Raw genomic sequence first — 111,035 nt, 5'->3', positions numbered from 1 at the left:
GTGAAACACAATGGGGCCTGTGATACAGGGGATGTCAGAGAGATAATACAATAGTCCTGCCAGGCTTTCAACTCTGACTCTTCCCCTCTCAGCCACCTCTGGTGGGGAGCACAGCAGCTGGTGAACAGCACACAGTAATGCTGTGAGCCAGCCAGGGCAGGCAGAGAAGGACACTCAGTGGTTACACAGCACTGAACTCGAGTCTGGCGCGCACTTTGTCCTGGGCACTTTGGAAAATCTGTCCTCAGGTGTGGGAGCGGAGGCCCTGATCCTCAAAGGTATTTTGAACCTAATGGGAATTGTCTGAGTCCCTCTGAGAGTTCCGTTGAAAATTTGACCTCAAGCGCTGCGTAGGCAGCTGAAAAGCCCTGTCAGAATCAGACTTTACAGCACATTCTTCCCTTTGCCTCTCCTGGGTGCTAATAGCTGCCGGGCCACTGGGTGTTTAAAAGCAAAGCCCTCCCTGAGTCACTCTCATGTCTCGGTGGTGTCTACCTCTCAGCCTTCTCTCCTCAGGAGCTGATCTGCAGAGGTGCTGAGCAGCTCCACTGTCCCTGAGGGTCAGCAGGAGCCGAGGCCGCTCTGTGCCACACCTCTGACAGTCAGGTCCTGGCTGGATTTTCATTGCGTTCCTCTGACAAGACCCCCACTGCCACTGTAATAATCAATTCCCTGGCGAGTTCAGACTCAGATACCGCTTTCTGTGCACATGCCACTGCTGCTGAAATCTGTCACACCCTGAAGTATTCAAAACTAGCACGTAGCATTTTGAGGTGTCAAAGAGGGAATGGGCAGCCCCCAGAGTGCAAGCTGCTGCCCCCCCCAATTTCCTTGCTCAGTTTGGCAGAATGAGAGGTGGGCATAACAAGAGAACCATTTCCTTTGGGAGCCTCATGCTAGGGGTAAATTCCACAGCTGCAGCATCAGAACCAACAACTCCCAGAAGAGGGTTTGTGAGGTCATTACCACAGTGTGGCTGTGTCACAGAGAGCAAGGACGCACACACAGATTACGCCAGCGGGCAGCGGCGCTCCGATGCCTTTCAGTGAAATAGACACCGGCCATTTAGTTTAATACAGAACGATAAGAACTGCCAGATTGGCCCAGACCCGTGTATCTAGAGCCCTGCAAGTCAGCGAGTATCCACATTCGCAGATGTTAATGCCGATGTCCATGGCTCAGTTTGCGGGAACAGATGCGAATACAAGTTTTGTATCCATCCAAGGCTCTACCAGTATCCTGACTCTGACAGCCACCAGCACCACATTCTTTAGCCACGGCTCACAATTCTGGACTCATCACCTAGAAGAAAAGCCTCTTCCTAGTTGCATGAGTCACTGAGGGGCTTATGCCCTGGAGCAGGACATATAACTAGAGAGGGTCTCATACTTGTTTGAACCTGATATGGGCCTCAGTGCACTTTAATGACAAAAAGTTCCACAGGTTAACAGTGCATTTATAGAATCTCAGAATCCTAGGACTGGCAGAGACCTCAGGAGGCATCCAGTCCAGCCCCCTGCCCACAGCAGGGCCAACCCCAACTCAATCATCCCATGCCATTTTGTGCAGAAGTCTTTTCTTTCACCTGATACCCATTTAAAAGTTCACCATGTTCGACTGGTCCTTTCTCTTTAACTATGTTCCTTTTAAACTAAATAGCAAGGTTTTCTTTAATCCCCCACTCCCTTTGTGGATGCCGTTCTTCATTTACAAGAATATAGCGGCATCAGCCACCTTCCAAGCCCCCTTCTTGGACAGATGAAGCTCTTTAGCCCTTTACCTCAGTTTCCCTTCTTTTAGGACTCTTTCACCTTCACAAACAGGCTTCTCTCCTGCAAATACCCCTCCCTAAGGTTGTTATTAATATAAACAGAACCCAGTGTTCCAAAATAAAGTCCACAGAGTCTAACTCAATTTTCTGCTTTTAACAGGCCACTTCCTGCTCTACCTTACTAGAATCTTGTTTCTCCTGGTGCCTCAAACACTTTTATAACCTTCTGCAACTACAAAAACCTCTCAAGTCTTTATCACAGCTTCCCCCTTTATAAGGTCCAGATATCTTCCCTTAAGCCCAGCTGAGCAGCAGGTCACAGGCACTGGACCTCCGCCTGCTTAAAAGGGCCAGTCACACAGTGACAAGTGTCACTTGGCTATGGAACCATAATGCTTTTGTTCTCTGTGTAACAGACCTTTCTGTTTCTAAATCCACTCCTTGCATGCTGAGTTGGCAGCCATTTTGTTCTCATAGTCCAATATAACTTAAAAAACAACAAAAAGTCTAGCAGCACCTTAAAGACTAACAAAACATGTAGCTGGTATCATGAACTTTTGTGGGTGCAACCCACTTCTTCAGCCCATCTCCATGTTTTGTTAGACTTTAAGGTGCTACTAGACTATTTGTTGTTTTTTAAGTTTTTCCTGTTACAGACTAACTCGGCTCCCCCTCTGAAGTTTTCCAATATTTCTAATGGTAATCAGAAAAGACACACTGTGCTCTCTAATGGTGAAGACTTTACTGTTGTTCTTACTCTTGGTTGCTGCTGTCCTCAATCTAAAGTGAAGTCCCTTGTTCTGGCTTACACAACTCTCTGAATTTTGTGGCTGGCGAAACACAAGGTACATTTGCCTTTGCTTTCAAAATGAATTAAAACACATGAATTCAAAAATTAGAGTTGGGCAGATTGATAAGAGCGTGTGAGGTAGATGGGTTTGTTCATGGATACGTTAGTCACTGCTACATCAAAGCTCACATCAATCTAAAATCCTGTGTTTAACTATCCCCCTGAACTTCGGGAAGTTCACTCCTGATCCCAGCTTCCCAGGGCCTATCTCTGTGCCCTAGGATTATATCTGTTAGCTGATTTCATACTCCTGGGATGTGTCTGCATCCTGTGTTATAAGGGGACTTGCAGAGAAAAGCTCTGCCTTGGTCATGAGACAGTCTCCAACAGAACATGCCCAGACATATTATCTGAGAGAGCAGGCCAGCCTGAAATGTGCCACTCTGCATTGTGGAAGGGGTTAAATCCAAAACAGCAACAATCGGAGGTGCTGAACGTTCAGCAAGCACCCTGGAAACAGAAGATTAGATGCTTTATTTAGCACGTATATTTCTGATCCAAAAGAGCCTCCCAAATAGATGTGAAACACACCCAGCCTCAGCTGGAGCTGTACCATGGCAAGCCACCAATGCAGACAGGGCTTGGGTGTAAAACTTCGTTGCCCTAGAGCAGGGGTGTCCAAACTTTTTTCAACGAGGGCCAGATTTGATGAAGTGAACATGCGTGAGGGCCGACCATTTTGCCTGACATTCTTTGAACCATTAAAATTAAACGCAAATTAACTATTTTATGCAAAGTTTATTGCACACGGCATACTTTTCATTTCGTCACATGGATGACAAATCTAAACAGGTGTTAAATCACTCTGCCTTTCATATCTGAAGGCCAGATGAAAAAAAAATCCAGGAAGCTGAAATATATGTCAGGAACATTGTAAAGTACATTACATATTATTGGTAATAAAGGTTGTCTGTCAACTTTTAAGTTCAAAAAATATGAACAGGAACATAACACCAAGTATACACATTGTGTCCAAATATATTTATAACTGATTTAGACCAACTGACATTAACTGAGATTTTACAATGTATTCATCTCAATACATATGGATTCGTTGGGGGCCATAAAAGATAGATATTGCCAAATTACCTGGGGATATTGCCAAATTAAACCGGAACACGGGCCGCAATTGGCCCGCGGGCCGGACTTTGGACACGCCTGCCCTAGTGAGTTAGTTAGCCTTGCTTTTATACAGGTTTGCAGTGATGCGGTGACCCCAGTACAGACAAGTCCTGAGATAAGGGGAAGGCAGATCTTACACTTCAGGATATAAACTGGTCACAGAAGAGATCAGGAAGGAATCTTTCTCCCTCCGTCTTTCCTCTCTTATATGCAACAATTATGTAACTGTTTAGGAGCGCAGGCTCTGATCTTCTCAGGGCACTAAAGAGCTTAATTTCCATTCACTGCCATGTGAGTTAGCTGCCTGTATTCCCTTGTGGGCCATGGGGAGGTCGTTGTGTTTTGGTTTTGCTCTGAAGCAGCAGATACGGTAGCTGCTACAGAAGCTCGGGACGGAATGAATTGGGTCTGCTCTGGTATGGAAACCCTATTGAGAGAGTTAGTTTTCGACTGCCTTGAGCCAAACCAAAATCTTGCAGCACGGGAGCCCCTGGGAAGTCAGAGGGCAGTGCTCCCAGCTGTCCTTACCCATACCCAGAATACGCAGCATTGTAGGGCAGTGTTTCTCAACCTTTTTTATTAAAGTACCCCAGGACCCACAGTTTTCAGACACACAATTTTATTCTACCATTGCAACGCATTTGTTTAAACAACTTCATTGTAGCTGGGCAGACAAAATTTTTGGGTGTAAAAAGTACAAAAACAAAGCGCTGTAAAAAAACAAAAATTCAGTGTTCTCCACATTTCAGTTGTGTTGAAGTACCCCCCAGACTTCTCTCAAGTACCCATACCACTTGTTGAGAAACACTGGCATAGGGGACCCAAAAATTTGGGGCACCACTGGATCTTAATGTCCATTCACCCACCTCTTCCTATTCCCTTCTGTGGCTCTGCTTCCTCAGCAGAGGATCTAGTTAACTGACAAGTGACAAAGCCTGCCAGTCCCATTAGCAGAACACTGATCCTGTGCAAGAGCCATTCTGGTGGAAATGAAGCCATGTCCCAGGCATATGCCAACCCCAGGTCTACTGTCAGTTTCTGAATGCACTGAGCACTAATGTACACAGGACCTGGGTTTAAAATTTGCTTTATCATATTTCATTAGTGTGTAGCTGAATATTATAAAAGACTCACCCCGTGGGGCACCGGGGCACCAGTGTAATTACACCGTAGGGCCCCATGAACCCTAAGGAGGGCCCTGGCAATACTAGTAGCTAGGAGCAAATGCCCTGAAGTTCCTACCAGTGAGCTATGAAGCCTAGATCTGAACATTAACAGTTCATCCAGGACCGGGCTAGCCACCCTCTAGCCAGATGTGCCAAGCCGGTAACATTAGGAGAGACCTCACCTGCTCCTCCGCAGCCACTTCGATCCTGGTGACTGGAAGGGTCGGGGCGCAGATACACTGGCTGGTTCCGGGAGCTGGCCGTGGGACCGAGATTCTCAGCTAGTGCAGCGGCTGCACTGGCGCCTCCTGGCAGCTGATCCAAGCTGTGGTACTCAGCGGCCGGGCCGTGGGGTTAGCTCAGCCCCCAGCAGCGCAGGCTGCCACATATCACCAGAGCCCCCAGTCCGGGCTACCGAGCTGGTCGCAGCGCCTGGGACTGGCTGCGGGGGGCGGGGGAAATCAGCTGTGCGAGCAGGTGGGGAGGACGGGGGAGGAGCCCTGTGCCTGCTTATCTGGAGGCTGGCAGGGCGCAGCGCGTAGAGCGCAGCGGCTTGGAGAGGCGCAGGGCGGGGAGACTGCGGCGAGGTGAGAGGGCGGGGGGGATCCTGTCTTTGTCCCCGTTAATCCGGCCAGGTGAGAGGGCGGGGGGGATCCTGTCTTTGTCCCCGTTAATCCGGCGAGGTGAGAGGGCAGGGGGGATCCTGTCTTTGTCCCCGTTAATCCGGCGAGGTGAGAGGGCGGGGGGGATCCTGTCTTTGTCCCCGTTAATCCGGCGAGGTGAGGGGGCGGGGGGGATCCTGTCTTTGTCCCCGTTAATCCGGCGAGGTGAGAGGGCGGGGGGATCCTGTCTTTGTCCCCGTTAATCCGGCGAGGTGAGAGGGCAGGGGGGATCCTGTCTTTGTCCCCGTTAATCCGGCGAGGTGAGAGGGCGGGGGGGATCCTGTCTTTGTCCCCGTTAATCCGGCGAGGTGAGGGGGCGGGGGGATCCTGTCTTTGTCCCCGTTAATCCGGCGAGGTGAGGGGGCGGGGGGATCCTGTCTTTGTCCCCGTTAATCCGGCGAGGTGAGGGGGCGGGGGGATCCTGTCTTTGTCCCCGTTAATCCGGCGAGGTGAGAGGGCAGGGGGGATCCTGTCTTTGTCCCCGTTAATCCGTCCCCTTCCCCGCCGCAAGGCTGCTCCGCGCACCATCAGCGACCCTCGCTCTTCCGGGGCGCGCCGTTGAGCGGAGGGGTCTTTCCAGCTCTTTGGCCCCCAGACACCGGAGCGGGGTACCGCTCTCACCCCCTTCCCGACACGTAACGGGGATCCCACCCTGGGGCGCTTGAGGCTAAGCGCGGCCCCTCTCCGAGGGGTCACCCGGCACTTCCCGGGGCGCGGCCGGGGATTTCTCCCAGTCCCTCTGCTCTGGCGCTCTCGGTTTCGCTGGCTGGGGAGCCTGCCGGGACCGGCCCCCCCGCTCGGGGGCTGCGAGAGCGAAGATCCCGGCGCTACCCTGATCCGGCGCCGGGAACCTATTGCAGGGTTTGGGCTGCCGCCGCCCCGAGGGCTGGGACTGGGGCGCCCCCCGCCGGCACGAGCAGGGCCAGCGCTGGCGAGGCAACGCCGCTGGGGTCTGCAGGGAGCGCTGGGGCGCGTCGGGGCTCCGAGCGGGGCGCTGCGGCCGGCAGGGCGGGCGGTGCCCGGGCATGCCCCGCGGGGGGGGGGGGGGGGGGCGTTAGTCACACTTGCTATGAGGTAAGAGCCCGGCCCTGCTGCGAGGGCTCCGGAGTCACTGCCAGGCGCGCCCCGGGCTGGGCTTCCCCGAAGCGCCGGGCACAGCCAACCAGGAGGAGCCGTGATCCCGGTGCCGGTCCGAGCTCATGCGGGGCTGACTGCTGGCACCTCCCCCCCCCGCGGCAGTGGCGGGCCCCCGGCGAGGCACAGCCCCGGGGGCAGTTGCCGCAGGTAGCTCGGGAGAGGCCGCGGTGACAGGGCGGGGGGGCTGGCAGCCAGGGGCGGGACCGGATCCGTGAAGGGTGGGCTGGAAGGTGTAAACGCGCAGTGGCTCCGCGCCTAGGCTGCTCCAGATGATGCAAGCGGGCTCCTCTCGGCAGGGAAAGCGTGTGGCATCGGCATGTCCCGGGAGGGGTCGCTGGGCGCACGGGGTGGCTTCCCCCTGCGTCCGGAGTGACTCCTCTAGCCCCTGCCTCTGGTGTGAACGAGAACGGGCATCCCGGCGCCTCTGTCGGGCTGGAGTGTCCTGGGCGATAAACACCCCCTGGTGGGGGACGTGGGGCACTGAAATGCCTGCGCCGCCCCCGCTCATTGCTTACCCGGCTAGTTCCTAGTGCTCCAACTGCCTGCTAGGCTGCGCTGCCTGACAGTCCAGCCGAGTGACCCCAGCCACTTCCTCCCTCCCTCGCCTAGAAACTGCAATGCCTGGAGTACATGGCCGCAGAAGGCTGAACTTTAAAACCTGTCCCTTGTGACTTCCTTCCCTGACTTGGGTGTATGGAGAGGAAGGGGGCTGCACTGAGCTCCAGCCAGTCTCTGTGGAAGTCCTGCTGTCCCTTTCTCTTGCCATAGTCTCCAGCTGCCTCTTGAACCAGATCATGCTGTGATCCACTCAAGGGACTGGTAAAGATGCCCAGCTTCACCAGGAGCAGGTTCCTGAGCTAGGAACAGGCTCCAGGGGTGGAAGATCCCGAAGTGAAGCTGGAACACAGTGTGTTCCTCAAAGAATCCCAAACAGTACTGGAGCAAAATCGCCCCCTATGCTCCTCGCGCACACCGCTCGGCCTGTGGGGCAAATGAGGCAGCAGGGAGATTTGCCCAGGCAGCAAGCTCTCCGCGCTTGGCGTGTGACTGATTCCATCCCTTTGCAACTGGTATCCAGTCACCTGTGGGAAATGGGCTTAGGGGAGTGATGACTCATGTTAGAGCAGTCAGGGTGCGCAGAGCCAGTGACAAGCTGTTTCACTTGCCAACCCAGCTAGGTAAGCACCACCCTGGTGATCACAAACCTTACACTGTATCTGCTACTTGTTCAAGTCTGCAGGACTCTTACATGGGTTCCCAAATTCAGGGGTGTGCCCTGCTGGTGGGGGTGTGAGAAAATCCCAGGGTGGGGCAAGAGGTGACCCAACCACCACCACCCGCAATCCCACCCCAAGTTTTGCTGCTATTTTGGGGGGAGTGGGGCATGAGGGTTTCTCAAAAAATCAAAAAGTTTGGGAACCACTAGCAGAATTGGGAACCACTAGCAGAATGTAACAGGACTTGCAAGAAAACTTCAGTGTATGAAAGGAAAGGAAAATGACTTTGATGCTTCTTAAAGTCCTCAACCACAACCCCCCACTCCACCCCACCCCACCCCACCCCACCCCGGTGTCATCTGACTAAGCGTAATGCTTCAGCCTACACTCCCGACTAATGTGAGGTGGTGCAGTTTGGGGCCTTGCTATGCCTGCAAGGGGCTGAGCTACTTAATGCTACAAGGATAGCTCAGTGGTTTGAGCATTGGCCTGCTAAACCCAGGGTTGTGAGCTCAATCCTTGCAGAGGCCATTTAGGGATTTGGGGCAAAAATTCATCAGGGATGGTACTTGGTTCTGCTGAGAAGGCAGGGGATTGGACTCAATGACCTTTCAAGGTCCCTTCCAGTTCTAGGAGATAAGCAATCTCCATTATTAAATTATATTAAGCTACTTCAGTCTAGGTAGGTATGATGGGAGGGGTCCTCCCAAAGAGGCTGTAGTCCAGCTGGTGGAAGAATTCTCCCATTGACCCAGCATTGTCTAGATCAGTGGTCTCCAACGCAGTACCTGCAGGAGCCATGGTGCCTGCTGGGGCATTTATGTGCACCTGCCGAAATATCTGTGCTGGCCCGGCGCGTGGCACCTGCGCAGTGCCGGCACAGGATGCGTGGGCAGCCCCACCCCCAGGAGCGCGGCACATGCGTGGCCCCACCCCCAGATGCCTGGCACGTGAGCGGCCCCGCCCCTGGGCAACCGGCAGCCACGAAAGGTTGGGGACCACTGGTCTATATGGTGACTAAGGTCTGCTTTACAGCACTGCCCAGGGGTGTGGATTTTTCAGGTCCCTGACTGATGCAGTTATATGAACCCCGGTTCCTAGAATAGAGCAGGCCTTAGACACTGATTTAAGTCTAAGTCAGTGGGAGACATTAAGAGCACTCAGTATCTCTCAGGAGAGGGCCTTCTGCATTCTAATGGGTGTGAGTGTTTGCTTTTAGATGCATGAACAAGTTGAAACTTGTTACCTGCCAGGGCTTGTTTGGACATGCTGGAACTTGACTGCTGGCAGTGATGTCATTCCACTGAATTGTTTACAAGGGTGTGAACTGTCAGGCGACACGAGGGCTGATTTCTATTTTTATCTCTTGGCCTCTTCCTCTCTGGGTGAAAAGGCAGAAACAAAGTGGGATCAATAGAATATTATAGACAGTGAGACTATTAAGTTAAGGTTCAAGATATATAGAAGCCAAATGCCACTGTAGTGCGAAAATCTCTTCCAGATGAATAGCACAAGGCTACATTGTCAGACTGTGTGAGGGCAGAGCTGAACAAACTATTCGCTGCTTATTACAGAGGTGAGAGTTAACTCTGTTACTGGAATACAATGAATTCTGTGTGGAATGAAACCCGGTTCAACCCAAACCATTTTGGGGGTTTTACTTTATAACCATAAAGTAACCCTCAAACTCTTTAGCTCATGAAAATCTCTTTTCAAGCTAAGCATGTAAAATTCCTGAGCTATTTTGGTTGATTTGGTCTGCATTTAAAAAACAACTTTTTAGGGCAGAGAGCTTTGGCTGTAACTGCCTAGTTCTACTGCTAATAACATGGTGCTAGCTTTCTGCTCATGGGCTTGTTGTGACTGCCCTGCTGTGTTCATTGTGGGCTGGACTTCATATGCTGAGCTCTGTTCCTGTTCCTGTTGCAGTCAGGAGAAGCTGCAGGTCTGCCACATACCTTTCCATCAGGCTATATGGGAGTAGAAGAATGGTCTCTAGGCAGATCAAGGCCAAATGTTCTGTACATAGTAAGACGGTCCTGGCCTGCTCCAAATAGTGTGTAGCCTAAATAGAAAGACACAAGGTGAGGGAACTTATCCCCCTTTTACACATGGGGATCAATTCCCCGATTAAGTATGAGCAGAGACAAACTGGACAGATGAGTCCCAGTTGATGGCCACAGGCCATCAAATAAGAATGTGGATGAATGGTATCGCACCTTGCCCTTTTAAACCGGTCTGCTATGTAACGACCAGCTGCAAAGGGATTCTTTTCTAACATTCTTTTCTTTCCTGCATGCTCACATCACAGGAGGGAGGGGGATTAGGATCCTTTGGGGACTTTTTTTGTGGACAATTGGCAACTTTCTTCACAATTTACCTTGAATGTATTTCTTGTTCCTAGACCAAACATGACTTCTCCTTGCCTCCATCCACGAAGCCAGGATGAAGTGGCTGTGGATGTGGGCAGTTGCTATCCAACAGCTTGATCAAGGGCATTACCAAAATGGACACGCTTGCAGCTTGTTCAGCACACAGTTTCTTGCTGCTATATTCTGGTACTCGGATTTAAGGAATCCACTTCACTTCCAGTTGGTTTTGTCATCTGCTCATGCATGGCTTGGTCTCATACAAACTTACAATTTGAATTCAGGTCAATTCTGATGCCCTCCAAGTTGACATTGAGGGTTTTTTTAAGGTTAAATAAGGAGGTCTGGTTAGTGAGTGGCTTAGCATTATGCTGTTTGCTCAGTCAAGTGCGCCATGCTTCCAAACAACTTTTCTAGCCCCTTCCTTGGGTTTGAAATACTCCTTCACCAGCGGGAAAGTGTGAATGGCTGACTAAACAGCATACTTGCATAGCTCCATTCCACCTTCAGCCTCCTTCCCAGGAGAAAACCAGATGGGAGATGTAAAAGTTAGTGTTGGGTTAACTGAACCCACTTAGGCCCTGGTGGAGGCATGCCAGTCCCAGAATATTAGAGACAAGCTGTCAGGCAACACCTCTTATTGGACCGTAGGGTTTGAACCTAGGACTTTGAGCACTTACACTCAAAGATTAAGTCCTGTAGCTGGGAAGCAGTGGCAGTCTCAGGCAGACTACCACTAGAGGGAGACGAGTACATACTCCTTGGATGAATCACAGTGCCGTGCATATAGTCGGTGACTGCTCAGAGCTGCATGCCGGGGTGGTCCCAGAAGATGCCATGGACCTCTGATGGCTAATTCACTTAGTAAGCTAACTACTGATCGGTTGCACTGCAGCTCAATAACCATGTGATGCTCATTTCCCTTACAGTTGGAAATATGCCTCTGTCACAGAGCACCATCCGGCAGACCCCCTGCAGCAGGAAGCTCTGCCGAAACCTCTTTGGCCCAGTGGATCATGAACAGCTCCAGAATGACTTCCAGGACTTGATGAGAAGACACCTGGAAGAAGCCCAGCACAGATGGAATTTTGACTTTGAGATGGAAACGCCCCTGGAAGGTGAATTCAAGTGGGAGAGAGTCCTCTCTCCTGACGTGTCTCCTGTTTGCCTGCCTTCCCAAGCCCTCCTGAGCTATGCGAAAGGTAGCGATGGGGAGAACCACCAGAGCTCTCCAGCACTTAGGATTTCCACAAGAGACCTTAATGTGGCCCTCTCAAAGGAAGCAGGGCAGCTGGGGTCTGGGTCCCACCTGGCCAGCTCCGCACGATGCGTGAAACGAAAGCAGACCAGCATAAAAGGTAAGGACATACGTGCTTGTCCAAGTACCCCCGTAGTACCAGACCAAGAGTCCTGAATGTCCGTGACCAGCCCAGTGGTATCTGGGGTGGCCTGGGACATTGTCACTGCAAGTGCTGGTGCTTGTCTGCTTTCCTGTTCATGCTGCAGCACTGCCTGGCGGCTCCAGCTGAGAGGGGATCCCGCTGTAGCAGGTGTTAAGAGCTGCTGGTGTCGAAGAGGCAGTCTCTCTACCCTGAAGAGCTTGAGGGTGGGGGGAAGAGGCCAGTGTTCTCTGCTTGTTACAGCTGGGGAAAAATCGGAATGATTTCATATGGGGTGGCTGGCCAAGCTGGGATCCAAATCGGATTGGTCAGGTCCTCACATGACTGGAGCAGATAATTCAAACCAGCATCCCACTGCCTCTCAGCCAAATGGGACTTGTGAAAGCCCTGCCCAGATGAGCCTTTAGTCGCTAGCCAATCCTTAATCTTGCCAATACAGATGCCTGTTGCTCATACAGCTCCTCCGGCCATGGTTTGTCGGAAGGGCTCGTTCACACTCCCTAAGCAATCTCAGGCATTTCCTTCCTCTCTCCCTCCAGATTTCTACAGTTTGAAGCGGAGGATGGTCCCTGGCAAACCAAATCCATGATGCAACAGCACAGGTTCTGCCTCCATGTGTGTCTTGGTTAAGGCACAGTCTTCAGGCTGAGTCTCCAACCACTGGCCCTCTGCAGCTCTCCAGGAAGGCAGCCTCTGTCGCCCTCAGGGCAAGGATGCCTTAGGGACTGAATAAAGCCTGTGTCAGGACATGGCTGCAGGAAGACTTCTCTTGGGACTTAGTTCCAAGCCTGCTCCTGCACTGTACTGTACAAGCTGCTCCCTGCAGCTGTCTCCTATGCTGTGATGTAGCATGTAGAGTCTTATTTATAACTAGGTCTAAGAGTCTAGCGACCCACCTGCGTGCAATGTGTATTGTAAAGCTGCTGTTGAAAGCGGAGAAGGGCTATTTCATTACCTCCTTCTGCAGGCCTAGGAGAAGGGGGATAGATGCTGGAAACTGAGGCTGCTGGGCAATGCTTGGCAACAGTGGGGGGGGGGGGAGTAGGAACTACAGGAGCAAGTCTCAACCCCTCCCCCCTGCCCCCCGAGCTGCTCCACCTTCCCCCTCAAGGCCCTAGGGTAAATGTGGTGGGTGAAGGAGAGGCCTAACCCCTAAGCTGCTGTATTATACCCCCACTGAAGTCTGATGTACAATAGCCTAGTTCTCCAGCAAGGCTCTGGCCCAGGGCAACTGATCCTCACATCCTGGGGTTGCTTATGTGCATGTCCTTCCCAAGCCTTGCTCCTGGGGCCAGGAGGAAGCAGTGAGTGCAGGGGCCTGCACTGGTCAAAGGCTCTCTGTTGCTGGGAAAGGAATTGGGATGGTGGGGGAGGGAAAGGAGATGTGTATTACCCATAACACCAGCAGCCTTGGCTGCAGGGCTACTTGACATTTAAACTTAGCCCTTTGCTTGCTGGCTGGAGGACAGGCATCAGCTCCAGTGGGTGAGTGGTTCCCTGGAAGTACAGGGGGGCGGAGGGGAGGGGCCGTGGAGGGTTAGACATCCCTGCTAATGTCAGTCCGCCCAGCTCCACACCGGATGCACCCTGAACGTAACCAGATACACGGCCAGCTGGCTGTGCTCATGGTGAAATGCTTCTCTGTCTGATTCCAGCACTCGCATCAGAGCAGAATGCCTTGCCTTGCCACTAGGCCCCTTGCTCTTCAATGCACTGCTCGCTCCCTCCTGTGAGAATTCCCTTCCCACGTGCCCCTCCACAAGGAGGGGTGAGCTGCTGGTCCCCCCCCCCCATGGCACAGCCGTGGCAAAGCTAGCTCTCTAAGGAGACTCACTGCATGTTGTGCTGTTAGAGGCTTGGGGCCAGGCTCTGCCCTGACCGGCTGTGATCTCGCTGTTAGATGATCTAGCACACAATCAGCAATTCTCAGGCACTTTCTCAGTGCTAGGTTCATCCCCTCTGCAACTGGCATTGGATTCTAACCCTGCAGCGGGCAGCTCCTGGCCAGGGGATGGACTTGAGCACAAACCCCTTCCTGGCAGCACTTTGCGTTTGGGGGGAAACCCAGCACACTAAGCGCTAACACTTGTCTCTAAGAGGCTGCTGCATTTTGTGGAGAAATCAAGCTCAAATGTGAGTTTGATGAGTAAACATTGTGCACAAATGAAGTTGGCTTGTCACCTGTTGTCTTTCATTCTTTGCCTGTGGTGAATGGTGGGTGTAACTTCTGAATAAATTCGCTATTAATCAAGCCTGCAGGAGGAGAAGGCAGCTGCTGCCCCAGGGCCTGGCCATACAAAGGAACAGCGGCCAGAGCCCCAGACCCTTTAGGGTGTGTCTACGCAGCACGGCTTAACTCAAAACAAGCTACACAAATTGAGCTGTGTCAATTGCGTAGCTTATTTTGAAACAGGGAGTGTCTACACAGCACTTCCTTGAAATCCAGCCCTCCTCCTCCCCCCATGCAATGAGGGTTACAGGAGTAGGAGAAAGGAGCCCTCCAGCAGGAGAGTCTTTTGAAATAACAAACGGCCTGCGGGGATGAAGTGAGTTCACAATACGGCCGCTGGAGCAGGGGCTGCTCAGTGCTGCCCAAGGCTGCTGCTGCTAATGCAGCGGGTCCCTTACCGTTTCCAGGAAGGTCAATTCAGGGGCGACCTGGTACCCAGGGGACGGGTTCTGTTCTGTGCTATGGATGGTGTGACTGGAGCTCTCTGGCCCAGACCAAGCACAGGGCCTGGAGGATAAATGCAGTAAGCAGTGGGAGGTGCTCTGACACACAGGCCTGGCTTACGCAACAGCAGTGGGACAATGCGGGGCAGCCTAGACTGCAATAACTGGAGGTGTCTACCCTTACATGCCATCCTGCTAATGTCACTCCCCCATGATGCTGGCCACCGCCTCCTCGAGAGGGGTCAAGTCAAGGCTAATGCAGCTCTATGGCTACTGCGTAGCCCTGGTGCCTGCTCCAGGCTTTCTGCAGCCGCCCCCCCCACCACACAATCCATACATGCCCTTGGGGAGGAGCTGCACCCTCCAGAGCAATGTGGAGACATGCACAGGGTGCCTGTGCCTAGACATAAGCTGGGTTGGCTGCCTTTGTGGGCGTACATGTGGCCTGAGGCAGTGTGGGGCATGTCATTATTAGTGGTGTAGGGAGGGCAGTTGCCCCTGTGCGCCACACTAGGGGGGTACCAATTTAGTCCCCTCCTCTCCCCGTCATCCCTCTGCTCACCTGCTCCTCCTCCACCCGCTGTTGCTGCTGACTGGAGCCTCCTCTCTGCCGGCCAGCTGGCTAGTGCATGCAGGGCCCGGCCCAAAACTGGAGGGGGCGGGGGAAGACGCGGTACAAGCACCACACGGGGGGTGTGCGTGCAAATTTTGCCTTTGCCCCCAGGTGCATAACACCCTCACTACGCCTCTGATTATTAGATCCAATTTGCAACATGGCCATAGCTGCGGAACAAATCCATGTGCTGCAGTCAAACCCGGCTCACTGAAGCCCCTGAGACTCCCTCGGTCACAAACAAGGCACAGGCCTTACTCGCTGCCCGTGTGACTGAGTCCAGATAATCAAGAGCTGCTCTTCTAAGAACTTTTCCCACCTACAAAAGGTTCAGAACGAACCTCCCCAGCACCCACTTCGTTCCATGAGCATGCCAATGAGGGCCACGCTCTCTGCTGGAAATCAGCCTGACTCACACATAGCAACAGAGCTGTGCAGACTGATGCCAGCCGAGGATCTCGGCCCACAGATAATTTGTCACCCTGTCCCTGCTGCTACAGAACAATGGTTCCTGTGTTTAAGTCCCAGCTTCCTTGGGGGAAGGAATTACATTGAGGGCTTTGCCTTTCTTAATTTGCACCCCTGTGCTCCCCACGGACTCATGGTCCCCTCTCCTCATGTGTTAACAACCTTCGCATATCTGCAGAGCACTGTCACGCTGCCCCTCAGCCAGGCTCTGCAAACTTAGCCTTTGCAATCCTTCCTCTACACCAATACCCCCCTCCCACTGACTGTCAACTCCTCCCTTGCAGGCTGCCAGCACATCAACTGCTCAGTAAGCTTATGTCTAAACTTGCCCCCTAGTTCGGACTACGGAGGCAAATGAAGCATACCGAAGTTGCTAATGAAGCACGGGATTTAAATATCCTGTGCTTGATTAGCATATTCGTGGCTGGTTGCCATTTTAAAATGCTGGTCGCCCGATTTAACTTGCCGCATGTAGATGCGGTAGTCCGATCCAAAACCCTTCCCTTGAATTAACTCCTCGTGCAATGAGGACTGACACATCATGCAGCCTTCTGTAAACTCTATGCACGCAGCACGCTCTAGCACTGACACTGCTGCAACAAGGACCAGGAATGTGTGTCACAACCTTCCCATTGTGTGATGCCATCACACTAAAGTTCCCCTCCTCCACCCTGTGACCTCTCTCTGGGTCTCTACATGCCCCAAAGAGCTCCAGGAGTTGTCCAGATTTTAAACTACCTGCAGCTCACCATTAATAACAATTAACACGCTAAGAAAGCCGCTTGCAAGCAGGCTTTGCAGCTGGAGGTAGGCCCTGGCCAGTGAACTCCTGCCCTACCTCTAACATTACTTCAATCACTGCACCGGTAAGTGCGGAAGCTTGGCTTTGATCTCCTAACTGGGGAGGAAGACAGAATCTGCTGGACATTTCCAGTTCTGTGCAATGGTTCTGGGGACATTTACATTCGGTGCACCCACAGACAGCCCAGGACAATGCAAAGCTCATGTTCCAGTTAGCTCACCTTTGGAGAGAAAGAATCAGTGGTGGGTTCATCTCTAGGCTATTGAATAACTCAGATCTAGGAGCAGGGCTGTCCTTACCCTTACACTGACTGTTCAGCTGCGTAGGGCACCCAACAAATTGGGACACCACAGGGTCCACCCACCTGCCCCTTCCTATCCCTGTTCCGTGGCTTCACGTCCTCTGGAGAGGATAAGTGACAAAGCCTGCCCGACCTATCAGAAGAACACCAAAGCTGTCAAGAGCCATTCCGGTGGGAATGAAGCCATTTCCCAGGCATGTCTCAACCCCAGGTCTACTGTCAGTCTTTGAATTTACTGTGCTAGTTGACATTAATTAACAATTAGGGCCTTAGTTTAATAAACTAATAAAAAACATTTCATTAGTGCATTGCTGAAGATGATAAAATGACATCTCCAAAAAATCATCATTTCCCTCCCCCGCCTGCCATCGGGCACAGGCAGGGCCGGCTTTACGAAGTGCGGGGCCCAATTTGAACCGTTTTGACAGGGCTCTGGCAGCCGGAATTTTTTTGTTGACCAAAAAATCCCCCCAAAAAAACCCCACACATTTTGGTTGAGCAAACACACACACACACAAATGAATTTTGGTTGAGAAGAGAAGAGAAGAGAAGAGAAGAGAAGAGAAGAGAAGAGAAGAGAAGAGAAGAGAAGAGAAGAGAAGAGAAGAGAAGAGAAGAGAAGAGAAGAGAAGAGAAGAGAAGAGAAGAGAAGAGAAGAGAAGAGAAGCACACAAAGAAACAAGTGACAGCCCCTTTAAATTCCCAGCTACATGGCAGAGTCCCGCCTTCCAGCCAAACCAAGGGGCCAACTCCCCCTCCCATGGCACACAAAAGCTGCCGCGCTCCTCTTCTGGGGCTGACGCCCCCTCCCGCAGCACACCCGGCACACTTCCAGGTTTAGGGCGTGGGGCCCGATTCAGGGGAATCGGGCGAATCAGCCTAAAGCTGGTCCTGGGCACAGGGACACCAGTTTAATGGTACTGTGAAGGGCCCCATCAATCCTAAGGAGAGCACTGGCTAACAGTCATGCACTGGATGTGGCAGCTTAATTCTGGTCTCTGAATAAAATAACACCTGGCACTTGCCTTTTCATTGTCAAAGTACTTTGCACACAGCATCAAAGGCAGTGGCTCTCAACCTTTCCAGACTTCTGGACCCCTTTCAAGATTGGTCTTGGGTACCCCACATTTCACCTCACTTAAAAAGGACTTGCATACAAAATCAGACATAAAAATAACCAAATTGTCAAGGCATGCTAGTACTGAAAAAATTTGAACTTTCTCATGTTTCCTATATAATTATAAAATAAATCACTGGAATATAAATACTGTATTACATTTCAGTGTATAGTAGATAGAGCAGTATCAACAAGCCATTGTATGAAATTTTATGTAGCCTATGCTTCCTGGAAGACTTCTACTTACCTCCAGGGATATGAAAACCACTGATCTAAGCCACAAAACCTCTGTACACCAGAGCTGGGAAACCAGTGACACTGACCATTCTCGTTTCCTTTCTCCCAAAAGCGGCGAGGAGTCCTGTGGCACCTCGCCGCTTTTGCAGATTCAGACTAACACGGACTTGCATACAAAGTCGCTGATACCTTCTCCCAAAGAACAGGTAAAAGGTGAAAACTAAATTAGATTTTTTTTAAATCCGGGTTAGTAATGGCAGGTAAGGAATTTCAAAAGAACTTAAGACAGTTAAACATTTCAGACTTAAAGGGTGCTTAACTCCATTTGTGCCCTTGAAATTCCCAACCAGAGAGTACATAAGGGGCTCAACCAAAAACCCCAGAGCTAAAGACATCAGGACTGCGTGGGGGGTTGAAAATACAGGCAAAAGCCATTTAAATTAGAATGACTGACACAGCACCCAAAAGCATGCTCCTGCCTCAAAGCACTTACAGTCTATGGGCCAGATTTTTTAGAAATTCAGCAGCAGCTGCCTTTGTGGTTTGTTCCCCAGAGGAGCTGAGAACTTTGGAGAATCTGGAATCACTCTCGCTGTTTTATACCAAGAGTGTCCCTTTAAAATATCATCTTTCTATCTTAGGGTCACGAAGCTCAACAGGAAATGCAGGGAACTCTAACAGCTATGTGTAACCTAACAGCGGAAAAGTGAGTTGAGCAAGAGAAAGAAAATGACAGATCACGCCCACACCAGGTTGATGAAACGTAACAGCAGAACAGCCCCCTTCCTTTGTACTTACAGTGCCAAACTTCCAGGAAGAAACAGGGGAACCAACTCACTTCAGAGAAGTTGCCTGCACTTTGCAATGTCTGGGCCCCCTCCCACAGGCACGTCTGAAAGGTAAGTGCAGTTTACAATTTGGTTACTTTTTTATTCCTGAGGCCAAGTTACCCCATCCGTTGCAAAACCCTGAGCTGATCTACTCTTTCATGCAAACAAATAGTTCTCATGTTGCTTAAAAACAAAAGAAGTTTGTCCCACTTGGCTCCCAATTTGACTGAGCCAGGGCTGGATTTTCTGGGGCACGGGGCATTTCCAAAAATCAGGCCCCAAGTGGAAATGTTTTGATCTTGACATTAATGGGCTCATGTGAGCATCTCAGACGTGCTGCAGCTCAGCTAGTGCACGTCTTGCTACGTGAAAACCCCGAGTTACAGCCAGAGATGCCAGACCCACTCTGCTTGTTAGCTCAAGAGGATTTCCTCAAGAGTGTCCTTTGACTTGCTGTCCAGGTAGGTTTCCTTTTAGGGATGGAAAAGGTTAACTGGTTAAAGGGTGCGCATCACCTGTTAAGGGTGATACTTACCAGTTTCACTTAACCACTAACCGGTGGGGGCTCAAGTAGGAAGGCAGGGGGCTGTTCCAGTCCTGCGGGGGGCCTGCCATGGACAGAGGAGCAGCGGTGAGCCCAGGAGCCACACAGGCAGGGACTGCTCCGATCACCTGTTGCTGAGGGCAGGTCCAACCCTGGCCTTGGCAGGCAGGCAGGCCACTCCAGCCCAGCAGGGCTGGAGAAGCCCCCTCCCCAACCATGTCCCCTTTGGTCAGTTAATTAGTTGAACTTAATGTTTAACCAGCAGGTTCATGAGCTGGACGGAAGGGGTGAGAGGCAGCTCTGAAAAAAACAGCAAGAGGACCGCAGCCTGCCACGGACCTCTTTAGAAACTGTCCCTGTGGGGAGAGAGGAGGGGGAGAGGAATGAACAACTGATAAGGAGACTCGGGAGCTGAGCACAACACCAGCACTGCTAAAAGATTCAGGGGGAGGTGAGGGGCTCCAACAGGGAGTGGCCAGAAACTTCAGCTGGTGGCTGAGTACTGTTCACTCAGCCCCAACACCCTTTGTTTTGCTGAGGGACAGAAGGCCAGATGCCAAGAAAAGGCAAGTGGGACTTGTACCATGGCCCCTAAACTGCAGGATAGGGGGCAGACCAGGGGTCTGGGACCCAAGAGTGGGACTGACCCTGCCACACCAATTAACCAATTAAAGGGGATTTTTCATCTCTACTTCCTTTGGGCTGTTTGAGCCCTCTGTCTGAAAGTCTGTTCCAGAAGCAGATAAGTCTTTGGCCTGCTCACTGGCTTCCTGGGTACTTATCAACATCTCCGCCTGACCCTTGCAAAACACACAGCACACTGCCATTAACGTTCCATCTCAGCATCACGTCCCCCTCAGTGTGAAATGGGTAACTTCTCTACTTCCTGTGCAAATCTCATTTGTCTAGAGCAAACAGGGAAGAACAGCCTCTGGGGACAGCAGCAGGCAATAAAGAGCTGGGTGCTGGCTTGCATTCAGAACCTCACCCTCCATTCAATTTCCCTCTTTGCCACAGACGTCCTATGTGACTGTGGGCACATCACTTATGCTGAGATAGTCCAAGGGATTTAGGTGCCTAACTCCCATTGAAACCATAGTCTCTCTGTGCCTTGGGATACATCTTTGCTGCAAGTAAAACCCTGTGCCACGGAGTCTAAGAGCTCGGCTCAACTGTGTAGGGCTTGTGTGAGGCTGAAAATAGCAGGCAGAGAGTCCCACCCAATGTGGAACCTGGGCTCTGAGACCTTTGTCTCTTGTCTGGTGTTGGAGCCCAGACGCCAACCCAGGCGGGAATGTCTGTGCTGCTGTATTTTTAGCAGAAGCCCAAGTCAGTTGACCTAGGCTCTGAGACTTGATGATGTTGGGCATTTTTCTGTAGTGTAGATGCATCATTAGTTCCCCCCATACAAAGCAGGGATAATTATAATGACAAGCTCTCATCTAGCACTGTCCAATGTAGGTTAGCAGGCCTGCCGACAGGCGGTAAAAGGGGCAACTGCCCTGCGCTCCCAGCCCTGAGCCCCAGGCCCTTTAAATCCATGCCAAAGCACCACGTGGCGCACCCCAGGCCATGCTGAGGGATGGGGGGGGGCAGCGCACCATGATCCAGGCAGCGCTGAGGAGTGGCAGCTTGGCGAGGCTGCTGGCTCACCCGGAGATCAGTATCTTTATCGCCATTTTACAGCTGGGGAACAGCTCTGCCCTCCCACACAGGGAGGCATGAGGCTAGCATATCAAGGAGTGTCAGGGAACAGCGGTGAGGCCTTCTCACGGGGGCTGCTATTAAGATCACAGTGCTCCAGTGGAATCCAAGACAGAGGAGCTCTGAGCAGACAGATCTGGAGTCTCCAAAGCCACAGTTTGGCCAATACTGATGCACATGCTCGAAGTATCTTTGCAGGAGGGGGCCCAAAAAATGCTCTCTCAGAATTGAGGGTGAAGCAGGGGTGAAAGTAACTTAAAATTTCTTATAGGTACTGTCATACTGGGGACTTGCGGCAGGGGCTGGTGATATAACAGTACTTGTAAGAAATGTAAGTGTGGGATGGAGTGCAGGGGGCTCAGGGCAGGAGTGTTGGGAGCGTAGGGGGTACAGGTGTCAAGGCAGGGGATTAGACTTGGGGGGCCCAGGATGGGGGGAGCTCAGGGCTGGGAATGTGTCCACTGCGCTGCCTGGCCGGGGTGGCAGGGACTGCGCTGCTGGGCTGCCCGAGCTCTGGGGCTGGAGGTTGGGTGCACTGTGGTCGTGCCACCCAGGGGCTATGAGCGCTTGGTCAAGCTCACTGGGGTTAGGCTCTCACTGCCCCTCCCTGCTCCTCACTGTCTGGGGTTGGGGCCAAGGGCTACAAGGGGGAATAGTTTGGGCTTCTGCGGGGGAAGGGGCCAATAGGCTGCACATGCCGAGCACCAGGTCTTACCCAAATAGGGCGGACAGCAACATCCATAGCCCTGCCCCCAGCCAGCCCCTTTCTTGCCAGCACCTCACAGTGGGGCACCCCTGCTTACTTTCACCTATGGGAGCAAGCCACATTCTATGTACTCTTTCCCATATCTCAGAGCTGCTCTTGTCACTCCTGTTTCAGGATGGCTCAGAAGGGTGAGGCATGTAGGAGGGATTCAAGAAGAAGGATACACGCTAACTGAGCAAAAAATCACAGCACCATCAAACTGGGCAGAGGCTTAATCACAAGGGCTTGGGTTTCATTTACACTCAGTCCCCACTCTGGCTGGAACCCCTGAGAGTAGCCACTGTGAAGAGGGGCTTCCTTGGCTGACGCAGAGATGGCAAAAGGACTCTGTACCAGCCGTGTTCCTGGCGCGGCAAAGGGTGGATTGGGGGTGTGGCAGGTGTAAACTTCACTATGACCCCTTCCCCAATGGCTTAAATGAGAATCAGGCCCTCAAACCACACCATCTTCCTCCGGTAGCCCTCATGTTTGCCATCTCCTCCCGTTCAAGCCAGTCTAAAGCAGCCATGGGCAACCGAGGCCAGTGAGTGGCTGCACAGGTGGCCTTCCTACATCCCACAGGGCTGCAAGATTGTCATGACTGGGCAGTTTGCTCACAGTGCTGGAATACCTAGAATGTGTGGGGTGTGCCGGTTGAACCATAGCGGGGCTGTGATTGGCTGCAGAGGGAGCACCCGGCTCTCACAGTCAGTGCTGGGTGTAATCAGCACCCCCCTCCCTGCACGGGCCCTGGCTTTACGTGTGTGTCACTTTAGTAACACCAGGAAGAAAAAAAAATGTATATGGAAACCAGCAGAATTTGGCAACCCTTTGCGTAGACAACAGTAACACAACGTCTTGTAGGCCACATGTAGAACCCCACTGTTGCCCACCACTGGTCTGAAGTCAAAGTCAAGGACCATCCCTAATTATCCTGCCATAGCTAGCACACAGGTGGGGGCAGTAACAGTGAGCTTAGTCAATAAAGACACCAGGAGATCAGCCCCTTGGTTTGGCGTTAACTTTCCGTTTCAAATCAACCTGACAAGCTCAAGGGAAACTCAGCTCAAACTGCTACATATGGACTCTTTTGGGGAGCCGAAGCCCGCAAAGTTCCATGTGGACTTTCCCTGCCGTACCTACTCTCGTATTCACCAGTCTTGGGATGTCTGGTGTTTTTCTTACTGCCTCCATCTCAGGTTTTATTTTTAAAGTACATTTCTAGCCCTGATGGCAGCTGTGACTAGCATGGAGGGAAACGTGACCAAGTGTGCCTTACGCCTCTCCTAAGATAATCAAATTTACATATTTACAAATCTCTTGGTTTTGAAGCCAATTTCCTGGCCTGACTCATAGGTTGTGAACTCCCGCAAGAGGCAAAGCTGTGTTCATTTCACTGACACCATCTGGTCTGCCAGTTTCCCTCTGAAGCCTGACCTAGCTCACCTAACAGTTCATGAGCCCAGCAGAGCTCACCTGTCCTCAGTCATCCATTCGTACAGCACTCTCATTCACAGCGTTTGAAGAGAGAAACCTAAAAGGGTTTTGGGCAAGGAGACAAAATCAGGGACGCTTTGGATACGTCCACACTGCAAACAAACCCACCTCACAACAGCAAGTCACAGGGCCTGGGTTGGCTGCCTGGGGTTTGCGCTACCTGTCTACAAACAGCAGTGTTGTTATTCTGGCCTGAGCTTGAACCCAGGTCAGAGACCTTCCCCAGGTTTCAGAGCCTGGACTCCGGCCCCATTGGGAATGTCTACTCTGAGGTATTTTGCCTCTCAGGGCACACTCTGCACGTCCAAGTCAGTTGACCTGGGCTCTGAGACTTCATAGAATCACAGAATACTAGAACTAGAAGGGGACTCGAGAGGTCATCAAGTCCAGTACCCTGCCCTCACGGCAGGACCAAGCACCATTTAGACTATCCCTGATAGATGTCTATCTAACCTGTTCTTAAATATCTCCAGAGATGGAGATTCATAGAATCATAGGCCTGGAAGAGACCTCATGGGGTCATCAAGTCCAGCCCCCTGCCCAAAGCAGGCCAATCCCAACTCAATCATCCCAGCCAGAGAATTTTGTCAAGCCGAGACTTAAAACCCTCTAGGGATGGAGATTCCACCTCCTCCCTAAGTAACCCATTCCAGTGCTTCACCACTCTCCTGGTGAAATAGTTTTTACTAGTACAGCTGGTCCCCGACTTACGAACGAATTACGTACCAAACACTTGGTCGTAACTCGATGTCTTCATAAGTTGGACCCCATTCATTTAAATGCAGCCGCGCTGTTCATAAGCGCAGATCGCGTTCATAACTCAAGGACTGGCTGTAATGCGCTTAATGGGAGTTGGTCATAACTACAGACGGTCATAAGTTGATGCATCGTAACTCGGGGACTGGCTGTATCCAACCTAGACCTCCCCCACTGTAACTTGTGACCATTGCTCCTTGTTCTGCCACCTGCCACCACTGAGAACAGCCTCTCTCCATCCTCTTTGGAACCTCTCTTCAGGCAGTTGAAGGCTGCTATCAAATTCCCCCTCATTCTTCTCTTCTGCAGACTAACTAAGCCCAAGTCCCTCAGCCTCTCCTTGTAGGTCATGTGCTCCAGCCCCCCAATCATTTTGGTTGCCCTCCACTGGACCCTCTCCAATGTGTCCACATCCTTTCTATAGTGGGGGGCCCAGAACTGGACGCAATACACCAGATGTGGCCTCATCAGTGGAGAATAAAGGAGAATAATCACTTCTCTAGATCTGCTGGCAATGCTCCTCCTAATTCAAACTAATATGCCATTAGCCTTCTTGGCTACAAGGACACACTGTTGACTCATATCCAGCTTCTCATCCACTGTAACCCTCAGGTCCTTTTCTGCTACCTAGTCAGTCGATCCCCAGCCTGTAACAATGCTTGGGATTCTTCCGTTGAACCTCATCAGATTTCTTTTGGGCCAATCCTCTCATCTGTCTAGGTCACTCTGGACCCTATCCCTGCCCTCCACAATGTATTCCAGTGTTTAACCACCCTGACAACTAAGTTTTTCCTAATGTCCAGCCTAAACCTTCCTTGCTGCAGTTTAAGCCCATTGCTTCTTGTCCTATCCTCAGAAGCCAAGGAGAGCAATTCGTCTCCCTCCTTCCTGTGACACCCTTTTAGATACTTGAAAACCGCTATCATATCCCCTCTCAGTCTTCTCTTTTCCAAACTAAACAGGCCCAATTCTTTCAGTCTTCTCTAATAGCTCATATTCTCTAGAACTTCAGTCATTCTTGTTGCTCTTCTCTGGACCCTCTCCAATTTCTCCACATCTTTCTTGAAATATGGTGCCCAGAACTGGACACAATACTCCAATTGAGGCCTAACCAGCGCATGACTTCTCATGTCTTTCTCACAACACTCCTGTTAATGCATCCCAGAAGGATGTTTGCTTTTTCTGCAAGTGTCACACTGTTGACTCATTTAGCTTGTGGTCCACTATGACCCCTAGATCCCTTTCTGCAGTACTCCTTCCTAGACAATCACTTTCCATGCTGTATGTGTGAAATGGATTGTTCCTTCCTAAGTGGAGTACTTTGCATTTGTTCTTATTAAACTTCATCCTAATTACCTCGGACCATTTCTCCAGTTTGTCCAGATCATTTTGAATTCTGACCCTATCCCCCAAAGCAGTTGCAACCCCGCCCAGCTTGGTATCATCTGCAAACTTCATAAGCGTACGCTCTATGCCAATATCTAAATAATAGATTAAGATATTTAACAGAACTGGTCCCAGAACAGTCCCCTGCGGAAATCCACTTGTTCTGCCCTTCCAGCAGGATTGTGAACCGTTAATAACTACTCTCTGAGAAGGGTGCATAACTGGCTGGATAACCAATCTTATAGTAGCCCCATCTAAGTTGTATTTCCTTAATTTATTGATAAGATCATGCAAAACTGTATCAAATGCCTTACTAAAGTCTAGGTATACCACCTGCACTGCTTCTTCGAGTGCTTGCTTATGTCCATTCCAGTAGGTGTGCACGCGTCGCGTGCATGGTTGTTGGAACTTTTTTACCCTTAGCAGCACCAGTTGGGCCAGCTGGGGAGCCCCCTAGAGTGGCACCGGCATAGCCGCGCATATATACCCCTGCTGGCTCCAACCCCACTCAGTTCCTTCTTACCGCCCGTGACGGTGAACCGGAACGTTGGTCTTGCTCTGACAGACTGCCCTTAGCGTTAGCTTATCTTCTGTAAATAGTTATCTTTGTTAAGTGTTTCTTTCTTATTCATTAGTTAGGTCTTAGTATCTTCCCTCCTCCCCCGTGCAGGGGAGGAGGGTATGCCAGGGCCTCAGGGCTTCAAACCCTGCAGACGCTGCTCTAAACCGATGCCCTGTGGTGACCCTCACAAGGACTGTCTAAAGCCGTGGTCACCAATAGGGTGATTGCGATCGACTGGTCAATCGCGAGGCCTCGACCAGTCGATTGTGAGGTGTCCTGCCCGGCCCCTCCATTTTCCTCCCACCCCCGAGAAGCCCCACTACCTACCTCAAATGAAAACAGAGGTAGTGTCGGCTTCCCGGGGATGGACAGAAGTCCCGGAGCTTAGCGCCACTTCTGGTGATTCCGGAAGTGAGATAGCTGCTCTGCTGGGCATACTGCGGGAGGGAGCATTGGCTCCGGAGGAGGAGCACAGTGACTTCCCTGCACAAGAGGGATGAGTCAGCCCCGGGGCAGGCATGCGCGGGGCTTCCTTGCGCCGGTGTTGGGGGGGGGTGAGTTGGGCCCGGAGGAGGCATGCGCTGGCTTCCCAGGGTGGGGGGGGGGGGGGAGAATCCTAGGAGGAGGCAGATGCAAGGGACTCTCTGCCTCCAATGTCCCCCCCCGCCCCCTGTCCCCACTCCCCCATTCCCACTCCCCACTGCCCAGTTTCCTCCCCCCAGCCACAGAACTCTGTCTCCACTCTCCTGTCCCACAGAACTCTGTCCCATTCCCATCCCCACTCCCCGAATTCTGTCCCCACTCCCCTCTCCCCAGCTACAGAACTCTGTCCCCATTCCCATCCCCACTCTCTGAACTCTGTCCTCATTCCCCTGTCCCGAGCCACGGAACTCTGTCCCCACTGGCACCCTGTCCCCTGCCAAAGCACCCACTAACACCCTTCCCCAGTACAGGCAGTCCCCGAGTTACGCGGATCCGACTTATGTCGGATCCACAGTTACGAACGGGGCCGTTCCTCTCCCTGGTCTCCAGCAGACCAGGGAGAGGAAGCAAAGCGGCGGAACACGTGGGCAGCGGACAGGGCTGTCCGCTGCCCACGCGCTCTGCGGCTTGGCTCTGCTTGTGTCCCCCCCCCCCCCCTTAGTCTGCAGACCAGGGGGAGGGGGGGGGGCAAAGCAGAGCCAAGCCGCGGAGCGCGCGGTCAGCTGGCAGCCCAGACGCGTCTGGGCTGTCTGCTGCCCGCGTGTTCCGCCGCTTTGCTCCCCGTCCCCCTGGTCTGCAGACCAGGGGGACGGGGAGCAAAGCAGAGCAAAGCCACAGAGCCCGAGGGCAGCAGGACAGCCACGGCGCGTCTGGGCTGTCCCGCTGCCCCTGTGCTCCGTGGCTTTGCTCCGGACACCTGTGGTACAGCAGCTGGGGCGCTGCCAGTTGGTCCCGTAGCGCCGCTCTGGGCGCTACTGGACCAACCGGGCAGCACCCCAGCTGTTCTGCCCCAGGCGTCCTGATTCAGCCACTGCTGGTCAGATTCAGCACCGGCTGAATCAGGACGCCTGGGGCAGAGCAGCTTGGGTGCTGCTGGGTTGGTCCAGTAGCGCCGAGGAGCGGCGGCGCTACTGGACCAACCCAGCAGCACTCCAGCTGCTCTGCCTCAGGCGTCCCCAAGTCAGCCGCTGCTGAAACTGACCAGTGGCTGACTACAGGAAGCCCCTGCCCCGGGCTTCCTGGAATCAGCCGCTGATCAGTTTCAGCAGCAGCTGACTTGGGGATGCCTGGGGTTCTTAAGTTGAATCTGTATGTAAGTCAGAACTGGCGTCCAGATTCAGCCGCTGTTGAAACTGATCAGTTTCAGCAGCGGCTGAATCTGGACGCCAGTTCCGACTTACATACAGATTCAACTTAAGAACAAACCTACAGTCCCTATCTTGTACGTAACCCGGGGACTGCCTGTATATTTAACCTGTTCCCACCAACACAGTTGGGGCCACATTAGTGAAGCTTGGGGGGGGGGTGGAGGAGGGTTTTTTTGCACCTCACTTGTATGGCCCCAACTGACTTTTCTTGTGTCAGTGACCCCTGACTCAAGACAGGTTCCCTGCCCTTCTCAGAAATAAAGACAATGCAGAAACTTTGTGTTTGACACAGTATTTTATTTAAAAATGAAGCCTGGCCAACAAACCCCCAATTGGGGCCAAGCCCCCATCTGGCCACACCATCATAACACTCCTGCACTCCCCTTTCCCCCAGATCCTACATCTGAGCCTATCATACACTGGAACCCCCTGCTCTGAGCCCCTCACATACCCCAACCCAAATTCCTGAACCCTCACATCCAGAAGTCTGTGGCTTGCTTAGTACCCTAACCCTACATCTGACCCCAACACTGCCTGGCCTGGCACCGCCTCCCTGAGCCAGTGTCCCCTTATCCACCTTCTCCTGCATCCAGATTTCCTCCCAGAGCTTGCACCTCTCACCCCTTCCCACACCCAAATCCATCATTCCCACCCCAGAGTCTACACATCCTGTCTCAACACAGCAAGGGTCCGGCTAGACTGCAGGAGTTTTTCAGGATTCTGGAGATATCCCAGAAAAACTCTTCTGCATCCAGGGATGCATTTGTTCTTCTACTTCTTTTAGTGGAAGAGCAAACATGATCTTTCGGTCATCTCTATATTCCTCTTTCCACAAGGAATAAGGGGGCTTCCAAAAGAAGGGGTTTTTCTGACATTTGGTTCAGTCTAGACAGGCCAAATGTTGGAAAAACCTCTTCCTACAGAAGAATTGGGGGGAAAAGCAGCAGTATAAGGGTTGGGGATAACAAGTGATGGACAGAAGGAGAATAGAGAGGGTAGGGCTTCAAGGAAGGGGTGGGGCGGTAGATCTTGGCTTGTTCTGTCATTTAAAAAGTGATCTTGGGTGTGAAAAGATTGGAGACCACTGGTCTAAAGTGTTTAGGTGAGGGTCATCTTACTGATTCTTGCAAGATTTGCAAGTCTTTCAAGCCCCAAACTAAGAGGGAGTGGGACTGGAGACTGAAACTGTTGCTCATGGAGTGCGCTCTCCAACCCCAGGCACCGGGCTTGGTATGAGAAGTCAGGCACCAGGGGAAGCACCAGTCGGCACCGCGACACCGGTCCCAGTCCCCAGCCCCACATGCACATAAGGTGTGCAGGGACAGGTTCCCCTCGCATATACGACCGTATACGGTGTTTTCCAGGGACAAGGTGACCCTCCGCCCTCACCCAGCTTTCCTACCCAAAGCAGTGTCCCCGTTTCATATGTCACAGGAGATCTATCTCCCAGTGTTCTACCCTAAACCTCACAGGGATGGGAGGGAGCAGGCACTACACACATTGGCTTATACAAATGAAGCCCGGGAAATTCAAATCCCGGGCTTCATTTGCAAGTGCGGTAATGTAGGCATACCGCACTTGCAAATGAAGCCCGGGATTTGAATTTCCCGGGCTTCATTTGCATAAGCGGGGAGCCGCCATTTTTAAAACCCCGCTGGTTCGAACCCCGTGCAGCGCGGCTACACGAGGTGTACCGGTAGTTCGGAATAGGAAGCCTAGTCCGAACTACCTAGTTCGAGCCCCGTGTAGCCGCGCTGCACGGGGTTCGAACCAGCGGGGTTTTAAAAATGGCGGCTCCCCGCTTATGCAAATGAAGCCCGGGAAATTCAAATCCCGGGCTTCATTTGCAAGTGCGGTATGCCTACATTACCCTCCTAGTTCGAACTAGGAGGGTAGTGTAGACATACCCTAGGAGAGCAGTGGTATTTTATTTGGAGAGGACAAGAGTGTTCCGTAAGTCCACGCAGCTCTTTGTCTCGATAGCGGAAAGAATGAAGGGCTCACCGGTCTCGGCCCAATGTCTCTCCTCCTGGATCACCGCTCGCATCAGGGCGTGCTATGAGCTGAAAGGGAAACCGGCGCCCCAAGTGACTGCCCATTCCACTAGGGCCTGGGCGTCGTCCACGGCGTTCTTAGCCCAGGTGCCAATCCTCGATATATGCAGGGCGGCCACGTAGTCATCCGTGCACACATTCACTACGCATTACGTTATCTCACAGCAGGCCCAGCAGGACACAGCTATGGGGATGGCTGTGCTACAATCCGTCACTATCTAGACTTCCGACCCCACCTCCATAGTTATGGCTTGGGAATCACCTACTGGAATGGACATAAGCAAGCACTCGAAGAAGAAAAAACGGTTACTTACCTTGTAACTGTTGTTCTTCGAGATGTGTTGCTTATGTTCATTCCAATCCCGTCCGCCTCCCCTTTGTCAGAGTTTCCGGCAAGAAGAAACTGAGCGAAGTTGGAGCCAGCAGGGGTATATATGCGCAGCTATGCCAGCGCCACTCTAGGGGGCTCCCCAGCTGGCCCAATGGGTGCTGCTAAGGGTAAAAAAGTTCCGACGACCGTGCACGCGGTGCGCGCACACCTACTGGAATGGACATAAGCAACACATCTCGAAGAACAACAGTTATGAGGTAAGTAACCGTTTTTTCTCCCTTATCCACAAGGTTTGTTATCCAGTCCAAGAATGCTATCAGATTGGTTTGACATGATTTATTCTTTACAAATCCATGCTGGCCGTTACCTATCACATTATTATTTTCCAGGTGTTTGCAGATGAATTCCTTAATTACTTGCTCCATTATCTTTCCTGGTACAGAAGTTAAACTGACTGGTCTGTAGTTTCCTGGGTTGTTCTTATTTCCTTGTTTATAGATGGGCACTAGATTTGCTCATCTTGCTGCTGAGGGCTTTTTCCTGCTGTGTAGGCGAACCCTTGGTCCTTCGTCTGACGGCAGAAGGTGGGATGATCTTGGGAGTAAACCACTGAGCCTGGGAGTAAGGCAATGTGAGTCTGATTCTCAGCTCTGCCCTGTTGGTCATGTGACTGGCAAGTCCCTTAGGCAGGCTTAGGTTGAGACCTAGGCTCTCACACACGAACAACAATCACACAATAGCTCCTTGTCCTTGCTGATCAGACCAGGTCTGCACTGAGCAACCTGAGACTGTCCCACTGCAGGCCCCTCAGCCATTCAGTCCCAAATAGCCTACTCTAAAATCTTTTCAGATGTAGTGCACGCCCCTTTTCTTGCCATCAGTAGCCAAACTGGCTTGTCCCCCTCTCAGTGTGCGAGTTCCGTGACTCACTGAGCTAAGCTAATTAAAAACCTGTTGCTAAGAGAGGGTGGGGAACCTCAGACCCAAGGGCCACATCCATCCCCCGAGGCTCAGAGCTCTTCCCCAGCATCGGGGAGCCTGCTCTAGCACCCGTTTCCCCACCAAGGAGGTGGTGCACACAAAATCTTATAGCTTGAGCCCCCCAACTCTGGTGTGAAAGGGGAATGTGGAGAGTGTCTTTCTCCTTCTCGGTCAGGGGCTACGTGTCAATGAGAGGGTATCTTTGTTTGATTCTCACTTGTGTGCGACTCCCAACTGATTTTTCTGTGGGTCAGTGGCCCCCAACCCAAAAAAGGTTCCACACCCCTGTGCTAAGAGATCTGCAGGAGATGAAGGGGAGCACAGTGCCCACTGATTTCCCTCTTCACAGGGTTGAGCCACACATTGAACGAGCCATGGAGGAGCATAACATGCCTGCCAGGAGCAGGAAGCTGGGCTCCAGCCGACGAAAGCAGATGCGAGGCGTGTCTGGGGGTGCAATGACGGCCCCAATCCCGGAGGAGCAGCAGTTCCCACCCGAAATAATGGAAAAGATTCAGGATTTCTTCCAAGAATGTGACAAGGACCAGAAAGGTTTTATCACACGCGCCGACATGCAGGTAAATTGCAGGCTTAAGTCATGACCTCACTGGGCCAAATTTGGGCATCAGTGAGAAGCCCTCCAAAGCCAAGGAGGTGTAACAGAGAGTGGGACTGCCCTGGCAGACAGCACATGGCAATGAGTCTCAGAAGCCCTGAGTCCTGTTTCTGGACCTGCCGCTGTTCCGCAGTGGGCAAATCATGTTGCTCTGTGCCTCAGTTTCTCCATCTGTAAAAGAAGGAGAACGCAACTTTGCCTTCATAAAGCACTTTGAAGTCCAGAATGACTAACACCTCCCAGGATCAGGCCTTGTCCAGCAAACCACCCAAGTAAAGGCCAATCCAAAACACATTGAGCAAGGAATGCCATGTTGGCTTGTGGTTAGATTAGGGGGCTGCCACCGACTCATGGTTTTGGCAAGTCACATCATTTCATACTTCAGTTTCCCCTACTGTAAAATAGGTCTAAAACAGCTCACTAGGAGAGCAAATTAATACGGGAGGGCCTTAGACAGGCATTGCTGGGGAAGGGCAAATGTAACCACTGATGACTTTGGCCTCAATACTTCAGACTTACTGGGTCTATTTAGACGGGAAGCCCAAAGATCTTCGAGTCTAAATAGAGAGGGGGGGGACAGAGGCACACCGAGGTGGTGGAGCAAGGAATTGAAGCCAGGTGGCCTGCAATCCAGGCCAGTGCCCTCTGCACTGGATCAAGTGGCCTCTCTTGAAATTAATGGTGTAAAACAAGTGAGGAAGTAGAGTCAGGCCCAGGCAATACAAGTAGATGTCTAAAGCCACGATAGCACAGTGCTGCTTTAAGCACAGTGGCTTTATAATGGGCAAACCCACGAGCTCCTTCACCAAGTCAGTTACATCCCATCTAACCAGACTTTTGAACCATCCTTAGAAGCTGAAGAGGGAGGATTTCCCATGCATCGCAGCGGAGCTGGAGCTCATCTTTGATGGTCTCGACACAGACAGGAACGGCTATTTAACTACAGAGGAATTCACCGCAGGGCTCAGTAGGTGCCCCTTTACTGCCTTTCCAGGCTGGGACATGAAAACCAGCACACAGCAATCATGGCGGAATGCCTGGTGCTACTCCCAGGCTAAGGGGCATGGCTGGAAGCTACAGCAGTGATGTCAGAGCACATGCAAAGACACTGCCCTCTGTCCAGTTCTTCCCAGCCCTAACAGGCAGGTGAAGATTTTCAGTTCACTTACCCCAGTAGGGCAATGCTCTGCCACAAAGATTTTATTAGAGCCCAGAGACCATTTGCCAAATATTTCAGACTGGCTTGCTGTCTGTGTCAGAAGGGAAACTGGCTTTCCCCGCACGTGGCCCATTATCCCCACCATGCGCCTGGCACGGCCCAGGGGCTGCCCAGGTACACAGTACAGTCTTTCTGCTCCAGGTGCCTGGACTCCTAGCACTGCCCATGTGCCAGGAATGCCCAGCATGGCTCTCTAGCCCATGCCCCCTGGCACTGCCCCCTGCTGTCGTAGGCCCCTGTTCAGATCTCTGTCCAAAGTGCGCTGTTTTCTTCCCTTCTAAATTGATCCATGGATCCAATCCAAGCGTGACTGAGCTCGGAGGCTGGAGAATGTTCACTCAATTGCTCCCTTGTTTCACCAGGGGAAGGTGAGACCTATGGCCTAGTCTGTGACACTGTGCAATGCCGCCTCCTCCCCTCCAGCGTTGTGAAATGACACTCTGGTTTCTTAGGCTGACATTTCCAGACCTGGCTGCCCAAAGTCAGGCTTCTGAATCAGGAGGGCTGATTGTCAGAGGTGCACACGCAGAAGCCAAAGGGAACCATATATTCTCAGCACCTCTGAAACCCTCCTTAAGTGGGCATCTAAAGGTAGATGTAGGTGTCTAGCTTTGAGTGCCCACGGGGGAAAGTGTTGGCCTCAGTTGGATCTCATCTGGCCACTGATGTGGTTTTGGTCATCTATTGGCAGAGCAGTTCCTGAACTTGCAGACTGCCACAAAGGCACACAGGAGGAGGAAGACTGCATCCAGGAGGGTGTTCATGGCCCCCACGGACCACTCCTTGGAAGAAGCAGACAGCGAGGAAAGGAAATGCTTCCAAGCCTTCATGGACCAACTGGGAGCAGACAATATCTTTGAAGAGTAAAAGTGCACCAGCCACTCTTCCATTAGCACTTGGCAGAGGGTGCAGGGCTGGGCCAGGACCAGCTGGTTACAGTTGTGAGAAGGGTAGAATCCACATGTAACACATTGGCAACCAGGCCTGGGAATCTAGGGAGCTCAGGAATGGCTTAAGGCCACTTTGCCTGCCCTGCCAGCCCTGCTCCAAACATAGGAGCAGAGGAACTGAGAACCAGTCAAGTCCTTTAGCAGCCCCTTTCCAGTCTTTACATCCCACCAACCACTACAGCAGAGATATAATCATTCAGGAGCCAAATTAGCCATTGGGAGTAGCCAAAAAAAACCTGTGGTCATGTGCAGGGCTTGACAGTTGGGGTAATCTACTCGCCCGTGGCGAGTAGATTTTAGCCCGGCACAATGCCACAGTGCGATCAACACATGCGCAGTGCGCCAAAACGCGCGGCTGGTGAGTGGGGCTCGCCACCACTTGTCAAGCCCTAGTCATGTGAATTAATTGTTTCCTTTACTAGCTTTATATAGCTATATATTAGTCCCACAGCAAAATGACTGACCAAGTGTCTACAACTGGTTAACAACACCTCGGCTACGTCTACATTGGCACGTTCTCACACAAAAACTCTTTTGCGGAAGAGTTCTTCTACAAAACTCTTCCAGAAGAAAGCGTCTACACTGGCATGTACCTTTGCACAAGAGATGTGCTTTTGCACAAGAGCATCCATGCCAGCGTAGATGCTCTCTTGCGCAAGAAAGCTCTGATGGCCATTTTAACCATAGGACTTTCTTGCGCAAGAAATTTATGTTGCCGGTCTAAACTGGCCTCTTCTGGAAGAGCTCTTGCGCAAGAGGGCTTACTTCTGAGCAGGAGCATCAGAGCTCTCGCGCAAGAAGCCCTGATTTTATACATTAGAACGTCAGTTTACTTGAGCAAGAACACGCGGCCAGCGTAGACAGGCAGCAAGTTTTTGCACAAGAGCAGCTGCTTTTAGGGCTGTGTCTAGACTGGCCAGTATTTCCGGAAAATCAGCTGCTTTTCCGGAAAAACTTGCCAGCTGTCTACACTGGCCGCTTGAATTTCCGCAAAAGCACTGACGATCTCATGTAAGATTGTCAGTGCTTTTGCGGAAATACTATGCTGCTCCCATTCAGGCAAAAGTCTTTTTCCGAAAAACTTTTGTACAAAAGGGCCAGTGTAGACAGCAGAGATTTGTTTTCCGCAAAAAAGCCCCGATCGTGAAAATGGCAATCGGTGCTTTTTTGCGGAAAAGCGCATCTAGATTTTGTGGAAAAGCGTCCTGCCAATCTAGACACGCTTTTCCAAAAATGCTTTTAACGGAAAACTTTTCCATTAAAAGCATTTCTGGAAAATCATGCCAGTGTAGACGTAGCCACCGTGTTTTAACATCATGTGCTGCAAAGAGCTGCAGGAGGCACTTTATAGAGCCATTGGCGGTGCCTGAGCCTCAGGCAGAGTACACTGCACTCTGGGTAGGTGCCCGAGTCTCTGCACAGGTAGCTCTGGTGCTCTGTAGCTCTCTCTTATGGGATTACAGCTGCTGGCAGGGGATCTTTCCCCACTTCTCACCAGCAGCTAGGCCCTGGTGCAGGGTTCTCCCAGCGATGGCCAATAGGTCAAATCAGGCCCGGACTTTGCTTAGCTTGCAAGACCCACGGGGGTCTGACTGCTTTACACAGAGCATCCTAGAGCTTACGGCCTGAAAGGACCATTTTATCACCTAGCCTGACCCCCAAACACGGGCAAACACCAGGGATCTTAACTAAGGATGTTAAATGTGTTTAATCAAGTAGTTGATGGAATTTCCATGATTAGTCAGTCAAGGGGCGGGGGCGGCGCGGGAGAGGACTGCAGAGGTGCAGCTGGGTTAGGTCCAGTCCAGGCAGAAGCGCAGTGTTTGGGACCGGGCATGAGTCCCAGCTCGTGCCCAGTCCTCCACTGTGCTTCTACCTCCTCTGCCCTCCACCAAGATGGTGGTGGTGGGGAACCGGCTCCTGTTCCCCCGATAGAGGCAGCGGGAGGGTGGGGAAAGCAACTAGTCAAGTAGTGACTCGATTACTCAACTAGTCACTTACATCCCTAATCTCAAAGCCTCTTTCTCCCACTCCTCAGCCAATCAGAGATTTGGGGGCTCTGGGTGAAGCTCCGACAAGACGAGCCTCAGCTGTTGGGGAACCTGGAGGAATTCTTGGCCAAGATGACAAACCGGATCAAGGACACTCGGCGCGAAAAGGTGACACTGGAGCTGACCTTGAACAAGTGAGTGGCACAGTGGGGTTGGTATGGGGAGCCTTTTCTATAGCTGCAGCCTTCAAGCAGGGGAGGTGAGTGGAGACTGGGGCAGCTAGAAATGCAGCATTGGTGGCTCTGGGAGGATGGATGGTTCCAGGCATTAACACATTTGGCCTTCCTCTTACACTCCTGGTCTAGCCCAGCCCAGACGTGAGGCTGCCAAGGGCCATGTTCTTGTCTATCTGACATGGCCCTAGTGGCCCTTCCTCTGCAGCCAATCCCCTCGCTGGCAGCTGCAGGAGTGACAAAAAGGGCCCAATCCCCTCCCATTGGAATCAATGGAGAGACTCCCCGTGGTGTGGGTGCGTGTCAGATCAGGCCCCACAGAGTGGCCCTGCCAGGCTGGGGTCCAGGCAAGCCTGAGACAAGAGCAGCCTGTGGGAGGAGCTTGCCCAGCTGTTGCCCATGTTGTGCTGGCTCTGTAGGGAAAGAGGAGTCTCCAGTCAGCCCCCTTCCCATTCAAGTGCTAGGTCTGGGGTAAACAGACCCATCTCACAGCTAACACTGCTCACTCATTCCCATGTACAAGAAGGGTCACTGACCACAACCGGGAGGTGCAGCAGCTGTATGAGGAAACGGAGCAACAAATCAAGCAGGAGAAGCAGCGCCTGCAGCATGAGGTGGGTTCCCCGCCTGGACAGGCCTGCTCACGTCCAGCTCCCAGGCATAGCATGGAGGGGGGAGACATGGGTGCCCCTCACAGGGGTGATATTCTCTCTTCAGGGGCCTGCCAAGGGGAGGGCCCTCCACCCAAACTGGGGGCATGAGTGTTCCCCATCTGGGCTCAGTTCTCAGCCCAGTGGGCCTCTCACTGCCTTATGTTTGGTGGGTGGACCAGGAAGAACCTTGCAGAAGAGTTGGGGCTTTGCAGCTGGGACGTGGCTAGCTTTGGTATTTGGCCTTCTCCGTGGTGTTTGGTCAGCGGGCAGGGAATAGACAGACTTCCCTGAGCCAGGAGAGAACAAGACCAGGTGTCAGCCAGATGCAGGGAAGGCTAGTCACCTTCCCAGCTAGTTGAATAACCAGCCCTGTGTTACCAGCAGCCCACTCCACCTGTTTACCAGAAAACCTCTCCCAGCTGATACCTGCCAGTTCTGGACAGGTTTGAGAGGTGCCCAATTAAATGACTCTACTGAGACTCCCCAGCCACTCCACTCTGACAGGGTTGAATTAAACCCACATTTGCCTTTTATTCCTCACTGGACTTTGGTTTTTACCTGCTACCTTTCTTTGCAAACATTCCGGTTTCCTCCCTGGCCGCAGACCATCTGAGTTCAAAATGGAGGGCAACCTACTGATAAAAGGAACTCCTCCCTTACACATGGTTATGGTAATTAGGGACGGAGCAAGGGATTAGATGTGTTGCTCAGAAGCAGCCCACAGGCAATCCTGAAGAAAGAGGGACAACTCAGTTTGTTGGCACTCCAAGAAAACCTTTGTGCAGTCACACATCTTACCCTGGGTGTCCTTTTTAAGAGCGTTCTGGGAGGAGAGTAAGAACATAAAGGTTCAGGATATTCTTCCCTCGTCTCTTCTAGTCATTGCATGGAACATGCACCAGCTAAGTGGCCAGTGGTTGTTATTTATAGCCCAGAAGCTCCTCAGGTATGTCTACACTACAGAGTTCCGTTTTTCTGAAAAAACTTCACTTATGTCCACACTGCAGTCGCGTTCTTTTGGAAAAAAAAAATCAAAAGGGCAGAGGGTTTTTTCCGACATTGGATAAACTCTTTCTACGAGGAAGAAGCCTTTGTGAGAAAGACCCCTTTCGGAAAAAGGTGTGTGGGGCTAGGGAAGAGGGAGTTCTTTCGGAAGAAGAGGAAAGAGGAAAAAGCACAGGTGCCCTGGTGGCCACTCAATCCATAGTCATCACAGCTTAAATGCGAGATAGCATCCATTCAGTGTGGACGCTATCTTTTGAAAAGCAGATCGCTTTTTCAATGCACTTTTGCCCTGTAGAGGATCTTTCAGAAGTTTTTTCAGAACATTTCTTCCGGAAAAGCTTCTTCCAAAAGAAGCCTGCAGTCTAGACATAGCGCTAGGGTCCCAGGGGAGAGCTGAGGCAGGTGCTGTACAAACACATTATAAAGCAGTTCTGGTCCTGAAAAGCTTCCAGGCTAAAGAGACTGGAGAAAGGAAGTGACATCACATCCTTTTTACTGAGGGTAGGGGGGGGACGGAGGGCCAGGGAGATCAAGTAGCTTGCCCAAGTCAGATTGGGAGCCTGTGGCCAAGCCTGGAACTGAACTTAGATCTCCTACACCTTGGTCATATGCTGCCATCACCAGAGCACCCTTCCTCTTCCCTGCTCAGTTTTCAGGCACCTGCTCCACTAGCACCATCTCCCAAACCCTCTGAGCTGGCTCTGAAACACACCATACCATTTCTGCTGTGTGGTCGGACCCCTCCCCCAGATGTACCCGTTAGTCATTCTTGATGTTAAAGTTCCTCTGCAATCACGTGGCCAGCCAGTCACCTAGAGCCACTCTGTCCGGGTCTCCAAGCTGTCACCGGGTTGCGCTGTCACCAAACTGCCTAGGGGCTCTAAGACAGATGTTCTCAAACTGTGGTCCACAGCCAGCCATGGTCTGCAAGCTCCATTCAGGTGGTCCGCAGATAATTCCCTCTAAGGTGCATGCCTGGGTGGCCACACAAGAAAATGAAGGGCTGCCCACTTAATTAGTGGCTCACAGGTGTGGCTCCACTAACTGGGTTCCTGAATCCTGGAGAAGATGCACATGTAACGTGAGGTGGTGGCCTGGGTTGTGTGTGTGCAGTAAATGGCGAGAGGGGGCAGTGGGATGAAATGGTGGAAATGGGAGGTAGGTGGGGGTAGTAGGGTGAAAAGAGTGGGTGGGGAGTATTTGGGATGTGCAGGTCTATGGCGGCCCGAGAAAGAGGCAACCTTCCCTAGCTTTGCAGTTGCTGTGGTGGGGGAGAGACCCCTATGGATATTAAAATATAAGCTGTGTGCTTTTATTTGCAGCACAATAAATGTTAATTAATATTCAGTTTTATAAAAGTGCTTTTATCCATAGCACTTTACAATAGGTAGCTAAGGGCACAAACAACATTTGGAAAGTTTCAGAGGTGTAGCCGAATTAGTCTATAACTGGAAAAAACTTTAAAAACAACTAATAGTTTTGCAGCACTTTAAAGACTAACAAAACATGTAGATGGTATCATGAGCTTTTGTGGGCACAGCCCACTTCTTCAGATGACCAGAATATTAGAAGTCCATATCCAAGAATATTTGGAAAGATTGTTAAGTGGTCCGCAGAGACCCTCAGCTGTTTTCAAGAGGTCTACAGAAAAAAAAAAGTTTGATGGCCACAGGCTGGGTTTGCTCAGCAGAGCACTCTGTCCCCCTCTAGTTGCAGCGAGACCCCCAGGCTCAGCAAAGGATGAGCCTCTGACAACCATGGCTAAGTAACATGTATCTGAAAGTTCAGGGGGCAGCCGAGCTAACTTTTAGCAGTTCATGTCATAGACGCTCGTACATTTAGTTCCAGTGATCTCAGGTTGATCCGCATTGCCGGTACCCCTGCAAGGGTTGGCTTAGAAACTATATTTAACTTTCAGCTTAAGATTGTGGCTCAGACCCTTTGAGCTACATCTGGGGCCCCTGAAGGTACAGGGTGAAATTGTGCTCTAATAGCTGGGCAGCAGCCCTGCAAAATCAGGGGATTGCTCTGTGCCATAAGAGAGGATTTGTTACTCCACATCAAAGAATTGTCCTTGAGTGGATGGGCCATTAAAGAGACAGGCATTAACATCGCCTCTGTGATTCCAGAGTAAAGCCAGGACTCACCTGCACACCACGGAGATGCAGAGAGCACTAGACATTGTGGACAGTGAAGTGCAGCGCGTACTCTTGGCTCAAAGCGAGGTGAGAGGTGCCGTGGCCCGAGGAGGATGCAGTCAAGGCAATGCTGAGTGTTCCAGCATGCCTGGGCAAAGGCACATAGCTGTGCTTCTAAATGTAGCACACGTGCTTGGGCACAAGGTCCCTGGTGTGATACTGAATGCACTGGGCCTGGCCTAGCAATGCAGATCTCTGTTGCACTTAGCCCCCTTGATGCCCGTGGCAATTCCGCTCACAGAACCACAGGGCAAAGGTCTGCAATGCAGATCCCTGGGGAAACTTGCCCATTCATTGCACCGTTACCCCCTGCAGAGTCAGGTCTACTACCAGGAGGCTAAGACGTTCCACACTGTTACTAACAACCAGGCCACAACACTCATCCTCACCAATTCTAGAAAAACAACGAGCAGTCTTGGGGCACCATAGAGACTTACAAAAATATATAGAATCCTGAGTTTTCATGGGTGAGGAAGTAGGTTTTGCCCACAAAAGTGGATGAGTCCATATCTGTTAGTCTCTAAGATGCCACAGGACCATTTGTTGTTTTTAAAGTGACAGGCTGATACAGATGCCCCTCTGAGACGATTCTGCCAAGCATTGCCTCCTGGGAGAGGAGAGAATGTGGCTTTAGTCTGAGACCCAGCTTCAAGCCCTGTTTCAAACAGGTAGGGACACATTTTCTGCAATGGAGACAGGTGCATTGTGCTGCATGCCAGTTTACGCCAGTGGGGAGTTTGGGTCCTGGGATTCCTCAATTCATTATTAACAGGTCTCCATGGGTGCAGCTGGCAATTCCAACACCCTCCAGCTGGCACCTTTTCAGGTGCCTGAATTTGCCCCCTCTTCTCTCCTCCAAGCTTGAGACCCAGTTCCACAGCCTAAGCACCAAGCAGTTTGCTGCCGCCACCGAGAACCAGAGGCTGAAACAAAACAACCAGGACCTGGAGAACCAGCTGCAGCAAATCCACATACAGCTGCAAGAGACCCAAGGGCATCTGGGTGCTATGAGGGGCAAGGTATCTTGGCTGCACAGTGAGGAGCAGAGGTAAGTACTCTTACTGTTCCCTATGGGACACACAACAGCAGAAAAGTAGCCTATTCTGTAGCTAAGCAGACGTCCATTCCCTCCTCAGAAGGCTCTCACAGTGCAGGAGTGGCTTGAATTCCCTTCTGTTTGAATGAGAGCCACTGCTACCTAAAGGGGACTCACGAGAAAAAAAGTTTGTGGGTCTCTACAGCATCAGGAAGGCAGTGTTTCATAGTGGCTAATGCTCTTGTTTGGGACTCTGGGCCCTAGGTTCTCTTCCTGGCTCTGTCACAGGTTTGCTAGGTGGCCTTGGGCAAGTCACTTCATCCCGCCTCAGTTTGCCCGTCTGTTAAGTGGATATAGTGGTACTGATCTCCTCCATAAAACTAAGCTGTGTGGGCAAAGAGTGCTACATAAGCCCTCGGTGTCACCATCATCACACAACTAATGGCTTGCCTGTGCGACACTGTCAGCAGAGAAATTGAGGCAGGAGCCAGTGTGTGGGGGAGAAGCTTGTCCAGCAGCTGCCTGGACTGTACCTGCCCTGGGGATAGAGCACATCAGCCTCCAGGGCTGTCCCCTCTCATCAGCCTGAATGCATGTAATGCCTTCAACATAATAGCCGCCCTTCATAAATGCACCCCCTGCCTTTCTGCAGCCTGGCGCCATAAGCCTCACATCTCCGATCTCGCCAGCCCTGCCTGCACCCACTGTCCCGTTCCGGGATCAGCACTGTAACCAATGTGGGGAGCAGTGCCCTGTGCTCGAGGAACCATAGCACAGAAACATCAGGAGGTGGAAAGGCTCAGGCGCAGGAATGGTGCATTGTAAGCTCTTTCTATTTGCAGCGACAGGCCATTGGCTGAGGCAACGCAGGAGCTCCCTCTGCCTTCCCAGGTATCTCATTGGTTCAGAGGGAAAACGGATCCTGGTTTCATGCTACAGTTTAGGGGGCTAGACAGTTAGCCCCATCTGCTCCCCGTAGCACTGCCCTTGCCTGCCGCCTCACACGGTGGCGCTCACCCTGACCAGCTCCAGTGGCCGTGGTACCCCAGGAGGCACTGCTTTAGCAAAGCCTGGTGGGATGCAGCACTGTCTGCCAGTGCTCAAAGGGGACTGTATCTCATGGAGTCTCTCTATATGTACACGGCTCTGACATTGTAGCCCCGGCGTTCAATCCCACCCCACCCCACATCCCAGATTTAAGGGCCTGAGTTGCTAGACCAAAGCAATGTCTACACTTGTCTTTTTAGCACAATCCCTGCCTACACAAGACTCACTCCCAGCTGCAGTGCGAACAGGCCCATAAAGGGAGTTGGTGCAGTCCAGGGGATTGGATCATGAACTGCGACTACCTCTGACAGGCTGCATGGTTCTGAGCAAGTTGCTTCCCCCTCACCGGGCCTCAGTTTCCCCATCAGTTGAATGTGGATGATACTACTGTCCACTGTAAAGCACTTGGAGATGGATGGCATAACAGTATTTTTAGAAGGCCCATTCATAACAGAGGGAGGGGATAAGAGAGTTTGCACTGCAGCGAAAGGGAAGCTAATTTCCTTTTAAGTTCTCACTGACTTTTTTCCTCTCCCTTTCCCCTGGGTTATTTAAGGATTCGTTGAACAAGGATGAAACGTCCTGCTCTGAAAAACAGATTAGTCTTGCATCCCAGCAGAGTGGCGATACATCAGACAGCTCCCATCAGCTGTAAGTGACACCGATGTGGCTGACTTGTTTATATAAGGCAGGATCAAAAGAATGAAGATTGCCCTTTGGTGGTACTTTCATCCTGCTCCAGGGCAGCCACCATGTTCCTCCCAGGTGCTGAGGTTCTGGAAGCCCAGCGGGACACTGTGTTGTACCTAACACATGGCGTGAGGGAGCAGGCTACCCAGTGTATCTTATACCCTGAGCAGCAATGGAGGGGCATTTTGTGCTCCATCTCCAGGGAGACAGAAGGGTGATTGTCTGTAACATGATGGCTAAGTGAACAGTGCCCCTTTCCAGTGGCTAGGCCAGAGAGAGGATAACAGCCTACTGCTGCCACTGGACAACTGGTTTACACTTTAGCCCCAGTGGTAGAGGCCTGAGAAGTGGTGCTAAAGACCACAGGTCCTACCCCCACTAACCATCAGCAAAGGGCATTGTTGATTGCACATCCTTACCTATCTAGCCATCTCTCTGCCAATCTGCATCCATTACAAAGCTTAGGTATTTCAGGCTATCATCCCGGGATCATCCCCTTTTGCGGCTTTACCTTTGCATCAAGCCCTCACCACGTTTTATCTTCTCTATCAGTGGGTTGGGCCATCAACTCTTTTAACCTCACCCAGCATGCAAGGGGCTAGACAATAATCCCTCAAACCCAGTGCAATGACTTTCGTTGCTGCACGGCGTCCCTGCGCTCTGACGTGTTGCATGGCACTGGTGTCTCGTTGTGCTCTGATTTGCTCTCCTGTATACAACACATGTAACTGTACATCACTTTGCAGGGCACCATGCAGTGTTTCGGTTGCTCCTGAAGCTGATCCAGGACAGAGGACAAGAGTAATCTCCATAGAGGAAGACCCCTTCCCAGAGTTTATGAAAGAGGGAGACTCATTCTTCCAGCAGGAACTTTCAAGCCAAAGCTCACTGCTCAGGGAACTGAACGATGCAATAGCAGCTCTGCACAAGGGGTCTGACCCACACATACCGCAGATGGATGATCTACCGCAAGGGGATGCATCTGTGCCCTCAGCTGGAAAAGGCAGAGATTCCGAGCAAAGGCTCAAGTGGGTCAGAGAGTCCGAGCACCAGGTGCTCTCAGGAAATGACAATGAACCGAAGGCCCTGCCTAACACACTTTCAGACCTGTCCCCCAATCAGGCTCCATCACAAGGAGAGACTCTGAAACAGGGACTAACTCAAGCAGAATCTTGTGCTCAGGAGGGAAAGCAGCCTGGGGCTTCGGAGCCAGCAACACCTGACGAGACTCAACAACTAAGGCCAAGAGATCCTCTTTGTACCACTGCTTCCAAGCCCACAATGCAAATCTCCTTTCACAAGAAGAGCCCACCCAAGGGAGGCATTCTCCAGCCGGATGGCTGGCAGCCTGGTGTTTCAGAGCAGACAGTGCCAGATGAAATTCAGAAGTGGGGATCAATGACGAGAGATGTGCTCCTGGCAGACATGTGGCTGTTTGCTGCTTCGGAGCAGAGGCAGCTGGAGGAAAAGGCTCCAGAAATGAAAGTGCCAGAGAAGACATTTGAGCAGAGTGAGACACTGAGAGAGGAGACCACACCAACTTATCTCCCTTATGTGGGAGCCCTGCAGGAGGAAGGTATAGAAAATGAAGGAGGGGAAGCCCTTCTCGGAGCTAGTCAGCTGGGGGTTAGGACCCAGGCCAAGACACAGCTGCAAAGCACTGGGAAGCCAGAAGTGATACGGGCAGAGGGACCACGAGGAGACACAGCTATTTGTCAATGGGAGGAGAAGGAAGAGAGCAGCGTGAAAGCGAGCAAGGACGCAGTCCCCAAATCAGGGGGCCAACAGTACCAAGCTAATGTGACACCAGAGCAGCCAGGCAGAGCTGAGATCAGCCCTGATCCAGACCATCTTTATAACGTGTTGTTTGTGGGAGACTCGAACGTTGGCAAAACGTCCTTTCTGTACCGATTACATGAGGATTCCTTCAACCCAAACCTCACTGCCACTGTAGGTAAGAATCCCACAGCTTCCATGAAGCATAAAATCAGTCCTGTAGGGACACAGGACATGCCCTGCCAAATCAAACCAATGATGGAGTCAGTCCAGCCTCTGACCTCGAAAGAAAGATGAGAGACATACTCCCCTCTCCCACACAGACACACCTTGAGCTGGGGTGTGCACATGTTACTAACTCCAGGCCCCAATCCTGCAGTCTGATTTGTGTGGGGGCCCCCCCGACCTTGCTGGGATTCTGCAGCAGCAAGGGGCTGGCAGTGGGGAGCAGATAGCAGGATTAGAGATAAACATTAAAGAAGGTCCATGGCCCATGATTCTGTGCTGTACAGGGGAGCTGGAGAAGAAATTCTCCCTGGCGCATGCACTGGTTGGCAGAAGCAGGCGATTTCATTACCCCATCTTATCATGCCCAACTGCTGCTCTTATTAGTCATCATAAAACTAACCAGACCTTTTAAAAACCCAGCTACAATTCTGGGATTTTGAACTGAGAAGAGACTATTGTGATCATCTCGTCTGGCCACAGAACGTCATCCTACCATTCCTGCCCCACGGCCATATCTTATGGTTGAATTCTACTACATTACAAAGTAGGGATGTAACAGTGTAACTGTTTAAATGGTTAACCAATCCAAATGAGCTTATTGGTTACCGTAACGGTTACATGCTGGTTCCCGGCCCCACTCCTGGGAAGCCAGCTGCCACCCCACGCTGCTGGTTCTGTATCAGAGGCAACAGTCCAGGGCGGCAGCCAGTTCCCTGAGAGTGGGACCAGCAGGCGGGAGCCAGTATGTGTTGGGAGTCCCTTTAAAAGCTGGGGAGCCAGCTGTTACCCTGCATGGCAGGCTCTGCAGTAAAAGCCCGCAGCTTGTAACCACTAAGGGTACGTCTACACTAGCCCCCTAAGATCGATCTAGGGAGGCTAATGAGGGCGACCAGAATTGCAAATCAAGCCTGGGATTAAATATCCCGTGCTTGATTTGCATGTTCCCAGCTGGTCGCCATTTTAGAAATTGACTAGCCCGAAGTAACTGCCTGCGTCTACACACGGTAGTGAAACAGGATTCCGATTTAAAGCCCTAATTCGAATTAGCTGGTAAACCTCATTGCAGGAGGAATACCAGCTAATTCGAGTTAGGGCTTTAAATCAGAATCCTGTTTCACTGCCGTGTGTAGACACAGGCAGTTACTTCGGGCTAGTCAATTTCTAAAATGGCGACCGGCCGGGAACATGCAAATCAAGCACGGGATATTTAAATCCCGGGCTTGATTTGCAATTCTGGTCGCCCTCATTAGCCTCCCTAGATCGATCTAGGGGGCTAGTGTAGACGTACTCTAAGATTTTTAACAGTTACCTAGTTAACCGCTTTTTAACATCCCTATTACAAATGTGCTGTGTCCTCTAGGAGTGGATTATCGGGTCAAAAACCTTTTTGTGGACAACAAGTGCTTTGCTCTACGCCTGTGGGACACAGCTGGCCAGGAGAGGTAAGATAATGGTGCACATACTAAGAAGAAAACATACAGGCCAGGAAATATCTCTTTGGATAAGAACATCCACAAATATATGCTCAGACAAGACGTCTGAGTGTGTATTTACTACTAGGCATATGCATGTTTATCGTGTGTGTGTGTATATACATAGAGAGTAAATACACACACACACACACACTACATACTGTGTGTACATTTACGAGTACGTGCACACACACACACACACACACACTTATCCTCTGTGTGTAGAGGGTATACACACAAGATAATGTGTGTATTTACTCTGTATGTGTATGCATACACACATACATAACTACACTCATCTGATCTATATATAAACATATGCACACACAGTTAAAACTGCAAAACTGTAATCCATTTTGCAATTTAGCTCTGGTGAAGCTTTGCAAAAACCCTGCCTTCTCCCCCAGTTTCACTTGTTTCTCAAACAGTGCAAAATGGTGTCATTGCATCATACCCTTGCAGAAGGAAATATGTGCACATTTTTGCATATCTGAATTTTCAGTTTTGTTACATGATTTTGCACAACCCTTACCTGAAACATGCTTTATATGTAGTGGATTTTTAACCTCTGGATTACTGTTAAAAATGGTCCAAAACGAGTATGTATGTAAGTGTGAAAAGCAAAAGTGCGTTTTGACAGGTACCATAGCGTCACCAAGCAGTTCTTCCGAAAAGCGGACGGAGTGGTGTTGATGTATGATGTCACTTCAGCATACTCCTTCGCAGACGTGCGGTACTGGCTGACTTGCATCCAGGTGGGTGTGACAGGTAAAATCCTGGTTCCAGCGAAGGCAATGTCAAGATTTCCAGTGACATCAACAGAGCCAGGCTTCCACCCTATAACTCTTAAGAGAGGTTCAACCTGCCCCTTCCAAATAGGAATGAAGGGAGACTCATTGCTCCCCTAACAAGTAGGCATTATTATCCCTGGGGTACTGATCCGACCCAGAGAGGTAAAGTGATTTGCCCCGGACTGCACAATAAGTCAGTGCAGCACTAGAACTCATGTCTCAGCTTTCGATTCCAAACCCTCCATGGCATGTGAATGCTGTAATGGATGCATTACACACAGGGCCAGAACCTTAGCTAGAGTGAATCTGGACAGACCACGAGCCATTTCCGACCCCCTGAGAATGGAAATGGTGTCATTTTTATGAAAACATTTTAAATTCATTTTTCAACCTGCTGTGGGGTCAGCGATTAACTATTGCAACAAGCTTCCAAGGGAAGTGGCAGATTTTCCATTTCCTCATGGCTTCAAATCCAGGCCAGATGCTTTTCTGGAAGAGGTAATTTAGTCCAGCACAAGTTACAGGGCTCCATACAGGGATAACTGGGGCAAATTCTATGGCCTGACACTAGATGATCCAACAGACCCTTCTCTCTTTAAACTGTGTGACTTTAGTTATCAAGGAAACTCAAACCCCAATGGACAAATTCATGCAGGTCAGCGGGACTTCTCTAGGCTTTGTCCGAAGGTGTCTAGAAGCTGTGTATGGTTATGATTTGAAGATACGCAGATCCCATTGTAATCAAACTTCCATTGGCTTCACTGGGACCTGGATTTCACCCCGACTGTCCTGCTTCATAGGAAGGAGCAGGAGATGGAATTGTCATCCTTCTACTTGGTAACAAAACAGACTGTGGTGCAGAAAGACAGGTATCAACTGAAGAGGGCGAACACATGGCTAAGGTATGTGCACAGATATATTGCTGTTTCCCCATCACTTTAAATTCTCTCACCATCCTTAGCTGGGGAAGGGAGGTTTAGAAGAAAAAAGCAAGTCCAAGACTACAATTAAGCCATGATAACCGACAGGATGAGTGTTTCCTTCCGTTAATGATTGGCTTGGGAGCTGAGGACCTGAGGCAAAGAAGAAAACCCATGATTGATCAGCTGGTCATAAATTGCCAGGAAACAACCACAGTATCATATTGTCTTACACCCTCCCATTCCTTGTGTTTTTGTGTGCTTCTGCTTGCCTTGTTTTAACAAAGGCCAGATCTATTCTAGGGGACAAAGTCAAACTAAGGCAGGCAACTTCAGGTATGTGAATGGTGTAGCTGCAGCCAACGTATCTTGGTTCGAATTTTTGCAGCATCCCCACTGTGGGAGGTTGATGGGAGAAACTCTCCCCATCGACTTCCCTTACTTCTCACAAACCTGTGGAGTATCAGAGTTGAAGGGGGCACAATCAGCAGTCAATGTATTGATTTATCGGGTCCTTAATATAGTCGATATACCTTAATATAGCATAGTCGATTAACCAATAAGCAAAAGCTTATAGGTTAATGCTATTGACTACACACATTTCCACACCCCCCCACCACCATCCTTGTCAGCACATTTTTTTAGCAGGCTGGCCAGCAGCCTGGCTCAGTCCTGGCTTGCATCAGGTCTGGGACATATCCCTGCTACAGCTCTGCATTTAACACATATTAGGGGACAGGCAGCCCAGCTCAGTTCCAGCTCGTGCCAGGTTTGGGAGCTCAGACCCACCCTGGACAAGTGGTGCTGTCACCCCGCACTGCTGCCTCTGTTTCAGAGGCAACAGCATGGGGCAACAGGCAGCCGACCCGCAAGGGGAGCTGGTTTTTAAACTGACTCTCCTAGTGGACCAGCTCCCACCTGGCACCCTGCACAGTTGCCTCTGTATCACAGGCAGCAGCACAGAGTGGCAGGGGCTCCTCGGGAGTGGGGCCAGAGCCCAATGGCTGCTGGCCCCGCCCCTGGGGATTACAGAATAGTCAAGTAACCAATTAGAATTCATGAGGTTAATCAACTATTCAGTTAACCCATATTTAACATCCCTAGTCCTTACCAGACCAGCTAAATCAAATCCTGGATGATCGATCTCTCAGTAAGTGGAGACAAGGCCTAAGACCGTGATCCAGTAAGCAAAGAGCCCCAGCATAACAGCTGACAGGGTCAGAGTCTCAGGCTGTACCGTTTTGGAGGAATGGACTCTGACCTGGAACTTCAAAGGTATTTTTGGTGCATAATTCCCGTTGATTTCAATGATAGTTAGGTGCTGGCATGTCTTTGAAGGTTTGAGCCTGCCTGCACCGTAATGTGCCAGGCATCTCTCCAGCACTATGGAAATAATAAAAACCTAAATCAATTAGTGATTCATCCCTTTTCAAAGATGCTTTGCATGTTACATGGAGTAGGGAGAAAAATGATTCCCCATAACCTCAGAGGATAGGTCAAAAGGAATAGGTCCAATTGCAGCAAGGGAGGTTTAGGTTGAACAATAGGAAAACTTCCTAACTGTCCAGTCTCAGAGGGTTAACCATGTTAGTTCTAGCCATGGGGAGCTGGGGCTAGCATAGGGGGCAGGGGTAGGAGAGGACCTTCCCTCTCTTATGGTGTTCAACACGCTAGCCACTAGCCACATGTGGCTATTTGGCTGGTTGAGTGTTGCTAGTTGACTTGAACAATGTGACTATTTTACTGGTTGAGTTTGGCTAATTTTCTACAGCAGTTGTCACTATAGTGGCTACTGCTTCTGAACTAGTTGGCATCTCTTGACAGCTTACTTTGCTTAAGGGCCTTTGGTGAGGGACCTTGTCAAAGGCTTTTGGAAATTTAAAATCCACTAAATCCCCCTTTTCCATATGCTTATTGATCCCCTCAAAGAACTCTAGTAGATTGGTAAGGCATGATTTCCCTTTACAGAAACCATGTTGACTTTTCCTCAACAAATTATGTTCATCCATGTGTTTGACAATTCAGTTCTTCACTAGTTTCAACCAGTTTGCTTGGTACTAAAGTTAGGCTTGCTGGCCTATAACTGCTGGAATCACCTCTGGAGCCCTTTTTAAAAAAATTGTTCTCACATTAGCTACACTCCAATTTATTGGTAAAGCAGCTGATTTAAATGATCGGTTATAATATCATTGTTCCATCGCCCATCCTTAATGATTAGCTGGGAAAAATCACAACACATACATCTGACCTGTTTAAATAGAGTCAATCTATGACTTGAATCGACAGTTCTGGAAGGAAAGTACTTTTGCATGTGCTCTCTTGTGTCTTCCAGGAGTACGAGCTCTTGTTTTATGAATGCAGTGCTGCATCAGGCCACCAAGTCTCTGAATCTATGTTTGGCTTGGCTAGGTGAGCAATGTGCAGGGGCCTGTTGACTGTCCTGACTTAGACTGGGTACCAATTTCCACTGCTCTTCAGCTTTGGATGCTGATGTGTCTCCTGCACCTGAAAGCTTTGCATCCTCATGCTCCAGCGATCCCTTACACAGCTCTCATGTGCCCACCCAGGGCTGGTCACAGCTGCAGCTACACCAGTTTTCCATTGCTGAGATCTGGCCATAAGTGCAAAGATCAGAGTCTGTTCTGGCTGAAACAGGTCCTTATATTGCCCACTATCTTAGCACCTTCCAGCTACGGGAAGCAGCGTGGACTGGAACACCACTTTCCACAACTTCCATTGGCTGGGAATGAGAGATGTAAAATCCCATTTAATTACTTAACCAATTAAATGTTAACCAGTTAAACGGGCAGGTCGGGGTGCTGGGAGTCAACAGGCTCATACTGAGCAGAAGCAGCAGTTGAGGAGGGGAAGGGCTGCTGGCTCCCAGCCCGAGAGGGTTCATAGGCTGGGAACCAGCAGCTCCCCTCTGCTGCCGCTTCCGTCCCTCCCTGCCCCGGTGCGAGGCTGTCAATTCCCAGCCAGCATGGGGCTGTTCCTGAGTAACAGTAAACCGTTACCTGGTAACCATTAAGAGTGATGCTTCCTGGGTAACAAGTTAACTGGTTACCTGTTCACATCCCTATTGGGAATGGCAATCCACAGCCAATGGGAGCTGCAAGCAGCTGTACCTGCAGACAAGGAAGTAAAGTGCCAGCACACCAGGAGCTAATCCTGGCAAACTGCAGACATCCACAAGCCACTCAGTGCCCACCCATGGTTTAGGCTGCAACTTTACTGAGGTTGGAATCTTCAATAGAGCTAAAGGAGCTAAATTCTATTCAACTGATGTGGGAGGTAGGCATGCAACTCTTTTCAGAGCTTTTGAACACCCCAGCCTACACGTTGGTAGGGCTTTCCAAGACAGATGAGGATGTAGATTCAAAATAACACAGTAATTAACTGGCTAATTTGTTTCATGTTGATCATGCCAGGTCACTGAAAGCTCACGAAGACAGATTAAAAACAGAAGTGGTAGATGTACCAAAGCCACCTAAGAAGAAAAGAGGCTGCTGCGGATGATCCAGAAACTCAGAGCTTTGAACACAAAAACACAGCCAGAAATCACAAAAATAGAACCCTATTATCCTTCATCTCTGCTTCCCATGTTTGACTTTATTGATTGCCTTTAAGCATTGCAGAACAAACACAAGTATGAAGACTGGTACTTCTGCTGTTTTTATTATCTATATATATATATCTTGCTTTCTGTTATCACCACTCCAATTCTTCTGAGGTCCACAAAAGCTCATATATTTTGGTTAGTCTCTAAGGTGCCACAAGACTCCTCATTGTTTGTAAATTATGAGGGAGTGAGCCATAATTTGTGTCATTCATAGCTAATCTGTGTCTCTCATTGCTTATCTCCACAGTATGTTAGTGCCTAACATATTAGTGGGGAAATACTCTTTCTTTCATTGAGAGATCAAAACTATGCCCCTTCATTGCTGCTATGCTGCTACTGATGCAAGAAGCAGAAAAAGCCCAGCTGGATTTTCAGCTCTCAGAATGAGTTTTGAAGCCAGCCCACAGAAGATCCTCTTTCAGGGAGAAATTCACTCTTATGCAAAGGGCCCGCCACGCACAAGGCCTATGTATGTATCACAGATCTCACAATTGTGTTTCAGTGGTGCAGGTGCCTCTGCACAGTGGTAAATTTCACTCAATGTGTAAACTGAGAAAATCTGATCCAGATTCAATTAAGAGAGAATATACAACAGGTCTCAGTCTCATGTTAGTCATTTTTCCTGACTGCACTTTATAAAGTATGGCATCAGTGTTAAGTATCTTCTCCTTTAGAATACCTAGCTTTGCCCCCACTTACCTTGCATATTGTTCTACACAAGAAAACATTAAATGATGCTCTTCTCTACAAATGTGGCTACTTAAAACTGTGATAAAAAGCAAAATGCAGGATTATGTAGCACTTCAAAGACTAACAAGATGGTTTATTAGATGATGAGCTTTCGTGGGCCAGACCCACTTCCTCAGATCAAATAGTAGAAGAAAACAGACACAACCATATATACCAAAGGATACAATTAAAAAAAAATGAACACATATGAAAAGGACAAATCACATTTCAGAACAGAAGGGGGATACAGGGGGGAGGGGAAAGGAAGGTAAGTGTCTGTGAGTTAATGATATTAGAGGTGGGGAAAGGTAGATGTCTGTGAGCTAATGGTATTAGAGGTGATAATTGGGGAAGCTATCTTTGTAATGGGTAAGGTAGTTGGGGTCTTTGTTCAATCCCCCGGAGAGTGTCGAATTTTAGCATGAATGACATTTCAGAGGATTCCCTTTCAAGTGAAGATGTAAAAGGTCTTTGTAGTAGAATGCAGGTAGTTAAGTCGTTGAGACAGTGTCCTTTCTGGTTGAAATGACAAGAAATTGTTTTTTCTTTGTGATCCTGTCTGATATCTGTTTTGTGGGCATTAATCCTTTGGCGAAGTGTCTGAGACGTTTGTCCAATGTACATAGCAGACGGACACTTTCGGCACATGACGGACACTTTCGGCACATGATAGCATAAATTATATTTCTGGATGCGCAGGAATGTGTGTTCTTGATCTTATAACTCACTTGGTTAGGTCCAATAATGGTATCAGCAGAATGAATATGTGGACAAAGCTGGCAATGGGGTTTGTTGCAAGGGAAGGTACCAGGGTTGGTATTAGTGTGGTATGTCCTGTGGTTGTTGGTAAGAATCATCTTGAGGTTAGGTGGTTGTCTATAGGAGACTATGGGTCTGTCTCCCAGAGCCTCTTGGAGTATGGTATCCTGTTCTGAAATGTGATTTGTCCTTTTCATATGTGTTCATTTTTTTAAATTGTATCCTTTGGTATATATGGTTGTGACTATTTTCTTCCACTATTTGATCTGAGGAAGTGGGTCTGGCCCACGAAAGATCATCATCCAGTAAATCATCTTGTTAGTCTTTAAAGTGCTACATAGTCCTGCATTTTGCTTCAGCTACACCAGACTAACACGGCTACATTTCTATTACTGTGATAAAAAGGATACACAGATGGCTAGAAGGTACAGGACAATTAAAGCACTTTGTAGCAATGAGTCAGCTGAACGTTTGTGAATCTGTTGTTTTCAATAGAGCAGATTTTGAGCAATGGAACAGCCTCCCTGGCAATATATTGTTGCATTAGAACAATTCCAGGTAAGGGGAAAGCAAGGGTTTGCAAGCTTTTTACAAATGCAAATGTTTGTTTTTAAAATTGTATTTTGTGTTTATTAACTGGAGAGTGACACAAGCACAAGCAATATTAGCAGTACTGTTTATCTGGCATTACTTCAGCTGCTTCATTTGTACAAACTAAGGTTTGCTGCAATGCAATGTAGCTAACTGAGCTAAGAGCTAAGGATGCAAACAGGTAAGCCCAGATTCTGAGAGTCAGTTGCCTAAAAGCCTTTTCAGCTCATGGTCTAGGTATGTAAGACCTAAGTGTTATTGAAGAGCAGCATTACATATTGTCAGGGGATTTGTGTAAGCTATAGTTCTTAATGAGATTTATTGAAATATTTTAAAGACGAATCTTGGTGTGTCAGACAATTGCTTGGAAGGGTTTGTGACTGATTATCATCATCACCAGTGTTATTTACATTTACATCCCCAGAGGTCTCAGCTAGATCAGGGACCATGTTGTGCTGCACATATGTAGAGACACGAGTCATTTTTCCAACAACACTATAAATAAAAGTATAATTAACTTATTTCTGGGCTTGCTTCTCTTCGGGGTGATATGAGTGCGCGCGCGTTTCATAATACTATCAGTGATGTCAGTTCTGCGTGCAGCTACTGAAATTCAGTGAAGGGAGCCAGGAGGTTTTCACAGAAATGCAGAAGGTATTTAGGGACTTAATTGAATGGAACTGTCCATGTGTTGGTTCCAGTTGGGGAAAATGAGCAATATAGAATCATAGAAGACTAGACTTGGCAGAGACCTCAGGAGGTCACCGAGTTCAACCCCCTGCTCAAAGCAGGGCCAATCCCATAGTTACATTACAGGACAGCTGGGAATATAGTCCAACAACAGACCAAGACCAAAAATCTCAAAAACAGCAAAACTGATTAACAAAGGGAGAGATCAAATGATCACAAGTCAACAAATGGCATCAGAGCATAACCAGTGCTAGTGTGCGTAACAAATTTTTACTAGGTATGGCACACCCTTGTCATTAAGAGTTAGGCTCAGATCACACATTGTCAGAGCTCAGGGGTTCCAGGGTCTCAATGAATGGCTGTCTATCCCTGTTAACAATGCAACATTTCAGAACCCCCTCTCCGCCCCCCAAAATCAGTAAAACTCTGTTTCCCAATCTGATTTATCTGCCTCTTGACACATATTACAATAAAGGGTGAACCTCTTGCAGCCATGTCTTAGCTGCAAGGTCACTGGCTGCATAATCAGTTCTCTCAACATGAACATTAATCTCTCTTCTAATAAGAAGTTAAAGTCCCCCCATTTCCATTATATTCACCAATTTCACACTGAACGGAGTGGCCTGTCAGTTTGTTTTCATTTCCTGTCACAAATTCCTTCAAGGGCTGCTTTGGAGCCTGCTGCTCACCATTCAGTTCTAACAACCTTTAATTTACGTAGCTTGCCTCATCTCTAACCAAGGCGGTCTATTCCTCATAGGTGGCACTAAAGTCTCCCTGTATTTGTGGTGTATCTGGACAATTCACACTCTTTAATGCATTAATCTCGCAACCTCTCTGTGAAGCAGGGCAGTGCTCTTAGCCCCACTGTACAGATGTGGAACTGAGGCACAGACAGACTAATGACCAGACCCTCAATGGTATTTAAGTGCCTAACTCCTGTTGATTTCAATGGCACCGAGATGCCTATATAATTTTGAGGTTCTAAGTCTGAGGAACTTGACCAAGGTAACAAGGAAACGTGCAAGAGGAGGGTAATGAGCTCAGAGCCTGCAAATCCCAGGCCAGCAAACTCCTTTCCTTATAGACACATTCTGCTGCCTTTACTAGGAACGTCAACTACAACAGGGGTTCTCAACTGGGGCTTTGGGCTCCCTGCTGGGCCATGAGCCGGTTTCAGGGGCCAAAGCCCTGCCACACAGGACTGGAGTCCAACCACTCAGGGCCGAAGCTGAAGCTTCATGAGGCCCCTGCCCTGGTACTTACTCTGCTTTCTTCCTCCCTAACGCTGGCCCTGGCTTTTACATGCAGAAAAACAATTGTTCTGGCATAGCTGGCCCGTATCGTTTTTCCTAGTGTGTGGAAGGTGAGGGAGTGCTACAGAAAGAAAAAGGTTGAGAATTCCTGAGTGGAAGACAACTGTCCCTTAGCACAAATTTTAAAAGGACTGTATTTTCTTAATCCAATTTACCTAATTCCTGTTGGAGGCTATTCTCTACCAGACTTCACTATAAAATGATATTTTTGTATTTAGTGCTAGAATTAGCCTTTGGAATGTATTCACTAAAGAGGGACTCTTAATGGCACTAAATTCGGACTCTTAATTTGGGCCCAGTTTTACTACTTCTATTTTAAAAGTCAATGTATTCTTTCTTGAAGAGCATAAATCCAAATACACTTGAAATGCCAATAAACAATGAAAGCAACAAAATCTCAATGTCCATCAACCAAAACAGACCATCTTTTCACTTCACAGGCCTTAAAGCTGTGTATTTGTATTCCAGCTTCTGTAGATAGCTGTACAGCTGCACAAAAACAAAAGCTGCCAAGAGGTTTCTCTTACCTAAATCTTGTTTGGATTATGTACGGGAGATGGCGCTTTTCCTGCTTCAGTCAGTCAGCAAACAGCTTTATTTGCCTACAAAAGAAGATTAAATTAGTTAAGTTGCTTTTCCTCAACTCTTCCATTAGATGGTAGCAAATGCAACTATACATTCCAGCTGCATAGTATCTGAGGTGTATGGGAGATGCTGTTAACTCGAATTTGGCCCAAAACATAGATCTGTAAAGCCAAGCTTTTATAAAACATGACACACAGAGAAATGGTTGTAGTAAGATGAAGGCCTGAAACAAAAGCCTATGTAACACAAGCCTGGTTTGAGGCCTGAGGCCTAGCTAACAATGGACAACACTTGGCTAATATAAAGCAAAGATAAGCTGTGAGTGAGAGGCAGGCCCCTGCTCACAGAACTTGGCAGGAACAGGGCTGAGAGAACAAAACACTAATTGGTAGTAGGCCCAGGTGTAGGTACCAGCTGTAAAACAGTAATTGGTACTGGTCATAAGTTGACAGCAAATTCCAAAAGGATGGTACCATCAGCTCATTAAAAAAGACTCCCCACAGATACTGACCCAGGTCCAGGAAAGGGTCTAAAATGACAATGGATAGAGATGTTCTAATTCAGGGATGGGTAATAATTTTTGGCCAGGGGCCACTTCAAAAATTTTTGAAATGAGCCCGGACCACCCCAGCATGGATAGGACCTAAAAGAGAAGGGGCGGGACCAGGATGCTTCCAGGCTTCCTCACCCACAGACCACGATTGGTCTGGGGGGTGGAGGAGCCTCTTTGCTTCCCCCCACTAAGCACTCATGCCCCTGGCAGGGCTGGAGGAGACTTCACGCACCCCCCACCCCCAAACCCCGATTGGCTTGGGGACAGGAGACATGCACGAAGTTTCCTCCACCTTATCCCTGTACTGCCAGTACACGGAACTTCGCAGGGAGGGAGGAGGCTTCGCACACTCCCCTGTCTCCAGGCCCAGCAGAGCTAATCCGCCTGGGGGCAGGGCAGCGGGGGCCCTTTTGCCCACCCCTGTTCTAATCAAACCATGAGGTGCAGGGTGATCTCTAAGTAGTGTCAGAGGGTGGCAAGCTGATGTCAGAGGGTGGCAACCTGACAACGTGAGGAGTGATGTGAAAGTTGTTTGTACCTGTGTATAAAGTGGTGTCTTGGGGGGGACAGTCTTTGTCTAGCCAGGAGGCAGTAGGGCCGTCCACTGATTGAGCACTCACATGACTGAAAGGGACTACTCCTATAAAGTGATGCATACACATAAGAGGTTGGAGGATCAGGGCCAATGGCAATAGTATATCACAGGAAAACACATTTTATTTGCTTACACCATATTATTTATAAGCTGTCTTTTTAAACCTCTCAGGATTACTATAAGCACTTAATGTGTAACAGAGAAACTTTCAAAATAAAATTCCATTTCAGAGAACAAAACAAAAATAAACAAGTTGAGTGCCTGCAGCCATAACACTTTGTGGACTGCTCCTGAAAAGCAAACCCCAACCGGAGTGAGTGAGCACATTTTAACAGATCATCCTACAAAGGCTTAAATTTACAAACTATTTGGTCTCAGAAAGCTCCTTCTCAAATTCTTTGTATTCTTCACTGATTATTTACCCTTATTGGCATATAAAATATTCACTGAACTAATGACAATAACTAGGGAGGTTTAAATGTGTGTAACCATGCATGTTAACTGATGACCGGTTAACCATGTAAATGATCACACCTTCACATCCCTAACAATATACTTCTGACCTGTATCTCATAATGCTGTACAAAGGTCAGTATCATTACTCTCACTATACAATAGGGAAACCAAGACACAAGGCCTTTAATTAAGAACATAAGAATGGCCATACTGAGTCAGACCAAATGTCCACCTAGCCCAAGCAGCCGGTCTTCAAACAGTGGACAATGCCAGATTTACCCAAAAACAAGGACATAGTGCCCAGAATGGACATCCAGCAGGTCAGCTTGAGTTGTGCAAAAGTAGTTAATGAACTCACTGAAAGCAAGTGATTGCTCAGTCTCACCTAGTGTCATGGACTGACAGCCAGAAGCAACAGGCACAGGCCATGCAGCTGTTACCCTAGCAGCCAGCTAGCCCGTGGCTTTGAGAGGCAGAGGACAGCAGTGATGGGGAGCCTGTGCAGGGACAAGCTGCTGGCATAGAGGAAAGTGGGTGCCTGGTAAGGATGAGACAGGTTAGCCTGTGAGCCTCACTCCCAGCAGTTTAGCTGTGGGGAGTGGGGCAACTTCTGCCCACCCTGGTAGGGGCATGCCAGCCTGGGCCCCATTAGCCAGTTGAGGGGATATTGCCCCTGGTACCCAGGCCACAGCGCATGGTAGCTGCCAGGACTCGGGTGGGGCTGCAGTCATGTGCCAGACAGCCTGGCCAGGCAGGGCTGGGAGAATAACAGGCGGGAGCATGGCACTGGCAGGGCATGGGGCAGAGCGAGGCGAAGGGGGCGCTGACGTGGGGCAGGAGGTGCAGGGGGGCATGGCACTGGCAGGGCGGGGGAAGGGGTCACAGGATGCAGGCAGGGCGGGGGAATGGGGCACTGAGATGGGGCAGGAGGCATGGGCGGGGGAAGGAGCGCTGAGGTGGGGGGGCCATGGGCAGCACGAGGGGAGGGGGCACTGAGGTGGGTCGGGGGTGTGAGACATGGTCAGTGTGGGCCGGGGGTGTGAGAAGGGGGTGCTGAGGTGCGGCGGGGCAGTGGAAGGGGGCGGGGCAGCGGGAGGAGGGGGGCGCGGGCAGAGCAGAGGAGGGGGCGTTGAGGTGGGGCAGTGGGAGGTGGCGCTGAGGGCGGGAGGGGGGCTCGGGAGGGGTGGGGGCACTGAGGTGGAGCAGAGTGAGGGATGGGGCGCTGAGGGGGGAAGCGGGTGTGGACGGGGAGGGGGGCGCTGAGGTGGGGGGCAGGGGAGGAGGGGGGGCGCTGAGGTGGGGGGCAGGGCAGGGGAGGAGGGGGGCGCTGAGGGGAGGGGGGCGCTGAGGTGGAGCAGGGCGAGGCTGGGGGAGGGGACACTGAGCATGGGAGGGGGCTTGGGAGGTTCTGAGGTGGGCAGGGGGGTGGGAGCAGGGGGGGAACGAGGTGCTGAGAGGGGAGGGGGCGCGGAGGCGGAGCAGAGGGGGGCTCCGGAGGGGCGGGGGGAGCGCTGAGTTGGAGCGGGGTGAGGCCGGGGGAGGGGGCGCGGGCGAGGCGCTGAGGGGGGAGGGGGCGCTGAGGTGGCCGGGGACTAAGGCAGGAGGCGCGGCCGTTGCAGGCGCGGGGGAGGCGTCGCGCGGCTCCTCGCGCCCGAGTCCCGGCCAATCAGCGGCCGCGGCAGCAGGAAGCCGGAAGCGCCGGTCGGAGGCTGAAGCGCGCGGGCCGCTGAGCCTGGCTGGGTGAGGGGGAAGGGGTTCGGGGCGGGGGCCCGGCGGGGGGGGGCGCAGGCGGATTCCCGGGGCGCCCCCTTTGCTGAAAATCCAGGGGAAGCCCCCCCGGCCCAGCGGCCCCGTGTCGGAGCTTTGCGGGGCGCAGCCCCCCCCCGGGAGCGGGCAGGGCCCGGGCTGCAGTCTGAGGAGCAGAGTCTCCAGGCGAGTGTGGGGGAGGGGTGTCGCCCGCGTGCTGCTATCGCGTGGGCGCCCAATGCTGGCAAGGGCGCTGGCGCTGCCCCGCGCGATGCTCCACGGTCTCTACCAGGCCCGGGGCGGCCTCAGGCACGGGACGGGGTTTGCTTGTTTTCCCTTTGCTCAGGCAGAGTGAGAGCGTGTCCCGTGCAGGCCCTGATTCTCCGAACACTGAGGCACAAACATTCAGCACAAGCATTCACTGTAGGACGTAAGAACGGCCAGACTGGGTCAGACCAAAGGTCCATCTAGCCCAGTGCCCTGTCTGCCAACAAAGGCCAATACCAGATGCCCCAGAACAGTGGTCCCCAACATTTGGAGGTTGCTGGGCGCCCGGGGGCGGGGCCCCCCCATATCAGTGCGCCCAGGGGCGGGGCCACCTCCAAGCGCCGCGGGGCCGGAGCTCCCCCCCCCCTCCAAGCGCCGCGCGCCTGGGGCCGGAGCTCCCCCCCCCCTCCAAGCGCCGCGCGCCCGGGGCCGGAGCTCCCCCCCCCCTCCAAGCGCCGCGCGCCTGGGGCCGGAGCTCCCCCCCCCCTCCAAGCGCCGCGCGCCCGGGGCCGGAGCTCCCCCCCCCCTCCAAGCGCCGCGCGCCCAGGGCCGGAGCTCCCCCCCCCCCTCCAAGCGCCGCGCGCCCGGGGCCGGAGCTCCCCCCCCCTCCAAGCGCCGCGCGCCCGGGGCCAGAGCTCCCCCCACCCCTCCAAGTGCCGCATGCCTGGGACCGGAGCTCCCCCCCTCAAAGCGCCGCGCGCCCGGGGCCGGCGCCTCCTCCAAGCGCCGCACGCCCAGAGCGCGGGCGGCCAATTCGCGGCGCTCCCGGGGCCGGCGCTCACTGTTCGCCATGCGCCCGGGGTCAGCTCCGGCACCATGCGTGCGCCACGTGCCCAGGGCCAGGCCAGCCCCGAGCACTTGGCGGGCGCACACAAATGCCCCTGCGGGCGCCATGGCACCTGCGGGCACCGTGTTGGGGACCACTGCCCCAGAAGAAGGGAACACAACAGGTAATCATCACGTGATCCCTCTTCTGTCATCCATTTCCAGACAAACAAGAGGCTAGGGACACTATTCCTACCCATCCTGGCTAATAGCCATTGATGGACCTAACTTCCATGAATCTATCTCACTTTTTTTAAACCATGTTAAAGTCTTAGTCTTCAGAATATCCTCTGGCAGGGAGTTCCACAGGTTGATTGTGTGCTGAGTGAAGAAAAACTTCCTTTTGTTTATTTTAAACCTTCTGCCTATTAAATTCATATGGTGACCCCTTAGTTCTTATATTGTGGGAATAAGTCAATAACTTTTCCTTATTCACTTTTTCCATACCAGTCATGATTTTATAGACCTCTATCATATCCCCCTTTAGTCTCCTCTTTTCTAAGCTGAAAAATCCAAGTCTCTTTAATCTCTCTTCACATGGGACCCATTCCAAACCCCTCATCATTTTTGTTGCCCTTTTTGGAACCTTTTCCAATGCAAATACATATTTTTTTAAATGAGGCGACCACATCTGTATGCAATATTCAAGATGAGGGTGTACCATGGTTTTATAGAGAGGCAATAAGATATTTTCTGTCTTATTCTCTATCCCTTTTTTAATGTTTCCTAACATTCTATTTCTTTTTTTGACTGCTGCTGCACACCATGTAGATGTTTTCAGAGAACTATCCACAGTGACTCCAAGATCTCTCTCGAGTAGTTGTAGCTAAATTAGTCCCCATCATATTGTATGTATAATTAGGATTATTTTTTCCAATGTGTATTACTTTACATTTATCTACATTAAATTTCATTTGCCATTTTGTTGCCCAATCACTTAGTTTGTTGAGATCTTTTTGAAGCTCTTCACAGTCTGCTTTGGTCTTAGCTATCTTGAGGAGTTTGGAGCACTTTGAAGTCATTGGGACAGCTCCCATGCATAAAGTTGAGCAGATATTTAAATGTTTGCAGGATTGGGACCTTAGGGCATGATCCTGAATAGAGCCCCACAACCCAGCCAGAACCTACCAGTGTCTGGCTTAGGTCTGGTCATCTCTGATCACCTTACTGCCAGTGGACTTTGTGCATTGGCTACTGCATGCCCCATTTCTGCTGGCTACCTGTTCTCTGTGCTGTGTATGCTGCAGCGCCTGCATGCTGACAAGTCACAGCCCCTCTCATGCTGCAGGAACTTACCAAAGATGGCACCCAACATAGGGAGTGGGAAACCCCCACCAGACCAAACCTCAAGGAGGAGGCAGCACTTACACAAGTTCAGGGTGAAATGTTGGGAATGGTTTGCATCAGTCTGAAAACCACTTGACACTTTTAGGCTGTCCTCAGCTCAAATTCTATCCTGGTCTGGCTTTAAAATTAGGCCTGAGAATACCTGCACCTGCATTTCTTTAATCTCATACATAGGTTTTGCAGGATCACTAAGTAGCACAATGGGTCCCTGATTCTCATTGGAGCGCTGCCGTAAATAAGTACTTCTTTACTTATTACCATAAATAAATACTTAATAGTATAACAACAGTAACTCTAATGGCTTTCTGATTTAAAACAAATCCAGAAACAGAAGAAACGCTGTTATTTCTCAACACTTAGCCATAGAAGATGTAGAAGATTTATTTCCTATATGTGTAAAGCAACTAAGTAGAAGAGTTAGCCTGTCATTCGTATTTTATAAATCATGTTGCATTGATCAGAAGGTATGTAATGGATTGATATTTTAAGGCATCATTTATTTTTAAAACAATGTTAGGTGAAGTGTTTTATTTTCCAGCAGGAAACATAGTACAGTACTATTGACTTTCGCTGAAGAAATGTGAAAGGTTTTCAGTGGTGAAATGTGATTTGTAGGAGGCATCTTCAGTTATGCTCCGTAAGAGTAGCTACTCATATAGAGGGGGCTGGTCTTTTTTATATTGATGAACTTCTGCTACCTGGGAAAGAGACAAATTGCATTTACAGTAAAGATATCTGTCACGAGCTGCTGCATGGAATTGCTGTCAGCAAGTACAAAACAAATGCTCTGTTTCGCAAGTTCTTCGTGCACAGATCTTATTGAATTCATGGCAATTCTTGATGTGGAGGGTTCGCAAGCTTGAGCTCAGGAATTTCAGGAAATGATACAAAGAGCTATACAGGAGCTACAGAGAAACTCAATGACTCTTCACTCCATTTAGTACATTCCTTGCAGTTTCAGTTTCAAGGCAACTAGAGCAATCATAAAAGCTGAGCAAAGACAGTGTAATTTTCTGCAGATGCTCTGGCTCTTGCTTATTTTGTGAATCAGTGTAGCTGTGTACTAGCTGCTCTACACACTAGAAGAAAAGATACCTTTCTTAGAGCGCTTGCAATCTACAATCTACTCTTCCATGCTTCTGGATGTAGGGTGGTATTCATAAAGGTGCTTAGGTGGGATTTAGGCACTTAATATCGATGTGAATCCCACCCTGAATGTTTACTACTCAGGTGGGCTACTCATAAAAGTAGGAAATAATTACATCTTGTAGTAAACATTTGCCTGATGAGGCCATAGCTAAGCATGAGGAATGGAGAATGGAATAGGGGACGGTGGTGGGCACCCAGTGGCCCATTGGGGTTCTCTGTGGGGCCTGTGAGACATCTTGTTTACTGTTGTCCACATGCAGGGCTGCCAGATTCTGCTGGTTTCCATCCGTGTAGTTTTCTTCTAGTGCTATTACTGAAGGGACATGCACGTAAAGCCAGGGCCCGTGAAGTGAAGTGCGTGGTGATTGCACATAGCATTGCCTGTCAGAGCCAGGTGCTCCCTCTGCAGCCAATCACAGCGCTGCTGCGGTTCAGCTGGCACACCACCCACATTCTAGGTACACAAGTGCAGTTAGCAAAACTATCCTAGCCTGGGAAACCAGCTTGGTAACAACAATTTTGCAGCCTACTGAGATGAAGGAGGGGCACCATTGCTGTATGACAAGAAGCAGAGCAAACTGCCAGTGCGGCATAGCATATATTCCATTCCTCATTTTTGTTAGTGTTTCTGATATTGCAGGAATGGAGAGTGGAAATGTCCTCTCTCTTAGTTAATTGCCAACTCTGGCAGGTGAGGAAACATTCTTAGATAACTTTTTTACGGACAGCCAGACTTTGAATTTGGTTGCTCAACAAGGAAATTGATTTGTTGAATATTTTTTTATTTTGGGGGAGGCTTCTCAGAAAAGGAGTTGCTGTTTAAAAATATATTTGTTTGTGTGTGTTTGTTCTGCCCTTTGCTCCCTCAAGGACATGCTCCTGAACTGGACTGTGGTTTTAAAACATCAGATGAGTTGTGTGACTAGTCAGAGAATACCTGTATAATGGGCTGCTGCGTACACTCGCCTCAGAGTGCTGCTGTCGTGGGCATACCAGAGTGAGCCAGAGGAGACATTTTATAACAGGGTGGACAAGCCAGGCTGCTCCTGCTGTGGGGTGGCAGTTGGAACTCAAGCAAGGCAGGAGCCTTGTTTATGATCTCAGTCTGAGACAGTCTGCACACCTGGGATTTTCATGTGCAGGAAGGCACACTCCTGGGCAGCATGTGATTCATCTTCCTCTCTCCAAATAGCTTTGGATTGCCCCACTCTAGTGGAGAAAAGAATTTTCTGAGCTCAGAATTAAGAGCTAATGGAAGACTCTGTATCCAGTGCTAGAGACTCTCACAGTTTGATGCGACTCTCTAATGCTAGAACTCTGGCAGTCCCAAATGGCTTATTTCCATACATCTTTCTACAGCTCATCTGCATTGTACAGTGCAGTCCTAAGCCATGACTAGGGCTCCTAAGCACGCTAATACAAATCATTTATAGTATCTTTGTCACAAGCTACATTCCTGCTAAGCTGCGTGGCTGTGCAGCTTCCCATTAAGTCCCACACAAGGACTCAGGGCTGCCTCTCCCCAAGTTCCAAAGCTTCCACAACTGGCGGGGGGGAGTGCCCCTTTTACCATCCCCAGCACGGGCTGGTGGGAAGCGACCAGCCCAGCAGGTCTGGCTCCTAGACGGGGGGACCACGGGCAGGAGCAGAGCATGTGGAGCGCCGTGGAGCCTCACGCTCCACTCCCAGAATACCTGCTGACTGCTTTTGGGGGCACAACACGGTGCCTCAGGACAGGCAGGCACCAGGCAGCATGCCTTAGTGCTGCTGCCAAGGTAAGGGCGAGCCCCAAGCTCCGGCCCCACTCTGAGGCCCCTCTAACCCGGAACCACCTCCTGCACTCCAGGCCCTTCCTCGTTGGCCTCACCCTGAAGCGACCCCCAGTCTAGAGCCTGTGTCTCCCTCCTGGACCCCAAACTTCTCATCCTCAGCTCTACCCCAGAGCCCTCATATTTCTGCACCCCAGTCCTCTGCCCCAGGCCTGAGCTGCCCTCACACTCAGAGCCCCTCAGCCCCACTCCCGCCACAAAGAATTTTGTTACGTACTTGGATATGGAAGCGATGTGTCCCACGCCACCTCCACACTGACGGACATGGCAGAACTCATTCCATGTTAAAAGGCTGAGCCTTGTGATGGATGGAGGAATGCATTTCCGACACATCTTGCTGTCAATCACAGCTTTGGGTGCCACTGCTGTGAAGAGTTTTCAGTTGCAGTGTGTGATTTGTAAGTGTCACAAACTTCCCACCTAAACTCCCTGGCCAGGAATAATTCGCCCTCACAAGCCATTTTGCCTCTCTCTTGTATTTGTGCTGAGTGTTTCGCTGAGGTACCTGGCTGGTGCATAGAGTTGCTGTATGTGAATCATTTTCAAGGAAATGGAAAGGGAGAGTTGGTATGACAGGAAACTCACCACATTGCCAATACCCAGCAATGAGCTGGCCTTGGAATTCACTTGCAAGAACTTAAATGATAAAATCTTGACCATCCCCTCCCCCACACTGCTTATTGGTACCGAGGAAGTGGGCAGAGGGACACGGGGTGTGAGGAACAAAAGATGTGCCTGGTTAAAATAAGTGACTCTCCGAAGCGATAAGAGAAAAAAGCTTGGCCAGTGCAGACAGTCACCAACTGCCGTAGCATAGGCAGTGACCTTCGGTGAGCAGTATGCCTTGTGGGCCAGACGTCTCCCTTAGGTCAACCCATTTACAACTGCTGAGGAGCAGTCCTCAGACCCCGTTGCCTGCCAGTCCCCTTAGTCACCTCCGTGACTCACGGAGCCCAGGCTTACGTTCTCTAGCAGTCACAGATGCAGCAGAAGTGGGTGGGCTGCAGCTCACCGCTCTCAGGTTGCCTCCCTTTGCATCTGAATGACCTGGCTCTTTGGCCACGGCCGAATTGCGGGGAGGCGCGCTGTTCTGCAGAGAGGGGCATGGGGTGGGGGCTCTTGCAGCCTTGTTGTCTGACTGTGTTCAATGCCCCCGCAGGGATTTTTCACTGATGGCCATGGAGCTTTCTGCCAGCGAGCTCAGCATTTATGACAAGCTGTCGGACACCATTGACCTAGTGAGGCAGACTGGGCACCAGTGTGGGATGTCTGAGAAAGCCATTGAGAAGTTTGTCAAGCAGCTTTTGGAAAAAAACGAGCCCCCCCCGGGCCCTCCCCGCTACCCCTTCTTGCTGACTGTCTACAAGGTAAACCACCATTTTGACCTGCAGGGGTGGGAGATGCTGATACTTAAACCTACATGCTTTTGGAAAGTTTGCCTTTTATGGCTTGTATTTCCCCAGGGTTACAGTATAAAGGCACAGCAGCAAATTATCCCAATGGAAAGGAAAGACAGGAAGAGGCCAGTGTGGCTCCATCAGGAGCTCTCTAATGACCTAAAAATCAAAGAAGTATCCTACAAAAAGTGGGAGTGTGGACAAATGGCTATGGAAGAAAAGCACAAGCCCATAGGGACAAAATCAGAGAGGCTGTGGCGTAACATGAGGCAGTAAGAAGAGGTTCCACACATGTGAGAAGCAAGAGAAGGATGAAGGGAAGTGTAGGTTCTCTATTAGTGCATGACATCAAGAAGGCTGATAAGTTTAATACCTATTTTGCTTCAGTCTTTACTAAGAAGGTGAATTGTGATCAGATACTTTGCAAGTAATATTCACAACAGGGGGGAAGGAACAGGCAATTGAATACTTAGATACGTTGTACGTATTCAAGTTGTTAGGGCCTGATGAAATGTATCTGAGGATATTTATGGACTAGTTTAAGCAATCACAGAACCATTAGCCATTATCTTTGACAATCAGTGGGAGTTGGGTGAGGTCTAAGAGGCGTGAAGAAGGGAAAACACTGTTTTCATCTTTAAAAAGGGGAGCGAAAAGGACCCAGGGAATTATCACTTAGTCAGCATAACACCAATATAAGGAAAGATACTGGAATACACAATATCTTAATCAATTGTAAACACCTAGAGCAGTGATGGGTGACACGCAGGCTGCATGTGGCCCATCGGGATTCTGTGTGTGGCCTGCGAAACATTGTATACTGTTGCCCACGCTCACGGTTGCTAGATTCTGCTGGTTTCCAACTGTCATTTTTTTCCTAATGATTTTACTAAAGTGACACACGTGTAAAGCCAGGGTATATGAAGTGAGGGGAGTGCTAATTGCACACAATACTAACTGAAAGCTGGGCACTCCCACTGCAGCCAATCAAAGCACGGCTACGGTTCAACCGGCACATGCCACAAATTCTATTTACGCCAGCTGAGTTAGTAAAACTACCCTGTCCTGGGAAACAGTCTTGATTCCGACAATCTTGCAGCCCACTGAGATGAAGGAGGCCGCTCATGCAGCCCACTCACTGACTGAGAGGCTGATCGCGTCCTGTGTAATAGCTAACATGGATTTATTAAGAACAACATAATTTCCACCTTTGACAGGGTTATTGGTCTAATGGGTAAGGGTTAAGGCTTTTGACTCAGATATGATTTTCTGGTAAACAGGGAAAATTGATCTAGATTAAATTACAATAAACCGGGTGCAAACTGGTTGAAAGACTGCATTCAAAGAGTAGTGATCAATGATTTGTTGTCAGTCTGTGGGAACGTATTTAGTGGGGTCTGCAGAGTCCTGTCTTTGGTCCAGAATTAGTCAGTATTTGCATACATGACCCGAATTAGGTTATGAGCTGGAGTAGAGAGCATCCTTATCAGACGTCTGGATGATGCAAACCTGAAAGCGCTGCAAGCTCATTACAAGCACATCTAAATAACGTTACATTGGAGAATCGGTGAAATTCAATAGAGACGAGTGCAAAGTACGTCACTGATTAAGGAAAAGTCAGATACTCAGCTACACAATGGAGAATGGCTGGCTAGGTGACAATACAGCTGAAAAGGATCTGGGAGTTACAGGGGATCACAAAGTGAATAGGAGTCAGGTGGGTGGTGCAGTTGTGTAAAAGGCTAGTATCTTGCAGTATAGTTACAGAGTACCATATGTAGGACACAAGGGATAATTGTCCTGTTCTACTTGACACTGCTGAAGCCTGATCTTGGAACCCTATGTCAAGGGGCAGAATCTAGAATTAAAGAAAGATGTGGACAATTGGAGAGAGTCTTTTGGAGAGCAACAAACATGCTAAAAAGTTTAGAAAACTGATTTACTTGAAAAGATTAAAAACTGGGTGTTTTTATTTTTGAGCAAAGAAGAGTGAGAGGGTGGATCCGACAACAGTCGTCAAATATGTCATGGGCTGTCAGTAAGAGGAAGGTCACCAATTGTTTGCCATATTTGCAGAAGGTAGAACAAGAAGTAATGGACTTCATCAGTAGCAAGGGGGCTTTAGGTTCGCCATTAGGAACTGTTTTCTAACTATAAGGATAGTTAATCTCTGAAATAGGATTTCAAGGGAGGTTGTGGAATCTCCTTCATTGGTGGTTGTAGATTAGACAAAAGTCTGATGCAGTGGTCAAGGTTACTTGGTCCTGCCTTGGTGCAGGGGGCTGGCCTACATGACCTTGTGTAGCCTCTTCCAACCTAACGTTTCTATGATTTTCTGGTGGAGTCTGTCTGATTTTGCTAGAACTAGCCATGTTCATAGCCCTGCATTCATTCTCCAGTGAGATTGAGGAAGAAGATGCGTTGACTGAGCTTTGGAACTGTCCTAGTAAGTCGATAGATGAGTGTGTAGGCAACTCCCTCTTCATAAAGAATGCAGCTGTGCCTCTGAGCTAATGAAGACTCATCACGCCAGCACTCTGAGTAGAAACGTGTGTTCCCTAGCCTGATTGCTATAGAGGAAGGCTGGTCTCGTGGTTAAAACTCAGGGTGGGGACTGAGGAGATCTGGGTTGTACTCCTGGCTCTGCCCCAATCTCCGCATTGACTTGCACCTGTATGCATCTGGTTCCCCATCTCTAAGATGGGGATGCATGCCTCGAGGATCTAATGCTGGGGGATGCTTTGAGATTCTTGGCCAGGAAGTGCCAAAGTAGGGTTTTTACTGGGGAGGGTGGAGGGTAGAGGAGACAGTGTCATCTAGGGGGTGGTGACGTATTTGCTACAATGATGGGACATTTCCGATGGGACTACAGGATATGCGGTTACTGTCCTCTTCAGCTCTCCCTTGGAGGGAAGGGGTCTGCCAAAGTGGTTCTTTGATGAGTTTTTAGGCAGCTGAGGAGCCCTCTTCTATAACTCGCTCGGAAGCATTTTATGCCAACAGAAGAAGTCCAGTTTTGTCATTCCTAAGACTACACAAATGCTGCGTAGTGAGACGGTGGCTGTTCCGATTTTATCCCTGGTTCTTCTGCCGACTCACTGTAATTTCTTTGAGGCTTATTTTGACCATTTGCACTGGTGAAGTAACCTCCAGAGTGTTGTGAGGCTTGGTTGATGCTTGCAAAGCACTTTCAAATGCTTGTAGAAAAGGAGTTTCAAAATATCTGATGAAAGAGTAGGAGTCTAGAATTGTTCATGGAGATCTCTGGCCTTTCTGTGGGGGAATATCAGTACTTAAGTGTTTAAAAAGCAACCCTGTCTGCAGATGTTTAAACCCTAATTATCATCATTCACGTACAGCTCCAGTCAACAAAACTGAATGAGAAGTCTACACCTGTGTGACCAGTATTGCTGTCTGGCCTTTTCTGTCTGCCGTGGGCAGTCGACCTAGTTACACAACTTCAGCTATGCGAAGAGCAGCTGAAGTTGGCATACTTAAGAACGGTCAGACCAAAGGTCCATCCTGCCCAGGGCCCTGTCTGCCCACAGTGGCCAATGCCAGGTGCCCCAGAGGGAGGGATCACAATAGGGAATCCTCATGTGATCCCTCCCCTGTCACCCACCTCCAGAGAAACTTAGGTGAGTCAACACCTGAGGCTCTCCCATCAACTCCTGTTACTCCTCTCATTTTGGTGGAGTACCGGAACTGATGGGACAGCACCCGGAGGTTGATTTATTGCATCTATACTAGAGGTGATCAGTCGATCTCCGCTTGATCGATTGCTGCCCATGGATCCAGCGGGTAGTGAAGATGCACACTAAGTGAGGTGTCTTGGCAGAAGTGAACCCCTCAGACCTGGGCGGAGAGATGTCTGCTTCTTGCCGTGTAATTAATCACATGCCTGTCTTCTCTCACAGGGCCTGCTTACCCTGGGGTTGATTTTGCTAACTGCATATTTCGTGATGCAGCCACATAGCTCTTCGCCACCTGAAACCACGCTCTCCAGGGCCCACGCCTGGGGCTTCCTCGTCGGTCACATCCGGCTGCTCTCTTTGCCCATTGCCAAGAAGTACATGCTGGAGAGTAAGAAAACAATTTCTTTGCTGTTGTGTGACATGTATCGAGGCAGGGAAGACCACCCTGCGTTGAATTGTAACGCCACACCCCAGCTGAGTGTTTGGCCTTCCATCAAACCAGTACCATTTTACAGTGGTGGTGCCAGTCTTGTTTCTGGCACCATATTTACACACAGTTTGTTTTATCAGTAGACAGAACATGAAGTTAGCCTGAATCAGATTCCCACAAGCAATTTCCAGGATATAAATCTGGACTAGGCTGTACCTTTTCTCTCTCTTTTTATATCAATCCCTTCCTGTAGCTTCTCGTCTAGTACAGAGGGCCCTGGCAGAGAAGTTTGCTTTCCTGCTCCCAGAATGAAAAACCAGTTAAGTGGCTCAGTCAGGTGCTCAGATTTTGCAGTGATAGAAGTACAGGAAGGGCCTTGAGAGGTAGATTTCCCTGTAAAAGCCGCCTCTTGGTTCTCGGGTAAGCAAGAGGAAGTAGCATTGTAAACCCTGGTGTTTGTGAATAGAGGACTGAAACTCTAGCCTGCAATTCTGATCCCTTTAGTGTGTGCACCTAGAACGTCCAGGGAAGTCAATGAGTTCAATGCATGAGGCAGCTAAAGCACTGAATCCCTGCGCGGGCGTGCCAGTGTCACGGCGATGCACGCAGTGTAAATGCCTGAATAGACATAGTAGGAAGGGAAACGTGTGGGCTGACTTCTTGTTTCCATTCTAAGTCAGTTTTTACCAACCCCGTGGAGCTATAGGTGGGCAGTAGTGTAGGGTCCTGAGGCAGTATTGATGTATCCTTCCTCCAGGCTCCAGGAAGGTCAGTAACGTTTTCAGTTCTTCTAGCTGAGGCAGGAGCATGATAGTGATTATTTTGCAGCCCATAATAAAGCAAAGGCTCAAGGCCTTGCCCTGAGTTGATTTATATTTAGCTTATGTTTAGTCCATTGTGTCAGAGTTCTATTATTTGGCTTTGAACTTCCTGCATCAGCCGTCTGAAATGCCAGCCCGGTTCTGCCTTTTCTCTGAGTGTCTCTCTTTTCCGTCGGCACATATGTTGGGGGGGCCATGTGGGTGGGGCAGGGTGTGACGGCGCGTTGGGGGTCCCCCGTCTCCTGCACCCCGAAATGGCACAAACAGACTGCCCCAGCCGGTGGAATAGAGGAAGTTTATTGCCTCTCCAGGTTACAGCACAGCACAGATGTAGTCTGGTCACAGAGCTGGGCTAGGCTGCCTCAGGCCCCCTTGAGATGGGGGAGACTGGGCCCCTAAACTCCAGCCCCTTTCCCTAGGCTGTCTCCTCCATGCTTCCAGCCAGCCACTAACCAACTCTCTTCCAGCCCTGCCCCCCAGCCAGGGCAGCATTCCACCTTCCTTTGTTCCTCTCCATGGGGGGTGTCTGGCCATACTGGTTTGCATAGTGACTCATCCTGTTTTGCTGGGTCGTGGTACCCACAGCAGCCAGTGGGGGTTACCCCAGAGCCAGCAGCATAGAAACCAGCCAGGTACCCCCACTACGTCACACAGGGTATCCCCCATTGTTTATTTCCTGGCTGGCAAATCGGGATTTAGTGGACAAAAAAATCTTTCCGAGGTGGGGGAGAGGCCTCTGACTCCAAGCTGATACTGATAGCCTGCTTATCTAACTCTCCCTAAGTATACTTGCAAAAATGTCCTTGGTGCCGATACAATGGGTCTCAGCTTCTCTGCTGGAAAGAGGAACTCAGCAGATGGTTCTAGGCTTTTAATTTTTGTAGCATGAATGAGCTAATAAAATGCTGTAAACACTTTCAGATGCTGCAGTTTGTATGTACCCGGTTGTCTTGAGTGGGGAACGGTCAGCAAGGTTTCCTGGCACTGTGAGAAATATCCAGGAAAGAGGCAAAGGCCCAGTTCAGCTTCTGTTTTTCCTCTTTGAGTGTGGAGGGAGCTGGATCTGCCTGGGGCGAACAGTAGGAGGTGGGAAGGTATCCAAAGGGAGTAGGGAAAGCCCGGGACTGATAAACTGGGAGAAGGAACTGTTACAATGTTTCAAGTCCCATAACTTTGCATGGATCTCAGATGTATTCTAGGTGCGCAGATGTGAGGGGGAGGAGATGAAGGAGTCGCAGATCACCCTCCCAGGCTTTGCTGATCATGTTCTGTGGGGCCGTTCATTTTGGTGGGTGTGGTACCTGTAGCATGCAGATTCGAGCTCTGCAAGGCAGGTGTAGTGTCTCTGCCCATTTCCGGAAGAGGGATATCGTCTCATTGGCGCCGTCCCTTCGGAGAGGAATCTGTCTCCAGGGTTGCTGATGTGGCATATGCAAGCAAGGCTGTTACCCGCACAAATGTCTTTATCCCTTCCACAATGTAGGGACACACAACTTTACCCAGTTCCTAGGGCTCAAGGTGCAACTCTGTGAATTTACACACCCACCCTCACCCAATTCCTAGGGCTCAGGGTGTAACAACCCGCGGGTTGGCAGGATCTTTAGCCACTGAAAGAGCCTCACCCAGTAATGTCCTTATCCTCTATGTATTGACAATTCCCAAACTAGCAGAATGCACATGCTAAGCGCACAGTGTCATGCTCACCAATCCTGATAAAGGCAGGCAGGCAGGCTTCCCCTGGTGGCCAGGCAATATCAGTCTCTCTGGTCTTAGGCTGTATCTCAGAAGTGAGTTCTTCTTTCCAGGTCTTCTCCCTCTTCCTGGTCCTCTTCCAGCCTTTCCTTCCTTCTGTTACTCCTGATGATCTTCCTCCTTCTCCTTCTTGAACCCCAGTTTATATCATGAAACCTGAGTCTTGCTTAGCTAGACCGTAACCAATTACTTTAGTATAATTTTACTAACCAATCATAACAAAATTACCTAACCAATCATACCCCACCACCTTAATTGATTTACACCTAGCAAAATTAATTATCCAGCAGACAGAAACAGTTACAAACCAGACAGAGATCACACAGTCAAACAACAGGAAAGTGTAGTGACAATGCTCATAGGATGAGGATTCCACAACATCCTCTATGGATAAGCAGCTTCTTGCCAGACAGAATGGTGTTACGCACAAATTTCTTTACCCATCTTGAGATCTGTTTCTGTATCTGGTGACAGTGGGGGAACGATCAGGGCAAAGTCCCCTCCTCACAACCTGGTGTAACACTTTGTAATACAATTTAGATGGAACTGTGAGGATGTGACTCCAGGCCTTACGGGAATGGCTGCTACTCTTCAGTCTGGCTGCAGAAGGCGGCTTTGGTTCAGGCCTAGCACAGCCTTCCAGCATGGCTACAGAAAAGCCAGAGTGTTACAAGGCTGGAGGTCAGAGGTTTCGGAGTGCTGCAGTGTCATTGGGGCCACATAAGAACTAGTGCAGAGACACCGAAACAAGGGAGAGTTTGGGAGGTAAAGAAGGAATTGAGGCAGTAGCTGGTGTCCGTGTCCGACTGGGGGGGGAGTCCACCCTTAGCCGATCAGTGCTGCAGACCATTCCAGCCTGGCAAAAGGGAAAATCCAGCTAATTTGCCCTCCCAGTGGTTCTGTTGGAAGTGTAGTTCCCAGCTTGCTTAGTCACTGCTGCTACGGTTTCCACACAGGACAGAAGATAAATGGGAGGGAAGGCTGCACCTGGACAATTAAAACACTTTAATGACTATGGTTTGACCAAGGGGAAACCAGCTTAAGTGCCTAAATGTTCTGCCAGTGAGCTCTGTGGAAGAGCCAAGTGTCTGGAATGAGTCTGAGAGTTCAGTGGGGCCTCTCTTAACTCGCTCTCCATGCGCCCCACTTGACTTGGGAACAGCTCAGAGGGCCATCAGGAGAGGAAATAGCGGCCGCAAGTATTAGAAGGCACTGAGGGAGAGGAGTCAGTAGCATGTGTAATTTGGACCAGTGAGACTGGAGATGGGAAACAGGCTGAATGTCAGGAGTATTACATTCAGATCGATAGACTGGAATAGCCCCCCTGCCAAGCAAAAGAACTGACGCCATGGTCATTTAAAAATGGGTAACATGCTAGAACATACATTGCAAGGACCTTGCCTGGCCAAGGAGGAAGGAAAGTGGCATAGTTAATCTGGGTTCAAACCTGGCTATGCCGTCTCCCTTTGTGACCTTGGGCAAGTCACTTATCTTTCTGGGTCTCAGTTTTCCCACACCGCTGTCTCCTGGCTGCGCTCCACTTCACTATGGGAGTGGGAAGGAGAGCGCCTCAGACCCTCTGCTCCCCGCCACCGTGGGGAAACGGGGTGCAGCAGGCTAGGTGGGCAGCGCAGGCTGCCGGCTTGTTCTGGCTCCCGCCGCTGCAGTGAATGTGGCAGGGAGTTGCCCTGGACCTGCACCCCACTAAGGAGGTCCCTGTCTGGAGATGCTTGGTGTTTCTGAAAATCAGGCCCAAGACGCTGGACAGGCAAAACCTGGAACACGTAAGCTCAGAGGCTGCAGGTGGAAACGTTAGCCCATGTGACTCGCAGCAGACAACAGGGAAGTACGGGTTTGAGGTGAGATTAGAATGTGGGGGTTCCTGGATCCTTTGCTCAGATCACCTAGATCAGGGGTCTGAAAAGGTGTTAGAATAGATGGAGTGGAACCAATCCGGCACTAGCCTGGCCCCACCAGAGTGTAACTGAAGTGTAGTTGTACATTACACAGCTCCCCTGAGGTGCATTTGAGAGCTAAGTGGTGAGAGATCAGAGGGAGTGGTTACCTAGCCCTGAACAGCAGGGAGAAAGTAGAACAGTAATCTTTGTCTTTTGGCTGGCCACCTTCAGTTTCTCTTGGGGCTTCTTTGGCTCCTATCCAGGTTCCAGCTTCTCTGTGCACTTCACCCTTCCCAGAGCAGCCTTTGCTGTGCTGGCCACACACACGTCTGTCTGGCTCCGATTAGCATTTGAGCACCTCTCAATCTTTAACGTATTTATCCTCACAGCTCTCTGTGAGCTAGGACAGTGCTGCGCTTGACCCATTTTACAGATGGAAGACTGAGGCGTCGAGGGTATATTAGTACTACAGGGTTACAGCTGCATCACGGCCCTATAGTGTAGAGTTGTAGACAATTGACGCAGCAACAAAAGGGGATTTTCTGTGAATTTGTCCCCTTTGAGAGGCAGTAACTAGACTGTAGGGATGTTAAAATGGTTAATCGCTAGCACTTAACTGGTTAACGGTTGAACCTAGGGAGTGCCATTGAGTCTGACCGCAGGGTCCCACCAGCTAGCCCATCAGCCCCTCCAGCATGCCTGGCCACTGGCAAAGTTCACCAGCAAGGGTTGGTTAACTAGTAAGCCTCATGCTTACTGGGCATAGGCGTGTGCAGCACATTTCATTAGGGTGTGCACCCAAAGAATTTTTTTAAAATGCACTTTGATCCCCCCCATTAGCCACACCCCTGACCCCTGTTAACCACACCCCTGGCCCCCGTTAGCCACGCCCCTGGAGGTAACCCTCTCTGGGCAAGATAGGCACATGACCAGAAGTAAAAGGTGTCGTGTGACCCCCGACCCAAGGATTTTTCCCACCATCCTCCTACCAATAGGGATTAGTTTGGTCCCCTCCAAACTCCCCCCCCCCCCATGCAACTATCCTGTAATTGAATTAATCCAATGTATGTGACATTAATATGGGGGTGGAGAGGCTGGGGGGGGGGGAGGGAAGTGTTCCCTCTAAGAGTTTCCTCCCATGAGCAGAATGAATTTTGTGTTGTGCACCAGTACTGAGTTCATGTGGCTTGTTCGGTGTGCCATTGTAGCACCCAAGTTATTAATAAATATCTACCTTTCCCCTCTGCTGCTATGTCTCCTCCCCTTGCTCCATCAACTCCCCTGGTGACTGCTGCCCCCCAACCCCTCACCCTCCTCTGCTGTCCTGACTCCTGCCCTTCTCACTGCCCTCAGCCTTCCTGAAACCTGCCCCCCTCCACCAGCCTCTCTCTCCCCCTTGCCCACTCCTCCAAGAGCCCCACTCTAATCATGTGAGCTACCCCTCCTCATCCCTTCTCCTAACACCTCCCTCTACACACCTGCCCTGCCTCTCTCCTCTGGTGCTGGTCCCTCCCCTGCAGGTGTCTGCCCTCCTGCTCCACCCCCAGAATCCCCTGGCACCTGCACCTTCTCTTACCCCTGCACCCTCCTGGTGCCTTCCCCTTCCCTCACTGCCCCTGCCCCCTTTGCCCTTTTTCCCCTGATGCCCATCCCCTCACCTCCCTCTGCCCCCATTCTCCTCATGCCCCTGTGCCCTCAGACATGACTTGCTCCAACCCCACCTTCCTCATGCCCACCCCTTCTGTCAAGCCTTCTCCCAGCACCTCCCCCTCCAATCCCCAGGGCCCTTCCCCTCTCCTCTTCCAGCATCACCCTGTCTCCCCTCCCACTGACACCTCCCCTCCTGCCCTTTTCCTCATTGTCTCCACTTCCCCCCTAGCATTTGTGTCTCCTCTACCCTGTCCCTTTGGTGCCTTCCCCTTTCTTTCCCCTCTTCCCTCCCCCTCCGTACAAGCCCCATCCCCTTTCTTCCTCCCCCACTGCAAAAGTCCCTTCCTCTCCCACCCCTTCCTCTTATTCCGCCCCCTCCCCCTTTACCTTCAGCTTCTGCCTTACAGCTGCAGGGCTGGAGTCAGAGCCAGCCCAAGCTGCAGGGCTGGGCGGGGGCGCCCCCGCGGCACTGCGCGGTGCTGCAGAGTGGGGCACCGCGCGGTGCTGCAGGGCGGGGCGGGGACACCCCCAGGGCGCTGCGCAGTGCTGCAGGGCGGGGCGGGGACACCCCCAGGGCGCTGCGCAGTGCTGCAGGGCGGGGCGGGGACACCCCCAGGGTGCCGCGCAGTGCTGCAGGGCTGGGTGGGGGCGCTCCTGGGCACCTCAGGGGTGCTGTGCGGTGCTGCAGTGCTGGGCGGGGGCGCTCCCAGGCGCCTCAAGGGCACTGCACCTTGCTGCAGTGCTGGGCGGGGGCGCCTCAGGGGCACCGCGCCAGGTGGGGCCCAGGGCTCAAAAATGGCTCGGGCTAGCCGGCCCGAGACATTAGGGTGTGCCTGGGCACACCCGGCACACCCCGTGTGCACGCCTATGTTACTGGGGACTAGTTTAACATCCCTACTAGATTGGTGGTGCCATATGACAAAACAACCTTGTGATGATTACACTTAGGCTTTGGACAGCTTAACTGTGTCTCTTAAGGGGCTTGAATTTTTCTGCTGGAACAGGAAGCAAACCTCTCCTTAGCTCCCGTGCCCCAGGTGAATGTGCTGGCCCCCAGCCCAGCCCTCCTTGCCATCAACCACAGGCCTTGCTGTGAAATAGATCATTTCCATTTCGCTTCTAGCAGAAACCACTTCTTCCTCGTGGGGCACTTGGCTGCGCTACGCCCCAGGGCTCTCTCCGAACCCTCTTGCTGCTGCAAGCCTGGCTGAGCTTCATTGTAAACAACCGTTTAATAATGTGACCTGAGACGTAACAGCAGACACATGTGTTGGCTCATGTTTGAAAAAAGGAAAAGTCAGTCTGGCTCTGCAGCAAAGGGCGGTTGTAGAGTCTTTGTATTTTCCAGCTTTACTTTGGCCCTCATTCAAGCCATGGGATTGTTTATTTGAAATTGCTGATGGTAAACGAACTCCTCGTCATTGCGGGATTGTAGAATGCAGAAAACTTGCTGGTTTTGCATTTGGGAGTCTCCAGTATCTCTCCCCTTCCTCCTCCCTTCTCCCCTCTTCTGGACTCGAATGCTTGTTAGGAGAGGTTTTGGGGGGAAGCACGGATGGGCTGGAGCTTCGTGTGTGTGTTGTGGTGCTTGGGTGGAAGCGGTGAGGGAATTGCAAAGTGGTGGTTTTGACGCCATGTGCGGTTTGTGCTGGGAGTTGGAGTTGTGGTGCTGTCTTGCAGGGCATCTGTGGAGGTGCCGGGTGGAGCAGATTTCTTAGGGTCTTTCAGCCAGCCAGAACTGTTGCCCTTCAGCTAGCAGATTGGTTGCTGTAGATTTGCCGTTTTTTCCAATCACTTGTTTACACCCTCAGATAAAGCTGGAGATAGCCATCCCGACCCAGCTGAGAGGGGAAATGCTATTCCATCCCGCTTTCTCGCCTGACCAGCCACTCGCCCATGGGTGAAATGCTTGACTTTGCCCGAGGAGGCATCGCCCTGTGGGACTCAGAACAAAGTGTAGGCTGGTTTGTGAGCTGTGACAGCAGCTGAGATACACGCACATTACCCAGAGGCAGGGGTGAGGCTTGTTAGCACTGGGCAAGATCCATCTCTTTCTGCTGGATCTCTACACAGGGGGTGGGGTCCATGCAGGAGCCTCCTAGGTGCTACCACTATATAAACCAGAGGAGAGTCAGGCCCCCAGACCCTGGCACATGCAGTGGGGAATGAGAACAGCGCTCATGCACCTCTGAGAGGCGAGGCCCCCTCAAACTCCTGTTCACACGCAGGGGGCAGGGGACCACCAGGTCCCGGTGCATGCACACAAGGCAAGAATGAGAGGCTGACCGCCATCTCTGCCCTTGTCCTCCCTTAGGTCCTCTGGTCCCCTTCCCAATGTCCCTTCTCTGGCCCCTCCTGCCCATCCCCAGAATCCCCCTCCTCTCATTAGTTTTACAAAATAGATCCCCACACCCCCATGAGAAAACCCCTCCCAGCCAGCTCTTAGCAATGTGACTTTCCCACCCTTCCCTGATTTCTGACCAAGATGAGGCCGGGCCTGGCGCTGGCTGGGTCCGTTCTTTGGCACCAAAGGCTTACTACTCAGCCCTTCAAGCCGTCCCACTCCAGTGACAGCTCCAGGTCCTGCCTGCACATGCTCAGTGGTCTGTGTGGTGCTCGACCCTCGCTCCCGAGCCCAGCGGAAGAGCCAAACTCTTGCCAATAGCATTCGGAATTGGGCACCATATGCCCTTGGGCAGCCCTCGAGGGAGCAAGACCCTTGTGCCAGGATCAGCCCCGTGGTCTGAGCTCTAGATTTGGGCAGAAGGACATTGCTAGGCTGTGTCTTTTCAAAAGCCATTTATTTTGGGGGGCTGTATAAAGCGTTCCCTGCAAACTGAGCACTTGGGCAGCCACCCAGGAAAGATTCAGATGTTGCCCAGCTGATCAGCAAAGCGCCCACAGCTGGCAGCACGTGTTTCTACGAGTGGTGCACATTCACACATGCCTCAATGCACATACCAAAATGTATTCACACATGGATGGAAAAATTAGAGAGAACATTGGCTGTACTTCAGAACCCATTGGTCCAGTCACCTCAAATTCAGATCCCTACCGTATCCCGCATTCCACCAAGCCTGCCAGACTTCAGGGCAGCGCGAGCTGCTGTATGGATCCCAGGGCACTAAGAACGGTCTTTGTTTAAACAGATAGGACATCTCAATCCTAACTTTAGGGCAGATTAACCTGGACCTGCCCCAGCCGGAGGACACGCACCCCTCTTCCAGCTGTGCCCACTGGAGCAGTAGCAGCCATGGAGAGGCGCGTCTCGCCTGGCCCCACGCTGCTGCAGTGAGAGATCTGAACGTCACAGGTGTCTGTCTGAGTCTGCAGGTGGCACGAAACAGAAGTTCCATTTATCTTCTCTGAATGATGCTAGCACGCTAAGGGGGAGGGCTTGGCTGGGAAGGTTGGGACAGGTCTCTGGGAGCACTGTGTGAGGTGTGGCTAGGGCTCGTGTGTAACTCAGCATGAAGGAGGTATGGTAAAACTCTCCCTGTACTGATCAGATGGTATGAGCAGGACCGTAGCTATTCCCAGCTGAGACTCTGCTCCCACGACTTACAAGTGTGGATGAACACTGAGCGCTGACGTCTGTGGACCATTGATCATTAACTCTTCTGCATCCATTGAAGTAACTCAGATCGAAGAGCTCACACCTTCACCGATTGTTTTTTCAAAATTACGTAACCAAACAGAAATAAAAACGATGATTTAAAATGCATCGTGAGTAGACTTTCTTGTTGAAATCCAAGCCATTCCCCTGCAGGCGCTGCAGCTGAGTCTGTGCAGCATCTCGGGACACAAGCAGAGCCTGCCCAAGTCGAGTATCATGTAAAAGCAAACAGGCAGCTAAGGCTATGTAAAGCAAGTGATTTGGCATGTCACAGGTGTGACAGTGACACCAATAAGGACATTTTTAACCTGACCAGTTAGTTTTGTCTTCGGGTTGTCTTTTAAATGGAAGAGCAATCCAAACATTTTCTTTGTGGGTTTGTTTGTTTCATCACACAATAATAAGGGCCCATCACATTTCCCCAAACATCTATAGTAATAGCATATCTAGCCCACTTGCCTCAAAGATTTGCAGACAAATAGAAATTGCCATAATGCTCTTCCACACATAGCCTCAAGATCATGTCTCCAAAAACATCAGTTTGCTGCCTTCTCTAACACCCAAGGGAAGCGAGTCTATTACAAGCAACATTGATTAATCCAACAAAGCTTGCCTGATTAATTATTTTAATAGCTGATAAACGTTGGATACCATCAGTACTCTGATGATATTTGTGTTGGATTTAGATATAATAAGTTTACAATCTGGGCTCTATTACCTTTCCATTTGACTCCTTCAGATAAAAGCTTGATTTTTTTTTTCTTTTTCCTCCAGAGTGCTATGACTGGCGGGGACTAGATTGCAGGAAGAACGGTTCTATGATTCCTGCCAACTGCTCTTGCTGTGCTGCCATTGAAAGCCTCCAGGTAGTGACTGACCTAGGACAATTATCAGAAAACTTCCAGAGGCCTCAGCCACTCATAATCAAGGTAATGCATATCTTTGTAAAGCCAGAGGGGGTCGAACCGCCTGCATATGACAGACCAGAGAATCTCACCCGGTGATATCTGTGTAAAACCCATAATTTCTATGGGCTTGTCTTCATTATGAGGCAGATTGACGCTGCATTGATCAATCCACTGGTGCTTGATTTATTGTGTCTGCTTAGATGCAATAAATCATAAGAACATAAGAACGGCCGCACTGGGTCAGACCAAAGGTCCATCTAGCCCGGTATCCTGTCTGCCGACAGTGGCCAGCACCAGGTGCCCCAGAGAGGATGGACCGAAGACCGTGATCAAGCGATTTGTCTCCTGCCATCCATCTCCAGCCTCTGACAAAGAGGCCAGGGACACCAATTCTGTCCCCTGGCTAATAGCCTTTTATGGACCTAACCTCCATGAAATTATCTAGCTTCTCGTTAAACTCTGTTATAGTCCTAGCCTTCACAGCCTCCTCTGGCAAGGAGTTCCACAGGTTGACTACACGCAATCTTCGAGTGCTCTCCCATCGACTCCGGTTCTCCATGAGGATGAGAAGAATAACCGGACTCAATGGGGAGGCTGCCCCTGCCGAACTTACTGCACAGAAGATGCTGTGGGAGCGACATTGACTTCAGCTGTACTATAGTAATAGATATGTAGCCTTGTTAGTCTTTAAAGTGCTACATAGTCCTGTTTTTTGTTTCAGCTGTACTGTTGTGTAGCTGAAGTTGTACAGGCTAGATGGACAGCGGGGGTTAGTGGAGACAAGGCCTGTTTCAGTGAGAGCACGTTTTTTAGAAAGACAGTCTAGTGTTCGGGGACTTCAAGCGACTGAGATTGTTTTACACCCCTAGGTCCATTGTTCCAGTGCTCTCCCTGTCCCTGTTTGTTGACACATGGAGAGAAAATAGACTGGGTTAACACTGTGGATCTTTCTCTGTTGCTGTTACTTAAGACAGGGCAGCATCTGTCTTACGAGGAACTGAAGCATTTCCAGTCCCAGTACCCAGAACTGACAGAGGTGACAGTAGAAGAGAATTCCGCTGAACTATGGCGCTGCCTTCCCAGACCGATGTTTCCATTTGCCTTCCCCTGGTGAGTCGAGGTAAAACACATGCAAGTTGCACACGCCCGTTTCCAGGCTTTTCCCAGTTCAGAAATATGTTGGCAAGTTCCCAGGAGCCTGAGGGCTCCACCTGATTGGCAAAGAAGAGAGGAGCAGATTTTAGCCCTTCGTTGTCCCTAATTGGGACGTAGCCCCTGGAGATTGCTGGCCTGCGTGCGGAATGCTCCTGCTGTGCTCAGCTGGAGCAGTGCATGCTGGGACTTGAGGAGCTGTTCCTCCTAGGTTGAACTTGGGTCCCACAGTACAACTTCTTGGGCCCGTGCCGGGTCTCAGCCCAGAGGAGCCGTGGGTAGCAGGTTTGGGAGCCCTCCTCTTCCCAGCTAGAACTGTGAGGTGTCAGACCTGTGCTGACGCTCTAGACTTGTCCAGGACCGTGACCCAGTACAGGAGCACAGCAGGCTCCGGCCTAGAGGCAGGTCCATATTTTTACAAACACCTTTCCACTTTGCTTCTCAGGTGTGGGGCAGTGCATCTTCTAGCTGGGACCCTGGCACAAGTCAGCCCCCTTGGTATTCTGCACCTGCTTCATTGGGAGCCAGAGTCCAGCTGGAATTGCAGGGTGTGCCTGACTTAATGTTGCCTTTCTCAGCGGCGGAGGGAGAGAGAGGGCATGCTGGAGTCTAGGCTTTGGTTAATGCTCGTTGGGGTCCCTTTGGCAGAAGACACAGGACTCATCAGTCCAGAGTAATGGTTTTGACAAGTGATTTGGCTGCAGGCTACAGAAGACTTAATCGGGTTAGTCCACCAGGCAGCGAGTTAAAAACAACACCCCTGCCCATGCCAGACTGTCTTGTCTCTGGCCTAGCGAAGTGACCTGACTACCCTCACCCTTAGCATGTGGACTCTTTGTGCTGTCTTTGTACAGCCCGAAGCGCAATGGGCTGGGAGCCCAAGGTGCTAGCACCATAGATGATAAATAGTGCAAGGTGGCAGCTCCCAGGTTAATTAACGATTTTATTTGGTTAATGACTTAGAACAGATTTTTCTAAGGGAAGGGGACTCCTCAGACGGTACCAATGAGCAATCGCATCTTCTTGACTGACTCTTCATATCCTGTCTCCTGTTCAGATGCACCACTGTGTAAGAGGATGGTGTGAGCAGGGCATGGGCCTAGGAGCTGGGAATCATGAGTTCTAATCCCGACTCTGACTCTGTGTGACCAAGACCCATCAGTTGCCTGTGCCTCAATTTCCCTATCTATAGAAATGGGTCTAATTTCTTCCAGCCTCACAGGCATGTGGGGGCTGGATGTTTGTGAAGCACTTGGACATTGGACAGAGGCTGTAGAATTACTAAGTGGTAGTATAAAGTGATGCTTCAAAATGTTTTATAGGAACAAAGGCCTGAATAAAACTCAGATTCTCCAGGAACTTTTCCCTGCTTTGTCTTCGCTGGCATTCCCAAAGGCAGTCTCCCTGGAAAGCTGCTTTCTCATTCGCCACCCAGCGTTAGGGAACAAGGTGAGAGACCTATCCCAGGGATCCTTTCCTCCTCTGTGTAGGTACCCGGCGGGCCTTGACGCAGGGAAATCGCCCACGTGCAGAGAGCCAGGGGAAGGCCTTTGCACCACGTATCCCGGGGTATTGCTTGGGCTGTCTGCAGCTGCTCTGCACAGGAGTACCCAGTCACTTCCCCAGCGCACCGGAAAATGGACATTCTACATAGGGACTGGTACTAGGGCGGCTGGGGGCACTATCGCACCCCCTGGCTTGAAATGGTTTCCATCCTATGCAGGGTTTACAGGTCCACTGGCTCGCAGCACCCTGCTGTGCTCACTGCTCCAGCTCCCTGAGATTCTAGAGCATGGGGATTGCGAGTTAGGATGGTGGGTTTTGTTCCTGCTTCTGTCCTGCCCCACTGTGACCTTGGGAGCCACACAGCCCCATGCCTCAGTTTCCCTGCCAGTAAAATAAGGCTCTGGCTGGGGTCTGTATATCCTGCAGTTCAAAACCTGCAGCTGCCCCACGCCAGCTGCTTAATTGAGTGTCAGGTGTGCAAGTTTGTGGGCGAGTCTCAGAGCATGGTTGCTGCCCAGCCCTGAATGTTAAACAACTGTGGGCTGCAGTCAGCTGGCCTGGCCCAGCTGGGAGTGCCCAGCTGCAGTGGAGACGTACCCTGGCTCCTTTAGCAGGAGGTTTGGGAAGCTGGTTTAAGGCAGTAGTGCCCAACCATTTCTGCTGACACCCCGTCGCCTCTCACTGTGCCTCTGCCTGTTCTCTCCCACCCTGGGCCCTTTTTCCTCACTCTCCTCACCTGGTTTTTCCTCTGAGTGGGAGAGTGGCGTGTGCTGCTGTGAACAGCCTGCAGGGCTTGGCCCCGGTGTGATTCCATATTGATAACCCCGTCACAAATGGGGCAGTGACTTCACTGGGCCGTGGCCTCAAAGGGCAGCGGGAGTTTTTGACGTTCCTCCCTTGCCCTCTGTTACAGACCCGTGGCCTGCACAGCACCTTTGCTGTTGGAAGCGGGCAGCTGACCCTGACTGTCACACCTTCCAAGGAGTGCAGGCGGCACTGCCGGACGCTCTCGGTGGAGCTGGAAGCTGGGGACTTCGGTGAGTCCCAGGGCTGCAGGGTGTAGAGTGAGGAGAGCCCCTCCCAGGCGCCTGCTGCTGGGCGTGTCTTGTACGCCCTGCCTCAGACAGAGATGAGCACCTATGTCCAGCACTAAACAGTTGCCCCATGCCAACAGGTCCACGTCCACTCACGCAGCGGGGAGAAGGCGTCGCTCTGATTCCCCCCCGAGTGAATGCGTTTTCTGGCTGGAGGTGGCATGTCGCACATCACCCTCATGTGGGGCAGGCTCACCGGAGTAGCTCTGCCAGCTAGGGTAGCAGGATAGCGGGGGGAGGGATAGCTCAGTGGTTTGAGCATTGGCCTGCTAAACCCAGGGTTGTGAGTTCAATCCTTGCAGAGGCCATTTAGGGATTTGGGGCAAAAATTTGTCAGGGATGGTACTTGGTCCTGCTGTGAAGGCAGGGGACTGGACTCAATGACCTTTCAAGGTCCCTTCCAGTTCTAGGAGATAGGCAATCTCCATTAATTAATTAAATTAAATTAATTAATAGCATCAGGGCAGGGGAGAGATCCTGGCCTGCTCTGGCCCTGATCCCAATGTGGGCTTTAATAGGATGCTGCAGAGCTGCTTTGGGGGAACTTAGCTCCCCAGGCCTGGAAGGGCTCAGTTTGTGAGCCTGGAGCAGAAGCAGCTTGTTGGCGTGAGATACTCCACAGAGTTTCATGCTGAGCCCTGATCCCTCACTGCTCTCTTGGTCAAGGTCCCATGGACTTCTAAGGCTCAGCTGAGTTCCCTTTTCCCCCCGGTCCTGCAGGCAGGGGGGTTCCTCTTCTCGCCAGTAACGTTTTCTCTGCATTCACCAGGCGAGCAGGCCAGGCTAGGTGAGTGCTGGGAGAGGAAGCTAGCCAGAATGCTGCAGGGTGCGGTGTGGATGACGTACTGGTCCCATTCCCTCGGGGTCCACTCTGGCTGATGCCCGGCCACTCTGCGGCCGGAGGGGCTACCGTGGAGCAGAGAGAGAAGGGGCCTGCGTTTTCCATTTCCTGGCTTATCCCAATGCAGTAACCAGCCATGGCCCCTCTCATGCTGCTTCCTCTTGCTTTCCTCAGGCTACGCCAGCGCGGCCCACTGGAGGCTGAGCTTCAGCTCCAGAGGAGCAGAGCCCGTAGTCCTTTGCGATGGGTCCACTTGCTAAGAACCGTGGGGATGCCGGCGTCGAGGGCACGCACAGCGGGGACAAGGAGAGGGGAGTATGAAGCTGGTGCCACTGAAAGACTCTGCCCACAAAGCGGGAGGCCTGGTATTCCCTGACCTCCAAAGTCAGACTTGCTCAGGCATCCCTTGGGAGAGGTAGAGCTAAACTTGGGTAACCCCGGGGGCACACAGATGTGCCCCAGGCTTCTCCTTGCCTCCTTTGTGACTGTTACACTGTCATAGTTTTACAGGGAGCCCCAGAGCGGGCAACACAGTGAATGAAACTGCCCTGTGCATTTATCCCAGAGGGGCAACCCGGGGCCTGCCATGAGGGCAGCTCTGTCAAGGGGACACATTATGGAAACATTCTCTGGTTCCTCCCCCCATCACAACCCAATTATGGGCCCCACGTGAATGCGCACGAGCCCGTCAGGCCTGGCTCCGTGCCATGGGGAAAGAACAGGCCTCCCAGCCCCACGCACAGCTGCATTCTTGTACCAAATGCATCTGTTTGACCCTTTCCCCCTTGTCTCGCTGGGATTGCTCTTCTGCATGATGGTGTTACAGTTAGGGATGTCAACGGGGCCGTACGCAGCTGGGCTAGAGTGGTCCCACTGCCTGCCCCCATTTAAACAGTTAGACGGTTAAGACAACGTTTAACAGGTTAACTAATCAAACGGGATTTTATGTCCCTAGTGAAAATCTTTGAAATATTGGCCTCCGTCTACCCTGGCACCTTGCAGATCCTGCTTGTCTGTACCATGCTGCTCTGGTTTGAAATGTGCTGACTTGCCTTCCGGGCCCATCCTGGGAAGGGCCTAAGTTGGGGGGAGCCTTTCGGATCTGGAAGTTCCTTCTTCCCCCAATCAGCTGCGTTAACTTCTTCCGGACCGCAGAGCGCTGCTTTCTCCCGAGCGAAGGCTGACTTTTCCCTGACTCCCTTCCGGGCCTGCTCTGCATGTTTCCTGGTGCTCGTGTGCTCCCCAGCAGTGCCTTTCGAGAGGATCGGCTTCCTCTTGTGCAAGCTGCAGCTGCTGCAGTTCCTCTCCAGCCTGGCCCTCGGGCCGTTGTTCCTGTGTGGAAGATGGCTGACAGCTGCCTCGGGCTGGGGCTCAGGACATTCCCTTGCACTTACTAATCTGGGATTTGAAGAGCCTCTTCAGCAAGCGAGTCAGTTACGAGCCACAAGAACCATCTCAGATGCAAAGACCTGTCGGCGCTTTAACTGCCGGAGTGGAAGGGTTCGCTCCACCCTCTTGCAGCTTTTGGCAGCAGCTGGAGATGGGGCTGACGCTGCGTTGTTGGGGTGGGACAGTTTGTTTTGAGGTGCCGGCCCTGGTTAGAGCCTGGCTTTGCTGGGTGCTCTAAAAAGCTAAAGAAGGTTACTGTCCCAGGGCCCGCCGGGCAGAGCGTTCCATCCACGCACACTGCTAACGCGTCGCTCTCCAGGTGCTTTTGCAGAGCCCGTCGCGGGAGAACAGGCTGCCAGTGGGTGGGGTTTGTTTCATTTGGCTTTGAACCATTTAATTGGCAGAAAATCCTACAGCGCACAGGGTCTGTGCAAGTCCCGGCACTGCTGCTTGGGGATTGTGCGTGCACCCCCGCGCGCTCTTGTAAGTGCGGGGCCGTGTGCCTCTCTCCCTTGTTCGAGGGCAAAGGGTCCTGCCCTAAATACACACATTGGTGACCGATGCTGCTTGCGTTTTGGCAGTGTCTCAGTTTACATTCAGAGGCAAATGGGTAACCTCAGCTCCCCGGCTTTTCTGTCGTCAGTAGGGATGTGAATGGTTAACCAGGAAGCATCACCCTTACTGGCTGGGGCTCCCTGCGAAATTATGACAGTTAACTGGCCCTGCCAGGCTGGAGCTGCTCCCCGCCCACAGGATGGTGCGGTGCGTCTGGACAGGCTGGAGGGCAGGGTGGGGGGGCGCACCAGTCTGGCTGGGGATGCCATGCTGCATGCAAGGTGTGCTCCAGCACAGCCAGAGCAACCCCAGCCTGCCTCCCAGTAAGCGTTTACCCAGCTGACTGATGACATGGGATTTTACATCTCTGTGCTTAGCAGCCAATGAGAGACCGAGGCAGGGAGTGTATTGGACTCAGTGTTGTGAAGATCACGGGTGAGTTAATGCTGCTCGTGCTGCTAAGTGTCCTTGAATGTGACTTATCAAAAGTTGCAGAGAGAATTGTTAGTAGCCTGTTCAGTGCTTGTGTTCTGAGACCCGCGTCAGTGCCAGCACAGCTCCCTGGCCTGATGGCAGGAGAAATCAGCCAATAGTGCAGTCAGCCGCCAGGCTCCCTAGCAAGCAGTGGGTTGTAAAGCTGGCTTATGTCTACTCTGCGGACGTGCTCCTATAAAGCCAGCTCTGCCCCAGCTCAAACACAACTGGCGGTGTTATGCCCATTGGACGGACGATGATGAATCTGTCCTGATCACAGGCCTGCGTCCAAGTGCACTTTCGGGCTCTGCCTATGTCTGCAGAGCTGCGTGTAAGAAACAGTGCACACGCCCAACCCTCACTGCCTTTGGAACTGACATCATCTGTTTTTACACTTCCACTGCGCGTTCTCCTCTGCTCCCAGGAGCTGCGAGGAATGAGAGGCAGACTTAGCTGCTAACCTGAAAGAGGAGGGGGCTGACTTTACTCTGCTTGTTAAAAACTGGAGAATCAAAGCTGGTCCCACCGGCCCTAGAGTTCAGAGCCCTCAGCAGCGGAAGGGGGTCTCACTCCAGTCCATCCCCCGCCAGAGAAGCAGAGTGAGCCTGTTGCTGTGCTTTGGCCCAGGCCTGGTGGGCTGGGCTTGAACTCCTGGGTAGGGGAGGTCAAAGGAGAAGGTGGCTGGTGAATCTGAGCTGTCGCATGCTGCAGGAGTTTCAGCTCTTAGTCAGCGCTTTCCAGGCTAGCCAGTCTGATGACTGCAGCAGGCAAGAATTGGTCCCAACCCACCCCCACCTCGTTTGTGTTTCAGGGGCACAGCTTCTCCCGGCCAGAGAAGCAACAGCATGTCCAGACGCAGTGAGATTCCAGTCTTGTGATCTCCCCCAGCCAAGGACTTGGCAGCTAAAGGGTTAAATGTGGCCCCACACAGCCCGCCAGCTCCTGTGGCTCCAGCCTTTGTAACAGTTCATTCCACTTTTGAAATCCACTGAGTGCCTGCCTGCTCCTGTGTGAGCCTGCAGATGGACTTGTACCCGCCATGGCCTTGCGAAGCTGATGTGAAAAGTCACAGTCAAGGCACAAAACTTGCCTTGCTCCTGTACGGAGAGATCACCTGCTCCAGGGAAGGGGACAGGTGGAGCTTTGCAGAGGCTGGCTTAAGGCCTGTCTCCGATAACCCAAGACATTTGATGCCCCCATCTCTCTGGCTCTAAGCCTGTGGCCACTTTGCTGATTTCAACCCTGGGAAACTAGGAGGATCTGGGCAGCCAGTTCCCTTGGACTTTACCAAGAATTGTGCAGTGCCACAAATCTCAGCCTCAGAATCCCACTGCAAGGGCTCCCACTGCGAGGTCATGTCAGTCCAGCTAGCACAGGGCACTGGCTTGGGCCTCAGCACAGACTGGCAGTGTGTGTGTGCCCCTGGCATAGGGGGCTTGTGTCAGCCATGTGGACGTCTGTGCCGCCATGGCTTCCCTGTGCTCGTTGGCTGTGTCAGGCAGGCTCAGGCTAGCCGGGTGGGGCTGCCCAAGCTGCAGTCGCACCCGTGTCACATGCAGCCGCAGAGGAGGAGGGAAGATCAACCGCTAAGGGGATGGTCCCCGTGCTACACTGTGAGGAAGAGGAGCCTCCACCCTTTCTCACGCAAGTCGTCCTGCCTCTGCAAAGGGACCGCGGCTGTGAGACAGGGCTGCAGGCTCGATCCTGCAGTATGCTGAAGTGCCCTGGAGTCCCTGCTCATTCTGTGGGAAATAAGGGAACTCGGCACTTTCCAGGGTCTGACCACAAATAATGAGCAATTCCAGGAGCCTTGCACCCAAAGAACAGAACCCTTTCACCTCTCAGAGAATTCATCTGCCTCCTCTTGTGTGTTTTCTGGCGAGCGATGTGTTCTCCTCTTCTGGGTGTCTGAAACAGGTCTCTTACGGGACAGAGGAAGGGTTATGTTGAGTTAAACATGGGAAGTGCTGGCCTTTCCTTTTGCTTTGCAAATTCTAATCAATGATAATTGATTTATTTGTAATGTTATCTTTTTTGTGGTGGAAAAGGGGGTAATATGGTTAATTGTAACATACTACAAAGACTCAGGGGTATGCTGGGCAAACTATTATATAAATATATGCATAAAGACTGTTGAATTATGTACACTAAACATTCAAGTGGCTGTTAATGTAAATATGCAGTGAATGTTATGAATGATTATAATTTAATATATTGCAGTTTGTAAATAATTGGGAAAAGTCTGTAAAAAGTGTAAATAAATCAGCTTTATATGTAAGAAATTTTTTTTAAAAAATCACTTTTTTGCATTGAAATACAAACGTTGATGCACTTTTTTCCCCAATGTGGATTTTTCTTTAATAAAAAAAGAAACCATGTCGCAAGCAAGAGCAGTGGTTTTGTGACTGTACTTGGGCGATGGCAGCAGGAATGGTGGCTGAGGGTGAGGCAGAGATCCGCATATGCTGCGTAGCTTGATGACAGACAACCTACAGCATTAAATATCTGACGGTCTGGTAATATTTTGTCTTTCCACAAGGGTAAAATTTTCAAAACTGCGTAAGTAATTTGAGCTTAAATCTCAATTGCAAAACTGATCCTTTCCTAAAGTCTTGCAAGCACTTACAGCTCTGCTGCTTTACCTGTACTGCTGTAGTTAGTGGCAAACCCACCCATAGCGCAGATGTGTTTTGGGTAGAAAACGGATTATACTCTATTGTATTTCCGTTTGAAAATCCAAATAAGCTCCACCGGTATAAGGCACCATGACACTAGTATAGCTATCCACCCTAGGGCTGTTACTGGTATATCTGTATCAGCAACAACTCAACCGACATAGCCATATCTGGTTTTTTGAAAACCAGATTTTGCTTAAGTGCTTTTGAAAGTGTTAGCCAGAAGCTGGTATGTAAGGCCCAAGATGGCTACTCCTGTTGATTTTCAGTGGGATTGGGGTACCTAATGCCCTTATTTTCTCATGGAAACCATAGCCATTTGGCCTGATCCACATCCCACTGAAGTCAGACGAGACCCACAAGCCCCATCGTGTGCTAGGTGGTCCATATGTTACATAACAATTATTTGTTCCTAACAATCGATCAGGTTTGGCAGTTGTACCGTACGTTTCTGTATTGAGTTATCTGACTACAAGAAACCCGCATTCCTCACACACTTATTTCATTGGGCCTGCAGGAGACAAACTTGTTAGCAGACGGGTGGAAGTTTGATGCTTGTTTTGCTGCCGATGTTGATTCCAAAAAGAACCATGGGTGGGATCCTAGAGCTGAGACCCGCCCTCGATCAGTCTAACGATTGCCAACAGCTGCAGCTGTCTCTGCTAAAAAATTCATTGTTGCTAGCAGATGCCATGTCAATTGCTAATGCCTTGGGGCGCTGCTGGATGTCCTGCCCATGCCACAAGCTCCAGCACTTGGATTGCACCAGGAGAGTCCACGAGGGGCAGTCAGAGCACCCTGCTGCTTGGCCGGTGGATTCAGGCTTCCCCCCTTGGCAATGTGCTAAGACAGAAGGGGATGGGGGAGAGGTCCAAGCAACCTCCTTAATTCCTTTCTACTTGTTTTCTCTTCCTAACATCCCTAAAAGTCCCAGAGCATGATTGGCATTTTTGTGTTCAAGTTAGAAAAGGGGGAGGTGGTGGGGGGGGTACAGCTATATATTAACAATTCTTTAATTCCTCTCATTAAAACTTTGTGCAGTTTTGTCATCTGTATTTGTTTAATAGCACTCATTGTGTAAAAGGCAAATAGGCCTTTCCTTATTTTAAAAGGGACAACTTCTTTCTTTATCCTGTTTCCAGAAGGGAAAACGTCCTACGTCTTTCAGAAAACACCCTGTTCTTCTCAGCAAGGCTGACAGCACCAGACATGGACTTTTCCAAAAATGATCCCAAGAGGTCCTGGGAAGGACAGAAAGGGTAGGAGCGACTTGCAAAACTATATGGCCAAAAAGGGGGTGGGCAAAAGGTGGGTCCATGAAGTATAATACTGAGTTCTGATTGGCCCAGTGCCGTATATATGGTGATATACTTATCTCCTAGATCTGGAAGGGTCCTTTAGAGGTCATTGAGTCCAGTCCCCTGCCCTTATGGCAGGACCAAGTACCATCTCTGACAGATTTGCCCCAGATCCCTAAATGGCTTCCTCAAGGAGCTCACAATGCTGGGTTTAGTGGGCCAATGCTCCAACCACTGAGCTGTCTGTCCCCCTCTCTTCCCCATGATATGGGACAAGAAAACCTGTCAAATTTATAGACACACACAGCGCTTCTTCTACTCTTCTTTAACCCTCCTTCATAGGCAGTTTCATAAGGTGTTTTTCACTTCCTATATAACCCCAGGGAAGGAGTATAAGCTCTCTTGCTTAAGGGCACAGGGTTAACTGATGAAGGTCAGGAAGAAATGTTGTCTAGGAACGTTATTTCATAATTGCTCACTGCACATTTAGAGTTGCCCGGTATCCGGTTTTCGCCCGAACTGTCCGTTATTCGGGTCCCCCATCTGGTAAAAAAGCTAGAAAATACAGAACATGTGAAATGTCCAGTATTTCCTATTTCCCTCAGACGGAAGCCTGGCGGGGACAATTTGCCCCTGCCGCATCGGATGGGGGCGGGAGAGTGAGCATGGGGCCATTTAAAGGAGCAGTGCCTTTTTTTTTTTTTTTTTTAAAGCTCAACAACTTTGGGGTCTCCCCCCCCTTTTTTTTTCTCAACAGAATTTTTTCCAGGTGTGTTTTTTTGGGGGGGAGAGGTCTGTATTTTTTGTTAAACCATCTGGCAACCTTATGCACATTCCTCAAGTGTTGGCTGCTTTGAGATCTAATCCTGGACAAGAGGCTGGGACCCCTGAGATGATCTAGAATTACAATTACTGTATTCTGAATTGTTGCCTAGTGTTGCAGCTTGCTGTTAAACAGTTGCCATGTGTTGCCCCAGAAGTGGCTGCATTTCAGTGGTACGGAAAATGATCCCTGTGTGTAGTCTCTGTTTCAGTTTGGAAAATATGTGGGGATCCCCTGGAAGGAAAGTGGAAGGAGTAATTACAGAACAGCTCCAAGGATAATAGTCACATTTAAATCTGAAATTACAGCAGTTGTAAGTCCCCAAAATGGAGCTCCTAGGATGGGGGAAAATTAAGACCTGCACCTGATAGCTCTCAGGGCGTGAGCATGGCTCACTTCTTGGCCCCTTAAGCAACATTCCTTTTTTTATCAATGACACTACATGGATGTGTTCCATGTGGCTCTGACATTGGATTGTAATAAAGAGATACATTTCCTCCCCTAGTCTCAGGCTTTGGGTGTTCCTTGTTTTGGGAAGTGCTTTAAATGTGTCTGCCAGAGGCGCAGGCTGCGAAAGCCAGAGACTGAGCGCTACAATGCTGAGCTCAGGGCTTCTTCCCCTTCTCCTGCTGCTCACAGCTGTGGAGCTGAGCTGGGCCCTTACAGAGGATGACAAGAGGTTGATTGTGGAGATGCACAACAACTACCGCTCCCAGGTCTCCCCTCCTGCTGCAGACATGCTGAAAATGGTAAGTGTCCCATGGGAGACCTTGCGTCTGATTGCAGTGGGGTAGCTGGGTCTTCTGCATGTTGGAAAGGGAATCCAGGATCTCACTGCATCTTATTGATTAGCTGGGAGGTCTCCTACACGTCTGCTTCAAACGGGAGTATTTCTTCTTGTGACATGTACTGGGAACTTTCAGTTCATAGATGTAATTGGCTTGCGCTGGTGATCCAGTGTACAAATAGTTTCTTTCCCCCCAAGTAACAATGACTGAGCTGCGCACCATATTATGCAGTAAATGTTGTTGCTTAGTAAACAAATATGCAGAGAACAAATAAGCAGCACTGAAATTCATCCACCAGAGTATTGAGCTCTGAGAGCTTTCATTAGTGTTGCACTTCATTGATCAATACTTGTCATTCCTGGTAGACTATTTAATGTATAGAATGGAATATAAAACTGAGCCTCGCTTACTGATTTTGGCTACATAGGTGTCTTAAAACTGATCATCTTTCATCCCAGAGCTTGTGCATGTTCCTTCTCACAAGACCCCTGGGGGTAGCTCCAACCAAACAGCACTATTTCTGGTTTTTAAACAGGGAGATCTAACATAAAGAAACAACATGCCCACGGTCAAATAGTGTCTCTAAGTGACAAACCGAATCTCGTCCTTCCAGTCCCTGCTCCAACCATAAGACTGAGGATGTTGCTGCTTTTAGTAAACTTCTTACTCTGAATAATGTCTTTCCATACCTGAGGCGTTACTTAATAGTAGTAAAAACAACCAGGAGGCCTGTGGCATTGGCTTAGAGACTTGCACATTTATTAGGTCATGAGTTTTTGTGGGTGAAACCCACTTCATCAGATGGAAATAGGAAATAGTCCTGAGGCACCTTACAAATTAACACAAATGTACTGGATCGTGAGCTTTCATGGGTAAGACCCACTTCATCAGATGAGTGGAGTGCAAATTACCGAATTCAGGGTATATATAACAGCAGAAGATTTTACCCATCAATTATAGGACAGGTAAACTGCTTTTGCTGTTATAAATACCCTGGATTCTGTAATTTCCACTCCAACACAAAAGCTCATGGTCTAATAAAATGTTTAGTCTCTAAGATGCCATAGGACTGCTTGTTGTTTTTAAAGTTACAGTCTAACACCACTACCCCTCTGAGACTTAATATTAGTAAAATGTTTTGCAGAGGGAGAGTGCTAGATAAAGTGTGAGGTGCTGATATTTGGATTGCATTACTGTATTCCTTTGGATAAAAAGAAATCTGCAGCTGATTCTTTACCATGACTGCTGTCGATTGGGGATTGTTTGATGAGTACTGAAAAATGTCAGTGTCAGAACAAAAACTGTTCACAAACAGGGTCAATTTTCATGACTCTCCTGATGCCAAAATATTTTGGAGGGAAGTTTTCAGTTTTTCAATTTGAAACAACTTTTCATTTTTAAATGTTAGTAAATTTTGAGTTAAAAGATTTTTTAAAAAGTCAAAATTGAAACAAAATATTCAAAATTACGAAACTGAAATGGTTCAACTGAGACAAATTGACTTTTTGAACATTTTTGGTATGTAAAAGTTGAGATTTTGATTTTTCATCCCATTTTTGGGGTGGGAAACTTTTCAAAGGACAAAAACCATTTCCTCCTGCCCTGAGCTCTAAGCATGACCTGATTGGTTTAGGCCTTGTGAGCAGACATAAATTGCACTGATTTAACAAAACTCATTTATATAGACAAAGCCCAAGTTAATTTGATACCACAGGCTGAACCTCTCTAGTCCAGCACCCTTGATACCTGACCAGTGTCAAAGTCCTGGGGAGGGATAGCTTAGTGGTTTGAGCATTGGCCTGTTAAACCCAGGATTGTGAGTTCAATCCTTGCAGAGGCCACTTAGGGATTTGGGACAAAAATCCATCAGGGATGGTACTTGGTCCTGCTGTGAAGGCAGGGGCCTGGACTCAATGACCTTTCAAGGTCCCTTCCAGTTCTAGGAGATAGGCAATCTCCATTAAAAATACTTCCACAGCTCACTGAGACATTTCAGGTAAATTAGAGCTAAAGAACAGCACAGAGCACTGAGAGCCAGCACTGGTGGCTGTAACTTTATGGGAAACTTGGTCCCACCCATAGCAAGTGGACATCTGGCTAACTAAAATCATGCTGGACCACAGATGTTGCCGGACCGGAGAGTGCTGGATCAGAGTTCAGCCTGTATTTTGGTTCAGGGGTAAAATTGTTACAAAGCACCTAAGTCCCACTTTCAAAAGTGATTTGGGAAACAAAATCTCACTAAAATTCAAAGGGACTTAGCCTCTTAAGTGCCTAATTCAATTTTGCAAATGAGGCTTGGGGAAGTCATGTGCTCAATTTGGGGTGTGCTTTCTAAAACATACTCATGTGTTACACAGTAATCGGTCCTTGTAGGCCCTGCTGGTTTGCTTTAATGTAGTGCTGTTTGGGTAAGGACAGACTCCCCAGAAGAGTTTTTTAGGGTGAACAGAAATTTGGAAAGCACAGAAGAGGTGGCCAGTGAAAATGCTGAATTGGTGTAAGAGTTGATCATTTTGATGACAAAGTCTAGTAACTGCCCTGTTAGTTGCTCTCCATTCAATAAAGGTAGTAAACACTGGGAGGAAAACATACGTGAAAAAAATGGGTAAAATTAAAGGGGCACAAGCATCCGGCCAAGTCCTCAGCGGGATGCTGCACATTCTGATGTGACATCTGTTTGCGATCTTGCTCCCCATAGGTTGGCTTGGACAGCCACATGAGAACATGTGATGTCATCATCTGACGCGACAGTCAGACAGTTCTGTTTGACATACCTACATGCACGAAGGAACCTTGAGTGCACACACAACAATTCATACTCAACATGTTAGTGTGCGTTAGAAACCAGACCCACCCATGGAGACAAGCCCTTATGCTCGTAACTGATTTAAGCAATTTGCTTAATGAAGTATGCTGCTGTTAATTGTAAAACTGGGGTGATGACAATTTAGGCATATTATCAATAAGAACGCTCATTCAATCCTATCTGTTTTAAATACAAGTTTGAATCCAGATTTGGCTGCTCTGTGGCACATTCCACCTTGACACTGATTCTAACTCAGACCCTGCCCTGAAAAACATTGATCTTGACTATGGCTTCCTTTGAGTCTTGCCTTTGTCCTGAATTTACCATGAGTTGAGGTGAGTACAGGCAGTCCCCGGGTTACATGGATCCGACTTACATCAGATCCCTACTTACAAACGGGGTGAGGCAACCCCGCACTAGCTGCTTCCCCCCAGCAGACCACGGAGACGTGAAGCTAGCGCCCCCCCCCCCCCCCCAGCAGACCAGGGAGACGCGGAGCAGCTTTTCTCAGCAGACACCTCAGCTTGAGAATAAAGGACTGAGGGAAGTGAGGTGTGGGAGAATAAAACTGAGCTCTGGAGAAATGTTTGGTAGAGTTTCCCCTACAATATGTACCAGTTCCGACTTACATACAAATTCAACTTAAGAACAAACCTACAGTCCCTATCTTGTACGTAACCCGGGGACTGCCTGTACATCCAAGCTACATTTACTGTTATAAAACACGATAAACCTGCTGGGCAGCAGCGGCAGTTTCTCTAGGCCATGATTAACTTTTGTAGGCTGCTCAAAAGAATCCCACGAGTCTCTGGTTAAACTCCATTTCTGCAACACTCATCTGAGCTTCCAACAACATTCTTCCTTCCAAGAACCAGACCTGGGCTTCTGGGTTCGCCTGCTCCCATGGCTGGTTGCCCATTTGCAGTCACCCTGCGCTTGTGTTTGGGACTGCAGAGCTGGTTTCCATGGAAATGATTATACTGTGGACCTTTGCAGGCCAAAGCCTTATTTTTTAATGAAACAAATAACACAGACTTATGGAACCCAGCTCTCTGCCATAGGCTGGGGATACAAGCCGCCACACCCAGACATCCCTCCACAGCCTCATCAGACTCCATCCAGGATACTGCCCCGTGTAAGTACAAAAAACAGAGCAACTTGGCAGAACACTGACTGCATCTGCGCTTAAGCCTTGGGCTCCGGTACTTAGGAATCAGTGAACCAAGAATCATCCTCACGCCAGCTAAATTACTCTCCTTCCCTGCAAAACACCGCTGGGTCACACCCAGTCCTGCTGTAGCCACCTGCTTCCTCACCCACTGCTCCAGCCCCTTTGATTTTCATGGCCAGCCCTAACTGCAGGCAAGCAAGTGCACTCAAACCCCTTTTGCCCCCATGGCAGACAGGACTCGAACCAATACAGTTCACACCACAAGCCAGCACACTAACCACTGCACTGGCGAACACTTGCTAACATAAGAACTAGGAGTCACCAAATGAAATTAATAGATAGCAGGATTTTTAAAAAGGAAGTTTCTCTTCATGCAGTGCAGTGTCAACCTGTGGAACTCCTCGCCAGAGGATATGGTGAAGACTAGGGCTTTAACAGGGTTCAAAAAAGAGCTCGATAAATTCATGGAGGACAGGTCCCTCAGTGGCTGTTAGCCAGCCTAGGCAGGATGGTGTCCCTGGCCTCTGTTTGTCAGAAGCTGGGAATGGGCGACGGGAGGGATCACGTGAGGATTCCCTGTTCTGGTCACTCCCTCTGGGGCAGCTGGCACTGGCCACTGCTGGCAGGCAGGACCCTCGGCTGGATGGGCCTTTGGTGTGAACCAGTCTGGCCATGATTATGTTCTGAGGTTTGTATGTCGGGGCTCTGCTCCCATCTCCCCTGCTATCTCAGCTGGCTGGATTTCCTCCTCTGCTGCATAATGCAATGGAAGTCCGAGCGTCTGTGTCATGTTTCCCTTTAATGTTTCTCTTGTGTGAAGATGTGTCTCAGCTCGCAGCCACAACTAGTGGGCAATGGAGCCCAGGGAGCTCAGAGACCGCTGTGGTCCAGGCACTGGAGGGATCTCTGGGGAGGCAGCTGTCAGACTGAGTCTCGGGTTGAGTGTCTACGACGAGGGTACCAGATGTGTGCGCTGGCTCCTGCTGAGCTGGGCGCATCCCTCTCTTGGTGCTTCCCTACCATGTGTCCTGTTCCTTGTGGTCAGTGGTTCCACCAGGGACCCAGGTCTTCTGGTTCCCCCAGAGTTTGCCCTGGAACAGCGAATGAGACGTCACCTTTCCCATTGCCCCAGCGTCCCCATTCGGAACACGTCATTGCTAGCGACCCCGTGGGCTGCTTTGAGCCCCGTCCCACAGCAGTCTGAGACCCGAGCCCAGCAGTCCCTATCCCAAGGGGAGCTGCATCGTCCTGGCAGGCTGGGTGCCCCCTGCTCAATCTCTGGCTAGTGGCAGTGTGGCTGGATGTTCAGTCTGTGCCTCTCGCTGGCAGTCTGAGCGCCCCATGGTCCCGGTGGCCCCTTGTCGCGGCGTTCTTTGTAATGGCGCCGACCCACCAGGAAAGCTGCTGAACGCGAGCCAGTGCTGGCGGGTGGCGGGTTCGTTTCTGAGCCTGTCCTGCTATGGAGCAAGGAGCTGCCGACAAACCCGAGAAGCAGGAATGTCATTGGCAGTTCTCAGCCTCACTCAGCACTCAGGTTTTGCTTCCCTGCCACAGGGCGGGGCGGCTGTGCTCCACAGACCCGCAGCCGGCGCCGGGAGTCACGGCGCTGTGTCCGCACGACACCTACGAGACACTGCTTGGACGCAAAGGCTTTGCTAGCAGAGCCAGATGCAGGAGAAGGGCCCGTGGTCTTGTAAAAGGAGGGAGCCATCCCATTGCTAGCGCCTGAGACTAGACCCCGGGGGTCTAGGGTCTGGCCACTGACCCCGCTGGCTAGGGGATGGGCTGTGTGTGTCACGGCCTGTCAGCGCGTTTAGTCCATGTGACGCGAGGCCGGGGCGCTGGGACCCTTTGCACAGCGGGAGTGCTGGGAGCCACCGAACCAAACTGGATATCCTGGATATGATGGAAACCCCTTCAAGTGGGGGTGCTGCAGCCCCCTGCACCCTTAGTTCCAGCCCCTCGATTCTGACGGCCCATTCGTCCCCTGGCCTCGTGCTCTTGGTGGTGGCAGCTTTGTGTTTGTTTCAGAGCTGGGACCCGGAGCTGGAGGCTTTTGCCAAAGCCTATGCGGCAAAGTGCATCTGGGGTCACAACAAGGCGCGCGGGCGGCGGGGCGAGAACCTCTTTGCCATCACGGACGAGATGGACGTGGAGGTGGCCATGGAGCAGTGGTACGATGAGCAGGAGCATTACAACCTGACCACGGCCAAATGCGCCCTAGGGCAGATGTGTGGCCACTACACCCAGGTACCTAGCTATGGGCACGAGGGGCTGGGCGGGGAGGCAGCGGTGACGATGACGGGCCCTGTTTCAGACTCATCTGGACAGGACAGAACCGATTCTCGTTCAGCATGGATGGCTCGATTCATGGGCATCGCAAGCTGCTGCGCTCAGCACCGACCTGCTGAGCCGGTTCCCTTTGGTCCTTAACGTCATGGGAGTGTTTTAATGCTGCACCCGCTGGTCACTCATCCAGCCTGGTGCTGGCTTTCATGTGCGCTGGTCTGGGATTCAGGATTCAAGCTCTTTGTCTTGAACTCTCTGTTACTCAGGGCCTGGACTTTTCGTTTGGCTTAGTATAAAACGGGCATCTTCCACCCTTCAGCTGCCCCGTGAGTCAGGAGCGTTTGGGCCGTGTCCGGCTGGACAGAGAAGAACCGTCAGTGGGGGTCTCTCATCCAAGCACGAGCCAGGCCTGCCTCTGGCCGGCTGCTACTGAAGTGGCGCCCTTGCTCCAGGGCCTGAGGCTGCCGGCGGGGGTTGGTCCTTTAGCTCTGAAGGTCGGGGGGAAGTCCCCGTGGTGACCATGCTGACACTGGTCGCACACTCGCTCCTTTGCCTAAACCTCCTCTCTCAGGCACGTGGCTCACGCTCTCCCATCTCTGCCCTTCCTGCCTTGTGCTGACAGACTTAACCCTCCTCACCTCCTCCCTTGCCATAGGTGGTCTGGGCAAGCAGCAAATACATTGGCTGTGGGACGCAATTTTGTAAAACCCTGCACGGCGTGGAAGATCCTGACCTCTACCTGCTGGTCTGCAACTACAGCCCTCCGTGAGTGCCGCTCTCCCAGGGCTGTTACCTTTGCCCCCAGGCTGAACAGGAAAATGTGCAACAGGCCTCGTGAAGCCAGCCTGGGACAGAGGAGTCCTGGGCGTTGTGCTGGGCTGTGTCCTGGCACACCGCATGGCCGCCGAGCTGCTCCATAGGTCAATGGGCACATCCGGGGTTGTTGCTAGTGGGAGAATTTGGCTGTGACCTGGCCTCTGCCTCATTTTCCCCAGCTACGATCTGGCAAGAATGGGCTTGGCTCCTCTCCCAGTGTAATGCCACCCCTCCGTGGAGCTCCTGGCCGTGGGTTACCTCTGGGCCCTGAGTTCATGGATGTGTAGGGTGCTCTGAGGCCCTCAGTCCGTGGGGCGGTGGACGGGCAAGGTCTGGCTAGTCCCGCTGGCCAGCAGGGTCCCAGTTTGGGGACCTCAATGGGACTAGGCAGGAAATGTTCATGGAAAATGATGAATGTTCATGAGCCTGAGGGTCACTTTTCTGAGAGCTCCAATAATGAGGAAGGGCCTGAGCCAAAGCTGAGTGAGGAGAACGGAAAGGGCCCGGGGCGCAGGCTCTGGGCTCGGCAGACAGCGCTCAGGCCAGGTGCCGTGAGGAGCACAGACAAGGCGGGACTTGAATTTAACATCTCCCTCCTTTCAGCGGGCGCGGGGCGGATCTGTCCTCTCTGTGGCCCCGGGCTGTTCTTTTCACGTGCATTTCTGCTTCCAGCGGCAACGTGCGAGGGCGCAAGCCATACAAGGAGGGCCCCGCGTGCTCCCAGTGCCCCGAGGGCTACACGTGTAGGAACTTAATCTGTGGTACGTGATGGGAGCTGCTGAGTTTCCGCTGGGTGGGCCAGGAACTAGGGGGCAGGCTCCACCCATGGGGCAATCCCCGAAACCAGGGGGGGTGAGCTTCCGAATGCAGTGCTAGTCCAGGAGGGAGGGGGGAGAACCTGGCGATGGGGGGATTTCGCTCTCCCATTCCCAGCACTTCTCAGCCCTGAGTCTCAGGCTTTGCCCAGAGGGACGCCTAGTGCTGGCGGGCGCGGGACTGGAGTGCGGTGTTCTCCACAGACCAGCGCAGCAGCTGAGCAAGCGTCCCTCGCACATGCTGCCGTGCTCGTCTGACAGGCCCCGCCCTCTCCTAGGGGCAGGTGGTTTTCATTTTCAGCTCATGCAGCCGCCCGTGGGTGGTGGCTGGCCGCTCTTGTGACCGGCCCATCGGCGCTCGCCCAGCTCAGCGGCCTCCCACCTGGTGCCAGACGGAAAAGGCTTCCTGTCCCATTAGCAGCCACCTGGGTCCCTGCGCCCACAGGGGTGGAGTTTTCTCACCTCCAGAGCTGAGACCAAATGAAATCCTGGGAACTGCTGGGAAATGAGACGGCCCTGCGTCCGGCAGCCACCTGTCAAGCTCTGCTCCTGCCAAGGGGCTGAGAGAGAGGGGTGATTCCCAGAGAGGCCAGGGAAAGTGCCTGCCCCTGCTTTCTCCAGTTCTCCACTGCTGAGTTCACTGGCTCTGCCCGGGGGGTTGGGGCTCCTCTCTCTCCCAGTGGAACTGGTGATAATGCACAGCCCTCTTTGTGTCTCATCAGAACCCAGGGGAGACTCGGAAGAGACCTCTACATCCTCTAGGACAAGGCCGGCCCCCACCACGACCACGAGTCCCCCCACCACTGCTGCCACAAGGCCAGCCCCCACCACGACCACGAGCCCTCCCACCACTACTGCCACAAGGCCAGCCCCCAGCACGACCACGAGTCCCCCCACCACTGCTGCCACAAGGCCGGCCCCCAGCACGACCACGAGTCCCCCCACCACTGCTGCCACAAGGCCAGCCCCCACCACGACCACGAGCCCTCCCACCACTACTGCCACAAGGCCGGCCCCCACCACGACCACGAGCCCTCCCACCACTACTGCCACAAGGCCAGCCCCCACCACAACCACGAGCCCTCCCACCACTACTGCCACAAGGCCAGCCCCCACCACGACCACGAGTCCCCCCACCACTACTGCCACAAGGCCAGCCCCCACCACAACCACGAGCCCTCCCACCACTACTGCCACAAGGCCGGCCCCCACCACGACCACGAGTCCCCCCACCACTGCTGCCACAAGGCCGGCCCCCACCACGACCACGAGTCCCCCCACCACTGCTGCCACAAGGCCGGCCCCCAGCACGACCACGAGTCCCCCCACCACTGCTGCCACAAGGCCGGCCCCCAGCACGACCACGAGTCCCCCCACCACTGCTGCCACAAGGCCGGCCCCCACCACGACCACGAGTCCCCCCACCACTGCTGCCACAAGGCCGGCCCCCAGCACGACCACGAGTCCCCCCACCACTGCTGCCACAAGGCCGGCCCCCAGCACGACCACGAGTCCCCCCACCACTGATGCCACAAGGCCGGCCCCCACCACAGTGGAAAAAAAGCCAGGCCCACCCACCAGGCCAGCCCTCACCCCCTCTACCCTGAACCCCACTATTTCCCCCACAGCCACAAGGCCAGCCCTTGTCAACACCACCATGAACAAAAGGCCGACACCCACCCCCTCCAGCCTGACACCCACCCTCAGAGCAAGGCCCAACCCTCCCTCAGCCACTGGGCCGACACCCTCCTTGGAGCCGACCTCAGACCTGGACCTGACACCCTCTCCCGAAAAACAAGTGGGCTCTGAGGAGACTGGTGCTCCCTTGGCGACCACGGAGGACATGCTCTTCCTCGACCTGGAGTCCACCTTCGGCCCTCCTGCCTCCCCCGGAGGAGAGGGAGCCTGGAAGGAGCCTAATGCAGTTTCCCTGGGAGCTGAGCCAGCTCTCTCCTCAGAGCCCCCTCCATCCTTCAGCCTTATGCCTCTGGAAACCGAGCTGAGCTTGGCCAATACCAAGCAGCCCCCACCTGCCCTACAGCCAGCACCCGCCACGGCTAAGGTGACCGTCCCCTTGCATGTGTTGCCATCTTCCAAGGCCACAGGGGGGCACAACCTCGCTGCCCACTCCTCCCTGTCAGGTAAGGCAGCTGGGGAGCAAGTGTCTGTCCCGGCTGGGCCGGAAGGGCATGGGCAGCCCCTCAGCAATCTAAATACACGTGGCAGGAAACAAGAGCAGCCTGGCCCTGCCACTCCCCTCACAGCACGGACCCCTTCCCAGCACTGCCCCAACGCAGTCAGGGACCCTCGGAGCAGCCTGCTGCGTGATGCTTGAGCATGGCTTCCCGCTAACCCACCAGCTGTGTCTTGCCTTGGGAGGCGCGCGGTGCTGCTGTCGGTCGCAGGGGGAGCCGTGGGACCAGGCTGCTCCTTTGCCGTGACTGCAGGTCTCCTGCCTTTCCCCTCGCAGGTGCCAGGGAGATCGAAGAGCTGATGACGGGCCCCACGCAGAAGGATTTGGACCAGCTCAGTGGTTCAGCCACCAGCAACTTTCTGGAGTTTTCGCTCTTCCTGCTCACTGCTCCCCTTCTGACAGGCCTTCTGCTCTGACGGGCCCATCTCAGCCCGCCATGCTCCTGCCCGCCAACTCTCCTCCAGTGCGGGTCGCCCACGGCCCCGCTGGGTGGGGCCACGCCAGCCAGGGGAGACGCCCTGCTGGGCCCAAGTCCGCTTCACTCGTTACACTGTGCCGTGCCCAGCAAATGGTCCCTTCCTAGCACTGCTGGGAGCCCACTAGCCCTGGCTCCCAAAACGGGAGGGAGGGGCAGCTACGTTTATGTGCCCAGCTCACTGTTGAAGGGGCGGGAGCAGCTGGGCAGGAGAAATTCCTTCCTCTTCCTCTCCGAGCTCTGACTCTTACCTGATGCTCCCTAATTCCTCTTCCCGTCTGACTCAGAGACAGGACCCTGGTTCCCCTTCCCTGCTCGTCTAGTGGCTCAGAGCTTCCTGGCCCTGCCCCTCACTGGAAATGATGCCTGAACATCTATCCACATGGGGCTGCAAGGTCCTTCCCCACAAATCCCGCACGAAGGGCAGTGCAGAGCCATGGATGGTACAGCCCTAGGCAAACCCCTCTCTCCTCCTCTAGGGAATGGGCCTACGGAGCCCAGGCTTGGCAGAGAGCCGGGAATTAAACCCTGCTTAGGAGTGTCGTTCCGTCCGTCACATGCCTCTCGCTCGGAGTTACGCCACGTGCCAGGGTCTAATTCTGTTTGTGCATAGAAAAGATACTGGTGCGCCAGGAAGGAGGCAGCTCATTGTAAAACTCCTGTCGCCATCTTCTGCCCCTCGTGGCACGACTTCAGACTAGCTTCCCTCTAGCACCTGAAGCGTGCACAGCGTATTTCAGGTTAGCTACGCCTCTCGGCCTGCGGTGGGCCTCCGCTACGCACAGTGGAATCTGACCCAGCAAAAATCAGGTGGCCTGGCAGAGCTCCAAGCAAGTTCCGCAGGGGGTTCTCCACTGGAAGCAGGACTTACCGTAGATCCGCTTTCACCATATGTGGCGTTCCTGTTTGTTTCCCCTCTGCCTCTGCGCCATGTATCTTACCTTGCCAGGACAGGTGTGTTAACTACACAACCAGCTGCAGCAGGTCCAGTTGCGATCCAGTGCAAGGGGCCAAGTGATAGGAACCTTTGGCAACTGCAGTCTCCGGTGGGTTTGCTAACAGAAGCCGTGAGGCCTGTAGTCCCTTAGCTGCAAGAGACACTGGTTCCAATACCCCGTGAGGTCCTGCTCTCAATAAACGCTGTTCTGAAACCAGCATGCCGGAGCACACCATGTTTCACTGAGCGGTGCATGGAGTCCTGGGAGCGTGTTAACGTGTGTGGGAGAGAGACTCTTGGCTGTTTGCTTAGTGCAGGGAGAAAGGGCTTCTGTGGCTTCTTTGTGGGAAGGCCTGGGATGAGGCAATGTCCTTTGTTCATTTCCTTCAGAGTCCCTGAGAGTCATGAGTGTGGGAAGGTGCACAGCACGTAACTGACCGTCCAGCTGTCCCTTTCTGTGGCCTCTGGTCCCACCAGTTCTGAGCGCCTCAGCTTCCCCTTAGATCTCTGCACAGCAGCTCCTGCAAAGTAGGGCTAAGGCTGAGACTGAGTCATGGGACAGGTCATGGGCATTGAACACAAATTCATGGCCTGTGGCCTGGACTGTAAATACCTCAACCAAACCCTAGGTGCTCCAGGGGCTCTACAGCACTGCTGCTGCTCTGGGTGGCTTCGGGGGTGCTACTGGTGCTTGGTTGCAGGGACAGCCTAGGGTGCTGCGGGGGCTTAGGTGGTGAGGCCTAGGCCATTGCTGCTGCTCAGGGGAGTCAGCCAGGGAGTGACTTCCATGACAGCCTCGTGGTCCTAGCCATTATCCCCCATCCCTGGAGGGGAACTGAGGTAGACAGACAAAGGCCCGGCTCCTCACGCCCCTAGATAGCGCTCATTGAAATCATCTTAAATGTTGTTGAGGACCTAAGTGATGTGCCCAAGGTCCCACAGGGAGGCAGTGGCAGAGCAGGGAATTGACTCCAGGTCGCCTGCAGCCCTGCCTAGCGAGCTAACCCTTGGCCTGTCCGCCCTCTCGGTACAGTCCACTGGTGAGTGTGTACTCCAACATCGCGCTGACATGCAGCTCGCCTCTGCCTTGCGTGTTACAAGGGGGGCCAAGCTCTGCACTGCACGCAGGGATGCAGCCCCAAAGAGCACTGCCCCGTCAGAGCCACGCGTGGTCACGGAATGGAGTCACTGAGCCTGCCCCAGTGACATGCTCTGTTAGCTCAGCTCAGCCGTTTAAATTCATTTAAACCCAGCAGCACCTTGGGCCGGCCCCCGTATGCTGCGTGGCAGAGGTGGGGCTGCCGCTCCGTGACTGCCCTGGGCCCTGTGGAGCGCTGCAGCCCTGCAGCGGAGTATTGCTGCCATGGCATGTTTAGGGCAGCACCGTACGCTCCAGGGAGGGGGCCAGCAGCAGCGAATTACACAACACCCGCCTGCACAGCCAAAGCTTTTCTCCTGGGGGTGCGGGTCGAAAATAAACAGATTGTTCATGCACATTCCACCCTCCGCTGGCAGCAGTCTGACTGCAAATGCAAACCAGAGCAGCGCCACACGCGGGAGCGCTGGCTTAGCCTCACGGCGCTGCGTGGCGCACCAGTTACCCTGTTACCTGTGCCCTATAGCGTGTGCATGCCACAGGGACGCACAGGCTGCTATTTACACGGGGCTTTTGCTTTTCCGGAGCCGTCAGAGCCTGCTTTGCTCGGCTAATGCTGCACTGAGCTGGACAGGAAAGCAAGAAAAAAAACAGCCTATAGCAAAAACTCCAGTTACATAACAGGAAGACGCTCAAAGGGGTTTTTCAGGTCACGCATCAGGGACACTGGCTGTTCTCCGGTGTGGCCGGAAGGTGGCAGTGGTTCAGACAGCGAGGAAACTGGGCCACTGAAGTAAATTGCTGAACAACCCTACAGAGACACAAATGCTTTATTTAATCAGAAAGAGCAGCTGTATTTAACTATCAGCTAAAAATAAACCGGTGCCCAAGTAACCTGCTTTGTACGTGGCCTCAGTGCAGGCTAAGCGCCCACAAAGCAGCTGCTACACCACGTTCAATACAAAATCGTGCCCTGGCCAGTTTGCGGTGAGGCCTCCCTCAAAATGCAGCTTTAGCTATTACTATTTGCTCCTTGTAAGAGTACCAGGGTGTTTCCCACATGCTACTCGAGAGGGGCAAACCAGGAAGAGCGTCTTACAGCTATAACCTTCAAGCTGTGCCTAGGCCAAGTCAGTGGTATAAACCTCCTGCACATCTGCAAAAGAACCAACTAAACTCACATTAGCTTTGCCAGACGTGGCCCAGCGCACCCAGTGTCAGAGCTATGCGGTGACCAGAGAGCCAATGCTGCGTCGACACGGCCTTGTTGGTAAAAGACAGCTCGTTTGAATGGTCTTTGCTGGCACTCTCGTCAACACAATCCCGCCCCCCGCTTCACGGGGCGGGGCTCACTTCGGTGACAGTGGAGAGCTCTTGCCGACAAAGCAGCGTGCACACGGTCATGTGCCGCGGCAAAACTTTGGTGTTCATAGGAGGGCGGCTTCAGCACCTGGGCAGGACAAAAGTTTTGTCAAGCCAGTGCAAGTGCAGACAACCCCTCGCCCAGGGGTGGGGAACCTGGTTTTGGGTTGGGGGATGCTGACCCACAGAAGAATCAGTCAGGGGTCTCACACATGTGAGAGGCAAAAAAAAAAAAAAAAAAAAAAAAAAAAAAAAAAAAAAAACCCTCACTGCCATGGCCCCTGACTAAGAAGGAGAACGACCACACACCAGAGCCTGGGGCTGGTGGATTTTGGTGTGCTCCAGCCCTGCAGGGGGATAGCAGGGCGGGCTGGAGCAACAGCACAGATGCTGGGGGGAGCCCTGACCCTCAGGGGCCGGATCCAGGCAAGCTGGGGGCTGCCTCCGTCCCCCAGGCCTTAGGTTCCCCACTCCTGCCCTAACCCATGCAGTTGTCACCTTTGTTTACTTGTAATCTCATGATTTAAAAGGACTATTTTTGTGGGGCGCCAGAGGGGCTGCTTGACAGTGCAAACGAGAAAGAGTTCTTTGCTTTTTTTCTTTAATTGCAAATTGATCTGGAACCCTGGGGGAGACGCTGAAGATGGCCACTTGGCAAGGAGGATGCAGCAGCCGTGCGCTCCAGGACGCGGCTGGCTTTTCCTCCTGTTCCCCGGACGCTAAGGGAGCGAGGGGAGCTCACCAGCTGGGCGTGAGAGGCATGCATGGGACACAGGCACTTCCCCCTCACTCCCTTAGTGTCCGGGGAACGGGATGAAAAGCACATGGCTGCTGCCCCCACTGACCTCCCGCCATGGCACCCTTGCTCGGAGGGGTTAATGGGTACGTCTAGACTACATGGCTCCGTCGACAGGTTTCACGAGGCTTACAGGAGCGGTCGACAAAGGCTCCCCTTGTCTAGACTGCCGCACTGTGCTGGATCAGCTGATTGTCGGCACAGCGCGGCGGACATTTTTATCTTAATGAAGCGGGGATTATTTAAATCCCCGCATCATTGACTATGCCGAATAAACTACTTTCCATGGCTCTATCGCTGGAGCCACGTAGTCTAGACACACCCAATAAGTAAAATCATCGCAGGCTGCGATTCCGAAAGATGCTTATGCTCCCAGCCACCGCAAACTCTGGCTTGCTCAAGTTCGAGGGGCTGGAGTTTGGGGTGCTCAGAGTGACAGGTGGTTCTTAAGGGTACCTGGGTCAGTGCCAGGGAACAAACTGAGAGCAAGGAAAGCCCGGGCCGTGCGTGTGCGTTGAAGGTGCAGGGTCAGTCCCAAAGGCAGTGGGGTAGTGAGGGCGACTGGGCCGATTACTGAGGGGAAGCGGCCTGGTTTCTGCACAACCCCAGTGACATGCGCCCCCACCTCACTGCCGTCACCCAGAGGCCTCCCTGCCCTCGTGCGCCCCCCTTCCACTCGCCACCCCAGCCAGGCTGGGCCCAGGATTGCTGCCGGGGGGGGGGAGGGGGCGCGACCCCTGCCACTGTGGTGACCCAGGGCAGGAGTGTCCCCACTCAGGGGTGGTCGCACCGCACCGGACACGTCGTTCACAGTCCAGAGTAAACCCCCCCTCGCCCAGCCGCCAGGTCCCCGGGGCGCAGGGACACAAGGGGGCGGGTAGCAGACGCACACGGGCACCACACACAGCACCTCGGGGGGCGGGGGGGCGGCCGGCTGTTCCCACCGAGCCCCGGCCAAGCCGCAGGGATGCGTCGGCTTGGATTCTTGCTCCGGGAGGCTGGACCCGTCTGCCCAGCCAGGATCCCCCTCCAAGTCTGACCCGCAAGGCCTCTTGGCTGGGGGTGCCTGCCCAGCGCCCTCAGTCTCCACAGCCGCTGCCTGGGCTGATTCTCGGGCTCTGCGGCTGCAGCCCTGCTCCCAGCGCGGGGCTGCGGGTCAGGCTCGTTCTGGCGGCCCGGCTCTCCCCTCAGCTTGGCCCAGGCAAATCCAGCCCTCGCCAGCCTGCCCCCCACTGCCCCATGGACGATCAGCCCACTGACCCGCCCCCTTCCCTGCAGTACCGGGCCTGGCCAGCTCCCCACCCCGGCTGCGTGAGGGGCCGGCCGCCCCAGCCCCCAGGGAGCGAGGGTGGCGAAGGAGCGTCCCCGAGACAGGCGCTGGCAGAGGGCTCTGGGGGAGGCGAAGCCGTGGGGCGGGAGCGGGATCCCATGCCGGGCCGGGAAAGCCGGCGGGGCGATGGTCCAAGCCCCGGGACGGGCGACGGCTGGACAAGCTGCCTCGTGGCCCCGCGCCTGGAGCCGAACGGCCTCTCGGGGCAGCTCGGCCCCTTTCTCCTCAGCCATGTTGCTATGGCAGCTGGAGCCTTCGAACACAGCCCTTTTGTTAGCAGCGGCCGGCTCCACGCCCCCGGCTCCCTCCTCCCGCTCTCGGGCTCGGCCAGGCCCCGCCGAAGGTCCCAGGCGCCTCCAGCAAGTGGCTCCAGGGGAGCCGGGGGGCTGCCTGCGGCCAGGCACCGGCGAAGTGGCATCCCTCGGGCAGGGCCCCCGTGTGCGAGAGACGCCAAGGCCGGGTCCTGCCGCGCCCGAAGGACTCACCAGGCCCGTTGTCGGCTGCCCGACCTCACGCTGTTTCCCCGCTTCCTACTGAGGCCAGGCGCCGCGGGGCCCCAAATGCAGCCGACAGGCCACCCCTGAACCGCCGGGGGCTGCGCTGCCTTCTGGGGCGGTGGAGCACAGGGGCGCGCTGGCAGTGCGAAGAGCCTCAGGCCTACCGGGGGAGGGGTAATGGCACCTGTACAAGGAAAAGCCCCAAATATTGGGACTGTGCCTAGAAAACGGGGATACCTCATCAGCCTACTCTGGCCTAGGGGTTCGCTCCACAGCCCCTCCTCACACTCAGACCAACCCCCCACATGGACAAGATCTAGACGCCCTTCAGCTCCCTGAAACATCCCTTCTGTCAGAGCCCAGCAAGTGCACATGCCCAGGGGCCCAAAGCAGCCCGCAGGCTCCAGGTCCTGCTTTCCACCAAGGAACTTTATTCATACGGCCCAAACAAACCCATTCCAGCCTCGGGTCTGGTCATGGTGACTATTTCCAGTGAGTGAGTGGCCATGTGATATTGTTTCTGCCAGGATTGGAGGACTGATTCTTTCTGTGTTTGTTTTTAAACAGACAAATAGTAAAACCCAAATAAATAGAGCAAGCTGAAAAACACAAGAGAGGAGGGAAACTTTTGCATTCATATTTTATTAGAATTCAAAA

The 111,035-nt window shown here is 51.6% G+C and overlaps 4 protein-coding genes and 1 long non-coding RNA gene across 15 annotated transcripts; 4 read left to right on the top strand and 1 right to left on the bottom strand.

The window, feature by feature from the left end:
- Positions 1-5,408: 5,408 nt before the first annotated feature.
- On the top strand, positions 5,409-13,862 carry CDKN1A (cyclin dependent kinase inhibitor 1A). 2 transcript variants are annotated; one of them, XM_075910568.1, is made up of 4 exons: positions 6,650-6,855; positions 10,330-10,483; positions 11,224-11,652; positions 12,234-13,862. In XM_075910568.1, exons 2-4 carry the CDS (start codon positions 10,432-10,434, stop codon positions 12,281-12,283), a joined length of 531 nt encoding a protein of 176 aa, XP_075766683.1. In that variant the 5' UTR covers positions 6,650-6,855; positions 10,330-10,431; the 3' UTR covers positions 12,284-13,862. The 2 variants fall into 2 exon arrangements, with proteins under 2 accessions (XP_006125354.1, XP_075766683.1); XM_006125292.4 differs by lacking the exons at positions 6,650-6,855; positions 10,330-10,483 and adding an exon at positions 5,409-5,496.
- Positions 9,144-58,709, bottom strand: LOC142820913 (uncharacterized). Its single transcript, XR_012897928.1, has 4 exons — positions 58,252-58,709; positions 56,205-56,279; positions 18,704-18,797; positions 9,144-9,990 (listed from the first exon to the last, which is right to left on the bottom strand). It is a non-coding gene; the product is annotated as an uncharacterized LOC142820913 (long non-coding RNA).
- RAB44 (RAB44, member RAS oncogene family) lies at positions 18,618-52,489 on the top strand. Of its 9 annotated transcripts, XM_075910565.1 has the most exons (18): positions 18,709-18,804; positions 30,218-30,421; positions 30,554-30,795; positions 31,495-31,723; positions 32,614-32,728; positions 33,672-33,843; positions 35,969-36,115; positions 36,678-36,768; positions 39,942-40,037; positions 40,871-41,058; positions 41,889-41,937; positions 42,650-42,744; positions 43,530-44,737; positions 46,148-46,229; positions 46,900-47,014; positions 47,851-47,952; positions 50,303-50,379; positions 51,402-52,487. In XM_075910565.1, coding segments are annotated over exons 3-18 (2,856 nt in total). In that variant the 5' UTR covers positions 18,709-18,804; positions 30,218-30,421; positions 30,554-30,793; the 3' UTR covers positions 51,490-52,487. The 9 variants fall into 9 exon arrangements, 7 of the variants coding, with proteins under 7 accessions (XP_075766681.1, XP_014430176.2, XP_075766679.1 ...); XM_014574690.3 differs by lacking the exons at positions 30,218-30,421; positions 30,554-30,795 and having other exon boundaries at positions 18,619-18,804; positions 36,681-36,768; positions 51,402-52,486; XM_014574689.3 differs by lacking the exons at positions 30,218-30,421; positions 30,554-30,795 and having other exon boundaries at positions 18,620-18,804; positions 51,402-52,486.
- Positions 58,710-59,451: 742 nt separating the features above from the next.
- Positions 59,452-90,595, top strand: C27H6orf89 (chromosome 27 C6orf89 homolog). 2 transcript variants are annotated; one of them, XM_075909932.1, is made up of 8 exons: positions 59,452-59,606; positions 66,189-66,396; positions 70,344-70,509; positions 81,063-81,217; positions 82,167-82,306; positions 83,671-83,797; positions 84,768-84,891; positions 85,964-90,595. In XM_075909932.1, exons 2-8 carry the CDS (start codon positions 66,202-66,204, stop codon positions 86,047-86,049), a joined length of 993 nt encoding a protein of 330 aa, XP_075766047.1. In that variant the 5' UTR covers positions 59,452-59,606; positions 66,189-66,201; the 3' UTR covers positions 86,050-90,595. The 2 variants fall into 2 exon arrangements, with proteins under 2 accessions (XP_075766047.1, XP_025041528.2); XM_025185743.2 differs by lacking the exon at positions 59,452-59,606 and adding an exon at positions 60,521-65,427.
- A 2,444-nt stretch (positions 90,596-93,039) lies between these two features.
- PI16 (peptidase inhibitor 16) lies at positions 93,040-106,916 on the top strand. The gene is made up of 6 exons (XM_075909928.1): positions 93,040-93,752; positions 99,803-100,021; positions 100,716-100,825; positions 101,549-101,637; positions 102,414-103,832; positions 104,162-106,916. The coding sequence occupies exons 1-6, from the start codon at positions 93,600-93,602 to the stop codon at positions 104,299-104,301; spliced, it is 2,130 nt and encodes a 709-aa protein (XP_075766043.1). The 5' UTR covers positions 93,040-93,599; the 3' UTR covers positions 104,302-106,916.
- Positions 106,917-111,035: the final 4,119 nt, after the last annotated feature.

The sequence above is a fragment of the Pelodiscus sinensis genome, chromosome 27, assembly GCF_049634645.1.
Source record: "Pelodiscus sinensis isolate JC-2024 chromosome 27, ASM4963464v1, whole genome shotgun sequence".
In the NCBI taxonomy this organism is placed as follows: Eukaryota; Metazoa; Chordata; order Testudines; family Trionychidae; genus Pelodiscus; species Pelodiscus sinensis.
This window is presented reverse-complemented; position numbering and strand designations above follow the sequence as displayed.

Coding starts and splice junctions, on each gene's coding strand:
- CDKN1A (XM_075910568.1), top strand. CDS start 10,432: ATGGACACGCTTGCAGCTTGTTCAGCACACAGTTTCTTGCTGCTATAT. Junction 10,484..11,223: donor TTTCTTGCTGCTATATTCTG/GTACTCGGATTT, acceptor TTTCCCTTACAG/TTGGAAATATGCCTCTGTCA. Junction 11,653..12,233: donor AAAGCAGACCAGCATAAAAG/GTAAGGACATAC, acceptor CTCTCCCTCCAG/ATTTCTACAGTTTGAAGCGG.
- RAB44 (XM_014574689.3), top strand. CDS start 18,635: ATGACAGATCACGCCCACACCAGGTTGATGAAACGTAACAGCAGAACA. Junction 47,015..47,850: donor ACTGGCTGACTTGCATCCAG/GTGGGTGTGACA, acceptor CCTGCTTCATAG/GAAGGAGCAGGAGATGGAAT. Junction 50,380..51,401: donor TCTATGTTTGGCTTGGCTAG/GTGAGCAATGTG, acceptor TGATCATGCCAG/GTCACTGAAAGCTCACGAAG.
- C27H6orf89 (XM_075909932.1), top strand. CDS start 66,202: ATGGCCATGGAGCTTTCTGCCAGCGAGCTCAGCATTTATGACAAGCTG. Junction 66,397..70,343: donor TCTTGCTGACTGTCTACAAG/GTAAACCACCAT, acceptor CTTCTCTCACAG/GGCCTGCTTACCCTGGGGTT. Junction 70,510..81,062: donor CAAGAAGTACATGCTGGAGA/GTAAGAAAACAA, acceptor TTTTTCCTCCAG/AGTGCTATGACTGGCGGGGA.
- PI16 (XM_075909928.1), top strand. CDS start 93,600: ATGCTGAGCTCAGGGCTTCTTCCCCTTCTCCTGCTGCTCACAGCTGTG. Junction 100,022..100,715: donor TGTGTGGCCACTACACCCAG/GTACCTAGCTAT, acceptor CCCTTGCCATAG/GTGGTCTGGGCAAGCAGCAA. Junction 103,833..104,161: donor TGCCCACTCCTCCCTGTCAG/GTAAGGCAGCTG, acceptor TTCCCCTCGCAG/GTGCCAGGGAGATCGAAGAG.